Here is a 144,179-nt window from a genome sequence, read left to right as displayed (position 1 = left end):
CGGTAAAGGGACCCCTGACCATTAGGTTCAGTCGTGACCGACTCTGGGGTTGCGCGCTCATCTCGCTCTATAGGCTGAGGGAGCCGGCGTTTGTCCGCAGACAGCTTCCGGGTCATGTGGCCAGCATGACTAAGCCACTTCTGGCAAACCAGAGCAGCACACAGAAACGCCGTTTACCTTCCCGCCGGAGCAGTACCTATTTATCTACTTGCACTTTGACGTGCTTTCGAACTACTAGGTTGGCAGGAGAAGGGACAGAGCAACGGGAGCTCACCCCGTCACGGGGATTCAAACCGCCGACCTTCTTTTCGGCAAGTCCTAGGCTCTGTGGTTTAACCCACAGCGCTACCCGCGTTCCAGTCATGCAAGAATGCTAAAGGCATATGTGAAGCAAGGCCAGTGGTGGGTTGTAGCCTTGGGGAAAGTCCCAAGATTCAGATAAAGAGGACAGGTAGACTCAATTTGTTCCCTGAATAAGAGGTTTCCTCCTCCCAGTGTACAGTATCCTGGAGTACAAGCCAGGGCTGCCCAGGTGACAAGAACTGCCCCCCTCTCTCGGCCTCGCTGGTGTGGTCCAGAGCAAAGCAAAGCAATACATTTGCCACCAGGTTGGCTGCAGGAGTTGCTGGAAGGAGGCATGTAAAATGCCATTCAACAGCCTTATGGACTCCACTCTACATTTGTTGGGTTTCTTCTCCAGAAGATGTCCTGCAAGGCAATAGGAGCTTCTTATCCCTCCTGTTGCAGCTCTAGTAGTAGAGCAAAAATTTTAAGAGGGCAGTAATTTCTATAGGCTTACTTACAAGGCTGTGCTAAATAATTCACCCACATCTGCTTGCCTCTTCTGTTCACTTTCCATAAACACACAGCTCTTTAGTACTTAACTTCTCAAACCTGCTCATTACCTACCGTAATAGCTTATCATAAATTACATTGAATTACATTGTCTTAAAAAGAATACCATTAGCAAAGACGCACAATATTAAAAAGTTCTAGATAATGCTACTAATGAGCTTTAGCTATGATAGTATTGTTGTCAACAGGCTAACGCAACCAAGTTATAAAGTGGGATATTGTAACTTGAACAGAGAATGTTCTAAAATGACTTGCTCCCTACACAAGAAATGTTTTTTTCTAAAAAAAACCACATATATATTTTAAATTATTCATCTCAAGAGAAAAGGAAGAATGGGAACATTTACAATGCGTGCTACTGTGTAAAAGTAAAAGATCTTAAATTTTTAAAAGAGATTTCTTCCAAGCAACATACGTGCCAACATGGCATATATAATTCATTTGAACAGTTTTAATGCTACAATAGGTTGGGACAGTATTTACTAGCAAAACCAAAAACCAGTAGCAAATAAAATACATCAACATGATTTTGATGTGAACATGAAGATGTCCTGAACACAGCTGAAGTTTCAAAACCAGGAGAATAAATATGTGAATATTTGGTATATTTTACCCTTTACATGCACTGGAAAGAAAAGATGAAGTGCAAGAAGAGAGTAAGTAATAAGTGCAGGAATATATTTTTTTGGGGGGGGGGCAGCAGCAGAAGAAGAAACTGCTTGCTGCTCAAAATGAGTATCTGATGTACTTGATCACATTAACCTACATTTAGTAGACATTTTCAAAGGGATGTTAGTCCGCCACAAGAAACACAACAAAGAATCTATTACAACACTGCCCACTCACAGCACAGTCAGAATTTAAGCCACAGAGGTGGACCTAAGTGGAGACTGGCTCCCTCAGGTAGGTCTCCAAAACCCCACCCACTAGTCTGGGTCACAACTGGCCAATTCGAATTTGCATTTAGATGGGATATCCCAGAAGAACCCCACAGTCAGCCGGGTGAGGACTCTTGCCCCCCACCTCCCCAGTTCCTGGGAAACGGTAAGCGGTCTTTAGCTCCATGTTGGGCCTTTCCACTGTCATGCCTGCTTCCCCATTCTACTGAAGTTTACTGGGTGATGATGGCAGCAAGATGGAATTCTGCTGTGGTCTTCATTAGGTAGCAGTGACAGCAGCAGCAATGTGTCCACCAGGGGCCAGATTCAGCTAAACAACTGCACTGTTTTCCCCCTGCACCCCCCAAAATCAGTCTGGGTGGGGTGGAGTCAGGAGAACTCCCAGAACAGCCCAGTGAGGGGGGGGGGAGGAGAAGGGAGCTCATTCTGCATGGCAAGCAGAAATGCTCAATCCTGATTGAACAATCATAATGACATGATGCTGAATTCCTCCCACAGACATCTAGAACGTGCATTGTTGTCCTGGAACAGCTCTGCAGACATGTTCAGGAGCATCATAGGCCCCAAGACATCTGACAATGTTAGTTCTCTCATTCTTCTGGATCCATAGGACCAAACAACACATGATGCTAAATACACCATTAGGCCCCAAATTGCTGCGGGGAAACACCTCCTTCCCTACGGACCTTCCTGGGCCAGTGGATGGGGCTCTCTTGGCAGTTCCACCTCCAGTAGAAGGGGCCACAGCCCAGAAAAGGACATTCTCCGTGGCAGCCCCTAAATTGTGGAATTCCTTCTGGCTTTTTCACTATACGACTTTTGGCAAATGCTGAAGATGCACCTTTACCTGAGATGTGAAATTACTCTTCTTGTGACTAGTTTATTTCTAATTCTGAATTTTAAACTGGGACCTGCTGGTGAAAGGTGAATATCATTATATTATTACAATTATTATTATTATTATTATTATTATTATTATTATTATTATTATTATTATTACAGTAATTTTCGCTCCATAACACGCACTTTTTTGCTCCTAGAAAGTAAGGGAAAATGCCTGTGCGTGTTACGGAGCGAATGCACTCGACCGGAGCCATGGCTGCCGTCAATCAAGCAAAGGAGCCGCTTGCAGGGCTTTGCACGGCTCTAGCTTTGCTTGCTTTACAGCCAGGAGGAGGGGGAGGAGCTGAGGAGGAGGGAGGGAAGGAGAGCCATGCCAGCAAAGCGGGCAGCAGCCGCTTACACGCGAGGAGGGACAGACGGGAGCCATAGCGAGCCGGAAAAAGCGCCGCGTAGCCAGCAACAGCTGCTGCAGCCTCAGCTAGCAAAGGTCCGTGCGCTCTCTAAACGGAGCAATGAGGCTGCAGAGGGACGGCAGGCACAGGAGGGCTCTGAGCCACGAGCGCAGTGAAAATCAGTAAAAAAGTTTTTTAAAAGGCTGCTGGGGACAGGAGGGCACGGGATGAGGGAGAGGGGGAAATTACAATTCTCCCAGCGTCTCAGCTGATCCGCTGAGCAGGACTTGGGTTGCAGGGGATTTGCCATTAGCTGCGTAAAGCAGCAAAGAGGGAGAGAAGGAGGAAAGCGGGAGAGGAAAGGAGCTGCTTACACTGCTGTAAGTGGCTGCTGTCCGGTTGGCTCCTTTAAAGCAACAGTGCTCTTTCCCTCCCCCCTCCCCGCTCAGCTCTCCGAAAAGCTCCTTCTCCACCCACCCCACGCGAGCTCCTTTTCCCCTTAGACCCCTCTCCTTCATCATTAGCCGCATCCTTCTCCACCCACCCCACGCGTGTTCCTTGTCCCCTTAGACCCCTCTCCTGCATTATTAGCCACATCCTTCTCCACCCACCCCACGTGTCTTCCTTGTCCCCTCTCCTGCATTATTAGCCACATCCTTCTCCACCCACCCCACGCGTGTTCCTTGTCCCCTTAGACCCCTCTCCTGCATCATTAGCCACATCCTTCTCCACCCACCCCACGCGTGTTCCTTGTCCCCTTAGACCCCTCTCCTGCATTATTAGCCACATCCTTCTCCACCCACCCCACGCGTGTTCCTTGTCCCCTCTCCTGCATTATTAGCCACATCCTTCTCCACCCACCCCACGCGTGTTCCTTGTCCCCTTAGACCCCTCTCCTGCATTATTAGCCACATCCTTCTCCACCCACCCCACGCGTGTTCCTTGTCCCCTTAGACCCCTCTCCTGCATCATTAGCCACATCCTTCTCCACCCACCCCACGCGTGTTCCTTGTCCCCTTAGACCCCTCTCCTGCATCATTAGCCACATCCTTCTCCACCCACCCCACGCGTGTTCCTTGTCCCCTTAGACCCCTCTCCTGCATTATTAGCCACATCCTTCTCCACCCACCCCACGCGTGTTCCTTGTCCCCTCTCCTGCATTATTAGCCACATCCTTCTCCACCCACCCCACGCGTGTTCCTTGTCCCCTTAGACCCCTCTCCTGCATTATTAGCCACATCCTTCTCCACCCACCCCACGCGTGTTCCTTGTCCCCTTAGACCCCTCTCCTGCATTATTAGCCACATCCTTCTCCACCCACCCCACGCGTGTTCCTTCTCCCTTTAATACTTTTCCTTCCCTCCCCACTTAAAATGTGGTTACAAAGCACGGATCCACATGGATCCTCAGGATTTTTGCACTGGGTCACCCCAAGTTCACCATCAGATCATATAGCATATGCATGGCTACAGCCTGCACCAAAACACACACACACACACACACTGTTTCATGGGGCTGCAATGGCGCAAAAACATGGTTACAAAGCATGGATCCACATGGATCCTCAGGATTTTTGCATTGGGCTACCCCAAACTCACCGTCAGATCACGTCTGTGGCCACAGCATGAACCACAAAAATCATACATCCACTGTTTCGTTTAGAATATTTTTTTCTTGTTTTCCTCCTCTAAAAACTACGTGCGTGTTATGGTCAGGTGCGTGTTATAGAGCGAAAAATACGGTATTATATGTTAATAATAATAAGCAACAACATCATTTTAAAAAATCAGTAGCATGAATTGGGGGATTTATCAGTATTAAAACATTAAGGGGAAAGGAATTTAACCCCTTCCATTCCCAGCTGCAATCTTGAGGCAAATACAGCGAGGGAGCTATTAAGCCCAAAGCTCCCATAGGTACAACTGGGAATGTGTGCTGAGCTTCAAAAAGCCATCCAGATGAACTGGGCCTTTCCCTTCCCCACCCACATCAGCCCTGAACTCACACTGATGTAGATAAAACATAACGGTCTGAACACACATACAGAAACAGGGCAAATATCATTGACAGCACACAGGAAAAAAACAAATTGCAAATTTCAGGGGAAGAGCAATGATTATTCACACTAGAAGCAACTTGTCTGGAAGCAGCCTTGCATTTCACTTTGTATTCTCTTTCTGTCATTCCAAGCAAAGGCTTTTGGTAGCAGCCCAGGATCTAAAGATTTCAGTTGGTAAGAATATCCCAGGGCCCACCTGTAGAGAGTTAAATTACTTAAATGTTAATATCTCCATGGATTCTCCTTCGCTGTATCTTTGAGAAGGTGGCAGGCAGGGGCACCTTGGCAACACTTTCCTAGTCCTCTTGCTATTCTTGCTTTTGTGCAGCAAATAGGAAAAGGGTTCATTTCAAAGTGGAGTCAGGGGGAGATGTAAGCAGGAAAATGTTTGATATACTTTTCTGTTTTCTGCCATGTCCTCCATCTGCTGCTCTACACATCCTTGCAAGTGCATAGTTTTGTTGCACTTCTTAAAAACTCAGCAGACAGAAGCACTAGTTATGCTACAAATTGTCTGGAGAGCACAGCAGAGAAATGGGAGGCAGTTTCAAGTACAGAACATCAAACTGACTACATGATTGTTGCATTTAATTTAGTTTCTCTGTGGCTCTGACCCTTTTTTATATTTATGCACTAAGGGCAACTCACATTTACTTGCCAAATGCATTTCCTTGGCTGCATTTCCCACTGCAAATGTTAGCATTTTTAAAAGTGTGTACATAATCATTAAAATACCCATGTACACATCTCTGGGGATGCTGATCCATCTGGGCTACTTTAAAAGAGTGCACATTCATCTGCTATTCACAATTTATGTGTGTTTATTATTGCTTACTGGGAAAAACAACATATTTTTTTTTTAGAAGTTGAAATAATTTACAAAATTGCCTAGCTGTTATCTAGGAGAGAATACATGCATAGGAGGAAGGGCCCTAGTTCAGTGCGAGAGCATCTCATTTGCATGCAATAGGTCCCTATTCAATCCCTGGCATCTCCAGGTAGGACTGGAAATGTGTCTTGTCTAAAACACTGGAGAGCCATAGCCAGTCATTGTGGACAACACTGAATGAGATGGCATAACCCAAGTATAAGGCTGCTACCAATACAGATCTGTCAGGCCCTCCGTGAGGACTCAGATGAGGAAAAGACCATAGATCAGAGCTTCAGCTTGTGCAAAATGCAGCAGCTGAACTGTTCACTGGAGCAGAATATAATCAACATGTTACCATGCTATTGAAATAATTGCACTGGCTACCAGTTAGCTACTGGCTAAGTTCAAGGTGCTGGTTTTGGTGTATAAAGTCCTATACAGCTTGGAACCAGACACCTGAAAGACTGTCTCATCTCTTACATACCCAGTCAATTACTGTACTCTGCAGGAGAAGACCTCCTATGGATGTCCTATGTAGGAATCGGGCCTTTGGAATGCCCTTCCCTTGGTCATTAGTCAGGCATCATATATGTTGACTTTTCAATACCTACTGAAGACCTCCCTGTTTCAACAAGCCTTTGAACTGAATATATTTCCTGGTGAGCGTCTGTATTGGACTTGCTTTTATTACTTTATTGCTTTCCTGGGCTCCCTTGGGGATGGGAATCAGCACAATGCAGTACCACCCTCCACCCCCCAAATCAGACAGCTGAGCCCAAAGGGTATCATGGTCAATGGTATCAAAGACAACTGACAGGTCAAGGAGAATCAACGAGAACACACTCTTCCATGCAGGGTGACCAACATAAGTTTTCATGCCAAAACTACAACGGAAATGGATCATGAATATCAGTCTCATTCAAGGGAGTCAAGATCTGGACAGCAACCACCCACACTAACTAAGCCCAGTATTGAGGCATATGTGTATAATTAAAATGCCTATAACAAATAATTATAGCTACAATATTAACACCATAAAATGTTAAAAGCAGTATGAATCATCATCAGCTTAACAAGACAAGTTTGCATAGTTTCCAGAAAGTCAACAAATTCAAACTCAAACAGGCTGGGGCAGATAAGAAGTTCCAGACACTAAGGCCCAGTTCAAATATTCAATTAGCATTGCGGGTGTAGGAAGTTTGTGTGAAGAAGCTTGCAAAAAAATGTTTTTTGGGTTGTAAAAGTTTCCTGGGGTCATGAAACTCTGTAATGTCCTATTCACACTAATTAAGGAATACATACAGGAAAACTAGCTCTGGCTAATTTCACCACTGAAAATGTGTGATCCCATTCCAGCTCTGCTGATCTTTGGCTCTGGGATAAATAAATAAAAAAACATTGAGCTGCACACTACTCCACATCAAGTAGCCAGATGTGTAGAACAGTCTCAATTCAATTTAACTCAAAGTAGTATTAAAATGGGTGCTTGCATAAGGTCTAGTGTAGACATTCCATGGACAGCAGCCTGCCTCCTTCTTCCCAAATCTAAAACTTCAGAAGTGCCAGCTTGCTATCATATGTATTACAGAAGAAATAGGGCATTTCCCAGCATTTGAAATGCATATTAAAGAATCATATCTAGAATATGAATGCTAGTCTGATATAGCAAAACAGCAAAGGATCATGTAGAACCTAAAGACTAACAATTGTAAGCTTTATGACATAAACAAGTTATCAGCCTTTAAAGGCACAAAGCTCTTCGTTGTTTCACAATAAAACACACAAGCCAAAGAACCATGAAAAATCATGCTAATTAAACTATTTCAGAAAAGCAACACAATGGACCATTCTACAATACTTGTCAAGAACTCATAAACCTTTGAACCATAGATCCAATTCAAGTAAAACATATCATTTCTGTTTGTTTTCTCAAAGAGAAATTTGACTGCACAAATATTACCAGTTCTAAAGGTCGGGTTTATAGATCAGTCATGACAGGAAAACATTGCATAGAACCTCAAAACTGCAATCAAGTGTATCCATGAAATCTAACACCTGGGAAAGCTATTGCATTGGCAAAGGATTATGGAAACTGCTCTGATAGTATAAACAGTAGGTAAAGAAAGTTAGAGCTAGTCAGTGTTCAAGCTACAAAATCATAATACACTAGATTAAATAATATCACAGTTCTAAGAAGAAAACCCACCACATTCCTTATTAAGTCGGTATATTTATTTATTCAGTTTTGTGGCTCACTTCACCCCCAAAGCTGGGGAAGGGCAAAAAAAACCACCAACAATTTAATTCAGCTAACATGTAACAGTGCCAGCTGGACCAGTGCTTGAAAACTATATTGGGCTGATATTCAACCAAGTTTTACTCAAAGTAGACCCTCTGGAATAAATTGACTAAGTTAGATCGATTAGGTTTACTCTTGGCAAAACTTAGCTAAATATCAAACCCAAGTCTTCTCACGTCAGACAAGTGACCCAGTTTTTTCACAGGTTACTTCCACCTTAAGCTTCCTCCATTCTCTTCCCCATTCCGTGTATAAAAAGCCAAGAATAGAAGGGATTCTTCTACCCCACCCTCTGACAGCCCTTATTAATAGCAACCATGAAAGAAAAAGCCACGAGAGAACACCATTCCATCCTTGCTTGGACAACTTACAGATAGCAAAGATGTCAATATTGCTCTTACAATTCTCCCTCAACTTATCCTAGAAAGGCCCAGATTCAGCAAATCAAGTAGTGGTGTAGAATAATTATTTAATGGGCCAAAGAGGGGCAACCCAGAGACCTGCACTACAATCCTAATCATGTTTACTCAGAAGTAAGTTTCATTGGCTTTGGAAAGATTGCAGTGTAAATTAGGAGACTTAAGATTCCAATTGCTTGATACATAGTTCTAGGCGCTACTGCTTCCACCTTAGGTCATGGTAAGTCTTCAGGTAAAGGAGCTGGGACAGTAACAAGGCAGAAACAACTGAAAACACCTGTTTTGTTGTCTACTATACTTGATGAAAGGAAAAGAGAATAAATTTAGCAAGTTCATTATACAATCCCACTTTAGAAGGCTGCTGCATAAGCATTCTATCTCTATGGTGCCACTTGCGTCTGACCTCAACGTTGTGCTTGAATTTCATTCTGCTTCACAGAGAATGAGGGCCAAATTACAGTGGTGCCAAATGTGTCTTTGCATCTATGGGTGCAGGGTGGGTTGGTGGGCTTAAATGCAGAGAGCATTAGCTGTGGGTGGACTGATAATTAATGGAATCAGAGCAGAAAGGGAATTTAACCGATTTCTCCACTGCCCCAGGGCAGAGAAAAGTCCCATTCTTCCCCTCCACATACACACAGCAAATACAAGCTTCGGAGCTGTGATTTGAAATTCTCCCTTTCCTCAGCAGAAAGAAATAATTTGCATTGCTCTTTTGAAACTTAAAATCCTGTTTAGGGTTACATCTACATTTATGAAAAATAAATTATTTCTCTGCCACTTGCATTAGTGAAAGGTGAATACGGAACTGCGGAATCCCGGAGCTTGGGGTTCCATTTCCAGCTTAGCCTGGCACTGTGTTCAATTTGAACAGATCACTAAGTCTTCCAGTGCTTTGGTCAAACTATTTGGGAAATGGATGTAGCATCACGGAATCCTTATGGGAGTCAAATACTTCACAAGAAGGTACTTTAAAACTGCTCTGAGAGCCTCCAAGAGAAAAAGGTGCTACAGTTATTTGAATGCACATAACCTACAGGCACAAAAGGTGCGAACAGAGATGCATTTTTATTTACCTTAGGAGAAAGAAATCATGTATCTGTTTTTATTTTGTTTTTGTTAAAGAGTAGCCAGATTTTATGAGCTACTGGTGTGGAAGTGGGTTGACTGGATGAAGACAAGTTGTAGTAACATGAAGTAGGGATTCTACAAAGGTTATGTGTATTGCAATAAATATTGTACATATAAGTAACATTTTGACTATTCCTTTTTGCATTAAATGTTTTCACTGTAACACAAAGACGCACAACGATGAAGTGATGCCTGTTGTCTGGTGCACTTGCAGAAAGGTGGAGTTATAGCCACTTGCAAGTGGTTCACGCATGTGACTCAGCAACTGTTGGGATTTTTTATGCAATCCTAAACACGGCAATGGAATACTTAAAGGCTGGACATTTGCTGCAGACTTCCATAGCTCTGCTCTCCAACCCCAAGCAAATGTTTCCTTTGTATCTGATTCCTTTAGTTCAGAGTAAATTAACTAACTAAGATGAATCCTAGCTAGATTTACTTGTGACCCATGAGGGAAGTCCTGGTTAGCATTAACCATGATAAGCACTAATGCAAATGATAATGTTGCATCATACTTTAAGAAGCAAACCACAGAAGGGTTGGAGAGGATGAAGAGGTAAGGAACATGCAACACACTTTTTACCATGGTCAGGAGATCGGAAACATTATGCCAATAATAATAATAATAATAATAATAATAATAATAATAATAATAATTTTTTATTTATATCCCACCCTCCCCGGCCAGGGCCGGGCTCAGGGCAGCTAACACCAAATATAAATTACAATAAAACGTAATAGAAAAAAACAACAACAAACCGTTAATTAAAATACGGCTTAAAATACATCTTAAAATGCAGCCTCATTTTAGTAGTAGCCCATAAATCAAGACTGTAAAGGGAGGAAACATCAGATATTCACCTGAGCCAGCTACCCATGCTGGTCCTACATGGGCCAGCAAAAAAGCCAAGGAAAAATTTATATACCAAATCCCATACAGTGGTACCTTGGGTTTAGAACTTAATTCATTCTGGAGGTCTGTTCTTAACCTGAAACTGTTCTTAACCTGAAGCACCACTTTAGCTAATGGGGCCTCCTGCTGCCGCTGCGCTGCCGCTGAACGATTTCTGTTCTCATCCTGAAGCAAAGTTCTTAACCCGAGGTACTATTTCTGGGTTAGCAGAGTCTGTAACCTGAAGTGTATGTAACCTGAAGCGTATGTAACCCAAGGTACCACTGTATAAGGGGTCAGAGTGAGTCTAAGCCGAAGGGCAGGCAGAACAGCTCTGTCTTGCAGGCCCTGCGGAAAGATGTCAAATCCGGCAGAGCCCTGGTCTCTTGTGACAGTGTTCTACCAAGTTGGGGCCAGTGCTGAAAAGGCCCTGGCCCTAGTTGAAACCAATCTAACCTCCTTGAGGCTCAGGACCTCCAAAGTGTTGTTATTTATGGACCTTAAGGTCCCTCTTGGGGCATACCAGAAGAGGCGGTCCCGTAGGTACGAGGGTCCTAGGCTGCATAGAGCTTTAAAGGTCAAAACCAGCATCTTAAAGTTGACCCTGTACTCCACCGGGAGCCAGTGCAGCTGGTAAAGCACTGGATGAATGTGATCATCCAGTGCAAGGACCCCGTAAAGAGCCTCGCCGTGGCATTCTGCACCCACTGGAGTTTCTGGGTCAGCTTCAAGGGCAGCCCCGCGTAGAGTGAGTTACAATAACCAAGCCTGGAGGTGACCATCGCATGGATCACTGTGGCCAGATCAGGGCATGAAAGGTAAGGGACCAACTGCTTAATACAGCGGAGATGGAAAAATGCCACCTTTGCTGTGGCTGCAACCTGTACCTCCATAGAGTGAGACAAGTCTAGTTGTCAACATAGGCACTCCACGAGGGTCAATACTGAGGCTGACACTGTTTTTTTACCATTAAGGGATTTGGACATGGCCAAGTGGGAACCTTCAACAAAGCGCGACAGGTTTTTGAGTTCTAATATAGCAAACATTGTAAAGAAAAAAGAAAGGGTGGAATTGGAATCTTTATTGCTACCCATTTCCTCAGATTTAGCACATGTCCATCTCTGCCTACCCACCTGATACAGTCAGGCACTCTTGTTCCCCACACAATCAAGGCAATGCATTTGTTCCAAAACTAATCTTCTTGTTGCCAGGCTATGAATGACATTGAAGAGGACAGAGGAAAAGCTCTGGATCACACACACATGGTTGTGTGCATACATTTATTTACACCCAGGAAACTACATAACAAACAACCCTACAACCTAATGACAAGGATGAATTTTATTCTGGTAGATAGTAATAGGCAGTGAGTTTCTAAAAGAGACAACTACTGGATAGAAGGACAGCTTTTCCCTACAATTGTTCCCAGAATTTACCCAATTCCACCCTCCCTGCTCCAAATGTGATATCCTTTCAATTATCCACAAAGCCAAAGCAACATACAGTATTGGTTTTACTTCTTCTCTTCCTTTTCATGTCACCTGACATGTAGCATGAGGAGAAAGAAGAGAACTCATGCTAGCAGAATGTAATAGCCTAGACAGTGTGTGACTTCTCGCACTCGGCATGCATGCCTGTCTAAGGGGTCTATAAGGTAAAGGGACCCCTTACCATTAGGTCCAGTCATGACCGACTCTGGGGTTGCGGCGCTCATCTCGCTTTATTGTCTGAGGGAGCCGGCGTAGCCAGCATGACTAAGCCGCTTCTGGCGAACCAGAGCAGCACACGGAAACGCTGTTTACCTTCCCGCCGAAAGGGTACCTATTTATCTACTTGGACTTTGATGTGCTTTCAAACTGCTAGGTTGGCAGGAACAGGGACCGAGCAACGGGAGCTCACCCCGTCACGGGGATTCAAACCGCCGACCTTCTGATCGGCAAGTCCTAGGCTCTGTGGTTTAACCCACAGCGCCACCTGCATCCCACAAGGGGTCTGTACTGGCTGCCTAATACCCCTGAAGCCAGCTTTACCATCTTGTTATTTACAATATAAAACCCAAAAACAACTCTGGACCAGGTTACCTGAAAGACCTCCTTCCCCTCCACTGCTAAGTAAAGGCATTAAGATCAGCAAATGGAACACTGTTAGCCTTATCACAGCCTAAAAATTTTGGTCTGTGCTGAGAGAGAGTCAGGCTTTTTCAGTGGTGGCCCCCGTGTTACAGAATTCACTCACTGCTGAAATATAAGAGGACCCAACCGTATTGGAATTAAAGCAGCTTTTGAAGACATACAGTGGTACCTCGGGTTAAGTACTTAATTCGTTCCGGAGGTCCGTTCTTAACCTGAAACTGTTCTTAACCTGAAGCACCACTTTAGCTAATGGGGCCTCCTGCTGCTGCTGTGCTGTCGCTGCACGATTTCTGTTCTCATCCTAAAGCAAAGTTCTTAACCCGAGGTACTATTTCTAGTCTGTAACCTGAAGCGTATGTAACCTGAAGCGTATGTAACCCGAGGTACCACTGTATTCCCTTGATATATCAACCTGAATCTCCTCTGTCTTAATTACTGTAGTGTTTTAATGGAATTGTTTTATGACATATTTTAAATATGTGTGTTTATATTTTAATGCTTCTGCAATTGGTTGCTCATCTTTGTAAACTGCTTAAGCAGTATACAAATTATCACACAACAAAAGCAATTGCTTCCCAAACCTGCTGATACATTGTACATTGATGGTGTGATTTTTGCCACTAGGAGTTGCATTCATAGAACTGAGTTTACCACACGATTTTGTAAAGATGACTGATCAGGAAGAAAGTGGATTATCAGCTAAAAATATTTAGAGCTGGCAACATATTTGAATATGGCATTTTTATTTTGACGTTGGGTTGAAACAAATATACTGTATAATAAAGGGAAGGGTCAGCAAGCTTAATACCAAAGAGGTGCAATTTGGCCAGGAATGGTACATTAAGCTTATTTTCCCCCATTAAAACTACTACATCATTTATTACGTGGGTGGCGCTGTGGGGACGTGGGTGGCGCTGTGGGTAAAACCTCAGCGCCTAGGACTTGCCGATCGCATGGTCGGCGGTTCGAATCCCCGCGGCGGGGTGCGCTCCTGTCGTTCGGTCCCAGCGCCTGCCAACCTAGCAGTTCGAAAGCACCCCCGGGTGCAAGTAGATAAATAGGGACCGCTTACCAGCGGGAAGGTAAACGGCGTTCCGTGTGCTGCGCTGGCTCGCCAGAGCAGCTTTGTCACGTTGGCCATGTGACCCGGAAGTGTCTGCGGACAGCGCTGGCTCCTGGCCTCTAGAGTGAGATGAGCGCACAACCCTAGAGTCTGTCAAGACTGGCCCGTACAGGCAGGGGTACCTTTACCTTTAAATTTAACCACACACATCAGAGCATGGGAAGAAAAGATTAAGGTACCTATAATTGTTACAATATGTCTCGAAAGCAAAAGCTTTATTTCAGGATCATCATCTTCTAGAACATTCATTCTTAATGAGAACGCCAGATTAATTTCAGTTTAAACCAAACTTTTTAAAACCACACTAAAACAGCAGCAAAGTGCAGTATCCAAACATGTTCAGGTATTTGGCCTCTGCGTCATGTGATCCTTATTGTTTCATCCTTTCTTAACCACTCAGCCATGAAACAAGTGGTTTGGTTCTCAGTTTCCAGTCACTTAAAATGAATACTCAATCCATGCAAAAAATATTCAGTACAGATGCAATGCAAGTCAGCCTGAGCACCAATAGGATGAGTACTCAGACTCCACTGAACCATCTGAGTTGGCCTTGTGATGAGGATGCATATTGTCATTCGAAACTATGCACACAACTGCAGCTGGATCAAGGCAGATATTTGATAGCTATTGTGTGGCATATTCTGCAAATGTGTACGGCACAAGAAAATAGGATTCTTTACAGAAATTTCTTCATTCCATTGCTTGGTTTGGGTTAGAAATGACAGGACATGCTTTCTCATTCTGTATCAGAACACATGATCTGTGCAGCAACAGAAATATAAGGGTATTGGCATGTGACAGGAGGACACCAAGGTGTGCTCTAAAGATGCTGGTAATGAAATGGACCAGAAGGCCTCCAAAACAAATGTGGCACAGTCCTGTTTTCAATTCTGGCCAGATTTCATCATCTACATCAACTTTGGTCCAGTATCTCAGGCTGCAAATATCTTTCAGATTTGGATGCTGCCTGTGCTGATGCTGAGGAAGGTTATGTCAGTGAATCAGGCCCTTTACTTGACGACATTTCTAAATTTTGAAGTTATAATTTCAATTCTTCTGCTTTGTTTAAAATTCAGTCATCCCTTCTAGCAATTGGTTGATTCCTTCTTCATCCCACAATCCTTCCAAGCACCTGCCATGACATTCTCAAAACTATCCCCTCTTCTTCTTTTCAGCTAGCATTTTTAAATTATTACTTTATAGGAGTTAAGGATTTTGCCTTTAGTTTTCACTTGCTATGTATGGAGTTTATATGAAGATGATTATACTATTTAATCAAAAAGTATATAACCCAGGAAGTTCTTCTCCATTTCAAGATGCATTAGCCTTTGTTGATAAAAAGAAGATTGTACTTTTCCCTCAGACCAAAGTGCTTAAACTTTGACATGTGAGGTCACTACCTGAAAGAAAATGTCAACCTCCAAATCAATCCGGCCCTTGACATTCCTAATAGAGTTGCCACTGTCTAACATGATTCTGACCTTTCCATTCCCTGCATCAAATACCTTTTCTGCGCTACACTTGCAATCTACCAGCTTAGGTACTTAAAAAGCTTAGGCACTGTAGCCAAGTGTGTTGTTCAATATTTGATGTTCCTTTCGTTTCACCCCTATCTGAAACCTCAGATATCATTCTTCCCCAAAAACAGTGTTCTAGCCACTTACCTAAATAATAAAAACCAAGCACCTAACACTTGATCCCATGTGCACACACTAATACTTTCTTCCCATCTCAAGAATGTCCAAGTTGTATTCTGCCTTTGTTTCTTCCACATTAGCAAATGCATACTCCATTAAGTTGTATTTCATTTGTTCCACGACGGCACAGTATAGTGAGCATTAACTTACCACCCTGCCCAATGCCTCCTGAAACATTTACATGTACAGTTACTGTGGTTGGCTAAATTGCTTTTAAAAATAACAAAGTCTGGCAGTAATATCCTCAAGGAATTCCAAAGCCTTTGCAGGAAATCAATGTCCTGGAGCTACAATAAACTGAAAATGAAGTTTGGTTAATCTAAGTGTTTCCCCATTCCCGCAGATGTAATAGGTTTTGAAACTCTTTTAAAACAATGCTGTCAGCCCGACGTGTCTTGTTTTCTAGAACACAATCAAATATTCTCATACAATCTAAGCAGCTGGCAGCTATTTGCCAGGATAGAACACAGTCAGAACTATAAGAGACCAATGTGGCCCTATGGAAATTGGAACTCTTGTCAGTGGTAGAAAGTCGACAGGTCTCTTTTAAATAAAGAATAGAAAGTCAAGGCAAAAGAGGTGGCAAAGTATTGGTTACAAAGTATTTTAAAATGATTTTTGGTACTAAATGCAAAACCTCTAGGTTAATAGAAGCTATAGAATTAGTAACTCACTTGCTACCATGATATAAAAATGGCTTTCAAATTTTTGATACACTGAAATATATTTGAAATTGTCAGCATTAAGGGAATATATTTTTGAGATAGACTTGCTGTTGTCAGAATAGTAACTGCTCTGCCTCAACTAGTCAATGTATTGTTTGTTAAGTCCGCTCACCTTCCAGGCTGGGCAGTGTTGTGGCTAGTGATCCGACCAATGGCAGGCTGGATTGCCCAGCTGCCAGCTGTTGGCCAATGCCAGCAGTCCTTGTTTGGGTGTTCACCTGGCAGTGGACCCAATCAGCCAATGGGGATACTTGGGCCTGCTGCCAGGGATCGTTAAATTGCAGCCTGCCCAGCAGTCTCTGTAATTAGAACTGACTTAATATTCCCACCATTGATCTGTTAGCAACTCATAAAGCCTTAGTTAGGATCTATTATCCTTCATTGCTCCTATGTAGAACATCTAGCCCTTTTTAGACCAATTATCCTCAAAAGAAAAAACCTCCCTCTCACTTTGCCACCAGAATTGCAGCCTGGATAACCTGAAGTTGTCGTTTCTTTTCACTCATCCATGCCATCACTTTCATCTTAGTCAAAGCTAAACTTGTTGATCTTTCCTCTACAGCTGAGTATTTTACCATTTGCATGTATAAGTTGTTTGCTTTTCGAGTTAATCAAGTTGAATATTGATTTACATGAAAGTGTGGATCGGACACAGTTTAACTGACTGGACATGGCAAGCAGTGTTAGAAACTGAGATATGAAAGCTAGGAGCTAAATGGCACCTTAAGCGTAGGTTATGGGCACAACAATGGAATGTCTAGGCACACTTTTTTATAACAAGAATACAAAGCTGAAAATGAATGAACTGCAGCTAAAATATTATGTCATTTTTCACATGGTCTAGTCCTTCCCCTGCCCACCCCCTAATAATTTTTAAAGGGTCTCTTCTCCAGTCTTCAGAGAGCAGCTGGAAATGGGGAGGCAGGAAAAGGTCCTCCTTTCCTTCCACTCTGCAGTTTTAATCTGAAATCTTAAGCATAGTACTGTACCCCAACTGCTTGGGCTAATGAAATTCGCTGTTGCAAAATGCACCTGGAACAATGGGAGTTTCGAACACTGATGGCAAGAGTTACTAACCTGTAGCTCTCCTGATATTGTTTGACTACATTGGCCATGTTGGCTAAGACAGCTGGGAATTTGAGTCAAACATCATCTCATGGGCCACAGGTTAGCCACCCATGTGATAGAAACACAGCCTGACATGTGCTTAGGCCAGAATACTTACCGTATATCCCTCTACCATGATAGCTGCTCTATAAACCTTCTCTCTAGCACCAGCAGTCATCATATTTTCTAACCCCCATCCACCATCCCAACAGTAAACTCTCAACAATATTACCAAACAATGAAAGTAAGCACAGAGATAAATACCACAGTGATTATATGTGCACACATATGTAGTCCCTGTTTTATTCAAGTGGCATTTTGCAGTATAAAAAGCATGTTTCCTCTGTGTGTGTGTGTGTGTGTGTGTGTGTGTGTGTGTGTGTGTTATGTCAATGTACTCAAGATGTGGTCTTGCCTGGCAACTTGGCCTAGCATTGTTGGAAACACCATTTAAGGAAAAACCCACCAGAAAATCAATGATGGGGTGCTGGTCATTATTTAGGGCAGAAGTGGAGAACCTGTGGACCTCTAGAAGTTTTTGGAAGTGCAACTTCTATCATGCTTGATCAATGGCCTTGCTGGATGAGGTTGATTCATTAGCAAGTTCCCCTTTCTTGCTTTAGGGGGACATTAAGAAGCACAACTACAAACGTCTCTAAAGACGAAGGAAAAGAAGGTAGATGGTGAATGTTGCCTTCTTGGACAGCCTGAAGGAGGGGGCTCTTGTGAAATGTAAATGAGGAGGGGGAAATACAGCAAGTGCACTTTGTGATACACTGTGCTTGCAACAACAACAAAAATCGAACAGTCTACACATGTTATATGAAAGTAGCAACATCAGTTTAGGAAGAAATCTGGAATGTTTTCTTTAAAGACAAAACTGAGCACATCATCCTTTCTTCTACAGAAGTTTGTTTATCATGAGATAGGTGATCCGTTCACCTTACTGAAAACCTCTTGCCTTCCCAAGGTGTGTATCTGTATCTGGAAGGAGAAGACACCCACACCGGGCTCTTGCTATGCAAAGATTTCAGAATTCTATAGACCTCTCCTTCTGCAACTGCAGAAGAAATAGAAGGCGAGAAGAAGGAATAAACAAAAGTGGAATGCCAATAGACAGTTTCTAAACAATTTCTAGTCAGCTACTTTGGCTACCACCACTTCCTCAGAAAGGGCCTCCAGCAAATATTGCTGCTGACCAGAGACACACCCAGCAGGTAATAAATTGTTTCATACAAAGACTTTTTGAAAAAGTATGTTTTTAGTGCCTCTTGCAAACTTTAATACCGGAAAGTAAAAACAAAATTACTGATCATAGTCTTTCTTTTTATTTACTTAGATTGTTGCCTGGAGTGTGATTTAAGAGCACTCCTGTCAAGCTTATTAGAGAATGTACAATGTTTATACTGTTATATTTCCCAAGGCTTCTAGCTATATTTTATTACTCACACTAAACCCAAGTATACATTCTTTGCAAACACAAGAGAAATAACTAGTCATATCACGTTATTATTTAAGGTGGAAAAAGAATAGCTGAACAATAGTAATTGCACTTACAGTAGCAAAATGCACCACAACCATCTCCCAAGAACATGTGGCTTCCAAATTATTTACCAGTTCAGCAAATTATCTCTTCATCTTTGAATTGAACATACTTTAGAGGGGAGAAATACACCAAGCAAATAAACAAGGAGGCTGCAATCCTACAGAAGAAACCCCACTCAACTCAATGGGATTTACTTCTGGGTATGTGTGTGTATGTGTACACACACACACACACACACACACACACACACTCACACTATAAAAGTCTCCTTGTAGCATTTGCTCAGTTCCAGGAGAGTTCTGTCAATAGCATCTAACAGTTTCATGAACTCTCAATAAAAAATTAAGGGCTTTCCCCTCCTCCTTAATGTTCTGGAATGTTAAGTCTGTAAACCAGCCAAAAGATTTTATATGCTCAGAGTGTTTTTATATCCTTTCAATAACAAAATATATTTCAAATGGCCAAAGGCTATCCCAACACTATTGAGCATCTAGACAGATTTCCAAGAGCTGTAACAATGCACCTTTATCTTTAAATGCCTTTTAAAACTTTTCAAATGTTAAACTTTTTTCATACAAGGCCACCATTATCTGGCTAATATATTTTTTAAGCGATATAAACCACATTTTTGTAAAGGAAGAAGTGCTTTTGAACTCAAAATAGACAATTTTAGAATTTAGCAATGCAGTTTCCTTCGAGAATATCTAAAAAAACTCGCCACAGGAAACTGCAGTTCCTGACTTAGGGGAAGTGGATGGAAGGAAAAATAAAACAACAAAATGTGCAGCCAACCTGAACATGCTAGAAAACAAAAGCAAGTAGTATACATTGTCCTAAACAAAGGTTGTATTAAAATAGCAACATTACTTGAGGAATAAATCTGGAGTGTTTTCTTTAGAGGTAAAGATAAACAAATTATCACAAACTTACCAAGTGATGCCCTGCAGGTACAGTACTTAGGCTTGGGACTATGAGCTAGTTCACATGTCATGATAAACCATGGTTTAGCTCAACCTGTATGGCATGTAGTAAATCTTGGACTAATACCCTTCCCCCCTTCTCATGTCGCCATCTCACATGAGACCAGGAGGAAGGATTCAGAAGCATTTATTTTCACTGTAAGTAAAGCACAGCTTCCAAGAATCATAGTTTAACACTATGATCAAGTTTCCAAAACAAGTTATGAAGTTGGCCAGATTAAACTAGACCTAGTGGATATTTAACCACAAGCCCTGACGTGGGCAAAATGGGAAGTGGGAACAAAAGCTTCTGAAGTCCTCCCAGCCTCATGGGAGGAGAAGGAGGAGCCCACAAGCCCACGTTTCACTACAGCTCATGCACATTGCACTAAGGTAAAGGTAAAAGGTAAAGGACCCCTGGATGGTTAGGTCCAGTCAAAGGCAACTATGGGGTGTGGTGCTCATCTCGCTTTCAGGCAGAGGGAGCTGGCGTTTGTCCACAGACAGCTTTCCAGGCCATGTGGCCAGCGTGACTAAACAGCTTCTGATGCAACGGGACACTGTGACGAGTGCCAGAGTGCACAGAAAGGCTGTTTACCTTCCCGTTGGAGCGGTACCTATTTATCCACTTGCACTGGCATGCTTTCGAACTGCTAGGTTGACAGAAGCTGGGGCAGAGCAATGGAAGCACACAGTGTTATATGGATTCAAGCCCATGAGAGGACTACTACCCTGATGTCCTTTTTAAGGCCTCCCATCTAGCTGGCTACTCTAAGGAACAGGATGCTGGATTTCATAGCATTTTGGTCTGATCCGGCCATACTCTTCTCATGTAATATAACTGAATTCCAATTAACAGTGTGGTGCTGCTAAGAGAGAAGCCAATGGCGTTGCATTCCTTATCAAAGGCCGAATTCTCCCCAATAGCTGATAAGTAATTATTTCATTTGGCACTGGTGTTACATGCTACTGTTTCTTTATATGCCATCTTTCGGCTAAATAAGGCTCCCAAGGCGTCTCACAAAGAATAACACACAAACACAAAACTCAAACACACACAAAAATACAACTCGTAAAAATTCAAGACAACAACATGTTAACGTTTCCACACAAAAAATGAAAAGCCAAATGCATCCATGTTCCTAACAAACAGACAAAGGGAAGCCCCCATAAAGACATCAGAGACAAAAGGAGCAAATACCTAAGGAGCAGCATTATAAGGGTCACAGGCAAGTGGTGGGACAAGGCAGATTGGAAAGTTTGTCCCTTTAATGGTTTCTGCAGTTCCTCTTCTGGAGCAATGCATCGCAAGAAACAGCTCCCCCTTCTAAGGCTCCCAGGCAAGTTGAAAAGTTAAGCCTACATTTGGACAGGCATTGAATTCAAATGTAAAGCATATGATGCTAACAGGGAAAGGGGAATTGTGCATAATTCGTCATCATAAAAAAGATGGGCAGGAGGGCTATATACATTGGGCTGGTTCATATGTCAACAATTGTTTGACATTACATCAACAAACCTCAAAAGATACCCAAGCGTCCTTTCTTCCTCTCCTCCTTTCATACCATGAAGCCCTCTTTCACTAATTATGTCAAGTACAGTGGTACCTCGGGTTACATACCCTTCAAATTACAGACTCCGCTAACCCAGAAATAGTGCTTCACGTTAAGAACTTTGTTTCAGGATAAGAACAGAAATCGGGCTCCGGCAGTGCAGCGGCAGCAGGAGGCCCCATTAGCTAAAGTGGTGCTTCAGGTTAAGAACAGTTTCAGGTTAAGAACAGACCACCAGAATGAATTAAGTACTTAACCCAAGGTACCACTGTAATAGTTTGCCAGCCTGCACAAAACATCAAGATATGGTTTGCTTCTAACAACCCTAGCATGTGGGGAGGGAGAAGAGTAGAAAGAAAAGCACAAAACCAAGGGGTTTGGGGTTTTTTTTGGTAAGGCTTTGTCATCTAGCATAGGCTTTATGTTTGTCTTGCTATGTTTAAAAGAATGCCAAGCCCCTTTGAGTAATTTTTAGTGGAAGGGTCAGGCAACACATTTAAAAGCTATTAATTAATTAATTAATTAATTACACAAAAATAAAGTAACTGAAGGCAGAACAGTTGTTCACCCTTTTCTCAGTGCCAGTCATAAGCACATCACAAACAAATCAAGGAGTTTGCTCAAGGTTAACATTAAGGAGAATATCGTAACTATTTGGGCAGGTCAGTAATGGAACAATCTGAGATTATGAGCTCTTTCCTATAAAAAAAGAGAAAACATTGACTTAAGATGATCCACTGGATTCCTTCCAAGTCCAGGATTTTTATCTTTGCCAAGGTTAATATCCTTTCAAGTGCTCAAGAGCTTTCTCCTTCCAGCTACTGATCTCCTGGAAAACCTGACAGGTTTATTGCTTTTTTTGGCACTGGATAGCAGCACAGGTTCAAGTATTAAAAACAAAAATACCAGTGGAAGAAAGTATCAGCAAGACAACCAAAGGTGTGGGCAACGTGCAATAAATAACCATATATAGCAAGTTTTTTTCCTCTTGGGATTTAGATTATGAAAATCCAGACTCCACAGATTCTCCTCTATAAAATCCAAGGAAAACTACTTTTAAAATCTCAGCTTCCCTAATTCATGCCATCTGCCTCAGCCAGTTCTGAAATCACGAGTTGAGACTTAACTTTCTTGGAAAGGGTTAGTTTCTCTTCAGACCAAAGTTTACTAATCTGTCCCTTTCCATCTTCCCCATTTTGAACCCCTTACTTTCTTTGTTCCTAGTTTTAAGAAGCTGTTTCCAACTCGGTTAAAACTTCACGCGGGCTCTGAACTTAGTAACTGCACTCAACTAAATAGTCTTCTTACTATTTTATTATTCGGCCGTGACAACATTGGAGGTGACGAGGGCTTGATATTTCCCTCAATGGTTTATGAAAGCTGAATATAAGAAAGCATTTTTTTATTTTTAAAATGGTCTGTCTTCTCAAGGTCTCTTTTTGCTGCTATTTTGCAAAGGAAGCTTGCCAAGCTGTTAACATCTAGAAGTTTTACATACTTAAGATTCAGCACTTTTTAAAATACCAAGTTAAAAAAGGTTTCCCCCCTAGCCAAAAAAAAAAAAAACCCTTCTGTGAAAGTAATATAAATGTACTAGTTGTTAATGAGCACAAACTCCATATTAAGTAAGCTATTTCTTTCAATAGATTTGTTCACACACACTCTGCAGTAACAGTGCAACGCTGAATGGTTAGGAGGCAATTTCTCTGTCTTGAGACTCCTTGAACTGTCAAAGCAAGGCAGCTCTGTTAGTAAGTTTCAAGCTGTAGCTTCACTTAAATCACCATGCCTTTAGGCAGCCTCGGGTTATGCTCTTTTCTCTTTACCTTCATGTTTAGTCATTGTCCTGTCCCAAATCCGAACTAGATGACAGGAATTTTAAAAGCCTAGCAATGTACGGATGGAGCAAACCAATTCTCAGGGTATCAGTAAACTTTCTACGGTAATTTCAGTAACCGGGTTTATCATTCAAAGGCAAAAATCTATCATTTTTCTTCAAACACAAGGATCAAACATTGCAGAAGCAATGGAGGTCAATTTTGACCATCCACAGCTGCCTGTTCTTTGATTATTATGTCCAATACCTGATTCTCAAATGTTTTGAAAGTTAAAATGTCTGCATGTTCTGGAGGGCGGGATAGTTTTTCTTTAAAAATAAAAGGGAAATAGTACATAGTAAACACGACACCACTTTCACCATCTACATTGATCATGGTTATGATAATCAATCATGGCAATGATTATCAGATATTTCCATGTCATGTGGTAGCAATGAAATCAATTTTCTCTTACATGGGAAAGTATGTAGTATGTAGTATAAACTCCGACAACTGGGAAACACTGGCCTGCGAGCTCCCCAGTTGGAGAACAGCCTTTACCAAAGGTGTCACGGGCTTTGAAGACACTCAAACTCAGGACACAAGGAAGAAACGTGCTAAGAGGGAGAAACGCTTGGCAAACCCTCACCATGATCAGCTCCCACCCAGAAACCTATGTCCCCAATGTGGAAGAACGTGTGGATCCACAATTGGCCTCCGCAGTCACTTACAGACTCACTGTTAAAACTGTGTTTATGGAAGACGACCTTACTTGGCTATGAGCGATCGCCAAAGAAGAAGATGGGGGGGGGGGAATAGGTCCAGAATTGAAAATTTGCTTTCCTACCTAACTTTTCTCCCAACTATGACACTAAAAAAAAATGTATAAAATGCTCTGTCGGCTAACCATTTCATTCATACCAATAAATTCAGAGTTTCACTAAGACATTGAAGGCATTAACATAGAATAGACCACAAGCATCATCTAGTCCAACTCCCTGCAATGCAGGAATCTTTCACCCAACATGGGGCTTGAACCCACAAGCCTGAAGATTAGGAGTTTTGTGCTCTACCAACTGAGTTATCCTCATTTGTAAGCCACTGTGGTGTTACAATGTCTGAAATACCATTACGGAAAATAAACATTCCAAATACAATACATTTCTCCAAGTTATTGCCATCCAGTATGTCTTGAAAGTAAGGGTTTCAGTCCCACAAAGTACTCATTTGTTTTAAAGGCTGTTGCTAACAGCTGTATAATGTCAAGGGCAGTGGTCACTCATTCAGTGTACACAGGATACTGAACTCCCACCTTTGTGGCAATGAAGCAGGAGCCAGTTTAGAAAAAATCACTCTGGATGATTGCCTTTAAGATGGCAGTTGGCACCGAAGTAAACTCTGCATGTCATATTAAACTGTGGTTCAAAACAAACGATGGTTTAATGTGAATGAAGCATGTGCTGTTGTTGCACACTGCTCTAAAAAATGTATGGCATTCCTTCTTTGCTCCTGCCATGCTGTAGATGGAAACAAACCAACTTGCCGTGCTGTAGAAACCTGAGGTAGTGGTTGGTTTCTCTCCAAACAAACCATGAGCAGTAAGCCAAAAAAAATATATTGGTCACCACTCATAGCTTGGAGAGAAACAAACCATGAGCCCGAGTATGACAACGCAACACTACTGTTCTGACACAGCACTCTCCAGAACTTGGACTATAAGAGCCCTGGCCAACATTAATGATGGTGGGAGTTGTAGTCAAATAATATCCTGACAGCAACATGTTGAACACCCTTGTTCTAGGCCAGCCTTTCTCAACCTGTGGGTCCCCAGGTGTTGTTGGACTACAACTCCCATCATCCCTGAGCTCTGGCCTTGCTAGCTAGGGGTGATGGGAGTTGTAGTTCAACAACATCTGGGGACCCACAGGTTGAGAAAGGCTGTTCTAGGCAGACTAATTCTGTGTACCAGACACCCACAGGCTTTGTGGGGACTGTGACAAGAAGCTATCACATTCAGTATAATGACCAACTTTAAAACCATAATCACAATCAAGGTGCATAGCACTAATGGCACTTTTCCTTCTCCCATCCCAGTGTAGCACTATGATTTTAAACCAGTGCCGGAAGAAGCTGTTTCCTGGACAAACCTTTAACAAGATAGTGACCAAGATGTAAACTGAACAGCCAAAGGCCAGAACGAAGGCTTTCAAAACCTCCAATCAGCAATACAATGCCATAAGTTCTGGACTATATAGCTGAATTGCAAAATTCAGAGAGCTGCAAATTTTGAAGGATGGCTGGTATGGTCTTTCTTGGATCACTTGGTGTTTCAGAAAATACAAATGATGCAGGTTCACCTTTAAATTAAAACTGAAGCGAATTTCTCCTCCTTGCCTACTTGCCACTTAGATGGGAAGCTTCTGCAAAGCTACAGTAACTGAAATAGTAGCAGAGAATTGGTTTGCCCAAGAATAAATATTCTTGTAGAAACATAGCATTTGGAAAATGTAACGAGTTAGTTTGATTTTTTTTAGTTGGGTTTTATAAGCAACTATGTCTAAGAAACATTTGGTATTTACATTATATGGTGAGCTTTCAAGGCAGAATCAGCATTATGAACTATTTCAATGACCACCTCACTATACAAAGATACTTATTGTACAGTATAGTAATTCTACAATCTGTCCATTTCTCCCTCATCCCAGTAAAGCTGTCGATTGCCCTTTTGAATTAATCCATCCTGCATATTAACTAGACCAAAACAAATATGGGGATGTGTCCTCTTAGTATCTTAGTTAAGAAGAAAGTTCGACACAGATTTAACTCCATCCTTCCTTCTCTACAGCTACTATAAGTGGGTCTAAAAGCATAATTAAATTCCTATGCATGGTGAAGTGCAATTCATCATGATCCAAGGAATAACACTCCTTTCCTTGTTAATCACAGAACAGGTTGAACAAGAGTGTGCAACAATCTTCTGAAAATGCATAGGCTGCAACTGTATGTCCACTTAACTGGGAGTAAGCCTCATGAAACTAATGTGATTTACACAGAGTAGACATGCATTGTGGGGTAAGAACTTGAATTTGTCACCCTGCCTCCAAAGTTCAAATGAAGAAAGTTATTTATGCTCCATTTCTTTTTCTAATCTAATTTTAAATCAATGCATTTATTCATTTACTGGTTTATTTAAGGGGGGGAGATTAATTTTAGTGACAACACTACAGCCATTTTAAACAGAACTTCCACATAGATATTGGATGTTTGACTAGAAGGCCATCACCCCCCTCCCGTTCCAGAAAATATATACTTGGATACACTATATTTATTTGGATTATATGTACACATGGGAATTATTCTAATTGACCCACAAGATCCAGCTCGTGACTGCTGTCTAATGTAGCAAAACGTTGTGGTTTACTGTCTCAGATACTGTAAAGCATTCCTACAAATAAAAGAACACTTACAACAATAATGTAGCAATTTGCCAGATACTGTGGTTTCTGTCCCAGTCACTATTATTTCCTTACTCTTAGCTTTTGAAACCATGAAATGTTCCATGCAGCTTTCATTAGATGCGTCAACAATATGCAGCGACACTTCAACATTTGCAGAAGTGGACAGCAGAAAAGATAGACTTGAGATGTACTTATCAGGGTAAAAATACCTTCCAGTAGCACCTTAAAGACCAACTAAGTTAGTTCTTGGTATGAGCTTTCGTGTGCATGCACACTTCTTCAGATACACTGAAACAGAAGTTGCCAGATCCTTCTATATAGTGAGAAGGTGGGGAGGGGTGTTACTCAGAAGGGTGGTGGGAATGGGAGATAGGCAGATAGCTGAGAGAGCCTGTTGACGACTCTTAACGACTGTAATAGGTCTTACAGGAAAAGGCAAGGGGTGAGAAGGTGAGAAATGGTATAGTCATGTTCTCCTACTGGTTTCTCTGTTTTGTGATTCTTGATGTCAGATTTATGAATAAACGGACATAAATCTGACATCAAGAATCACAAAACAGAGAAACCAGTAGGAGAACACTTCAATCTCCCAGGACATTCTATACAAGATCTCAAAGTAGCTGTTTTACTACAAAGGAATTTCAGAAATAGACTGGAAAGAGAAGCTGCTGAATTACAACTCATTACCAAACTTAAAACCATGGAAAGACCTGGGCTGAACAAAGACATTGGATTCTTATCTCACTATACGTGACTATACCATTTCTCACTTTCTCACCCCTTGCCTTTTCCTGTAAGACCTATTACAGTCGTTAAGAGTCGTCAACAGGCTCTCTCAGCTATCTGCCTATCTCCCATTCCCACCACCCTTCTGAGTAACACCCCTCCCCACCTTCTCACTATATAGAAGGATCTGGCAACTTCTGTTTCAGTGTATCTGAAGAAGTGTGCATGCACACAAAAGCTCATACCAAGAACTAACTTAGTTGGTCTTTAAGGTGCTACTGGAAGGAATTTTTTTATTTTGACTATGGCAGACCAACACGGCTACCTATCTATTATCAGGGTAAAATTATGTCTTTTCCTGCAAAGATCCTAAGTGGGGGGGAAGGAGCCAAGAACCAGCAGCTCCCCTAACTGCCTGCAGCCCCAAATACTATAAAAATGCTTCAAGAGTCTGCTGCTACTGCATTCTGGCAGAACAACTTGCTTTTGAATAGCTTTATAATAGTTTGCACATTGTCAAAGAGAAGTCAGCCAGGTGTTTCAAATCATTTCCATTCTTTCCAGTGTGTCCCAGTGATTTAAAATATTGTTCCCAGTGTTCTAGATTAGTACTTAATTCACTCTCCTTTGCTATGCAATTTAAAACTCAGCAGATCAATAAAAGCTGATGGTGATGCTTCTTCCATAATATCCAATGGCTGGTATTTGACACACACACACACACACACACGAGAGAGAGAGAGAGAGAGAGAGAGAGAGAGAGAGAGAGAGGAAATCAAAGAAGTAAGAAAAAACTAGACTTCAGTTTTGAATATTCATCATTTGAGTGCTCACTTAAAACCTTTTTACTGCTTATATGAGCCAGTCATGCAATTTTCCACTCACCCTTCTGGATAGAAGTAACCACTGCCTCTTGTTAAATGGAGGACCACTAAATTCATTGCACCTATCCCTCCCAAGCCACTGACCTGCTCTCCACTCTTGCAAAAGCTTCATCCCACGTTCCTTCCCCATCCCACCCAATGCTGCCACTACTCTAGTGAGAAAGTGTACGCACAGTGGGAAAACTCTTGCTCACTTCCTCTACATGGTGCATTTCATACAAGTTCCTGCTACACTACAGTTATCATATCACCGCACATGCAATCTTCCATGATTGGAAATAGATTTCCAATTCACAGATAATCCTGGGTGTTGAGTGGGGAAAGCAATAAGCAGGGAGAAATGCAAACTAAAATCAAAAGGTATGAAATGCCAAATGAAAATATAGCAATATGGCATCAGATACCAAAACTCACATTCAGCCATTTCCCAACCCTGTACCTAAGGATGCCACAAAAATGTATATAATGTAAGAGCCAAGTACACATCTGGGGGATGAATCTCAGAACTTGGGAGGCCACTACTGTAAAGGCTAACACCCCCCTTGAACCTCCAGGGGCAACAGAACTGCTAGCAGACAACACTGCAACAATCCAGGCAGTAGGCCTGGGTGATATATCGCCCAGCACCAGTATGAGGAGCAGACCACGATGTCAGGTTCACTCAGCAGGATATCGCTGGTGAAACCGCCACCGCTCCTAAGTCCCTCTAGTACCAGCGTCTGCTGGAGGGAGTCAAGATACAGCTTGTCCCTCCCTTTGCATCTTTAAACTGCTCAACTGAGGAGTGTGCAGCTGCCCTTGCCTCAGTTGAGCAGTTACAGGAGCCCCCAACCCAGCACTGGCTCCCACGAGCCAGTGGTGGGGTGGGAGCTCTGTGAAACTGCTCAGCTGAGGGGAACGCAGTTGCTGCTCCCTACAGCAAGCAGTAAAAGGAGCCCTGTTGCTCCACTCACTCACATGCGAATGATGAGAGCACAGGGGCTGTCTCTTCTGTGGGGGGGACCTTCTCTCCCCCCAGCTGAGCAGCACCAACAAGCTGCATTGTCCAAGCCCATGAGACTAGGTGACACCACCTCAGCTCCTGAGGTGAGAGCTGGGGCAGTTTCACCCAGTGTCTCGCGGGCAGAGGCCAATGCATACTTTCCCCCCAACATTGTGGTATATTGTCAAACCACAATGCTTGGCTGGTGATACACTGCAGTGTTGAGAAGCTGATATTGCCCAGCCCTACCAGGCAGGAGATGCCCAGAGCACTGATTCTGGAACAGCTATCAGAGCTCTTTCCAATATTCCATCAGGAGATGATGAGAGCTTGGATCACAGTTGTCAAGTCTTCTCTCTCCAAGAAGGGCCCTAGAGCTGCATCAAGGAGCACCCACAAGGTGTGCAAACCTTTCCAAGACAAACTGCCTCTCCACATCTCAGACACAAGAACTTAGCACACACAACACCACCATCTTGTTGGGATTCAGTCTCAATGTATTGGCCCTCATTCTGCCCATTACCATCTTCAAGCATCAGTCAAGAACCTGAACAGTCTCTTCCAATTTAGCTGGAACCATGAGACAGAGTGTACCAATGACACCTTGCTCTCCAAATATCGTGATGACAATTCCCAGCAGTTTCAAGAAAATGCTAAACAGATGGCTTATAAAATAGAGCCATGTGGGGCACCACAGATCCTTTCCCATGGTGCAGAAAATTGCCCCTACTATTGACACCAGTTGGGACAAGCTAAACCACCACTGTGTGATGCTTTTCACACACAACCCACAGAGTTGGTCCAGAAAAATACAGTAGTTAATTGTATCAAAAGCCATGGAGAGGTTGAGGAGAATCAACAGGAGTGCATTCCTCTGTCTCTCTTCCAACAATCAAACAGGGCAGCTTCAATTCCATATTTGTGTTGGAAAACAAACTGAAATGAGTCCAGATAATCTACTTCTTCTCCCAATATTCCTGCAGCTGGGCCATTTTCACTCTCTTGACAACCTTGCACAAGAAGGGGTTAACTGACAGGCGATAGCTATTTAACACTTCTGGATCCCAGGAGGCCCTATTAAAGAGGGGGGATATTGCCTCCATAGTGGGAATCTGGCACCTCCCACTATGAGGCATCAATTACCCTCTGAACCCCGCCACCACCTCTCTTTTGAGCGAGCAAAGAAACCAAGTGGGATGCCAGAGGCTGCTATCCCTAACACAGTAATGCGAGAGAGAAAACTTCTATTCCCTCCTCTATTAGTCCACAGCAGGCTAGTAAAAATACTGTATTTTATTTACAAGGCTGGTGTAAATGCCAACTTCACACTTTGCATACATATGTCCAAAAATAATGACATTCATTTTAATCTAATTAAGATGAAGATAAAATCGACAATAGAGAATAAAGCTCTTCTATAAGCAATGGGGAGGTATTGTCCAAGCTTCCAGATTTCATATACGTACAAGAAAAATTTGTTCTCCCGGCTCACAATAACTACATTTCCTGAGAAGTGGGAGAAGAATTCCTTGTTTTACATTGTCTGAACACATGTTTGTTGGCATACTACATTTCCTGTGGTCCTATCGTGGGATGGGAATAGCTGTATCTGGTGAAGGAGCTAAAGTGTCAATGACCTTTCGTCTTTATATTCCATCCTGGATAGAGAGAGCAGGCGAGGCTCAGCAAAACGAAGGCAGCTACTTCAGGAAATGAGACCAGAAATGTGGGCTGCAACATAACAGTTCCATTAGGCAAGACAGAGCCTGATCAGCTATAGAAAGAACTAAGAGGGTTCAAGTTAGAAATCCATGTTGTGAGCTGCAGTCCAGCTATTAGGGCTAGAGCCCAGAGCTCAGAGCCACAGCAGGAATGGCTCACTGAGACAATGAACAACTGCAGAGGACTGCAAAGTAATAATACAGGAAGACTGTTAAATTGAGAGATCTGAACACAACCAGGCCAGGACACTAGGAATAAGAAGTAAGTTCAGCAAGCATTAGAGGAATAAGAAAGGAGATGCCAGAAAGATAGGGGAGATCAGATTTTTAGACAGACTGTGACACACATCAGCTTGTAAGCCTTCAGACATTCTGCTTTAATGAATTACAATTAGCTTAACCATTTGCAGAAGGTCCCTTTAAAAACTGGTATATACCATAAGCAAACTTGTGAAGTTAAAGACCACCATGCCAGGAAAACCTGGAGAGCCACTGCCATTCCATGTGCACAATACTGAGTTAGATGGACCAATGGTCTGAAGTTCAAGACAGGCAACAGGACCAGGGACTTGTTCAACCAGCAGATAAACTGGGATCAGAAATTTAAGGTGGCCTCAAGGCAAGGTGCTAGGTGTTTATTTTTTAAAAGCAAACTTACTGCACACAAATTTTTAAAACAATGCCTGCACACTGCTCAATCCTAAGAACATAAGGCAAGCCTGCTTGATCAGGCCACCGGCATTTCTAATCCAGCATCCTGACCAGTTGCCTGTGGGAAGCCTTCAAGCTAGATGTGAATGCAACAGCACTCTGACAACTTGCGATTCCCAGGAACTGCTGTCCAGCAGTATAATGCCTCTGACAATAGAGTGAGAACATCTCCTCTTTCTCTGGGAATACAAAAACTACAGTGCAAGTTCTGCATTATCAGACTCATGGTTTGCTTCACTCCAAGCAGAAGCCAAGGTTTGTACTTTGCTTACCACTCCTAGTTTGAGAGACAAACAAGCACTCTCTGCAATTTTCTCATAGCATGGCACAGGGAGATGAGAGGTGGGTGCAGCTGGGCAGCTTGCACTGGAGCAATGTTCAAAGCCTGTAATCCATTATTTGATTTAGACCAAAATTTTAAACCAAGTATAATTCAAGACATAAAATTTGGGTTTACAGCAATTTAACTGATCAAAAAGTCTCAGAAATAGTCTATTACTTACGGGGACATAAACTAGCAATCATTACACCTTGCACCAATAGGTTTATGGTCTTAGTGGCAATGAACTCCAACAACACTTTGCTAACGTGGGCTACCATATCAATGCATGATCCATGAAGCAAAGTTGTAGCAGAGGGAAAGCAAATCTAGGCAACAAAAAAATTAAAGCCAAACATCAGCAAAAAAATTAAATAAATACAAAAAAGTTATGACAGTAGTCAATATTTGAAACTTTATGGAACTATTTTATATTCTGCATCTATTTTACAGTCTCCATCAGTACTGGTATTGTTTGTATCATGCACAAATATTCCCCAAGTATTCTGACATAAAGTTTGAACAAAGAAAAACTGTTTGTTTTTATTTGAGTTGCTTGCTAAAACACTATATTCTTCTGAAGCGTCAAACACATGGTACAAACATCCTAATTAAATACAGTGGAACCTCGGGTTGTGCATGTGATCCGTGCAGGAGGCACATTTGCAACCTGCAGCACTTGCAACCTGCAGTGCCGCGTCTGCACATGTGCGGGTCGTGATTCTGAGCTTCTGCACATGCGCCAAAACCAGGAAGTAACCCGTTCCGGTATTTCTGGGTTCGTTGCGTTGCGCAACCCGAAAACGCATAACCTGAAGCGTCTGTAACCCAAGGTACCACTGTGCACTAATGACCTTCAGCAGAAGACAATAAAATATTTTCTAGCAATAATGCTAGTAATTAAGCATATTGCAGCAGTTATGGTATCACTTGTTTTAGAAACAGCTGACGTCAGAATTTAATAAATGTTTGCAGTTGCTCTATTTTGTTAGAGTTGGTGGCCAAGGGAAAAAGGTACAGTCATCTCAATAGCCAAACACTTAATAATCATGGTGTGGAACCTGACATAGTTATGCTTAGAGTAACTCTACTGAAATTCCATCATTTTCAATGGTCTACTCTAAGCATAACTAAATCTAGAGCCAACCTAATATATGGAATAAAAAACTAGCATATCAGTGGGAAACACTTTCCTCAAATACTTTTATAAAATAAAATAAAAAATGCTTTGAAAATCTATACTGCTAAAATTGCAGAGTTTCCATTTCTAGAGTCATGAATTATTAGGCAGAATGGCATGCATGGAGAATATTTTAAACAAAGTACCCTTTTAAACATCAATAAGGCAGAGCAGCTGCCTAATCGTCTCAGTTGGGTTCAACTGCCAGTGCACTTCTTTAATTTATGGGGTCTCACATTCAACAGCCCAGACACTCATAAGATGTACAGTTTCTCAAAACCTGTTAATTCAAATCAAGGTTGCAAAGCTCTCTTGACACTCAAACACAAGATAATGGCCTACATTTGCAAACTATCTACCAGCAGTTATGTTTAATCCTGCCATGTGCATTTGATTCAACTTAAAGGAGAAATTAAACCGTAAATTCCTTTCCCTCCAATACACCAGCTTCGTTAGCTGACTAAGCATATCCCATTGTATAATAGTTATGCAGTTTATTATTATTCGTGTGAGTGGTGGAATCTAGCACAATCTTAACCTTCATCTATCCTATCTTTTGGAAAGTTGTTTGCCGGTTTGCTATGTCTTTGGACACCTCTTAAGGTATGGTCACCAAACTTTGCACGAGATCATGGAGCAGGTTTTCTTCTATTCTGAATCAATATGCCATTTTGATTCAAAGACTCAACCTTTCAAAACTGCACAGATTTTAACCACTGGTTTCAAAACTGCCCTGAGCTTTTGTTTTCTTAGAATTCCCAAGTAATGCCAGGTACAAGACTGCTAGTAGATAAATAGTACTCTGCTGCAAAAAACCCCTCTCACTGTTCAAAACAAAGTGGGTCTTTCAACCACTTTCCAATTATTTGTTTGCCAGAGAACATATTATTCTTATGTGGCAGATAGACATCCCTTGCAATATCAGTAATATGGTAGAGGTACAGCTGCCAGTGCACCCATCTGAGTCTACTTATTTCCTGATGCAGCAGTTCTTATGCTTTGGCCAGTCAGCCTAGTTTTGCATGGAAATATCACCTAAGAAAAAAGTAATCTTGATTTATTACAACAGTACTGAAGGTTTTTTATTACTGGATAAAATGGTTTCTATGCTTTTAAAAGGTGCTATTGCATCTGTAACACACATTTATTTTGTTCACCCCCTCTATTCTCAGTTTGTTAAAACAATCTGAGAAGTTATGTTCCATATGCTGCAGCTCCTTCTCTATGGGCCAATAAAACTGAATGGAAACAGACACTGTCTGCATGAAAATGCTCTTTCCCAGCTCTTCCATGCAGCTAGAAAAACATATCTATGGACACTAGTGTTTGCGCTTTTTATCACCAATTTCTGCAGCTGGCCAAATGTCACACAAGTGTAATTTAATTCACCATAAACACTTTCTCTGCAGAAAGTATTTGACACTTTCAATCAAACTGTCAGCCACATGTTCAGCTACTGAAACAGGCATTTCCTTCCTTTCATTTACTCAGATTATTGTTTAAACTTCCATTTCATAGCCCAATATTAGTTTTTAATTAATGCTTTCAAAAGTTATGTGTACATTACAAATGTTCACAAAATGTAAAGTAAACTGATTTAAAAGATCTAAAGGGATTTCTAAATGTGAAATACAATAAATGCATTTGTCATTTCCATGATGCAATGAATTTTTGAAAAAAAAATGGTGTTTTTATAGTACAGAAGATCGGATAAAGTGTCAGCAAGTGCACATTTATTATAGATTTGTTTCCCTTTCATCATAGGAGTTCAACTGTTCCCCCCCCCCCCCGCCGCCATCAACCAGGCCACTTGTTTTCTAATATAACAGTCCTATAGGGAATAGTATCAAATTTGTAAAATGTGTTGCATTCAATAGCTGGAAACAAAAAACATATACAAGTTTACTAGATAAATATATGCCAGATACTGTATTCCTAAGCATGTTTATACAGAAATGAGTTAAATTGAAATGAATGCCTGTCACTTCCAAATAAACACTGTTCAGAACTGGGATGCAAGAAATCTGACCCAATGCTTCCATGTTTTCAGAATAAACCGAGGAGAGTCTTTTCTTTACATGTGGCATTTTGTTTTCAGAAACTTGTTAACTGGTGGCTAAAGTTCACATGTAGCACAACTGTACGCATATATACTCAGAAGTAAGACTTGTCGTGTTCAGTGAGATTTACTCCTAACTAGGTGTGCATAGGACCCCAGCCCAATATACTGAGAGTGTGTTTCATACTGCACAAGCAAGTTGGAATGTTGTATTGCTAAGATAATAAAAACATGAAGATAATGCTAAATCATACGGTTTTATGGTGTTGTGTATAATATTTCAGAAGGGTTGCAGACAGTTCCAAATGCAGTTGGCACATCTGTACCTTAATGAGGAAGAGGTTCCCAGATGAATAGGAAGAACAGCGTAATATTCAACAGCTTTCACAAAAAGTTGTGTACCAGAACACAGAGTACAGCTGTAGATGTCCAAACACAAGCTCCACAGATGTTGCAAATTATTATCTTTTCCAGTTCCCTCTCTAAAAAGTGCTGAATTTAAGAGAAAAGTCCAGCAAGGGCTGGAAATGTTCACAGCATGAATTGTCAACAAATAGATTTGGTATTACAGGATGAGTTGCATGAAGGTATGATTTAGGGAGCAAAGTTAGACAGTTTGGAATACTTCGGCCTATTAGTAGTAAATTACATTAGCCCATTTTTACAATTCATTCAACAAACCAGTTGAGATTTCTTTTAAAAAAGCAAACTCTTCTTGCTGCAGTCCTAAACACATTTACCTGGAAGTAACTTCCACTAAACTTGATAGAGTTACATAGATATACAACAGCACTGTATGCACCTCTAAAGTCTACTGTACTTACATTGGGGTTCATTATCTTAAAGTCTAACACTTTAGTCTTAATTGGGCTTTGGGTCAAACTTTAAGTATAGGCTTTATTTCAATAAGACTGCAGTGAGATTTAAATCTAAGTACTTCAGCTTAGCTGTGAAGTGGATCAGCCTGTTAATTTACAGCCCCAGTCCATATTTTCTTAGATGTCAAGTCCCAGTGGTTTCAGTGAGAAACTTCCAAGTAAATACACTTATGAATGCAGGCTTATGTTCATTTTTAGTTTATGCAACAGGCACAAATAGCTAGAAGAGTACATGCTGGGTCAAAAAGAGCGGGGGGGGGGAGCTTCTGGCAAGCTCCAAACAGTTAAAGTGGGCATCTAAAAATATGGACAGTATATCTCATTTCTCAAATCCAGTTAAGGGAAGGCCATCAATTTCAGTAAACAGCCCTTATTATGCAGGGCATTTTTGTCTGTTATCTTTAGGGTCTGAAATTATCCACTGTCAGATTTAAAGATGCCTCAGTTGATATAATATGCATTGTGGAAGTATTATTTGCAAAACCACTGGGCAAGGCAGTGTGCAATTTACTTCGCAGTACATAGCGCTCCCCCAAAAGCAAGCAAAAAGCGACCAAGAGTTTCCAGAAAGGGAAGCAAATACAAACTCCTAGTAGACAAGCCTTTAGAAATGCAGACAAGCCAAAAGTTCAGAAATCACCATCTGACCTGAGCCCTCCATAGTAATTTGCATTTATGAAAGATGCACCAGGCTGCTATTCATTCCTCTCTTCCTCCACACCAAAACATACCTGGAGTTTCTTCCTGTCAAACTTCTATTGCAAGGAGGCAGAAGACGCAGGTCACTTAAGGGTGTACTATGCAAACTATTAGCTTGGCATCTCTTTGCTAGGTGAGATTGTCATTTGTCCACTGAGAAGGAAGCATCAAGTTTTCCTGTGACCCTGAGAAAACTAAGATCCTTACATTGGAATTTTGAGGTGTTATTGGGAAAGACCAAATCCCAGATCTTTCAGGTGTGCCTCCCGGTTGCCACCCTCCCCCACTTTTACAAAGACATAATTTCCATTAAGTATGTCCATTCTGCAGAGAAGTGTGTGTACGACAGCAGGTCCACCTCCTTCGTTCTAGGGGAGCTCTTGCGTCGCTTGCTCGAGTCCCCGTCCCTGCAGCCCGCTCCGCCCGAGGCAGCCCCCTTTGACAGCTGGATTTCCTTTCAGCCACACCGCCACCCCTCGTCACTCCTGCATGCCTGAAAGCGCAGCACGCCTTCATCGTACCGAATGCCAAAGGCGTCCCTTTGGAAATCAACGGGACCTGACCCAAACATGGAAGGGAGGGAGGGAGGGGGTCCTCAAATGCGCCCCTTCCCTACGCACAAGGTAGCCGCAAGAACGCTCCACTGAAGCGGCAGCACAGGGGGCATCCTGAAGCTCCATATGACAACCTGTAAAACGAAAACCAGCTTGTCTCTGAGCATGTGCAGAGTTTCCCTCCCGCGCGCCCCGCACCCGAGATCAGAACTCCGGGCAGATTAGAGACCCGACCCTACGGAGCCCTCCGAGCTCGCGCTCGCTCCTTTACTCACAGGGACACGGTGCGGTTGGGCAACAAGGCGGGCTGCAAAGTTTCCACCAACTCGCCTCCGCTGCAGACAACTTTGATGCGGACGGTCTGTCGGCCGGGTCCCTTGGAGCGCTCGGCGGTGCACAGGCAGCTGTCCACGACCAGGTCCGGGCAGTTGCGGTTGGCAGCCGACAGCCCCGCCACGGCGGCCGCCACCAGGCAGAGGCAGCAGCACAGCCCTTGCATGGCGAGGGGGGCGGGCGGCGGCGGCGGCAGCGCCTCGGCTGCTCTCCTGCGCTTGGGTGGCTGCAGAGGGAAAGGAGGAGGAGGAGGCGGCGGCAGCTGCTGTGGCTGCTGCTGAGGCGCTCATGGCATGGTCGGCGCGCCGCCGGCACAGGGGGCTCGCTGCCCACCACCACGCCTCCTCCGCCCTCTCGCAGTGGGGCATAGGCGGGGAGGCGCCCCCTCGGCCGGGCAGCGCCGCGGGGCGGACCCCAGCGCCGCCGCCACTGCCACAAACTTGGCTCTCTCCCTCTTCGCCACGCCGCCCGCCTCTCGGCTCCTCGCCGGAATAATGCCTCCCTCTCTCCCTCGCGCCAAAGTGTCGCTGAGGTGGAGGGAAAAGGTTGGCCGCGCCTCCTCCTCGCCGGCCGGGGACATCCCGCCAGGAGGGGGCAGCAATGGCGTCAGGGCGCGCCACCCGCCCCGGCGAGGCGGCCGAGAGGAAAGGGCCGCGGCCAGCGCCCTTGGGAGCGGTCGGCCGCGTTCTTCGCGCGCTTTTCCCGCCTGCTCGGTGGAGAGAGGGGTCTGTCAGGGCAGGCGCCGCGGAGCAAGAAGTCCCGAGTTGCCGAGGGAAAGAGTCACAGGTGAGCCTTCCGAGAGGCAGGCACACCTGTGGGAAGGGACTCTTGTTTCTGGAACAGGGCGAGCACGAGGGATGGCGACTCACAGTGCCGGATTTACATCTGAGCAAAACAAGCTATAGCTTAGGGCCCCACACTCTTGGGGACCCCCCCAAAAAAGTAAAGGAAAAAGAATACTGGATGTGCATTTCCAAAACATAAGATAAAAAATAAATAAAATAAAACCTACATGCAGCAACAGTGTTTTGTGTTGTGTAGGCTCCTATCATGTAAGTAATGGGCCCACCTGCTAGCCTGCTCCCTAAAATATCACTGGTTTGCTCATTTCTATATATAGGGTGGACTGGTTGCATGGCGCCATGTGCAAATAACTTTAGATACTTATTATGTCCATAAATTACCATATAGGATATATTAAACACAAAAAGCAGCAATAATTTGTTGTTGGCAAAGGACAGCTGGACATATAAAGGGCCCCATTACCTTCAGTAGCTTAGGGCCTCATCAAACCTAAATCCGGCCCTGGCGACTCAGAAGCGCCATCGCGTTGAGTGGGGCTTGCTACCACTGAGACGTATGTAGGTTTGGGCCCTAAGGCTTCTTAACGTTGCCACACTGAGCAGTGAATGGGTGTCACCTGGTCCACCGTCCAGCCATTCCCATGATGAAGGTAAAAGGAGGAAGTTTGGGTCACACGACATTAGGGAGCAGAACAACCCCTTGCAGTGAATAAATTGGAATTTTGTATATTATTTGTATGCCACCGGAATCTTCCGAGTGGTGCGAGAGGCTTAATAATGCTTGAGGAAACTGCGGAAACTGTGGTGTCTTTAGGCTATATGGTTTATTTGCACATATATGCAACCCCTGAGTCTATGATGAAGGGGTTTGCAGCATCAGTACCCCGAAAGGTTCTTGTTTCTTCCGTAGCCACAGATTCCAGCAGAAATCAGCCATAGCTCTTACTCTGCCTTTCCGTAGATACAGCTTTGGCATACAGCTTCTAGCTCACATCACTCAGTTCTCCGGCCTTTGGTCTTTCCAACTAACAGGCAGTTGAGGAAAGGAAGCCCACCCATTAGTTTTCTGGCACAGAGCCACTCCCTTTGTTCCCTTAATTACCCATCCTTAGTGGGCCATTACCAGGCAGGTCTGGCAATTCCAACAACTGGAAGGGGGACCCAGGCATTAGAAGGGTCTTAACCTATGGCCTACTCCCTACAAAAAAACCCCCTCATAACACTATGTTTTGTGTGCTAACAGGATATAAGGGGAACAGTTGGGTTATGTAGTATGATCCTCAAAAAGGAACAATCCTCCAAACAACATTTTAGTGTGTAACCATCAACACCTGCGATATGAAAAGTACCTGTTATCTACCCACTCAGCTTCGGCTGCTTCCTGTAAGGGTTCCAAGGTGCCTAGACATCTAACAGATCATATCAAGTAGCAGCATGAGATGGGCCCCCTGTTGTCACTTGATTCCCAGGGCCTAGATGGTTCTGGGTTCTGTTATTAATAGCCCTATTCTATCAACATTCCCCTCTTCATACGATTAACAGTCACAGGGATGGGGGAAATGATATATAATGAGCTAAAGAAAATGTTTAAAAACACATTTGTTAAAAAACCAGAAGCCTTTTTTGTCAGGTATAACAGATGACAAGTTACCAAGAGAAGATATAAGAATTTTTGTGTATGCAACAATGGCAGCGAGAATGCTACTATCCCAGAGATGGAAGGAAGGAGAAGTACCAACAAAAGAAGAATGACAGATGAAACTGATGGAGTATGTGGAGATGGTGAAACTGATGGGGAAGATCCAAAACCAGGAAGATCAAGTATGTACTAAAGATTGGAGTAAATTTGTAATTTACTTAAAAGACACTGTAAACAGTTAAAATCTTTGGCATGGATGTAAGGACACTTGTAATGTGGAATTATTTATGATAATTATGGTAAATTAATAGATAATGGCAAAAGATGCAGCAAACTTAAATTTAAATATGGAATCCATGGAGGGAGGGAGGTCTGAAAGGTTCAAAAGAACCTTGTATTTGAATGTTTGAAAAGGTTATGTTTCATATGTATAAAATTATTAAAAACCTAATTTAAAAAATATATTTTAAAAAAATCACATGGATGGGAAAGTAGGATTGCACCCACTCGTTCTATCCTCACCATCTAGTCTCCCATCTTTTCTTTTAAAAAAGGGCTAATTCCAGAGGCGGCATAGACGATCCAGAGTGTGTCAGTGCTTGCAGTGTCCTGTGTGATTGATACTGGTACGAGGCCCAGAAGAATGAGGGCCTGGTGTCCAGCGCCACACCGCCTGCCTATATCAGGAGCAAGAATCTGGCCCAGCATTCCATGCTCAGCAGAAACAATAACAGTGGAAGAGAAATAACGACAACTTTGTTTATATAGTGACACACACATTGTCGCCAACTGATACACAAGATACTGTATAAACAATAAAATACTTGCAGTTCTTACATCAATAACAAAGTCACATAAAATATTAAAACACTTTTTTAAAGGGTGAAGGAAGAGAATATATTCTAAAGGAAAGCCAACAGCACTGGAAAAGAAAACAATTTCAGCCTTTTTCTTTTCTTTTTAAGGGAAACTTGCAAAGTGAAGGAAGAAAAGAAGTTCCATGCTATGGATTTACAAGGGGATCTGAGAGATGAATGGGAGATATGGTTTGTCAGTATTACAGTGGTACCTCGGGTTAAGTACTTAATTCATTCCGGAGGTCCATACCTAACCTGAAACTGTTCTTAACCTGAATCACCACTTTAGCTAATGGGGCTTCCTGCTGCCACTGCGCCGCAAAGTTCTTAACCTGAAGCACTATTTCTGGGTTAGCGGAGTCTGTAACCTGAAGCGTATGTAACCCGAGGTACCACTGTAATGGACAGCTAAATAGAAACTTAACCCCAAAAGTTAGGACCAAGATTCAAATCCTGACTGGGTAACTTTGCTCACTAGTAACATTGAACCATGAGGACGAGATGGTTGGACAGTGTTCTCGAAGCTACCAGCATGAGTTTGACCAAACTGCAGGAGGCAGTGGAAGACAGGAGTGCCTGGGACAGATGAGGCTGCTGATCCCTTATTTTGGCTGCTGATCCCTTACTTTCTAGGCTGCTGATCCCTTATTTTCAAATCTGAAAGTTGACAGCTATAGTCTGAACACAGATGCCAGGTTGAAGTTTCACAAGCAGCTTTCGGATGTTGCCAGGCTTTACAGCATATACTTCATAGCACACGTAGCAGTGTGCCTTCTGGTACCTTCTATGGCTCCTGTGGAACGTCTCACTAAATATACCCTAAAAAACCAAAATGAATGAGAGACGTGTGGCTTTTCATGTTCAGTTCCTGTTTGTACTGGCTCAGATTCCTGCTCTACATTGAACAACACCCCCCTCCTTTAATCATGCCTACATGCAATTAGATGCCAGGATTGGATTAAACACCCACCCTCTCTTCTCTTCTGAACAGAGGGAAGATATTAAAGAACTTACCTCTGTGAGTATGGTGTGGCAGGTGGCAGTGCCTTTACCCCCATTGATGGCTGATGGGGGAGCATGTCTGGACCATTTTGTGGTCTCCTGCCTCTTTTTCTGCTCTTCTAGGTATGGTAGCCATCCTAAGCTATGCCATTCCCCCCACACCCCCACACCCCACTCAGCAGCCATTTTGTGACTAATGACCATTGCACTTTTTCAAAATTCCAAATGTGCCCACTGGCCCTGGCCTTAATAAAGGAAGAATGTGGAACCATCCCAGAGAAACAAAAGGAGAACAGATGACCAACACATCACTGAAGTGTGGTAGAATGTTGACTCTGCATGTAAGTATGGGTGTGCTGCGTTGTTTTGCCTGTCACTGATATCCATAATATTAATAGGCTTCTCTGCAGCAATTATTCCATGCAGAACGGAGGGCACAAATGGCTTCAAATGTCAAGTATAACTAAGCTCAGATCATTCAGTGTGAAGCAAGAAATATATCATATAACAAATTACATAGCAGCTTTTCAGTAACACCTTCTATTCTGGTTTGTGTTGCTATAGTCACCTTATCTTTTTGTGCGTTTGTGCTCTTAATGTTCCTTACTACTGGGACTATTACTACTGCCCTGGGAACATATATTTATGCTGAGAGTACAGGATATAAATTATGTAAATAAATAAATATTTAAAGCATTCAGGCATTTCCCAAAAGGCCTTCCCATCACAGTCAATATATGTGTGAGCTGGCTTCCAAAATCCATAAGTTACATTTGCCCTTTAGCTGAGAGCTGGTAGTAAAATATATATATTTATCTCTCACTGTTGAGAACTACAGTATAAGCATTTACCTTCCAGTAATGTTGCATAGAATTAAGCCATCTTAACTGGAGTATAGATCGTGGCCAGAGTCATTCAGTAAGTGGCAGCTGCAATGAATAGGGGTGAGTAAAGGAGACAGATGGGGTACTATAAGGAACCCAGCTAAGGGCAAGAACAGGATTTTGCTTTGTGGCAATACTTTAAAGCAGCAGGGGGGCTGTATGCAGTTTTGATTAGATCAGGAAAACTGGTGGTGGAATTCAAACACTTTCCTTTTGTGTTGTTTTTCCTTATCTAAGTCATTCTTCACAATAAACCAGCTATTACCTCCTGCTAGTTTGGGAGTTTCGCTGTTCTTGATGGAACCATGCAAGCTATTTTAGACTGGGTTGCATTCCTTGGCTACACGCAAGCCGTACATTTACTGCCCCCCCAAAAAAATAAATCCTGGAAACTAGTTTATCCTTCACAGGTACATTTTCCAGCACCATTAAACTACAGTTCCCAGGGTTCTTTGAGGGAAGCCATGTGCGGTACTTTTAAGTATATGGTGTGTAAGCAGTCTCCACCTGGAGAATCAAGTATGCCATTGGGAGTTTCTTCTAGAGCCAGCATTATCTATGGATGCAAAGGTAACTAGTGTCTAGAACAGAGCTTTTCGAACTTTTCATGCTGGTGACACACTTTTTAGACGTGAATCATTTCACAACACAGTCATTCAGTTTTACTGTCAAACCGGAGGTTAAACTAACCCTCTTCCAGCCCCAGGAGGAGCACGGGGAGGGTTCGCATGACACCCCTACACACTGCAGCCGACACACTAATGTGTCACGACACACAGTTTGGAAAGCTCTGATCTAGAAGTACCTGTTACCAGCTTCAACTGGGTTGCCAACTAGAACCCTGTTTGGAGATGACAGATGTAGCTTCAGTTACCTTTTGACTAGATACCTTCCGACTGGACTTCTGTGATGTTCTTAACATGGAGCTGCTTTTTTTTAAAAAAAAAAAAGAGTTCAGAAACTGCACTTGGTTCAAAATAGAGTCAGCGGGCACTTCCAGACTATTGCTGTTTTCAAGTGGGATTCAGACACAAAGGAGCAAATGAAGATAGCCTAATTAAATAGCATAATTAAATGCAACAAACCTACTCCCCTCCCCCCCCAAAATTGTACTTTTTGCAATGAGGAAAAATTATGAGAAAATGTACATATAGAATAACATTCTTATTTTTTTTCTTCTAATTTTTAAAAACTTTATTGAAAATATTTCAGCTGAACAAAATAAAGTGAAAAACAAATGAAAAAAGAAAGAGTGTGTTAAAAAATACAAAAAAAGAACAACATTTTCTTGATGAAATGCCATTTAACCTCTCATAAACAAGTCAGAACGAATGCTCAGCAAATAATCTCCCCTGCAAACAAATCACGACAAATACTCAATAAACAGGTCATCTGGAAAAAATGCAAGTTGCTGGTAGAAGCACAACAGCCAGAACATATTACATTGATTTTATACCAACTACATAGGCCACCAGTTCATTTCCAGGTTCTGGTTAAAGTACTAGTTTTAACCTGGTTAGCCTAAATTTGAGGACTCTGTGTAAGAGATCATTGGGCTCTTATGAATGTACCTGAGTCGAGAGCTGACCCACCCATGAGGCAAGGTGAGGTGACCACCTCAGGCGGCAAGATACACAGGGGCAACAGATCCCAGTGTAGATCTTCATTCCCCCACCCCCACCCCCTTGTTCCTGATGTAGTGCTTCACTTACCCCTTCTTCCTTGGCAGGAAGGGGGGGCACCATTTTGTGGTTCCCCTCAGGTGCCAAAATGTCTTGGGCTGGCCCTGCCTGAGTCTTAAGGTAAGCTCCTGAGATCTTGTCCTTTTGCCCATAGTTAATACAGGTCTTTTTGGCAGGTAGCATGAACATGAGCTTCTCGGTGGAAGCTCCACAACTCTGGAATTCCTTTCCTAGGAAGCTTTCCAAAGCTCCCTTTCTTCCTGCCTTTAAGCAGGCTATGCAAATATTTATATTTGGCAAGACTTTTTATGGGCCATTTTCTCCTGTTGAATTCTTGTGATAATTTGTTATCAAATTGTTGAATGCTGCTTTAATTGTGGTTTCATTGTTGAGTTGCCGTGGAACAAAATATGCATCTTAAGGAAGAATATAAATTGCATAAATAAAATAAATTGCCCTGAAGAAGAAGAAATAATCAGATGTGCCTGCATATTTTCCTGGGTGGAAAAATAGCAACTTTGGAGGCGGGTGAATCAGATTGGAGAAATGGCCTGCCAAAAAAGGTTAAAGGAAGTTTGGAGTTCTCACAGCTGCTTTGAAAATAAATAAATAAATAAATAAATAAAGTCAGGAGCTCTTGTATTCTGCTATAAGGATGCAAACCATGTCCACTTGAATGAACTCAATGGGGCTTACTTCTGAGTACGTACACACACACACACACACACACACACACACACACACACACACACACAAAATTGCACTATAAAGACCTGTGTCTTGGCCATACAAAGCAGGCTCAATCTCTCTTTAGTATATTATGGCTGTGTGCGCACGATGCCTTTAAAGCACATTCAGAGCACATTCTTTTCCTCGGGGAATTCTGAGTCCTGTAGTTTTTTAAAAAAGGTTTCTGAGCATTGCAACTCTGAGCAGTAAAGTATGGTGCCCAGAATTCCTGGAGCATCCACAGGCTTCAAGCGCTCTCCCTTTGTGCTCCTACTAAGGAGTCATTCCTGTTGAATTCAAAGGGGCTTATTTCTGAGTCAACATTATGAAGATTGTGCAGTTTCAAAGGCTTCCCTGGCCCATATTGCCTCCACTTACCTTCCGCTGGTTCCAGTTCAGAGTTACAATCCCACTCTCTACTCATCCACTCCTGCAACCTGGAGAATTGCATGGTGCAGAGCAAATCTCACTGAGTTCAATGGGACTCACTCCCAATTTGAGTGTGCATGTGATTGCTGCCTCCCAGGTCATGTCTCAAGTCTCAGGTGCAGCACTACAGGCCATACCAGTGGCGCCACAGGACATACCAGTGGTTGCTGGTGCTTATTGGAACTGGTAGAGCAAAAGGCAGGGGGGCAAAGAGGAGATGGCGCCTGAGATAATGACAGGGAAGATTTCATTATTTATAGTTTCATCCTCTTCCTGCTCCTCCCTGAGTTCCACAATGGCAACACTGAAACTGAGGAAGAGGACACTGACAGGTAGTGCCTGCCCCATGGGCTAGCTGTAAGTAAGAAGGCAGGTGGGTGGGCGTTGGTTGAAAACAAATTGAGGTTTGCGAGGCAATAGCAGGTTTGTTCTAATGGAATCACCTCCATGGAGCCACACAGAGACTCTATCAACCACCTCGCCGGTTGTTGATGGTCCAAATAGCAGAATGGGATGTAGAAGGATCAGAATTGATGGCATAGTTCAAAATAGGTACTGCAGCTGAAAACGCCAGCTCTGGTTGCTTCTGTCACACAAGCATACCTATACACTTCTGATTTATTTTGGGTTATCTTGTTTTCCTAGCACCAGTTTATCTTGGGAGGAATGTGCTGTCATGTAGCCTTAATAAACCATAGAACTACAGGACGTAAAGGCCAAACTAGACGTGCCATGGAAAATATATGATTGGAACGCCTCAACAGGTTTTTCTTTAAAACAGTTACAGGGCAGGAGGAGAGACTCAGGTGGGGATCAAAGTGCTAGGGGAAGATGGTTTGATCCTGTACTGTTCCCCTCCTTTAAAAAAAAAAATAGCCACATGGGAACAGGAATCATATGAGTGCCTATCTTTTTCCTGTCCCCTCTGCCTCCACTGCAGCAAATAGCAGCTTGTGGGGAGGGAGAAGATGTAATGGGCTAAAACCACCCCACTCAGAACAATAGCCCAGTTCTGAGCTACCACAGCTACTTTTAAACAAAAGAAAAATACACCGGGAGATCCAGTCAAATCTCATCCAGCTGCTAGGTCACCCTTGTTCCTCATTCTTTATAAATATATTTCTTTTTGGTTTTGCACACCAGTCAGGTGTGACAATTCTTCCCTGTTGCTCCTGTTCTTAAACACACTCCCTAAGAAATAAGCCCTACTGAACACAGTGCGATGTACTACTGAGTAAACAGGCAAAGGTTTGTGCTGTAAGAAGACTAGGGGTTCATTCATAGTGGAGTTTAAAGACTCCTCTAAAGACTCTTTTAAGTTCATTGTGTAGGTGAGCTTGAGTACATCCGTGATGGATTTCACTGGGTGCCATCTGTCACCACACACCCCTGCTCCCATTTTGTTTCCAACAGATCCAAAGAAAGGATTTGCACTGTTTTCCAAAAACAACTGTTTAGAGTAGAGCTGCACTTGCACAAAACAGCTGCATTAAAACATACAAATGAAATTTGCCATTGCAGGTGCAGGAGGAAACAAAGGAAAGCAGCCTTTCATGCCGGTGATTCCAAATCTTTGCCTAGCTTGGAGCAACACAGTATTACTTTTTACTACTCTTTTGTGCAAATTTGCTATATTGGAAAACTTTTCCAATATATGTCATAGATAGGTGCCCACAAGGAACCTTAGGTTTCCTATCTTTCACTCTTGGACAAGTGTGCTGTTAGCTACAGGAATGCCGGGCTTCCTGTATTTCTTATATGAGGTGTGAATGAATGAAACTGAGCATATTTCCGTGCAAACACAGGTACTATATACTCATTGCTTTGTTGTTGTTGTTTAGTCATTTAGTCGTGTCCAACTCTTCGTGACCCCATGGACCAGAGCACGCCAGGCACTTCTGTCTTCTACTGCCTCCCGCAGTTTGGTCAAACTCATGCTGGTAGCTTTGAGAACACTATCCAACCATCTCGTCCTCCGTTGTCCCCTTCTCCTTGTACCCTTCATCTTATCCAACATCAGGGTCTTTTCCAGGGAGTCTTCTCTTCTCATGAGGTGGCCAAAGTATTGGAGCCTCAGCTCCAGGATCTGTCCTTCCAGTGAGCACTCAGGGCTGATTTCCTTAAGAATGGATAGGTTTGATCTTCTTGCAGTCCATGGGACTCTCAAGAGTCTCCTCCAGCACCATAATTCAAGCAAATGCTTAATCTCAGTTTGCAGTCAACAGATCATAGGCTGGACATCCCTGATTGGCTGCAGTCCAAAAGGTGGGTTGGTTTCTTTCCCTCCCTTTATTCTTAGAGAGATTGTTTATTTCTGGAGCCATTTTTATTTTAAAGTCTTTTCCTACAGCCAGAAACAAAGGACCAACCACATCATAGAGTCCGACAGAAATAAGTTAACGCTGCCATTAAAAACAACAACAACAATGTTTCATATCTTTTTCCTTCAATTCCTTTGTGAATTCTGATTTCATTAAACAACTGCTATTTTACTTATAATGATAACAATTATTTATTTATTCCATTTATGAATCTCTTCCCATTGAGACAACCTGATTGAAATATAGTAACATATATAAAAGTTACATATATAAAAACAAATGAATATATACAATATTTTTTAAAAAACACACACCCTATAATAAATAAAAAGTTCAAAACAGCAGCAGCACATACATAAAATTCTTCCCAAAGCAAATTCTATCTAGAGTGAAAAGAGAGTTTCTTTAGGACCACAGCAGGGAGGAAATGGCTGAATTCTCCCATCATACCTTCCCTGATCCTATTCATTAGCAGCCTCCCTCTTCAGTTGGCTTGGTCTGCATTTGTTGGAAATCTGAAGATCTGTAACATTACACCACATGTAATCGACCTAAATTTTAAGTGGATGTATGGTGTAAAGAGCATTGGCCCTGCTATTCAGTATTGTTATTTCTATTATTACTATTTCAAAATGATTCTCCCCAAGCTTCTTTTTCATCTGTAGGAGTGTTTGTAGCTTCCCTAAGTGGTTTTAGTTTTTGCACTAAACTTTGAGATTGTTCATCACTTTCCAATCTATAAAGAGGCAGTCTTGCAAACAGATCCAAGTTACCTTGCATAGCAGTAGCCTCTTCTTTCTTCTTGGAAGCACCACCCTTTTATGGTTTTCCAAATAGGATTAAACAATTATTGGAGATCATATTGGTGATTTTCTCCAACCGTTTGAAAAATCTGATGTGTTGAAACTTCCTAACTGTGCCTGACTAGTATCATATGGTTTTTTGATTGCCTTTAGAATGATACCTTGATGCCCAACCATTGAAGCACAATCCTATGTAATGTTTTTGTGTTTTTTTAAGGTGAGCTACATACATTTTAAGGGACACAGGTGGCACTGTGGGTTAAACCACAGAGCCTAGGACTTGCCGATCAGAAGGTCGGCGGTTCGAATCCCTGTGACGGGGTGAGCTCCCGTTGCTCGGTCCCAGCTCCTGCCAACCTAGCAGTTTGAAAGCACGAAGTGCAAGTAGATAAATAGATACCGCTCAGGCGGGAAGGTAAACGGCATTTCCGTGCATTGCTCTGGTTCGCCAGAAGCGGCTTAGTCATGCTGGCCACATGACCTGAAGCTGTCTGCGGACAAACGCCGGCTCCCTCGGCCCATAGAGCGAGATGAGCGCCACAACCCCAGAGTCGGTCACGACTGGACCTAATGGTCAGGGGTCCCTTTACTTTACCTTTTACATACATTTTGCTGAGATCAGCCACCTTGAAAACAGATGCATTTATCTGCATCATTCCCCTCATGTTCTCTGTACTGTGCAAGCAGGGCAAAACCACAATCATGTAATATGCTACTACAATTTCCTTTCAGTAAGTTTAGCCTTGGGGTGGCATCTCCTTAAAATTTTGTAAGGCGTCTAAATTGTAAACTACATTGCTTGCCACTAAATCACCACCTGGTGACACTTTTGTGAGAACATCGATGTCCCTCAACTCTGTTGTAATCTTTTGATAGGATTGTAGGAATGTTCATGATACCTTGTGAGTTACCTTTTTATTTTTGCCATAAAGGGGATTTTGAGGAGGATTCTGAGTGTGGACTTGTTTATCTGCAATAGAGCCTAGTGGTTTTTCCAGTTTGAACCAGACTTGCTGAACACGTTGGTAGCTAGCTGTTCCATCTAATTGTGCTAATTTGAGATGTGTATTGATGAGATTTCTGCATGATTTATACAAAGCGGCTGATAGTGAATCTAAATTTCCTCAATCTCTAGACCAGAAATACGTTTTCTGAAGTTTGCTTCCAATGACAAAATACTGACTTTGAGGGACTTCAACATATGCACAGCCAGCCCCATCTGTCAGATCCTTCCATTTTGATCTTGCTGAGCTTTGATATTTTTTTGTTCCTTTTTACTCGGGTGAATTGCACACACTGCCCACATAATTGGAATGCTATCATCACTATGTGGCTGAGTTATTGTATGATCAATGAGCTTTATTCTCTTTGCTGTAGATGCCATGTTAATCTGAGAATTATGTTACTTATTCATTAAAATTACATTTGAATCGCAAATTGAAATTAATAAACAAACGCTTGGAAAGTAAGCACTTCAAAATGAATAGCATACAACCTTTTATTAGCATGTAATAACTGTTATTATCAAAGCTTTCTGAAGTTAGAATAGATCCTATGCTATCAGCAAGGGAAACATTACGCTTGAGCTGAATTCCAATGAACACGGCTGTTAGTAAATTAACCTCCATCTTTGAACTGTGGAAGGTGGTTACTTGTGCAGTTTTTCCGAAATCCATGCAAATTGACCATTGGAAGTGTAATCAGTCAGTGCCATTTATAAAGTTCCATTTGATTAGCTTAATATTTTTATATTTCCATACAAATGTTTTATTGTGTATGGCCAATTATTAATAAGTTTTTAAAAAAATTGAAAGGGCTGCACTCCTAATAGAAAATTTGTCAAAGTTTAGGAATCGGCACTCCTGCTGCTTTAGGCTTGTGTGTATATAACTGTTATTTTATTGAGCACGTTAATATTTTATTGTAAGATGTCCTGAAAAGTTTATTGAATTGCAAGGTATAAAATTAAATAGTGGACTGTCTTGCACATATCAAGGATGAATGCTATTTCATTATCATAAATTGAGGCTGCGATCCTGTACAAACGTAAATGAGAGTAAGCCTTATCAAACACAGTGGAATCCCTTTTCAAGTCAATATACATAGGCTTGCACTGTTAAGCAAGTTAGCTACTTTATTTTTAATTCACTTATCACCCAAATGACCATTTTGGCTTCCACTGCCAAATGAGGCCAAGTTTGAATTGACACAATATCCTATTTTGATCAACATGACAGCCATTACATCTGATCTCAAACTTCATGATTCTACTGCAGTGAGCATTTCCAGTTGAGAAAGTTGTTCTGTTATGAGTTCTAGCAACACTGCCGTGGGCTGAGGCAACCATATGCACATCAACAGGATGCGATGAAGTTCACACTTTGGCATGGCATGGCAAGTGCCTGAATAAGCTATTCCTTACAAAAACTGCAACCCAGCCAGGATTTAATTATGTGTTTACTACTGTCTCCATTCATGGTAGCAAGACCAGAAGTTGACAGTGGCCAACTTGTGGCTTCCAGATACATGGCCCTCAGGCACCCAAAGCCTTTCAAGAATCTGCCTGAGTGTTCCAGCTAGGGACGTCCGAGAATTCTGCTAGAAACAGGACATTGCCAATCTCGGCTTACTCATCCCATGTGTGAAATGGAAATCAATCCAGCAAATACAATTAGTATCCACTGTTTTTTTGCTTTCAGACTGCAAACAATACATAATTGATGAGCTTTGTTTTGCATTATGTTGTTTTTTTGCATTAAAATGAATGGTGTGTAATAACAAAACCATAACAAAATTGCGTAAAATTCCACCGTGATGGACAGTGAGACAAATAATGTAGTTTTTGTCAACAGCAAGACTGTAATAGAATGGAAACAACACTGCATTCACTGAATGTGGAGCAGAATAGAAGTCAACAACTTCTTGCATTGTTCACTCAGGACTGCAATACTTCAAGGACCACCTCTCCCCATATAAACCGACCTGAACTCTGCGTTCATCATCTGAGGCTCTTCTTCTTGTGCCTCCTCCATGTGAGGTCCAGAGACTGGCAACACAAGAAAGGTCCTTTTCTGTAGTGCCCCCCCCCCCCGTTTGTGGAATGCTCTCACCTTCTTTATATATCTTTAGACGCCAGGTGAAAACATTCCTCTTCAACAAGGCCTTTGGCTGATTGACATTATACAGCCTTTTAAATGTGTTTGTGTGGGGGGGGGTATAATGTTCTTGTTTTAACTATTTATTTGTGCCTTTACCTTGTAATCTTGTGCTAAAAGGCAGTATAGAAATCTAATAAATTAATAAAAAATAAATAGCTGCAGCTTCTGGACTTGCGGGCAGCAGCTCAGCATCTCCTTTCCCACGGTCCCCCAGATAATAAAAAACAAAGGATAGATTATGGTTACCAGACGTCCCCGTTTCCCAGGGACAGTCCCCGGATTTACAAATCTGTCCCCGGACAAAATCTGTCCTGGGTATGTCCCCGGATTTCATTTAATGTCCCCGGATTTATATTTTAAGTGTTGTAGATTTATTAGTAGGGAATGAAGGTTGTGTGATTGGTTCAACGGCACAAGACACATCATATGGGGACTTCCGGCGAGGCAAAATGGCGAGCGCTACGGCAGCGAGCAGCTCCTGAAGCCAGCCAGAGCCAACTGCTCTACCAGTCTGGCTCTGGGCTGCTGAGACTGCTGCTGCCGCCGCCACTGCCAAGGGGGAACCAGATTTGCCCGGCGCATCAACAGGGGGAACTACTAACACCCACCCCCATGACCCAAATTGAGCTGGGAGCAAGAGCACCTAGTCGACTGCCCAGTGGCGCTCTGGGACCAGTAAAAACCCTGGAACCGAAGCAGGGAGAAGGAGACGGAAGAGAGAGAAAGAGGAAGGAGAAAAAAGAGGGGAGCCCTGACCTTGCTGCACCACTGAGGATGCGAGGTAGGAGAGCACCGGGAGGGCAAGGACACGTGGCCAAGCCCAGGCGCAACCTGAGCCTACTCCATGGCAGCTAGCGCTCCAAGAGAGCAGTTCAGGGCCCAGAGGAAGGCCACGTGACAGAGGAGACCACAAAAGAGAAGATATTACTTCTTAATTTTTTTAAAAGTAACTTTTAAAAAAATAACACTTTTTTCTCTTTTTAAAAAAAAGTGTTCCCGGATTCTTTGAAAAAAATCTGGTAAACGTAGGATAGATGGGCTTCATCAACTTCTAACCAACAGAAAGGAAGGAACCCTCCAGGTACATGGACCGGGTTAACATGCACAATCCTTCAAGGCTCTGTTGTGCCTTTCCCAGAGTTCCCTGGGGCTGTATTTGTTGCCACTCATCTTGTCACTTCCTGCTGTGTTACCAAGTCATGATACAGTTTGCCCTTGGGCCCCACTAACTGCAGCCCTGGCATGTTGGCATTAGTTGCACAACTAACTCCCTGCTCGGTGCATGTGCCGACAACCAGCTGGTTCTCTATGCTTGTCAAGGGCTGAGCATGGCCTTTGCTTGCGCAAGCTCCTTTTTTGGATCAGCTACATCTTTACCTGCCACACACCTGACATCATATACAAGAATCCCTACTACTGCTATACTAGCCTGCAGTACTGCTTAGACCTTTTCCATCTTCTCAATTTCTTTCTCACTCTCTCAACTTCCTCCTTTGCTTCCCCAGCCTTTCCCTTATATGCTGCATACATCTACTCCACCTAGTTCTGCTCTCACACAGCTTTTAATTCTTTCTTAGCTCCTCTCTGGTCTTGATGTACTTCCATCTTGCCTTGTGTTTTCCTTCCATGGCCTCTGTACCCCCCACTTTTGGCTGGCTCTTGCAGCTCTCATTTAGATACAACTGCACAGCTTCTTCTATTAATGACTGCTGGATTGGTGCTGCTTCTATCAAGGGGTTGTTCAGAAAGATATGGACAAATTGGAAGTGACAGTGCAACAACCTAATTATAACAGTGTGAACAGCTGTGTAGCAGTTCTAGTCAACTGCCGCATCTCCCGTTTTATCTTCAGGCTGTTAGTGAACTACTTCATCCAATATTTTTTAAATGTATCCTCCAAGTCCCTGCTGCCATGACACAGGTTCATACTCTAGATGAATCAAAGAATCTTGACAACTGCAATTCTATAAGTCTTTCTAGGCCACAGGAAAGTCTTTGTTTGCTTGCCTGCTTGCTTGCTTGCTTATTTTTCTTTCTACATGGCGACTAATTTGCATCATTTATAGATACTGCTTATCACTGGTATTATGTGCTGCCTACATGATTAAAACGTAAAGGGACCCCTGACCATTAGGTCCAGTCGTGGCCGACTCTGGGGTTGCGGCGCTCATCTCGCTTTATTGGCCAAGGGAGCTGGTGTACAGCTTCCAGGTCATGTGGCCAGCATGACTAAGCCACTTGTGGCGAACCATAGCAGTGCACGGAAATGCCATTTACCTTCCCGCCAGAGCGGTACCTATTTATCTACTTGCACTTTGACATGCTTTCGAACTGCTAGGTTGGCAGGAGCAGGGACCGAGCAACGGGAGCTCACCCCGTCGCGGGGATTCGAACCGCCAACCTTCTGATCAGCAAGTCCTAGGCTCTGTGGTTTAACCCACAGCGCCACCCGCGTCCCGCCTACATGATTAACTAGTTTCATAAGAAACAGATCCAACTACTTATCCAGCTAGTCTAGCATTGCCTACTTCAATGGGTTCTTCAGGGTCTCAGGCATATCCGAGGTCTTTCACATCATCTTATAACCTTGATCCATGCCAGGGGTTGAGCGTGGACCATCTGCATGTGATTTGCAGTATCTGGAGATGGACAGTTTGCATGTTTACTTAGTGACAAAAGAAGATGACAGGTTTTATAGGAACAATTCTGTTTGATCCTGGGGTTATTTCCAGCAGAAGTGGCAAAAAGATGTCTATTTGATTAGTATTTGCAGGGTCAAAAATAAACAGAATAAATATCAGTGATGCCAGTAAAGATGAACCTAAAGGTGGAGCTACGTACCGTGAATGAAATGAAGGTGCCAAAAAACATTAAATGCCCATCTCTCCAATATGAATTTGACCACTCCACAAGGTGCAGTTAGTGAAGTAGACTTGGAACAGGGAAATTTGCATTATCTTCACCAGCCACTCTCAAAATCCTTTAGCTAAGATATCAAATATGCCTTTTGCTGCTTCTTGCCTTGAAAAATGCTACTTCTTCACACACTTAGAACGGTATCACCTTTTTAGTAGTGGCTGCTTTCTTTCCAGGTTTCATTCTTCTCCCCTCTTCATGCTACTTATGTTTGGGTTCTTGTGGGTGAAACATCTTGGCATGCAAGGTTGTAAACTTTCGGCATATTCAGCAATTTAATCAGTCTGCTATAGCATCAAAGAAATACTCAAAGCATGAGCGTACAACCACTTAAAAGGGAAATTATATTTTGCTCTTATCTTGAACATTCAAACAAGCATGGGAAACCAGTTGGATGTTTACACTAAGAATGTTGAATTTATGGTGTGAATGACCCTCCTGCTTTTTTAGTAAATAAAAAAAAATGCAAGTATCAACCATCTTTTGAATTATATGAGATTAACATCTCAGATCAAGCCTGCAACCCTAACCTTACTTATCTGGGGTTGTATTCAGTGGAATTTACTTCTGACTACACATAGTTAGGATTATGCTGTATGTAATACATGGCAGGTTTTTTAGCTGCTTAACTTTATATATAACAAGCTGGGCTCTACCTTTATCCTTTTGACACTTACTAAAGGGTTGGTCCAAAAATTTGAAATATAATATCATATCTGTTCCAAGAGAAACTTAGAGAACTTTACACATGACCTGCGTAATACAGCTTCTTAACAACAATTTCTGGGATTGCATTTTTCAGCCCCTATTATTTCAGAAATTGCTTCTGAAAGGGAGTTTGGATTAAATTCACATGGTGAATTTATAGAAAGTGTGGTTTTCAGTTCACTCTGCCTGCCGCAGTGTGGGTTCTCTTGCCTTTTGAGTTGACAACCGTGTGTGAAACTTTTATTCCCTAGCTGGGTGCCTCCAGTTTCTGACCCCTACATTACATTATTTAGAATAATGCTTTCTGAAGAGCAGAGGGGACACACATTTCATATGAGAGGCTTTCCTCCTTCTGATGTCTACACTCAGTGCATGGGTGTCAGGGGTCTAAGGAAGCATGCACTATCAGAGGCAGTAGGCCAGCCCCACGCCCCCACAATTGCATGGCACCTTCCAAGCGTATGTCATGTGAAGGGATTCTAATAGGCACAGTGTACAAGCAAAACAGAAACAGAAAAGGAAGAGGAAAGTAAACAATTTCGGGTATCAACAATATTAAAAGTTCTCAGATCTGAAGGAATTAAATGGTGCACAAGCTGATCAAAATGTGGGTCAAGCAAAAGTATAGATGGGCCCTTAGGTAACAATTATGTAAGGACCAGGTGGTATAGCCACAGACAAAGCCAAACAGATATAGAACAACCATACCGATCACAGAGCTTTTCAGAGGAGAATATTTTGTTTTATTTTTAATATATCCATTTCCCCTTCTAAAAATGTATGCATGGTTGTTTTGAATTTTAGGCAGAGCTTTATAAACCAATGAAACATGTTGGGTTGCTTTTCAACATACTGTAATGCTCACTAAACTATTTTAACTATTCTCACTTGTTGATTTTTTTTAAAAAAGGCCTTGTAGTCTATGTATTTGATAAGAATGGGCATTGTTTTCTATGCTTCTCATTAATGAAGCCCCCTCTTTGTTCACCCCTTTTGTCTCTTTTCTAATAGAAATGTGTTTGTCTTAATGAATCGCCTTCCATAATGGAAACAAATGGTGCGCGCAAGGCGTTATATAAGAATGGCAAAAACCTTTGCCCAGAGGGTATGATTTTTTTATGAACGTGTAAATAGAAACAAGTGTAAATAGAAGCACCTTCAGAAGCACCTTTTCTACAATAGCCTAGCATTTGAAAACCCATTTCAAGCGGATTGGGTTTACTGAAGCAATATTGCTAAAAGCTACTAGAAATAAATAATTTAGGTAACTATAGTACTGCAGTGCCCACTCCCAACAACCCAAAAAGTCAACGTGCTGCCCGTGAGTCCCACTATGGGCTTTCATTTTCATCTTCTGTATCAAGGTGAACTATCACCAGCATGCAACTACAACTTGGCTTTAAGTAGTTCAAAGTGTCTTACCTATTTGTTTATTGTGCTAGAATTTTCTTCAGAGCCAAACAGACACAGAAGAACCATATTGGTCACAGAGTTTTTCAGAGGAGAATATTTTGTTTTATTTTTAATATATCCCTTTCCCCTTCTAAAAAAATGAATGGATGGATGGTGGTTTTAAATTTTAGGCAGAGTGCATTTTATTCCACACACACACACACACACACACACACACACACACACACACACAGAGTCTACCTGTATGAAAGCCATTCTTAGAGAATTGACACATTTTAGAAAATTGGCAATCTTACATTTCAGTTCTTTAAGAACTCTCATTAGCTGGATCTGATGATTTGTCTGTTTATAATTTGTCAATAAGGCCTAGAATTTGGTCTCTTGTCACCACTATTTCCCTCAGTTCTTCAGACTCCTGTCCTGAGAAAGTTGGTTCAGCCACAAGCTACATCTTCTGCTGTGAAGACAGATGCAAAAAATTCATATTGTTCCTCTGCCATCTACTTTTTCCTCCTTTACTTTAGCACACCTTTGATTCCTTGTCGTCCAAAGGTTCAACTGCCGCCTTAGGCAGTTTCCTGCTTCTAGTGTATCTGAAGATTTGTTTGTTTGTTTTTGGTCTTTGTTTTTAGCAGTATGCTTTTCAGATTTTTATTTTTTTTTAAGCATACCTTATCGTTGGTTTGCATTTATCTTGCCACCGTTTGTGTCCCTTTTTGTTTTCCTCATTTGGACAAGATTTCATTCTTTAAAGGAAGCTGCCTTGTATCCTCTTGGTGCAACCTGATCTTTAGTATACATTTTAGCTTAGCCTTTGTGTTTTTGAATAAAGCTATGCCTTCTAGAGAGATTTGAGCCTCTTTTAACTTCCTTCTTTTCTTCTTATTTTTTTACCAATCACTTCATTTTTGGGAAGCGTTTTGTAGCCAATCTTACACTCCCACCACAGGTTTTTTTGAGCCAAGTTCACATGACATTAGCCACAATCCATCTGCATCCTGTGGCTTTTAGAGAAATGTTCCTATTCGATGTGCTTCTCATCAAACCAACTTCCATGCAATACAAAAATGGAAGCCGCCAAGTTTCTTTTTTTCCAGGGACAGTCCCGGATTTACAGAAGCTGTCCTGGTTTTTTATTTGATCCCAGAATGTCCCACTTTTTCTTAGGGCACCGCTATTTTCATCGGAGAAATGTTGGAGGGTATGGAGGCTTCCAACGCCCAAGCCATCTGAAGGCAGGTTTTTACAAATATTTTGTTATGTTTTTATATATGTTGGAAGCCATCCAGACTGGCTGGGGCAATCCAGTCAGATGCGTGGGGTATAAATAGAATCATCATCATCATCATCCACCCATCTGACTGGACATACCTATTTTCATCAGATAAATCTTGGAGGGTATGCAATTGGAAATGCAGGGGCAGATGGGGATGACTTTGAAGTATTTCAAGCTGCTAATGTGAGCCTAGCCTACGTTGGACTTTCTTAGCAATTGTCCATTTATTTATATTCTGTAACATCCCTATTTGATTGGAGGTTATTGTGAGAAAGAGAAATGTATATTCAGCTCAAGGACTCCATCATACTATTTTCAACTCTTTTAAAAACTACTGCCAGTCTCCATCTCAAGAGGGACTTTGCATGGAAATATATGTACACTGAAATAATCTCCCTGCCATGAGCAGAAAATTTTATTTAGATATCTTAAAACAAAACATGCCCACAATATTGTTTGTAGAGATATTATCAATCAGCTATCTTTATCTGAATGCCTAATGTGACGTGCTCTGTTCTGTTCCTGCTTGTGAGTGTAGTTTATTTATCCTGCCTACTGCCAGATACTATTCAAAATAAACTGTCTGGATTGTTCTGATGTTTTCTGCCCCTTTCCTCTCTTAACCTCATGCTAACAGGATGGGCGATTGTGTTTAGGAATATATCTAGGGAGGGTGGAAGGTAGACAGAATATAGGTTGTATAGAAAAGGTGTCATTTCATATACTTGAAGGTGTCGTCATACAGCAATCTGTCATTTGTTGTGGCTGCATACACATTAGGTATAGGCAGCATAAAATAATGCCAAATAAATAAAGCAATGTTATAATGGCCAATCTGTAAAGGCCGTATATTTGAAGGTCTAGTCCTAGAACAGGGGTGTTAGTTTCATCACTTTTGCGTTCCTTCCAGTCCTGTGAATTTGTGTAGAAGGAAGAAACAGGGCGGAACCCTTCACAAGCACACGCTGCTCCTGCAATAATTGTGTAGAATGTCAGCCTCCAGAGTTTACATATTGCTTTTCTCAGTACATGGTGAAAAATTCTTCAATGTATTTATAGGAAGGTGGGGAGAGACAAGGATATCCTCTGAATTATTGTAGATCAAAACCCCAAGACAGCTTCCTGATTCCTACTGTGTAACTTGGAAACAGGAAAAGAACAAAACTGAGGTGGTTTTGTGTGTGTGTGTGTGTGTGTGTGTGTGTGTGTGTGTGTGTTTAAAAAAGCCTCTCTGTCATGTTGAAATGCTAAATTATTATTACTGTCCCCTCCCCATGCAAAAGTTCTGTGTCTGTGGTCTCCTGTCCTCAGAGAACTCCATGCCGCCTTTGTTATAGGACTGTGAAATCGCGGTCACCATTGCGCCAGTTCTGATACCACCAGAAAGTGTTCTTGGGACTTCTGCACCTGTGGTCAAAGGCAGGGAATGAAATAATGTAGCGGGAAAGTATTTAACTTTATATCCCACAAAGAGCACCCACCAATCTTTGAAGGCCCCTTCTCAAGTTGCAGTGGTAGCATCAGGAGCCCTGGATCATATTAGAGAAACAAGTACTGTGGCTCTTCTCTCTTAGGTGGGAGATCTTGTGCTTGCAGAGCTTAAAGCATCTGGACAGCAGATGCACGGGTGACTTGGTGGGTGACTTCTCCGAGCTGTGATGTACTGGCTGCCACTTAGCTATTCAAGGTGCTGGAAGTGGTGTGCAAAGCTCTATACAGCTTGGGTACAGGAAACCTAAAAGATTATCGCACCCCCTACATACTCAACCAATCACTGCATTCTGTAGGAGAGGGCATCCTGCAGTTGCCATCCTATCAGGAGGTCCATTCTGCATGATGTCTGTAGGGTGGCACCTACACTGTTGCTTATTAGACAGGCACCTCCTCTATTGTCTTTCAGTGCCTGCTAAAGGCATTCGTCTTTTAACAAACCTTCTAAAATCTTTATCTCAGATGGAATATGCATTTGCTTTGAATCGATTTTATGTATGTGACATTGTTGGTTTAAACTGTTTCTATATTTATACTTTTAAAAAATGTCTTTATACAATTGTTTTAACTGTGTTTCTATATGTTGTTCAAGATGACCCCTGGGAAGCAGTTCATAAATGAAATAATGATATCTAACAAAACTATAGTAGGTATTCATAGAAATTAGTACATGCAGATGTTGTGCAAATCTTCATCTTCTTTCGGTGACTGCATTTTCACATTATTATTTTTTGCAATGTGTGAATGACTACCCTACAGGCATTTTGGGCCTTTTTAGATCTTTCAAAGTCATTATGGAGTTTTTCACAGGCTAGCTTATGTGTTGTTTCATTCTGCTGTCTTCTTGATTGTATGAGTTGGTTTTTTTATTGACCATCCGGGACACAAGAGAAGAGAGTGAAAATCAGTACACACACACACACACACACACACACACACACACACACACACACTATCACTGTTGAAGGCTTTAAGAACTGTAGCTGACTGAGGAAAGCAGAGGAACAAGGAGAGGCTTGTACCATCCAGCCCCTGCTTCCTCTTGCTGCGGTGCTGCAAAGCCAGAATGAGGGTGCTATGCTATTTTCATCTGAAGGGGAGGGTGAAGAACAATAAAGTAGAGGCTTTCCTGTTGACAGTTAGAAAGCCAATCTATTAATGTGAGGCTTGATGTGAAGTGTGAAGCCAGGTTGCTTATAAGGCCCTTAACTAGGTGAGCTTGTTTTTAGTCTTGAGAAATTCCTGTATCAATAGCCCCTCTGCAATACTTAACTAAAATTGTTTTCAGTACTTTTGCGTCTAGCACTTTTTATACTGGCAGTTGTAAGAAATCTGGCAGCTATTTCTGGCACTTAGCACTTTTGTGAAATGGAGGCTGGTGAGTGTGGGTTGTATCCAACATTATTAGTTACACTCAGAACAGATTCGTTGAAATTTATGGACATTACCAACTTTGCTCCGTTGACTTCAGTGAATTTATTTTGAGCAGGACTTTGTTGAATACAACCCTATATATTTGATTATCATCTGACTGTACAGGAAAGTTTTGTAATATATGACCCTTGCTTATATATTTTATCAGCTGATATTGTATGTTAATGATTGATACTCTGTTTTGTAGTGGATTTAAAATGTTAGCATTATTGAAACAAGCTACTATTTATTTGGATTTCCATTTTGTATAATGAACTGGTTGTAGACTTATAGTGATCAGTGATGATTTTATATGTATTGCTGTTCATGTGTTGTGAGCCATTTTGGGCTTACCTGTGTAGAAAAGCAGTACACAAATTAAAATAGCAGCAGAAGCAATTGCGTGTTGAGTCCCACAATTGCCACCCCCCAATAATTCACACTTCACACATCAATTTTTGTTTAGGTTTTTGGCATAATTTTGGCCACAACTTTATTCAATACAAAAATGTGAGTGGTTGCTTAGGCATTGGTTGCTTAGGCATCTGCCCTCAGGGACAGAGCTGGCATTTCCGGACACCAGCGGAAGCCAGAGGCATTCCGGACACCAGCGGAAGCCTTAGTGGGAAACAAGTATTGGGTGAGAATGAAGCTGGGCATCAGTCCCTCACTTCTCACCCTCATGTTCCTTTGGGGCTTGCACGGCCCAAGTCAGATGCCAGGGACAAGGACGAAAGAATGGCAAGCCCCTGGATTCCTTTAACGGAATTCCCTTCGCATCATTTGGAGGGGCAGGCACTTACCCCTCCAAGCACCACTTTAACCAATGCCTAACCGCCAACCTTACAAGTTGTGACGATTTGCTACGCAGTAGGCGAAAACCAAATGGCACCAGCCAATCCGCCAGATGGCAAAATTCCTACTGTGCCCCCGCACCAAGGCAGACGACACCATGACAGGCATAGCAAGGTCAAGCGATCCAGAGAACCCCCCTATTAAAGGGAGGGAGGGCGGGTGATCCGAAGCAAAACGGCCAAGAGGAATTCCAACCTCTGGCCCCTTATATTTATAGACTCTAACCCCTCCTCTGAATTTGGCAACATACAAAACTCCCCAGCAACCCAATCTTAACCCTTTAGAAGGCTTGGGTTCTCTCCAAATCTGCCTAGTCATGGCAGGGTGGCATGTTTCCCCAACCGCAACACGTGCTCTCTGGCTAGGGAGAACACGCTTTGTAAAGCACCATGGGAGCCCTTGCTGCTGAAAGTAGACTATATAAATTTAGTAAGAAACACAATAACTATTAGTTAACATTTACAATTTTGGTTAATAAACAAATTGTGGCATTTTATGTTCAGAAAGACACCAGTTGGGTTATTTAAAATGTAAGTTCTTACTAGTATTCATTTAAAAGTCATTTTTATGTGATGTTGTATAATTCGTTACATAAATAAAGAGCTAGTGTAATGTTGCAAAGCACGGAATCCTTAAACTGTACTTGACCCTGCACTTTTCCTTTTTCTCTCCCCCCTGCCCCATTAAAATGCATGTGGCCTCAGTTCCTCTGCTGCTCAGCTCTCCCTCTTTAAAAAAATGACACCATGGCAAACGGCCACTAACCTATAGCCCAGAGCACAAAGCACTCCAATCTGCTCTTCCCATTGCTTCTCCTGGGCTGTCTCCCATCTTTGCTCATGCTATGCATGTTGGTCTTTTGCCCTCTGCCCCTGGGAAGGACCTAACAGGGAGGGCTTGCATCTGGTATATGGCACAGTCCAGCACCCCAGTCTAGTGTCAGTCATCAAAGAGCAGCAAAACACTATGCTGGAGGATGAACAAGTGAGATAGTTAGGAAAAATTAAATGGGCCCGATAGCAAAATACATAGAGGATAATGTAACTGCATCATGTTCATTGTGATACTAAGCTTGAAATATGTGCATCTAGGCTTGTAATATACCAAAGATACACCAACTGAGGGGTTATAAGATTGTGCAGAAGCTCTTCTATGCTGGTAGAATGCAATGCTCTGTATAGTGTATCCATTCCTTTTAGGTGCAATAATTTTGGCTGGTGCTGTACTTGGTGTTATACATGGTGCCTTTATTTCTTTCTTGCCCTTCATCCTAGGCTGCAAAATGTATTCAGGGAGACATATGAAAAGTTGAAAAAAGATGGGAAAGTAGAAGCTGTAGGACAGAGGTTTGTTGCTACCATAGTGACTACTTTGCATGCAGTGCATCTCATCTCTATATCGGTATAGGAGAGCAAACGTTTTAAGAAGAATACATTTGCCTGACAGCCGAATAAATGTCACTTGGCAATATGTATAATATGCAGTCTTATTGCATGAGTGATCCATAGAGCCAGATAGTCTCTTCCTATCTATCTGGGGAAATAACAGAATGTATAAAAATATGAATCCATTGCAACGTTATTTATTTATATGGATCAATTACTGGTGTGGAGGAGAGATTATTTTTCCTGGTTCTGTTTAACCTGCACTGTCAATAGTTGAAAGACAATATAATAAATGTGTGAGGCAGCTTCTACAAAGGCAGCTTTGTGCGACGTACCTGCTTATTATTTGCATCTGAATAGTCTTAAGCCTGATTTCCATCTTTCATACAAGCCTGTGGGTTGCTTTCCTAGACTTCTTACAGCAGCAACCGATTCAGCAATGTAGGAAGATGTGAAAGACTGCAAACGAGTGCCATCATGTACAGATTTTCAGCAGGCGCAATATAATACTTTATGGTACCCATAATTTCAAATCTGAAGCTTAGCTGATTGTGCGATTATTGCGAACATGTGGTTGGGCTCAAAATTATCATTGTAATTGCATGGAAATGTCCTGTGTGGGTCACACAAACATTTACTTTACATTCAGAAACATGCGCTGCGTTTTAACTCGCGTCTGTCTCTCCTGGAAGAAATTAAAATGAGGATGGTGAAAGCTGAAGGGCTTCTTTTTATAACAGAATTGCTTTTTAAGGTATTTCATGGATTGCCAGAAGAACCGTGTTTAAGGGTGTGTCCGATATTTAATTGGATAACTGCATTTGAAACATGCGGAGAAATAAAGATGAATATTTCCACATTCGGACTGACAGTAAAAATAAAGGGACAGGGATAATCATACTAGCATAATGCGATAGGACTGTTCAGTCATTCAAGCTTTTATCCATTTCATTTTCTTTTCTCATTTTCTCTGTAGTGGCTACAAGGCTCCATTTGAAAGGACCAGGAAACAGGTGACCTCTGTCTGAGACACACTGCCAATAAGAGTAGACAGTACTGGCCTCACTGGATAAATAGCCTAACCTGGTACAATGCAGTTTCGCTTGACATATCTACCTTCATATTTTAAAACAAACATTATTAAGACATGATAAGTCGTCCAAAGGAAACCAAAACCAGGTGGCGTTACTACACCTCCTTCCTACTTGAGGAAGTGGGGAGTTAATATTTTGAAATCTTTAGAAGTTAAGCCCTCTGCCAACCCCCGCCCGAAATCTTTCCAGTGCAGGGTTGGAATCACAATTTGGCATCATGTCCTTGGAATAGCCTGTCTGTGATGCAGATCTTCTTAGTTCTTTTTTCCCTCCTCATTTCCCTGCTGAAGGTCTATTGTTCTGTTCATTTATAGATCCTGTTTCTGTTCCATAACAACACAGTAGCGGCATTTAAAGAAAACGGCACATGCCTACCTTTCAAGACGAATTGCAAAAAAGCGGGAACAAAAAGTAAGTAGATCTGAATAATGCATGAAACAGCGCACTTTAAAAGGTTTTTTAAAAACGAGATAGTGATAGTATAGTAAAATATGATGCATAATAGATAATGGAAGGTCTCTTTCCCTTTCTTACATGGTAATTTTCTAACTTACAATGCTGTGGTGTCATAACGTGTTAAAAATTAAGAATGGATGCTACCAAACTGGGCTAAGTTCAAGGTGCTGGTTGCATGCAGCTTGGGGTCTGGATATCTGAAGGGCCACCTCACTCTTATATATGCTTAGTTGATTGCTGTGATCTGCCATTGAAGGCCTCCTATAGATATCATTGTATCAGGAGGTCTGTCCCACACAATATGTCAAATAGGTCTTTAGAGTTGTGGCACCTACCCTTTGGAATTCCTTCCTACAAAATATTATCCAGATACTGTCTCTTTTGTCTTTCCATCAACTGCTAGAGACTTTTCTCTTTCAAGAAGCTCTTTTTACGTAAAGACCTTTCTCAAAACTAAGTTGGGTCCCACATTAATCACAAAGAGGCACTCACTCAAGTGTGGAAGTAAAATGCTACTGGCAGCATTGGCAGACTGAGAGTTAATATTTGGCGTAAGGTCATCCTTCTCACAGAGAAATGTGAGAAGAAGCAGCCATCAGTTTTGGTGGCTGATTGCTGCTGAAGTTAACTGTAGTCTCTGGGTCCCAAGTGGTGTTGGTTTCAATGAAGATGTTGACCCAGGACATGTCATCTTGAAAAAGGCAAATTCCACACTAGGAATAATCAGGAAAGGATTTGAAAATAAAGCTGCCAATATTATAACACTGTTATACAAATCTGTGGCGCAGCTGCATTTGGAGTACTGTGCACAGTTCTGGTCATCTGATCTCGAAAAGGACATTGTAGAGTTGGAAGAGGTTCAGAAGAGGGAACCTAAAATGATCAAGAGCATCTCCACCCCCCGTCATTCAGCCTGGGCACTGAGGTCCAGCTCCAATGGCCTTCTGGTGGTTCCCTCACTGTGAGAAGTGAGGTTACAGGGAACCAGGCAGAGGGCCTCCTCAGTAGTGGTGCCCGTCCTGTGGAACGCCCTTCCATCAGATGTCAAGGAAATAAACAACTGACTTTTAGATGACATCTGAAGGCAGCCCTGTTTAGGGAGGTTTTTAATGTTTAATGTTTTATTGTGTTTTTAATATTCTATTGGGAGCTGCCCAGGGTGGCTGGGGAAACCCAGCCAGATGGGTGGGGCATGAATAATAGATTAGCAGTAGTAGTTATTATAAGAGGATAAAGTAACTCTCCTGACATGAAATGTGGCAGCGTTCAGGACATTTTAGTTCAGAAAAAGGCAAGTAAGAGGAGACATGATAGAAGTTTGTCAGAAATTATACACGGCACCGAGAAAGCAGATAGAGGAAAGTCCCTCTACCCTCGTAGCACCAGAACTTATGAAGATCCAATGAAGCTGCATGTTGGAAGATTCAGGTCAGACAACAGGAAGTATTTATGCAGTACATAGTTAAGCTATTGTCTTCTATCCCAATGGAGGCAGTGATGGCCTCAGACTTGGGTGCCTTTAGAAGAGTTGACCAATTCATGGAGGATAAGGATATCAGTGGCTACTGGCCATGATGGCTGTGTTCTCCCTCCACTGGCAGAATCAGTATGCCTCTGAACACCAGTTGCTTTGGAATTTCAGATGGGCAGAGAACTGTTGCTCTTAGACCCTCCTTGTGAGCTTCCCACGGCATCTGGTTGGACTCCTGTGGGAACAGGTTGCTGGGAAAGATGGGGCACTGGCCTGTTTTTGGACCAGATGACCCTTTAGATCCCTTCCAACTTTACAGTTCTGTGATTCCATGATACTATGATCAACACTCAGGAGTATAGACGGGGCCTGGTTCATCGGCTGCAGCTGCAAATGAATAGCAATCCTTTTGCAAATCAATTGCAGGGAACCAAGTTTTGAATAATGCAGGAGGAACAAGCAGATGTACTACATCCACAATATTAGCTGTTTTTCACAGAACAAATTCTTAAGAAGCAAACTTCTATTTACCAAAGTCTTTAACTCTTTTGATAAAAAAGCAGCAAAATAACAGGTATTCGATCTTCAATCAGTGGGGGTTAGCAATGCAGCGCAAACACTTCTTTCTCCAGAGAAATAGACCAGCTTTTAACAGCTCCAGCTTCTGCTTGATCTACAATATGAATAATATGAAAGAAATATGTTTTTTACACTCCCCCCTCCTACTTTCACATGGAGCTGGTGAAGAAAAGCCCTTAGAAAATTGCATGGAGATGAATATATATTCCACTTTCCAGGTAGACAGGCATTATACCAAATATCTCAAAATGATTACCTGTGGAATGCTTGAGATCTCATGGTGTCTAACTCTGCAGTCTTGCACATGTTTACTCAGGAGTAAGTCACACTTTGATCAGTGTTAAGGTATTTAGGATTCCTGCCTTATTGATGCAAGTCGCAACTGAGGATGACCGTTCCCTTTATAACCTCTCATTTGTCATATGCTCATTTTTGTTTTCATACAGTAGCTACTTAAAGTTTATCCTCCAGCATGTATGGCGAATTTAAAATGGTGGTGCCAACAGAGGCTGTAGCAGTGACAGCAGAACAGAAACCTACAGTCACCGGTGTTTTATTTATGTATTTCTTAATTTATTTTGTTTTAAAATAGACATTTTTAAGAACGCTTTCAGGGCACAGCCCCTTAACATAAAAGCAACCATAAAATACAATGTCACATTTCAATAAAATCACCCGTGTAACCAAGCAGGCAGTTCACAGACCAGGAGCACAGCATTATAAACTTGCCCACAACAATTTAAAGAAAATTTTACATCATCAGCAGTATAGCTCCTTTAAGAAAAGAAATTTGAAATGAGTTACTTTGCAGAGCCCATTTAAAAGTCTCTACAGATATTACTTTGGAGGGAGCTCTCTGTAACTGTGGGGTCACCACCGAGAAGACCCTGCTTCTGATTCTCACAAATCTCAATCAGTCTTGTACTAAGAGCAGTGGCTGCACATATTCATATAGATGAAGCCAAGTCTTCAAATAGTGTGCCCCAAGTCTATTTTGCTCCAAAGGCCAGCATTTCAAATTGGGCCTAGAGACACACTATTAACTTGCACAGTCATGTAATATCTCTGTTGCATATTCCAACAGTTGTCCCCCACCCCAAAATCTGAGCAGCTACATTTTCACCATTTGAAGTTTCCCAACCATTTTTAAAAGCAAAGGGTGAAACATGGGCACTAGTTTGTATGTCACTAGTGCATGAGCAACAGGGGCTAAGCTTGCCTTTTCTAGTTGAGGTTGTAAGGTGTAAAGGAAGAGCAGTGACTGTTTTCAGTACCCCAAACTACATCTAAGGACTCAGCTACATTGGCAAAGAAAAAGCACTTTTATATGCGTTGTATATGCATTCTAACACTGTGACACCAGATGGCGCTGTGGCCAACCCGACTTCTCATACAAAGTTTACAGCCAGTTTAGCTGAAATGCTTCTTTGATTTGTCTAGATCTAGCCTAGGTCTCTGTTGGTTTGAAGAATTATACTGTTGTCTATTTTCAGAACTGGGCAGATTTTCCTTACAAAGTATTTTCCTCATTTTGAATAGCTATTGACTTTTCTTTCATCAAAGAAAAAGAATCAATACTGCCATTAATTTTCTTTGATATATTTATGAACCAATAACGTAAATGAATCAAGAACACAACAGATAACATTTCAAGTTTCATAAGCTGCTAGCCAGAATTATTATTAATTGTATAAGCTTGATCCAGAGTATGTTAGTTGCACCCCACTGAAATCTCTGTGAAAAGTTAGTTGTGGTTTAAATCCCAATGACTTGCATAGGAACTATGCACATCAAACGTTTTTTCTCTTGTTGTTGCCGTTGAAATAATCTATATTCCACCTTTAAATCGTAAGTTACAAAAGTGGTGTGCAACTTAAGAAAATAAATAAAAACACATTAAACACCAGTAGGTTATAAATTTTCATCTGCCATACCAAAGGAGCAATAAAAATGGATCAAACTTATCAAAGGCTTAGGACAGTCTGATGGAACAAATGCATTTTTACTAGCCAATGAAATATCAGTACCATTGTGCTTGCCAGATATCCAGGGGAAAACAGTTGCACAAGATACAGTAGGTGTCACCACAAAGAAAGCCCACCTCCAAGTGATCATAGTGGACTGGTAGATCTATTCAGGGGGAGATGCTATTTCAGATAGCATGATTCCAATCTGTATAGGGCCTTATCAGCACTATCTTAAGACTCTGGTAGCGAATTGGCAGCCAATGAAATTCTTTAAGCATGGTAATATATGTGTGTGCAAGATGGTGTCCCACTTACGTCTTCAGGTGCAGCCTTTGGAACCAACTGCAGCTTCCGATCCAAAGCTGTGGGCCGTTGCACATAGAGCTCATTGCAAAAGGCAGTCTTTGGGCTACCAATACATAGATCATTGGAGCTCAGCTATCTGTGTCCAGGAATGGCTGAAGTTGGCATAGCATCCAAAGCTAGTTAAAGGCCCTCCAGATTAGTGAAGCCAGTTACAGTGGGATAGCTCAGTCTGTAGACCATGAGACTTAATCTCAAGGTCATGGGTTGGACAAAAAGATTCTTGCATTGGGCTAGATGGCCCTTGTGGTCCTTTCCAACTCTACAATTCTATGCTTCTATGATTGAGGAGAATCTCCAAACTGTGCACTGCTTCTTCAAGGGCAATGCAATTATGTCCAGAACAGAATGACCAGTTCTCAGACCTGAGACCTACTTGCACACGTAGCCTTCATCTTCTCAGGATGTGCACCAACAGCTTATAGCCCACCCCTGTGAAACACCCAGGGCACGTGTATCTAGGGCTCACTATATCATTAAAAAGAGTGTAGTGACTTTGTCCCATGAACTCAGTACAACCATTGTGAACTTGAACCAGAATGCATGCACTTGGCTTTAGTTCCATTTAGTACTGTGATGCTATTACAGTCACATGTGGCCCAGAAAAGCAAAACAATACTATATAAAGAAAGATTAAACATCAGCCATTTTCAAAGATATGAATCAACTCAAGGCACAAAAGAAAGGGACTAGGGAAATGGAGCTCTCTTTTTTGCCACCAAAGCACAACTACAGAGTTTGCTCTGTATTTCATGTAATAATTCTGCCATTTGCTGAAAACAGCCTTGCCTTTTCATTCCGTTTTGTACAGATACTGCAAATAATATTTGCACTGCAATTTCTAGGTACTAAACAAACAGAAAAATAATCATCCTTCTAATTGCCTTTCTACTATACATACAGTACATCCTTTCTTCTTAAAAGATGTGATGACATTTCATGAATGCCCACAGGAGTGCAAAATTATACCCTCTGTTGTTAATCTCTTTCACGTGACAACTTGCCAGTAAGTTTATTAATAAGGTGGGTGTTTGTTTGTTTTTTAAAAAATGATGGTTTGTTTCTTATGACTCAAAAATCTTTTGAGTATTGGAGAAATGTAAAAGCATGCCAGATAGGAAGAAAGAACAAGAGAAAATGTACCAGTTGTTTTAGACAGAGGGAGATGCATTGGGGGCTCATCACATGCTTAGGTGAGAAGGAGGGCCTGTCCCATTCCTCAGCCACAGTACTCTGAGTTATAACAGCAAGCCTTAAGGTGCTGTTATTTATTGCTTGATCATTTATAATCATCCAGAAGGCTGACCTGGTCTTTGTCAATGAAAGTTGAGAAGGTGGAGTTCCACTCCTTTGCCCACCGGAATGCCTAGGGTAGCATCAACACAGACTCAAGGGTCAGAGAGGAAACTTCAGTGTGTCTCCCTCTCCAGGCTCCTCCTCCTCATCTAACCAGTAGTTGATTGTTTCAAGTGTTTGTATCTGATGTTGGGTACTAGGGACAGGGTAGGACACCTCTGCAGACATTGAGACGAGTGTGTATATGTCAAGAGTGGGGGTCTGGGGAGCGTGGAATGTGTGGTGGGATCACTAAGCTGATCCTGCTCTCCCTTTCCCCCAAATGTTTATGCATTGAAATGGTCTGAATAGGACCCTTGTTGTTCCCTGACAGTAACTGAACTTGGAAAGTCGCACTCAGCAGGAATCCAACAGAGTTGTTTGTAGAACTTCTGAATGCCTGGAAGGGTGACTAGATGCCTACATTTAATCACTGTGTAAATTGCTTTGAGGTATCATACTCAGAGAGGTAAATTTTGAGGTATCACACTTACAGAGAGAAAATAAATAGCAGGTACTTTCAAATGCTCTCACCCTCCCTGCCTCATATGCAGCAGTTAAACCTACAGGCCAAAAGATTTGCTGCTGCATGTGGAATTTAAAATTCATATTTCTGAGTCTAAAACTGTTCATGCAGTACAATCATGCAGTAACTGAAAGTGCCAACAAATCAATATGTTGAATTTCATAGGAACCATTTAGCAGATGTTGTCACACTACTCTGCTAATTACTCTCCTCCCCCACCCAAAACACAATGGTTTTAGAGGGAGGAAATGAGTGCAAACATATAAATTCAGCTCCCATTCTGTAGAGGGAAAGTGCACTGTTATTTTTGGCATCCACGCAGGACTAGCTTGTGTTTAATCTGGAACAACACAGATGGATATTCGGTGAAGGCTGTTGCTGATACCCTCTGAGTTTAGTCTTCACTTTTTTTTTCAAATCAAGAAGAAATGGGCAGCATACTCCATATATGCAACCTATTAAGTATCTACAGTTGGGGAAGGGCCATAGCTTAGCAGTAGAGAACATGCACTGCAAGCAGTAGGTTCCCAATTCAATTCCAGGCTTCTCCAGGTATGGAACTATCTGAAACTGAGCTTCAGAGCTCACTGCAGACAGTACTAACTGAGCTAGCTACTGGACCATTGGTCTGGCTCAATAGAAGGTTCCAATTAAGAAATGAGACCCATTGTAATAATTGAGGCATGCTTCCAATGTCATGTGCTGAGCATCAGAGTATTCACAGAGAATATGCAGGCCTTTAGGGAATAATGTTCCTTGCATCAGTGTTTTCCCCTCTTATTCCCATGGGCACACGTTGGTAACATTATCACTGATGCCCTTCTGTGTTCTTTTGCTTAGTTATTACCCTACAGATATCAAATAACTTGGCCCTCCTCATTCTGCATGACTGATAACATGTTTGTAATTATATGACATGCTGAGAATCTCAGCAAACGTTCCAAGAGTCAGGGGACGTCTTACCATAAAGTGAGATAAAGCAGCTGTTTTGAGCAGCATAATTCCAGGGGGAACTGGAGTTTCATGCCTCCCACTGCCATCTCTGGATGTTATTATCTAATAAAAGATAACCTGAGGGAGAGAAATGCCTTTGGCTGGTGGTAGCAAGGATGCATATTAATTTAAATATGAAATGTAAATCAATAAAAAGGCTCTGGCAACTGTGTCCTAATTAAGTAATGCACATGCTTATTCCGTTATTTCATTGAAGCATACCCAGATATTTGTGGTTTGCATTGCTGCTTTGATAACCCTAACCATAATTGTGACTGTGGGGTGTGCAGGGGTCCATTTTCATGGTTACATTTTAATCTCTTCCCTTTGCTTATGAAGATGCTTGGTGAAATTGTTTACTACTTACGCTTCTGCTTTCTTCAGTCACTAAGCATTTTATTTCTCAGACGTATAGCTATACTCTCATGCTTATACATGGGATTTCTGCTGGGAAAAGGCCAAGCATGACTTGGAAAGCTGATAACGTCTTTTCAGCAAATATTCACACTCCGGAAACGCAATGAATGTAATCTTGGCAAGAGCTGGATACGATGTCACACAGGCATGTGGTGGGTTAAAACGGCCTCTTCATTTTCTGATTTGGGATTCCTTTTCCAGCAGGGATTGGAAACTGTCATGGTTTGGTAAAAGAGAATCATTTAGATGTGAAAACCTATTTTTTAAAAGAAAATGGAGTGGTTTGAGAGAGAACTTTTTCCCATGGCATGCATTCCTATTTCTTTTGTCCTGCTGTCACCTCTTGTCAAACACGTTTGACAGATTTTTGAAACAATGCAAAATCCCTGTCAAACCTGTTTCCCAAAAGGAAAAAGCAGGACAAGCATTTGCACCACACCCAATGATCCTTCCTCTAGAATGCCTCCGATTCTCTGAAATGAAAACTCCCATCTGGGCTGTATCGTACTAACACTACATGCACTGAAATTAATAGACCTAAGGTATTCATGTTTCTAAATTTTAGTGGGGCTGCTCTGACTACTAAGATCAGATATGGCCCTCTTTCTCCAGTGATACAGCCATTACCTATCAGATGCCCTGTCATTCCAGCTACAGGGAGTATGACCCTGCCTTGCAGCAGGATTCAACCATGTTGCAGCCAGACATGCTTTCTTTCTTTCTACTCAGCTGTCTCCCCCAGTGCCTTCCCGCTCTTGTCTTTTATACCCAGTTGTTTCTGTTATCCCCCTACTTACTCCAGCATTAATTTCTCCCTTTCACCATCATGAATTCTTTCTGTGGGATTTTGTCTGCACAGACCACTCAGGACCTTCTAGAAAGCTGCAGTTGTGAGTACACACTAGATACTATCTCCTCCTTTGTCTAGCTGGCAAGGGGAGTGATGGTACCAGTAACCAACTCAGGCTTTATATATTATTCTAACCTGGAGGCTTATGAGGTCTGTGTTAGACTGATGAAGAATGTGAGAGTGCCCATCTTCTTATCTAGGGTAAGGATGGGGAACCTTCCTAGCTCAGGAGGCCAGGTCTTTGTCTCCAGTCAACTTCGACAGGTAGGTTAAACCATCTACCTGACAACCAGCTGACTCCATAATGATGCCAGGTGATTGACACATGTCAAAATTCTTTGGAAGATATGCTCTTTAAGCAACAATCAGATGGTGCTCTGTTAGAGGAATCCCCTTTGAAGCCCCTGCAGAGGGGCAATTAGGAGCATTTCCCCCTTTTGCAGGCAAAGCAATTTGTGCAGGGGGGAGCACTGTGAATAGTAACTGCTTCCTTTGGAGAAAAAGAAAATGGAAATTGGAAAGGACCTTGTGGTGCTTTTCAAGTGCTGCTCAAGGGGCTTTGTAAGTCCTCTGTTTGGGCTTGCTAAGCACTTTGTGTCATGTCCCAATTGCCCAACAAGCAGCTGGTTGTCAGGATAGGTGCTGCGCAAGGGGCTTTGCGGGCACTGCCAGTCGACCAAGCCCCACCTGTACCTGCAGGTGGGCATGATTTGGCTGAAATGGGTTCATGGGCTGGATTAGGCCCATGGGCTGAAGGTTCCCCATCCCTGTTCTCGTAGGAATGGATGGAAGAATTTTATCTGTGTCTGTTGTTGAAGTCTCTTCCTATGTACGCTTAACACTTCATGGATTTGGGAAGCACAGTGAGATTATTGTTGTTTAAATAGTCTGGCTTTTGTTAACCAGGCGGTGTGGTGCCTTCATACTTGCTTTGCTTTATTTGCTTGACATTTTATATATTTTTAATTGTAGTGTTCCTTGCTTTGGGATTAGGCAAGCTTAAAATCTCTAATGAAGCAGTATAATAATAAGGGGTATGAAACTCTCTATGGGGTATTTCCATGATTCATTGTGTACCCTTTACCTGCTGTCAAGCGCAACCTTATCTTTCCTAATAAATCCAAACAGATTTTTATTCTTTGAACAAATAACTTTTTGTAAAGTTTTGCTTAGGAATAGGGCTGGCACATCTGCACCTGAGATTTTGAAAGTCACAAAGCAGGATGCAATTTTTCATCAGGAGTGCAGCCAAGGGACTTGGCCCAAAGCTTAATGAAAGTGTCAGGCACAGAAATATATATTAATAAACTGCCTTTCATGATCCGTCTCTCTTTGATTTGACATCTCTGTTACCCGACAGAGACAGCTGCCTTTTTCCTTGAAAAGTTTTGGAGACTGCAATTAAACATATCATACGATGTAGATGCTTGTCAAGCCGCACCCCGTTAAGTTATCCCTGCAAAATGCCAAATATAGCCACATCATTACTGTATAAATGGCAATGGGTCTTTTCATTTGGAATGCCAGGTATCATTCAGGAAAGTAATGCCACGACTTCTGTTTTGAACACAAATCTGGAAGTGGAAGATTATAGAGTGCAAACTAATCGGAAGCTGAGCAAGCAGAGTTGGTGCTTGTTTAACAGTGTAACCTCTTGGTGAGCTGTTTCTTTTTCTCATCCTATGAAGTGGAGATACCGTATTTTTCGCTCCATAAGACGCACCTAGTTTTTAGAGGGGGAAAGCAAGGAAAAAAATATTTTGGCAGAGCATGTAAGCGGCTCTTGCTTTTTTTGCTTTAAACCCTTCCATCCCTCCTCCCACTTCGCTGAGAAGCCAGCAGAGCAAGAGCGATAGCTGCGCAGCACCTCTTCTGCTGGCTTCCCAGCAAAGCGGGATGAGGGGCGAAAAGGAGCCCTTACAAGGGAGTGCTGAGCAGAGCCTGGCAGCGGCTCTTGCTGGATTTTCTGGGAGGTGGGGGAAGGGACAGAGGGCAGCCCATCAGTCCTTTCCCCCATCTCATGGAAAAGCCCCCAAGAACCACACGCTCTTTAAAGAGCCATGCCTAGCATGTGTGCTGCTCTTCGGGGCTTTTCCCCGTGTAGGGAGAAGGGACTGATAGGCTGCCCTTCTCCCTCCTTGGGAAAAAACCCCCAAGAGCCGCACACACGCTCCACGCAGCTCTTTAAAAGGAGCGCTGAGCAGAGCCTCCCGTCTGCATTCGCTCCATAAGACGCACACACATTTCCCCTTACTGTGTCCTATGGAGCGAAAAATACGGTATTTCTTCTATAGTAATCTGCCTGATAAGAAACCTGAGAAAGCAGGCAAATGGTTAAATTCCATGTGAATACAGGCAACCCCTTGTATGTCCCATTAAAAAAAAAAAAATAGTCACCCTGCTTTTCAGATGTTGTTGGGCTCTAATTCTTATCAACCTGAACCATCATGGCTAATGGTCAAAGGTGATGGGGAAGGCAGGGTAGCAACACCTTGAGAGCCACAAGTTTCCTATCTGTGTCCAAATTATCCTTCCTACACCAGCTATCTTTTTTTCTCTTTTTTGCAAGACTGAAAATGTCTATGTCAGTGGTTCCCAAATGGTGATCCGCAGACCCCAGAGGGTCCACATAACCCACCCAGGGGGTCTGTGCCTCCAATCACATAACAAAAATTACCATAGAGATATCAAAATTTTCAAAAGCAGGGGGTTCGCAGTACTTAGTTAATTGGGAACCACTGGTCTATTCTCTTAACCAGTAGGCCTTGGGCCTAAGAGCTTATCCACACTTACTGTTTCCCCTGCTCTTTCTAGGCATAGGTCTTTAAAACTCGCTCTTTAAAGCTGAAGTGAAACAAATGGCAATTCAAGTTTTCCATGGATTCTGTGGAGCCAAAAAGTGCTTGGACATGGAGCTTTAAAACTTAGACCATGCCTTGAAAGCACAGAGGGAACCTAAGTGTGGATAAGCCCTAAATTAAGCTGTGGAAAGCTTTATCATGACTACGAGATTGTCAAACTCAACCTTCTGGCAACAACCCACAGTCTTTTGTATTGGAACAGTCACTTTGTGATTCCCAGTGCTGTAAAGAGTCTTGCTTTGTTCAGAAGGACACATTGGGCTGTGAGCCCAATTCAAACACTAAATACCCACCACTATACATAATAGGGATGGAGATCCTGTGGACCTCCAGCTATTGCTGGACTACAGTTCCCTCTATTGGCAAAAGCTGGTAGAAGCTAGAGGTTTCCCTCCTTAGTGGATAAGATTCTTGTCCCCTAACAATGCAGTGATCCTATATATGTCTCTTCAGAAATAAAGCCCACTGACTTCAATGGGGCTTGCTCCCAGATAAGTGGCTATGAATTTGCAACCTAATATCTCAATATACTTTCAGTATACAGTACGTGGTTAATTGTAGAGCTGAGGGAAAATACCTTCCCATATTTCTCACCCTGTTTTCAAGTGGTGAATTTGGGGTTATTTGCATATTTCAGAGGGATTAACAGGTAAGCAGGAGTTCTTCATTTCTTTTTCTAAACACTGCGTTGCAGTTTCATTGTTTGTTTTTCATCATGGTGTAGTATAAATCCACAGGTGGAGAATAGTGGCAGCCATTCTGAGATTCCAGCCAGAAGTTCCTATATAAGAATCTATGGCTCAGCAGCATTCTTTGCAGTTCCCAGAATGTCATAGATTGTGATAGTAACTGCATTTAATAGTACATGGCATCAAATGCTATTACCATGAAAATATTCTAGACAGTGTTTTAAATGCAAAATGGGGCAGGTGTCCAAATTAACTAAACATTATAGAGAAGAGTCTAGGCATGTAATTTTATGTACATCTCTTGGTAATACATGTCATAAGATCTACATGACAGGGGAGGTAAATGCTGAAAGGACAAGAAAACAAAAACGTGATTTCAAGCAATTTGGTGCTGCACACTCCTGTTCCTGTCAGATTGATCCAAGCAAGATCATAGCCAGCTACCAAGCAAAGCTAATTAGCACTTCAACAGCCATATTATATATCCATTCTGATGTAGTTTTAGCTTCACAGAAGCAGCAAAGATTGTTTTTGTCTGAGCTGAGTGCATATTCTCTCCTGACCCCTGAGAATATGCTTCCCTTCCATCTTTGTTTCATGTTCCTCGTTGGTTGAAATAATTGTTGTTGTTTGGTGGGGGGCTTTCTTGCTTTTGCAAAAAAAACAGAGGCTACATTTTAGGTATGAGAAACATGGTAGAAACTTATTGCTTGCAGTCTGGTTCTAGCCTAACGTAGCATAAGTTAACACAGCTGTAGCACTCCAACATTACACCATCATTACGGACCAGGACATAACTGGGACATGGGTGGCGCTGTGGTCTAAACCACTGAGCCTCTTGGGCTTGCCGATCAGAAGGTCGGTGGTTCGAATCCCTGTGACAGGGTGATTGCTCTGCCCCAGCTCCTGACAACCTAGCAGTTCGAAAGCACGCCAGTGCAAGTAGATAAATAGGTACTGCTCTAGCAGGAAGGTAAAAAGTGTTTCTGTGCACTCTGTTTTCTATCACAGTGTTCCATTGTGCCAGAAGTGGTTCAGTCATGCTGGCTACATGACCTGGAAAGCTGTCAGTGGGCAAACGCCGGCTCCCTTGGCCTGAAAGCAAGATGAGCGGCACAACTCCATAGTCGCTTTTGACTGGACTTAACCGTCCAGGGGTCCTTTACCTTTTACCTTTACCAGGGCATTCTGCTGTTGCATCTGACTTGATTCAGCTGATGCAGGTAATGTTGGTGGAGCTCTGCTCAAGAGGAATCGGGGAGGCATCTACTGTCTTGTGGCTGACATAAAGTTGGTAACCCAATAACTGTGACAACCGAGGAATTGTGGCAACTGCTGTAACTTTTTTCGCTGTGAGGAACCATGACCTTTCCTCCATGCGTTCATTTAATAATAACAGTAAAAAGGGGGAATTGTGAATAGTGGTATTAAGAAACTAGAATTAAATCTGGCTCTGGAATGCTGCAGTGAACGACTCTGTGGGAAAATTATGTATTTCTGGCTGTGCAACAGTTGCCTTCCACCCTTCAAACTCTGCCTGCAATCTGCTTCTAATTAGCCTGCTAGACAACACATGGCGTGCGAGCCACTGGGAGCTGTTCATCTTTGTGCAGCTTCCATTCCTTTATTATTATTATTTAAAAATAAAAAGGTATACCGCTTAATTGTCAAGACCCCTCGAAGCGGTTTACATAGAACATAGTTTTAATGTAGATTTTATCAGTAAAAGTCAGAAGTTACAGACAAGTCAGCTTAAAAATATCCCACGTGTTAATAGAAACAGTAGTTTAAAATACACATTATATTTTTTAAATGGGCTTGTAATACCGCAGTCCATTGTTACCCATAGCATGCTGTGATCACACTAAAACTTTTCCAGTTCCATCCTGATATTAAGAGTGTGATTCAGAGGGGAATTTTCATCAGGACTGTGGGGCAGGAGCAAAGAGTTAAATACAACCCCTGTGGAACACATCTCAACCCTCCACTAGCTGTTATTCTGAATTCTTTTTGTTTTCTTTTGTTTTTTTTTAAAAGCCCACTTAATTTACACATGGAAGTCACTGCTTGATGCTGCAAGATTTCACACATCCATTGCCCACATTAAATTTGTGAATCCGGCCCCAAACGATCGGTCTAAGGCTGATACATACTTAAAGGTAAAGGGACCCCTGACCATTAGGTCAAGTCGCGGTCGACTCTGGGGTTGCGGTGCTCATCTCGCTTTATTGGCTGAGGGAGCCGGCGTACAGATTCCAGGTCATGTGGCCAGCATGACTAAGCCGTATCTGGTGAACCAGAGCAGCACACGGAAACGCTGTTTACCTCCCCGCTGGAGCGATTATTTATCTACTTGCACTTCATGCTTTCAAATTGCTAAATTGGCAGGAGCAGGGACCAAGCAATGGGAGCTCACCTAGGAGTAATTCACATTGAACTCAACAGAACTACTTCCAAGCAGACATACATAGGATTGCATTGTAAGCAACTCAATCAAATTAGTTATCAATATGAAGCTAGGGAACAGCAGCAATCCACACAATCACCTTTGGAACGTCTTTCCTAATCTGAGAACACCTTTTATATACATATAAAAAACCCACTTCAATTTGATAAACTTATGTTGATTGAATCTTCCTTTAGCCTTTTGTCTTGCACAGAAGCAGCGATGGGCAGTAATGCCTCATTTGTCCATGACAACACATTTGAATAATTTTCAAGGACAGGACTCTGCATTAAAGCAAAACGAAAGTGAATCCTCAATCATAATCTTTAGGTGGGTTTAAGACAAGGAGATAGAAAGCTGCCTTATGTCTGGTCATAAGATTTCCACATTTAGTCCAGTATTGTCTACTCTGACTGACAGTGGCAATTAAGGGTTAAGGGGAAAGGTCCCTTCCCATCTCCTTCTTCCAGATCTTTTTAACAAAAGATGCCAGGGATTGAACCCAGAACCTTCTGGAGGTGAGCATATTTTCAACCATTAAGCTAGGTTCTGTGTCCCCCCCCCCACACCTTCTATTATTTGTCTTTCATATACCATATAAAAGATAGGAATGACTTGATTGAAAAAAATCATCATCTTTCTAATGCCTCCTTATAGTGTCATAAATCATTCAGTTTCCATACACCGTCTGTGAATAAAACCGCATATAATTGTTGCAATTAAAATACAAATAGAGCATAAGGATTTCATAATGTCTCTTAATGTAAAAAGACTGCAGTTCATTCTGAATATGATTAGTTTCTGGCACCATACCTGTAATTACGGTAATTAGAGCTAGGTGCGAAATTAATCTCAAACCAAGGTGAGTTCATTCATGTAGAACAGTCCAATCTACCTGATCTTCTTTAAAAAAAAAAGAAATGAAACTGCACTACTTTAAGACTATACGCTCCTTTATAAATAAATACCATGACATAGAAACAAATGGAAATACAAAGCCAAATAATTGTCTGTAAAAATAAAAAACCCACCCTACACACCCACAATTTCATATCTTAGATCTCCATCTAGTGATCAGACACACGGAACGCAGGTTGAATATTTGTTGCCTCTAATGGTCTGATCTGCATATTTGGCTTCCCTTTGGGAAGCACAGGGTTGGCGTAGAAGGGAGGTTAACTAAACACAAAGGTCTGCGCTTCCATTATGGGTAGGTTATTGTCTCCTCTTCCCCCTTGCCCTGCCGCCACTATTAATTCAACAATTGGCAACTATTTCCTCCCTGCCTTCCTGCTGTGAATACATGCATTTTTAAATAAGCCTTAGTGTACTTGTCTCAGTGCACAATGTAGCAGTATCTGGACCATCTGCTTCACTTTAATATATATTATTCTCTATATGAAAAGCGAGTCTGGAGTGATAAATTCATAATTCAAGGCTTTTGAGAAACTCCTACAGAAATCCAATAAAATCAAAATGAAACAGCAGCCTTGTAACATATAATATCCCTAAGGATCAAAACTTGTGTAGCCAGCTTAATATCAAAGGATCACTTGGTAATATTTGTTATAAACCATCCAACACTTCGGCTCTGGGGGGGGGGGAAGCACCACCAAATATGATTTGTGCAAAGAAGCCAAAATGAATACATATATATGGAAAAACATACACCTGGAAATTCTGACTGAAGCTCTACAAATTTGAACATCCTTAACAATACATTGAAGTTCAATGGGATGTTAGATTCAGGTCAGTGGCCTTCCAATGCTACCACTCTACCTTCAGTAATTAAAAGAAACAACTGCCAATGTGAGTGAATGTTTTAAAAGGCCAAAGTATCTGTAACTGTTTCTCGAGTTGCCATTTCTCTTGTGTGTGAATTCATGCTCTGTTGTGATTAAAAGCTGCAAGATGCTTGGGGAGGCTGCATAATGCTCACATGGCTGGTTCATACAGAACAGTGCAGGATTAATACACTATATTTTATTAAACTGGGAATGAGTGTTTAGCTGATAACACACTGCTGCTCCTCTCTCATGGACCCAGAGGAAGGGTGGGAGGCACCAGCTGGGGAACCCCCAAAGGAAGAAGGCTCAGAGCCCAAGGGATTAATGGTGGTATGATGATGAATGGTCAGAGGGAGAAGCCTAGGAGAAGGAAGTGTTGGAAACCGAGAGGTAACAGGGTTTAGTGAGCAGGCAGAGCCTGCGGTGGAGAGTAGTCCAGAATCAGAATCGGAGGCGGAAGTAGGAGAGGAGAGAAGCCAAGAGGCAGAGATGTGTCAGGCTGGTGAAAAAGCCTGGGTGTTTCCCCCTCCTGCTGTGACAAGCTTCACTCCCCACTGGTCTCCCAGGACATGAAGAGGTAGGAGCAAAGACAGGCATGCAGACACAGTCTCAGATTGCTTGGGAGGAACCCAGGGGAGGAGGAGATTTAGGCAGCTATGGGAGGTGGAGACTTTCAGCCTCCACAGCTGCTTCATAGGGGCAAGACCTACTGAGAAGATCTGCTGTGCTCACTACGCCTGCCCTGAGCAGGTTTTGTTTCTACTAGTAAAGAGTTAGTCCACTTCACTTACTCCACGTGATTCATTGCTGGCTGGCTCCCTGTCATCCTCATGCACCAGATTCAAGGCTGTGATCCTGGTCTTTTCAGACCACAGTTTGTCCAAAATGAGAAGAGATGTTTCCTGCTTCCTCCTGAAAGGCATCCTTCAAGAGTTTGAAGGGCTGTCCTAAACATGTTGGAATGGGGGTGGTAGGCTGCTGTGGGTGGGATGGGATTTCTTCTTCACATGAACTTTCTTAGGATTCAAATATGATTTTATGCAACAGCCCATGCCCCTAACAGCCCCCCACCCCACCCTGACTCATCCCACATTGTTGAGAAGGTCTCTTGTCTTTTAGAGAGGCTTTTGGTGAGGGCCTCAGGTAGCTGCAGGAAGTGGAGAAAGGAAACTTCCCTTCCATTAACTTCCTTATCATAAATTAGGATTTAATCCTTTGTTTTTTATGAGGTCTGCATGATATCTGTTGACATTTTATATACATTCAGTCCTAGCATGGACTAATGATCTTCCTGTGATGAGTCAGTAGGTGGGTGGCTATGACGTTCTGTACAGAATCCATGCATAATATGCCTACAGTTCTGAGTGTAGTTGACTCATCATATCTCAGACCTGCTGTCAGCCAATATTAAGGCAGTTGTTTATTTGGTTCTGTTTCTTTCACTTTTAGAGGAACCAATGATGCTCATCAAAAGGCTGTGAAAGAATTGATTATGCACAATAGAGCATGGCAACAAAATTATGGCTAGGACTCCTCCTGTAGACCACTGCCAGCTAATGAGACAACGGACTGTGCAATATTGATGTTATAAGAGATGTCATTCAGAGCTACAGATTACTCAGAACTGTAAAAAATGGCGTGGCTATGCTCTCTTATCAGTCCATACTGAATCACAGAGTGCTAGAACAGACTGTGATTAAATATTTGCTCTTAAGCCCAGAAACACCCACCAATTTATTAAGCCTGCACATGTTCTGTACAACATGGTGCCATGGGAGTAATGTTTTTGAAACATGCCTCCATAACCGTTTGAAGTAGGCTGTTTGGGATGTCCCAGCCCTGCTGCAAATGTCACTGCATTATTGCTCAGCATTTGGAAATCCCTTAAGCTTGTTCCCAACAAGTTAATTGAAGTGTTGCATCCTTGAGAAACCTGCTAGTCTGAACGTATTTAAGCATGGAATTGATATAGCAAGAGAAAAGCAGCGTATGCTTCTCTAACTGCTGGAAAACTGATGCATTGGCATCGGTTAGACATGCATAGCTAACCCGAGTGTGAGATGCCCAGCGTCCGTCAACAGCACTAGCAAAATACACACACACACCCCAGTCTTAATTTCCCAAGCAAATTACCATTTGAAGACAAACACATCATTTCTTTAGAAGAAGACCATGCTATGGGGTGTTCTACAGTAAGAATACTATAAATCATTATGTTATTTTATTTTATTTTTTAGCACAGAGGGAAGGAAGAGAAATCATTTCAGGATGTAAGTAAGTTGACTAATATCTCTTTGGCTAGAAATAAAGCCAGTTAAAAGAAAGACACAGGGGAAGTGTTTCTGAACCAGTTGGATGCCTGCAACGGTTCGCTCAGTATCATGATCTATGCGTTTGTGCACAGAAGGAATTAAAAAGCAATAAAGAGTAGGTTGGGGAAGTTTCCCGTGGGTACACTTTGTGTTAAATGGTGCATTTGGGAAGTAAATTCAAAATGGACCAGGCATGTAAATCTTTGGTGGCAGCAAGAGGGGTGGTTGAGTTGTGTGTGTGTGTACAGGATTATATTCTGGGCAGTAAGTGTCAGTGTCCTTTCACAGTAAAAGTTTGTGTGCTCCTAAACAGAAATAACAGTGTGTTTTGAAACCAGACCACAGGTTCATTGTGAGGGGTAATACAGCTCATCACTCTACCCAGAAAGAGAAGCCCAATGTGGTGTAGCGGATTGAGTTTGTACAAACCCGGGTTCAATAAATGTTAATATTACTGTGGAATTTGCCCTCCTAGGTGTGTGACATCATACTGGTTCATAAAGGAAGGGTTAACTAAGTGTAAAATGATTAACCAATAGGAACCCAAGGGGAGGAGTTGAGTCTGGAGTTAGAGAAGAGAGAGGGAGGATAAATCTGTGGGTTGGGCTAGTTTGATGTGAGAGAGTAGGAGAATCTGTTAAGAGGAGTCAGTTAAACAGTTGGGATAATCAGTCATAAGATAATAGGAAGGTATAGGCCGGTAAAGAAACTAAGGTTAAGAAACTGACAAGAAAAATTATCTGAAACCATAAACTTGTTCATGCTTATAAAATAAACTTGTTTATTTGGTTTAATGTTAACAACTGTCTGGACTCAGTGTGTACCCAAAAGAAATGGGTTGGTGGCGGCGGGGAAGCAAGCACAGTGGTGGCACAGGGATCAATAGACCATCAAACATCCGGGGACCCTGTGTGATCGCCACAATTACATAATCTAGTTACATGAACATGTATACAGACCAAGTCAGATATTCAGTAACAGTAAGGGGAATGGGAAGGGGCCATTCCTAGTCACCTCACACTCAGTTTTCCAAACACTGAGCCAACACTCTCACCAGTTTTCTGACTGGGGCTTTGCCAACAGAGCCCTGGTAGATAAACCAGCATGTTTGCAGTGACCATTTCTCCTTCAGCTAGAAATGAACATATGTTTCTGTACCCATATTCTCATAGCTGCATCAGGTGAAATTGATTGTCTGGACCTATTTTAGTACTATTTTATTGAACGTTTTAAACCAGCATATAAACTTGAGTACCACTATGGGAGTGGTGTAAAAATGATAATATACATAAATTAAACAACCCATTGGCAATAAAGTCGACCAGGTATCCAGAATATACAGCCACCAATTTTAACGGGGGGGGGGTGATGTATGAAAACACTACAGAAAAAGATAATTCCCAAGGAATAAATATTCTTTTACTTCTCCTAGTACTTTGCGAAGCCTAGAATGGTATTTTCTTGGCTTCACAGACTTGGCAGAAAAGCATTGTTAGATTCTAGGTTGGCAACACTGCTGTACAGTTATTCTATCCAGACTGGGAAAGTAGGCTGTTTTCATTCCTTGCCTGTGTACTCTCTTTGACGTTCCTTACACACTTTTCCCCTTTAAACGTATCCAATCCCAAACCAGCCATTGAAATTCAGAGGGAAAGATGTCATTTTAAAAATGCATGATCCATTAACCAAGGAACGTACCCAACTGTAATGGTATAAATCAATAAGACTGAAGTCCCCACTGCACCATCATTCTGTCAACCTTCTCCCCCCAAATTCTCAGCACTGTGGGATGCCTGCCAGGGAAACATAATAAAACAGCTGGAACATAAATAAATAAAATAAAGTTCTTGACCCCAGAAGTTTTGGTGTGTTTTCCCTTGTTCTTTAGTTTTTAATCTTTTCTCTTTTCGCATCATCCCCCATTTCCCTTAACTTTGTGAGTTCAACCTTATTCTCTTGATATCTTCAACAACACTCCCGGAGATCATAAGGAACAGCCGCTATATTCTGAACTATGTTATATCTCTTGTATAAATAAAAGAAGAGGTAGTGTGTCAAAATCCAGCTCTAGATGACAAGTCATTTTGTTACTATTTTTACTATTACAGACATTATGAAAAATAAGTTCCCCAGCCATTAGTAGGAACACAACAAGAAGAAGCTCAGGTGCCATTGAGGAAAGACACTAGTCTCTAACAGGCACAATCTTATAGTGAGGAATGAGAGGGCCTTCTTTGTGGTGGCTCTCTGACTCTGGAATGCCCTTCCACTGGAAGGTCAGCTGGAGAAGATTCTGATGAGCTTCTGCTGGCAAGCAAAAATAATATTATTCATCCAGGCACTTTGAATAACAAAGAGCAAGCTTTTAGTTTTATTGTTCTCCTGCTGTTGCACAATTGTTTGTCTTATGAATTGGGCTGTTTCTACTCATGGTTGTCTCTTTTCCCGCCCCGCTCCTGGTGGCCGCGCAGAGCTGCGCTGATCCCGGGACTGCAGGCAGCTCTGCGCGGCCATCGGGAGGGGGGTGGGACTTCGCGCCCTGCTCCCAGTGGCCGTGCAGAGCTGCGCTGATCCCGGGACTGCAGGCAGCTCTGCGCGGCCATCGGGAGGGGGGTGGGACTTCGCGCCCCACTCCCGGTGGCCGCACAGAGCTGCGCTGATCCCGGGACTGCAGGCAGCTCTGCGTGGCCATCCGGAGCGGGGCGGGACTTCACGCCCTGCTCCCTGTGGCCGCGCAGAGCTGCGCTGATCCCGGCACTGCAGGCAGCTCTGCGCAACCCTCGGAGCTGGTCTCCTGAGGGTTGCGCAGAGCTTCCTGAAGCCTGGAGAGCGAGAGGGGTCGGTGCGCACCGACCTCTCTCGCTCTCCAGGCTTCAGCGAAAGCCTGCATTCGCCCCATAGGATGCACACACATTTCCCCTTCATTTTTGGAGGGGAAAAAGTGTGTCCTATAGGGCGAAAAATACGGTAGGTTAAAGGAAAAGAAAGGATTACAATTAGATTAAATCAAGGGTGAGGATTTGCTGAACTAAATATTTGAAATTGGAATGCAGAAAGGGGAGGTATGAGGAGGTCGGTGAAGAAAGGTTTAAGAGAATAAGGATTTGAAATTATATTTGTTTGTCTTTGTGTGTGTTTGTTTGTATTATGTTTCATTTTATAATTTGTGAAAATTTAATAAATATCTTTTTAAAAAAATATTTTGAAAAAAATATGCCCCACAAATAACCCAGAGATGCATTTTAAATAAAAGCACATATTCTAATCATGTAAAAACACGCTGATTCCCAGACCGTCTGCAGGCCATATTTAGAAGGCGATTGGGCCGGATCCAGCCCCCAGGCCTTAGTTTGCCTACCCATGCATTAGATCCTTCAGATCAAAGCTTTTTCTCCTGCCCATATGATGTTGGAAAGTGGTGTGGAGAAGGGATATGACAATGCGTCTCCTTCTCTGAGGTTCAACCTTTGCAGTCAGAGATCCCATGCTTCCTGTCACCCTGGGATGGATTCCCCATCATGGGTTGTAGTAAAGAAGTAAAAAATTACTTTAAAAACAAAAACAAATATTGCTTGAATCCCTGCTTCAATATAATCTTCATACTACTAGAAGGAGGCATTCCACCACCTCACAGGATCATGGGATTGTAGAGTTGGAAAGGACCACAAGGGTTATCTAGTACCATTCCCTGCAATGCATCATAGGAATCTGCTCTATGCCTAGGAAGACATTTGGTGCATCTAGCTCAATATTGTCTACAGTAGTTGGCAGTGGTTCTTCTGGGCTTCAGACAAGAGCCTTCCACAGCCCTACCTGGGGATGACAAGGATTGGACCTGGGATTTTTTTGAAAGAAAGGCAAGAAGGCCTACATGGCAGACAAACTGGTTAATTGGTAATTTTTTTCCCTCAGATAAACAACTGAACCCTAGAACCTATTTTCCACACCAGAGCTCAATCTTGAAATGGAAAGAATATCCAAGTATCTACCAAGTAATCATAACCTGCCTAGACATACTTACATTTCAGAAGAGCAGCCAGAGTGGAGGATGTCGGCTCTAGACAAACTACAGCAACCATCCCCATGATGTGAAAAACCTAAATCTGTTTAGATTCTTCATGATAGGCAGCTGTCAAAGGCATGGAAGAGAGCCAGCTTAGAACACAACTGGCAATATTGGGGACATTTCAAAAAGTGGGTTAAACAATGGCTCGTGCATTTTAGTCCTCCATGGTGTGAATATTGAATAAAGAATTACTGTATCACATAATTACAAAAACCCAACCAAAATACACACAGAGTTTAGTGAATGGGCAAAAATTAAAACTGTTAACTTAGATAAGGGCTGTTTAAACCTCTAGCAAAGCCATAATAAAGGAAGCATAACAAACAGCCAATTATAGCTAGCCTCCTTCATTTGGCTATTTCTACTCGCTAATCTGTGAAGAATTGTTACAGGAAAATTCATTCACTTCACCTCTGATGCTGTGTTTCTTCCTAAGGCAACATTGCAGCTTCTCTATTAATTAGAAAATGGCAGCACATAAATGGCATTTTGCGGGCTTCTCATTATGCTTCTGCCAGATTTCTTCGAGGCATAACACAATAGATATGATGACTAAAATTATTATAATCCTTTGAGAAACTAGGCTGGCTGGATTTCCAAGGTAACGCTGGGAAACAATGAATGATGTACTCAGAGACCAGACCAAGCATACATTTGGGGAGGAACCATATTCCACGGCTGGTAGAGCAGACTTGCCACATATATATCAGTTCAGCTCAGTCCCTGGTCTCTATAAAGGCTGAGTCAAGGCCAGGAGTCAGCCCTGAGGGCCACACTAGAACCAGGAAGACCTTGCTACCAATTCAAGGTCCTAGCTTAAAGAGGAGGGAGCCCCCTTGCAGGGGCAGAGAAAGAGGGTGCGGGGGATGCGGTCCACCCCAGGTGTCATCACTGAGAGGGGTGACAAAATGACAAAAATATGAGTTTTTAAAAAACGTTTTTTAAAAAAATTGGGCTCACAAAACTTTTTAGTTCAGTCAACAAACATAATGAAACATGGCTGGCACTGGGCGCCACAACACAGGGTCTCCAATGTGCCCGAGCCACGTGTCTCTCCTGGGGGTGACGTGGTGACTTGGGAACCTGCAGGCTCTGCACTGCCTGAAATGGCAGCGTGAGACCTGCGTCTGCCCTCCACCTCTCCCTCGGCCATCCTACAGCTCAGGGAGAGGCGGCAGAGAGGCTCCACACAGTGTGCTCCACCCCCAGGAGCAGCTAGCCCCAGCCCTGGCTGCAGGATGCGCGCACCGTCCCCGGCATCTGAGCGGCTAGCTACGTCGCTACCCCCTTGTCTAGGAGGCCCCATTGGCTGGGTGTGATGGCCTGGGATTCGGACTCAGAGGCTGAACCTGAGGAATCCCAGCCTGCACAGGAGTCCCCGCCTCCAGGACTAGCTGAGCCGGGGCTGGGGCCTGAGCCTGAAGGGTCCTCACCTGTGGATCCTCAGGTGCAGGCACCAGCTGAGTCTGCTCTAGCCCCTGAGGTGATGGAGGACCCATTGCCTGCAGGTGCTCCACTCTCAGCCCCGTCAGGGGAAGAGGAGGTTGCCGCTGGGTCCGGTAACCCTCCAGCCTCTCCTGCGTTGCAGAGGCTCAGGGCAGAGAGGTGGAGGGAACTAAGTTCCTGCAGGAGGAGTGCTCGCCTCCAGGCCAGGAGAGGCGAGTCACCTGTGGACCAGGGCCGCCCTATGCCTTGGGGCAGATAAAAGCCAGTCAGCCTCAGTCCCAGGTTGTGGGAGCAACATTGTTGGTAACTTGTTCCTGCCTGCACCCTGTCCTGCTCTTCTGCCAGAGTTCCTGACCTCGCCTGACTAGTTGCCTTGGACCCCACTTCTGCCTTGACGGACATCTACACCCTTGATGGGCACTACACCCTCGACCCCGGAATGGACACGGACCTCACCACACAGTAACCCCCCTGGGACCAGCACACTGGGTTACTCCTGAGCCTGAGAATACCTCACGGTCAGGAAGGCTTTCCAGGCTGCAGTTCTGATCAGGGTTGTTGCCTGCAAACACGGATGTGCCTGGTTTTAGCACTGGCATCTCCAGACTCTTTCTCCCATCAAAAAGATCTAAGGTATCAGGGCTGGAAGTAACCGCCCACCATCATTCAGAGTAGGTAGCACTGGATTAAGTTGTTCAATGGTCACTAATAAGGGTTTGCAAACCTTTTGATTTGCACATCTTGAAAGGAAAATTCCCCTTTGCAATTCATATCAAGAACTTTGACACATTCACAACATGAGAGCAATGCATCATGCAGAGACATGCAACAGACATCTTCCTCTTTGGTTTCATGGGAGTCTTTAATGCTAAAGTCAGATTTTGTCAGATTTCTAAACCTCTCCAGCCAGTTAAGCAAAGAAAAGAAAAGAAAGAAAAAGGCGTAATCACAATTCAAGGCAACTTTCCAACCAGGCAAAAAAAGCACTACTCAAGGATTGTGCAGAGAGAGGCTGGTGCTGGTATATTCTTGAAAACAAAATGCTTACATCCACTGGGGAGAGAAATGAAGCTGTGTAAGTTGAAGGTTAAATTGCATATACAAATTTGATTTGGCCGTATAACACTTGTCCTAACAATGTTTACTGTTTGCCACTTGAATAGTGTTTTTGTCTCTCCCCAGTTTTCTTAGCTCATTCCCGTGGAACATTGCAGCAAACTTAAGGTCTCTAGAGGGGAGTCCGACTCCACTAACTAAAGATGATCTGGGTGATTATGGTGCACGGCAGCTGCAAAGCAACAGCTGGCAAAGAGGAAAGAGACATGCTGGCTGTTCCAGTAGGGCTCCAAAGTGTGTGATTCTTAAAAGCATGACATAGAATGAAGAGGCAGCCCATGACTGAGTGGCCAAACTTGCGGAGCCTTCTGGGTAGAAAGGGCATATCAGATGCTCGGAGCATGCCAGTGAGTGCAAAACAGGAAAAGCCTAGCGTTAATGACGTGGCTGTAAAATCTTGAAGAAGGCAAGATGTTGAGTATGTTTATGATTTCTGCCACTCTTTGCCCATAGAAATAGGAGGCCAAGCAAAATATTGCTGAGAAGGCAATGATATATTTTAAGCAGCCAACAGCACAACAACCTCAGTTGCATTACGATTTCAGAGGAACTCCTGGGAGCTTAATGAAGGTCAAGGATTAGCAGTGGAGCTCTCGGTGCCTGCATATGGGATGCTAATGAAATGCTATTGAACATATGCAGAGTATCTTTCTCTCACTATACCTGAAGTTAGGGATATGGGCTGCCTGGCCAGATCAGTTACCGGTATATATTTAAAGGAACCTTATTCTCAGGAGTAAGGCAGTGAATAAAAGGGCTTTGTTAGGTGAGGGGCTAAGGAATGAGAATCACAGGCATTGGCTGGACATTTGATCAGTGTATTTGTGGATGGAAAAATCCAGGAATGTCATGGAGGAATAATTATTTAACTGTATGGAGGAACAGCTGAGGACTTTGGGGTTCAGGGTGAGATTTGGTTGCTTACGGACAGAGCTTCCTGCTTCCCATTTGTAGTTGTTGCTTCTGGACCTATATCGCAGCTGAGTTGTCCCCGTCCCCTCACACCATGTAGCTGTTACCTTTGCTGACATCTCCAATTTGGAATGAACAAGCCTTGTGTGTTTTCCATACAGCAGCCATTTTAATATGCTGTACATTGAAATGAGATTGGGCTTAGAATAAATCAATTTTTGCCATACCTCTTTGTGAAAAGAGACTGATAAAGGTTGATTAGCTTAGCCTGGCAAATTTGTTTGTGCAGCAGGGAGGGCCGTTGCGTAACTAAATAGGTGGCCAAGTACAGGTGATTTGTTGCCACATGAACTAAATAGGGGACATGCCTTTCTTCCCCTTCCTTCCCCTGGCTGGAGGGGGTGTTACCTGTGTGAAAGAGAGCAATAAACTGGCAAGCTCTGAAAGTGGGGTCTGAAAAAGGCAGAAGCCATGGCTTTGGTGGGTCCCCTAGAAATCTGATAGGGACCAGGATTTGGTGGAGTGATTAAGCATCTAGTGTGATCCAGATGTTTCGTACTACAACTCCCATCAACCCCAGCCAGCAGAGCTCATGGGATCTATAGTCCAAAACAACTGGATTGGCAAAGGCATATCTATACCTTTAGCCTTATGCTCAGTCTGTATTTATGTGTAAACAAACACATCACAGAAATGCCAAAATCCTCAATTTCAAGGAAGCTAATCCTTAAAATATATGCTGGGAACGCTGAAGTCTCTTAACATTCAGAGACTGGGGTGTGTGAAACAATATTTACAGTACTGTGTCAGTGATTAAAGCAGTGGAAGAGCTCAACATTTCCCATCAGAACTCTGATGGACACACAGACAGGTAAACCTCACAATTATTCTGTAAGCTGTTTTAGCTTGTAGTTTTTTTTAAGGTGGTATACTTAAGAGCAGCAGGGGGAACGCAGGGGGAACACATACCCCTAAACATTTTGTGAATCTAAGTTTGGCCTCATTGAGGGACAGTATTTTAATATGAGTAGGAAAATGAGAGCACCTTGAAACATTTTTTTTTTAAAGTAAAAAAGCACCGCTTAAGAGGCTACCCTTGTGGACCTTCTAATTTGTAATAGGGCTCTTGGGAGGCGGTGGTCTCTGAGAGATATCAAGCCAAAAAATCTCTAGGATATAAAACACCATCTTGTGGCTGTAGAACAACAGGGAGCTGGGGAAGACATTGGAGCAAAATGGAAGTTTTCAAAAGCAATAACAATGATAGGGCGGATGAGCTTCAGTCTGTGGCATATTAAAAACTCAGAATGAGCACTTTCCACATTTGCTTAGCCTTAGTATTAAGTGTCAACCACTATATGAATCCCCCCCCCCTTTAGCTATGCTATCATTTTACATAATATTAATGATTCGGTATATTTTAATACCAGATATTGATTTTGTTCCAGGTTGCTATGCTGGGATTATTTTTAAAATGCTATGCTGTTTCATCATTAGATGGATGTTAATCAACTTCTATTGTTGCTTGTGCAAACATAAAAGCAAATTTAATTGCTGTGGGTGGGGAGGCCTGTCCCCTCAAAACCCTCTTTGTCTCCAATACTTGTGCTGCTCACTTCCTACCCTTAACAGCACAAAGGAATCTTTGTGAAAAGCAAATACACAAATTGGTTGTGATCATGACAAAGCCAGATTCATTGGTGGGTATAAAATAAGCGAGTTTTCCTCAGGACTCTGGCAGCAATGCACAGATAAGGAACTAATTCAGTCAAAACAAATCTTTCACTCACAATGTAGACTGAAAAGAGAGGTCGCAACGTTTAGTATATGAAAAGGAGGCAACTTGTTAAATCTAATACATAGCAAGAAGAAAACATTCAAGGATGTAATACACCAGGATGAAAACAAACCACATCTACATAGCAACAGTTGATCCGAGAGCGCCCTCTTCTGCTCTCAAGAGAAAATTGTTTCTTTTTGAGGCAAATATTGATGAAACATCATTATTTATTAGGTGTGTTTTCCCCAAAAGTCTTGCCATTGGGGGACGGGGGACAGACAGGCACCCAATTCACAATGCACTGGTAATCCAGAGACTGGATTATACCACTTAATGCAGCAAGGGGAGATGTGTTCATATAGATTCATAGAACTGTAGAATTGGAAAGGACCACAAGATTCCTCTAGTCCAACTCCTTGCAATGCAGGAATCTTTTGGCCAACATGGGGCTCGAACCCAGACCCTGAGATTAATAGTCATGTTCCATTGAATGCCTGTCCATTATTTTTTTAAAATCCATTTAGAAGACTAGCTGTCAGTAAGAAGGCTTGCCTAATACCTCCCTCATTAACAGGCTAATTTTCTATGTGACGGATTCATGTATGTGTGAAGGAACATTCAACAACTTGGGAGTCTGAAGTGTTGCTGCCCATACATTTAGTTTTTTAACCACCTCAGTGAAAATTCAGCCGAAGCTGGTCCTGAATGTGAAATTCTACTTTATTTATTTAGTTTGTTTACATTATTTATTAGCTGCTCTTCAGCCAAAGCTGTCAGGGTAGCTTATGAATAAAAACATTAACATGACTATTAAAAAACAACAACACATTTCAGAAGACAGTTCAAATTGTCACTTCCTTGACACTTCCCTTGTTCTGCTTGTTTCAGACAAAAACACGCTGCCCAATCTTCTGCCACCCAGCAGTACATGTGGGCTCCCATTTGACTCCTCTTTCCCTATCTGTGGCCTAAACACTGAGCCTCTTGGGCTTGCTGACCAGAAGGTCGGTGGTTTGAATCCCTGCGATGGAGTGAGCTCCTGTTGCTCTGTCCCAGCATCTGCCAACCTAGCAGTTCGAAAGCATACCAGAGCAAGTAGATAAATGGGTATTGCTGTGGCGGGAAGGTAAACGGCATTTCCGTGCGCTCTGGCATTCATCCCGGTGTCCCAGAAGTGGTTTAGTCATGCTGGCCACATGACCCGGAAAGCTGTCTGTGGACAAACGCCGACTCCCTCGGCCTAAAAGCGAGATGAGCACCGCAACCCCATAGTCGCCTTTGACTGGACTGAACCATCCAGGGGTCCTTTACTTTTACCTTTAACCTTTTCTAGCCTAATCTCATTCTGGCTACATTTCTTATTATAGTCACCATGAAATAGCAACGCTCTGCCCACCTCTATCTTTATGTGCCTAAGCTACAGCTGATATTGATTGTATGCCTGTGATTTCGCATCATACTGTTGATCTAGATTCATTGGTATAGATTTTTCCTTCAAAACGCAATAGAGTGTATTATGGCATCTTAAATAAGCAGATTTATTGTGACATAAGATTTATAAACTACAGTCCATCAGAAACAACTTTTCTTTTTTGTTTCGGCTTTATGTACAGCTCTGCTTCATTGATCACTGTACATTTGTAGTCCACCTGTCAGTACGCCATGCCTTCTGTACATGTGAATGTACAGGAATCTGGTTCCTTTGATTAGTATATTATGCCACATATTGCTTTTTCTAACACAGGAGATTTATACTGGTATCAGAAAAAGAGAGTGATTGAAACATGAGCAGCCATGCATGATTTTCCCTGGGTACGAAGCCCAGTCTATAGATGGAATGGTGCAGACACTGCCTTTTCACACACAAGGCATTCTCCATAGGAGAAAAATTAGCACATGCAACAGCCCTCTGTATACTGGATCCATCAGATTTCCTTGTAAAAGTGGCGACACAAATTCTTACATTTCTTTGCAGATAAGAACACAACTATTATATCATCCCCATGCAGCACAGTAAGGAGATCATCTTTCAATTATTCACCAACGATACTGCAATAATTAATTCATGGAACAACCCGTTTAATTAGCCAAGCAGATTTTCTGCTGTTCACAGCAAGACATTCTTCATGGGAAACCCCACAAGATGGCTTGAATTGTCTCCTGGTGTTAAGCTGATCCTACAAGTGTTGCCTTTTTAGGGATAGCAATGTGCTAAGCTTATCAAAAAATATATTAATAATTAACCCGGTTACCTCAATAACACAGCTAGAATATTCAGTGTATCCGCTGTAATATTTTGAGTATGAAGTGATTGGAACAGAGTGGACTGAAAAGTAGCTCTGAAAAGTATTTAAAATTATTAACCTGTTCTTTTACAGGTCTTTCCAGGCAATCTGCTATAACTATATATTCCTTTAACACCCCTGTTTGACAAGATCTCTTGCAAGTTTCTAGAATTCAGGTGATGTACTGCATTAATGTAAGGTGTGTAAGAAAATACTCAGTGCTGGATTTTTTTTTAGGCAGGTTATTGGAAATGCACAAGCAGAATTAAGATGGCAATACTATCTCACAGGGTTATTGTAAGACTAAAATGGAGGGTTGAGAACCAGTGTTATGTCACCTTGAGCTCCTGGCAGGAAAGGTGGATTTATACATATAATAATAAGTTTTAAAAATAACAATTTTTAAAGCCTGTTGCAGCAAAGTCTTGAGGAAACTTAAAAGGTGAACAAATACATCATAGCATTTTGCGGACCAGAGTCAATAAGATGCTAGGGTTAAATAAGCATTTTACCAGCAGCCTCCATTGGCTTTCTTGGAGGAGGATAGAAAGCCAATATGTGAAATTCTATTAATTACCTGAAACTTTATTACTGCTAATTATATAATGGTAGTTAAAATAATAGGTAGTTAAAATTATAGGATGCACCAAAGCACCCATTTTTGACCTTCTTCACTTCAGGGCATGAATTTAGTTGGTAGTGCTTACTACTTCCTTCCAAAGACATACTGGTGATCTAAAAAGCAAATCTTTATTATTAAAGGGGGGACCCCTTGAAAATCAATAAAGGCAATGCACAGTAAAACTGCTACCCTATTCAAACCTACTTGTAAGTAAGTCTCGTTGAATTCCATGGAACTTATTCTCATATAAGTGAATACAGGATTGCAATTTAAATCACTCGATCTGATAATGTATATCTTTTAAAATAATGTTGAAAAGTATTTCTGGTTCAAGAGATGCAATGGTCTGAATATATACATGTGTGTATGGAGAGAGAGAGAGAGAGAGAGAGAGAGAGAGAGAGAGAGAGAGAGAGAAATAACAACTGTTTCTTAGTAATCCTATCAACATTGTGACAATGTTTACTTTGTTAACTGCTCCATTTAAATTGTTTTGGAGGACATGCCAGGGTGTATAACAGCCTTCCTCCAGAGTTGTCCTGAATAGAGAGGTTTTCCCATCTAAAGCCACCCACACATCCAACCAAGAAGACAGAACAGTCAATTGCCTCCATCAATAGTGTATAAAAGGAAGGGGCCCAACAAATGTGCCAATAATTATCCTAATATTTTCTTCCACTTGATAGGGTGGGCATTTCAAGGTTACAGAAAACAATGGTGGTGGTGTCTTGAGTGCTGTATGAACAGAGGCAGCCCTTGAGGTATTGCGGTCCTGAGTCTTGGCCTAGTGGTTGTTGGGTTTTTTTGCTCCAAGCCATGATATGCCAAGGCTTGTTCTTGGCTTACCTATCATGGTTTCCTTGAGCAAAGCAAACAGTGACCACCAAGTTGAATATAACAATGATCCAGGGATTGTGGTTTGCTACCTCTGGTTGCTAATGTGGAGGGGAAAACAGCCATGGTAAATTGTTAACTATTGTTTACTTTGACATGCGAACTGGGCCTGCAAGCATGGGGACTGAAACCACCAGACTTAAAATCCCAGTAAAGAAAAGATGCGAGCTTAAGCCTTGTGGAGACTACATCTGGGAAAGGCATCCATTTTTAGTGTCTTCTCCGCCAAAAGCCATCACAGAATTCTGCCAAATATTCATTAAAAATAAGTCTCTTGAAACCTGGAGTAGTTTTCTACAAGGATTTAGTGTGAAATTCCGTATTCTGCTGGTTGCATTCATAAGTTCAAACTTTAACATAGCGATTTTTACTGTTTTGTGAAAACATTTAATTGGCACTGATAGAGCTTTGTTACATAACATCCTTGAAAGTCTATGCATTATTGACAATGCCAAAGGCAATGAGATATTGAAACTAACCAGGTGGCATGGGGGCACGATAACACTTCCTTCTTGTTTTAATTTTCAAACATATTAATCATCACAGCCTCACACTAGTGTTATGCCAATTTCAATTTTACAAAGCTTTACAGGTAGTTAAAAAAAGTGTTGTGCCATTCAGTAAATGTTACGAACAATAGGAAAATGCATGCTAAAAATGAGGTCAATTTAAAAAATACAGTCATTTAACAGATGACCAGCAATAGATTTTTATACTACAGTAGTCTTAACAGGTGGACAGTAATTTAACCAGAAACTCAACAGAAAAACTACTCAATAAAATGACAGTCTTCTTTTGATATTGTAATGCCCTGCAGAGTAAAATCCTTTCCCTGACATAACTCTGTGCACCTGTTCCCCTTTGCTACACTTGCCACACTATTCCATGAGAGGTTTTCAAAAGCTTAGAAATACAAATAATAAACCCAGTAAAAAACATTTATTATGATAAATGATAATGGGAAGGAAAGCCGGGCATAATTGTCTATGTGGTATGGGTTTTTAACATGAAAGCAGTCAAATATACAGAAGAGTCTCTTCATCACTGCCATTGGTGAGTGACACCGGCTATGTTTGCTTTTCTCCTCTTTTCTGCCTCTAGAGGTTTTGGTGAGCTTGTCTGCATCAGCCTTGTGAATCTTATCAGCCTTGCAACTGTTGGCAATTGCTGACAGAACTCCATTGATCTCCTCTTCAGCCTCGTCATCCTCCTCCTGGTAAGAATCACAATTGGACAAAACCACTTGTTCATCAGTTCCATAACACACATCCTTTAAATATCAGCCAACAATCCATTTTATCTAAGGGCTACAGACATACCAGTGCTTGGAACAAAACTAGTTCAGTTTAATAAAGTTCACTGAATTCAAGCGCTGAACTACACCTGAAACTAGTGCCCATATTTGCCAGCTGAATGGAACATGAATGACATTTGTTTTGGGGCAGAATGATTTCTAGGTCATCTTCAAATTCATTCTCCTACATATTGTCAGGGAACTGACATCGGAGCTAGAGGCGGAGGGAAGGCTCTCAAATGATGCTGGAGAAGGGCCCAGCAGGGAGAGAGACAGCTCCGCAGATGGGGAAGCAAATCAGCGCAACACCAGGGATATAGAGGGGCTGATGGGGGAATCGGCGAGAGGGCTCCAGGACTCTTCACCGGACACCAGCAGGGAGAGCACGGGTCCTCCGCTACCCACACCCACCCTGCGCAGAAGACTTCCGCGCAGAGAGAGTAGGAGGAGACTGGGTGTCAAACAACTTTTATGTTGGAAAAGATTTAAGAAACGCCCACTGACGGATTCTGCTAGTGACTGAGGCAGCCACGAATTGAAGGGCTGTCCAGACAGAAAGGTTTAACAAGGCAACATAAGCAGGAGAGGCGGCAACTTACGCACGAGCAACCCCATACCCATTACACATATGTATTTTCTTCTTCTTCACTCTTTAGACTCTTCAGGACTTGAAGCTTAAAAATTATAATTGTGGGGGAAAGTAAATGAAAACCATTCACATTTGTCAGATGCTGTGGTGGTTGCTCGTGAGTCTTTTACAGGTTTTATTGTGCAAACTATTTACAGTGCAGATCTACCAAGTTCATGTCCGTCTCAGTGACTTGCAGAATCCGGGAGTGGCCCCTTCCGGCTTCTCCCCCAACATATGAACTTCAGCACCCCAAGTCTCCTCCTCCCCTCCTTGCTTTTCACCCCTCTGTGCAAGCTGGGTGACGGAAGTAGCGTGCCTCCCTCCTGGCCAGCCTGGCGAGGTGATGTGCTGGGGCTCTTAGCAGCATCCTCGAGCCCTCTCTTCGCTTGGCTGGCCCCTTCCCTCTTTTCCTCACTGGAGGTGTGGCTTTTCTCACCGCTGGAAGAGGAACTGCTCCTCAGGAGTTTCGGAGGCTCTCTGTATCCCAACAGCCCCCCTGCCTCCCTTCCCTGTTCAGATGGCAGTCCCCTGACAACATTCCACTGTGTGTGTTTAAACGTTTTCTTAGGCTTCTTAAGAAAAAAAACTACACTTCAGCTCAGCAGGTTTTCTGGGCACAGTGGTAGAGTGGATAAGGACAAATAAGCTGGGTTTGAACCTTCCCCACAAGGACTTCTCCATACACATTGATGAAAAAGGCAAATCTACATGTGCTTTACCAAAAAAAGGGGGGGTCTTTTCTTTGTATTTGACATGAAGGAAACAATTCATATCTACAATGACCTTTGATGTTCTGGGAATCTCATCTTAGTCATGGCAACTAGGTTTTGGATCTGGCCAGATCTGCCCTTGGCTATTTAATTCTGCATTTTATTCACTAATCTTCTCAACATTAAAGTGGATCAGCTTCACTTGCGACTTTCCATTACGGCATAAACAATAATGTTTACATTGCTTGGACACTGGCACCATTACTTAGAAAATAAAAATACAAAATGCTAAGGGAGCAACCTCCTTATCACTCATTGTAAACAGAAATGGTACAGATGATCATCTATAAACTTTTATGGACGCATCTACCTGGGCTGTTTTTCTTTTTTAGAGTGTTTTTTTTCAGTTGGAGGTATCTGGGTTTTTTATGCTGAAATGATTTTTTTTTAATAAAAAAAATTGTATTAAGCAGCAGGTTTATTGCGCAGCGGGAAAGGATGCTAAACACACATTCTTTTTTCTTTTCCGGTTTTCTGAAACTTGTTTGCAGGTGGCTGATGCTTTATCAGATTGCTTTTAGCTCCTTTATGTTCCCTAAGAGGAAGCTAAACCATGTGTGAAATCCAGCATCTGGCATGGCAAGTTATCAGCTTAGTGTCTGTATGTTAGAATATGCTCTTCTCTAAGGAACCTTAACAAGACGCGTTTCTAGCACAAGTTTACTTATCCTATTGCCCTAGCGAAGAGAAGAAAGAGAATCTATAATAGAATGACAAATACCTATCTGCTATACAAAATCTAGAGTATCAGGGGACATTTAAAGGACTGCTGAGGGGCTCTGAGAGAGAGAAGGGGGGAAATTAAACTGTTTCACATTATGAAAACCAACCTTGCATATCAAAAGGGAGCTCAACTTTGGAGCGTATTTTTAAATAGTAATGCTATTTACTCTGCTCTCCGTTCCTGCTCCTAAGGAGAGAATAGCTAGCAGATGGTAATATAAAAGGATATAAAAATCCGTTGCAGGATCTATGGAAAGCAACTGCACAACAGCTGAAACCTACTGGAAATGGCATCTGCTGCTGCTTCTTGCGTCTATTAATGGATGTGTTTGTTCAAATCCAACAGTCCACAGGATGGAGAAAAGAGGTCGCTTTGGTGGGAAGTTATCCATTCTCATGATTTTCTATATTGTACTGCCTACTAGAGAGCGCCACAACATTTATCAGGTATGGGAATGTGACTTGTCGGTAAGGGCTCTACACTTCTTACAAACATTTTCCCATTCTTCTTTTTGTCTGCTGTAAGATTTTGGATGGTGCAGGCCAATGAATTGCTAGCAGCTAGAATATATTTCTCAGTTCAGGTCCTTGGAACATTTGAGGATTCGTGTAGCACTGAATACAGGTTTCTCTTTCTTTCCTTTCTACCTTCTTTCGCTCTGAATGACTGAAGCACAACATAAAGGCACGATGGCATTTCACATTGCACGGTGGCACATAGCAGTGCTAAAGTCCTTACTTGTAGCAGAACAGTGTATATTCAAACCTCTCAGGGCCCATTCAAACTTTACAGGGCAATCAACATTGTTACTTCTCAGCTGTAGTTCTCTCAGTAAAGCCCTGTAAGACCAGACGTGTGCCTGTAAGCACACTTGTCTACCATGTCTGCTAGTTCGCTTAGAAAAGTATCCCCCACAAAGCCCCAAAGGATTCACCAGGAGACCTGGAGGTGCCATGTGGCAAACACAGAGGTTGCTGTCGCCAACACCTGATCTACCTGTGCAAAACAATGAACCACGGCAGTTCAGGAAGGGTGAGCATTGAAAGGCAATTGGTCCTTTATACCCACCAACTGCTGATGGTTTACAGGGCAGAGCTTATCCTGATGATCTCACCTAGCATTCTTTTAAAAGTGCTGGTTCCAAGCCATATAGGATTTCAAAGTGATGGTCACCACTCTGAATTGAGACCGGAAAGAAATTGGGAACCAATCTGCAGTGAATAATAGCAGAAGCAAGGCAAAACCTGGTCATGCTACAGCAGGCAGGGGAATGTATGTTGTAAAGAGCTGCTAAAAGTTGGAATCATGATATGCTTTCATAACAGAGGAAGCAATGGACAGGAGGGTTTGAAGAGAGGCTATGGAAATCAGTAAATGGAGGAATTAAAACAAAACAAATACCTTTGTGAGTTTCTTCATTCCAGATCGATTAAGGGTGCAGAAGTGAGCTACTGCGTACTCCAGTAATGCGCCAAAGATAAAACTAAAGCAAATACCCAGGTAGACATCAATTGCCTTGATGAAGCAATTAGCATTAGGAAGTGATGTCCTGGCTCCCATCATAAGAGTTGTCATGGTGAGCACAGTTGTAACACCTACAGAAACAAAACGAGAAATCAGAGGTGATCTTCCATGATTAGCAGCAACACCATCTCCTGCTGCCTCTGAGCAGAAACTGCTCAATATTTACTTGGCAGTGAGGTCTTCTGTCACCTCATTTTGACCCACCTCATTTGGAAGAAAATGCAGAAAATGTTTAACGTATGAAAATTTTGAGGTGTTAATAATACTTTGGATAAAGTTTACGGTAAAGTTCTGCACCATGGTCAAAAAGGAGCAGAGTAAAAAAAAAGGTAAAAGTGAGGGTAAGAGATGTCTGAATTACTCTCTAAGTTAGTCTTGGAGAAACGATGTATAACATTGTGAATTAATTTTGGTGGTGAAAGGGAATACAAAGCCACCCAGTGAGCTTCATGCCAAGTGGGGATTGAACCCCGCTCTCCAAAGTCCTAGTCTGACACTGACCACTATACCGCACTTCTTTTCACATGAGCCACCATAACATGTAGACAGGCTTGGTGAGCACATGTTTTTCCATGTAGAAAGCCCCAAGTTCAACCCTTGAATTCTCTGGTTAAAGAATCTTTGACAGCAGGTGGCTGTAAAATCTCTCTCTCTCTCTCTGATCCTGGAGAGCCAATGTGAATTAAGAGTCGATGCTCTTAGACAGACCTAACTCGGTCTATTTCCATATTTTGTTGTTGCCACCTTTCCCACCAGTGCATGAGCCACATCTGATCATTACCAGTTTGAAAGTACATAAGGACATGCAGAGCTCCCTCCAAGGCGAAAGGAATGCTTCATCTGCCCATGCGGTGACCTTCATACTGATGCAGATCATGTGTCAGCTTGGGGACTTGGTGAGGTTGGTCAGTAGCTAGGGCATTGGTACCCAGTGGACAGGGCTAGCTCACTTGTACTGAATGCCGGAAGAGGGACACTGAAGTCCTGCATCCCCATGAAGTGAGCATTGCAGAATGCATAGGAGATACGTGCACCACAATAGCCCCACACAAGCAGTCTACTTCTGGGTAAAATCAGCCTGCAGTGAGGGAGGGAGGCTGTGCATGCAAGCTCTCCCTTCCCCCACAGCCCCCCATGAGTTGGAGTAATATCCCCCACATGTTATAGGCAGTGATGGCCACCAACTTGGATGGCTTGCAAAGAGGATTAGACAAATTCATGGAAGATAAGGCTGTATAGATGGCTGTTGATCCTAATGGCAATGGTTTACCTACGCCTACACAGTGGCAGTATGAGTTTGAGTACCAGCTGAGGGAAACCACAGGAGGGGTGAGTGCTCTTGAGCTTGACTCCAGGTTGCAGGCTGTCCACAGGATGCTGAACTCAATGGACTACTGGTGGGTTCTTCTTGCATTCTAATGATACAGAGCCTTGCTTTTTCAGGCTTCTAAATAGCATGAGGAGCTTACACAAGAACAGCAGGCTCCTCTCTGCAGTGGTCCTTCTTCCAGCTCATGGAGGGTGGTGGGAACAGTAGTGGTGGAGCCACTCTTCCACACATGTTACTTTTACCCAAGAATAAAACACCTAACAGAACCAATGCTTCCGCTGTTTCACTTGTTACACTTGCAGAACTCTAGAAGTTCATTCTCGCACTGGCTGAGTAACATGAGGCTCCTTAGGCTCACCGCATCTGCCCTTCCCAGTTTCTCAGACTTGTCTGGTTAATGTACAGAGGAGCTGGAACACAGATCCCATGGTGCAAGGTTTACTGCATTACATAGGCGGTGGAGGAACAAAAATGCAGCAGCTTCCTCCATGTTAAAACACCATGACCTAGGCATGGGGTGGGCAGTGCATCTGTGTTTTATTATTGTAGCTCACCTATGCAGATTCTGGCTGGCACTGAGGACTGGCTTATCCAGAATGACACCCAGGAGAGGACAACCAGCAAGCTGGATGGTACATATGTTTCAAGGATAAAATACAGAATGTTCCTCTTGAGCTCAAAATGGAAGACTAACTTTGGATAGTGCCCTGTGTAGTGAATAAAGAGAGACGTGAAACAAGTCATTTAGATTTCTTGACAATTTCTTCTTCATGTGCAAGTTTAAATAATATTTTAAAGCTTCAGATCAAATCTTTATTATTATGACCAGCATTAAGAAAACAAGGTAAGAAGCACACAGAACACATTATTTTAAAGCTTCGCAATTTTTTAAAGCACACAATTACCAATTGCTAGTTCACCCATCATACTTATATCTAATTTCTATTTAGTGTTTGCCCATCACTCTAAGCCAAACCATGGCTTAGTTCATATGTGTGAATCGGCTGGCCTCTGAAGAGGAGGCAGAATTCACTTTGCTTCTCCCCATGCTTTTCAGGTGGGTGAAACATGGCAGCTAACCCAAAGTTTGGCTTAGCGTGTCTTCCAAACCTGAGATGGTCTCCTCCTTAACCACAACTTGGCTAAGCTGCCAGGGACGTCATGGTGATACACCCAGGGAGTCAGGGCGACGCGTACCTCTCCTCACAAACAATCCTCTCCAGAGACTTCTGGCGTTTTACAGTGGTACCTCGGGTTACATACGCTTCAGGTTACAGACTCTGCTAACCCAGAAATAGTACCTCAAGGTTAAGAACTTTGCTTCAGGATGAGAACAGAAATTGTGTGGTGGCTGCGCAGCAGCAGCAGCGGGAGGCCCCATTAGCTAAAGTGGTGCTTCAGGTTAAGAACAGTTTCAGGTTAAGAAGGGACCTCCAGAACGAATTAAGTTCTTAACCCAAGGTACCACTGTAATGGTCTTTATTTACAATGGTCATCAAGAGTTCATTATCATTCATCAGAGTCACTCAGTTCAGGCACTGGTAGAGGTATCTTCTTATGCCGCCAACACCTCACAAAATGCGGGAATTTATCCTGCCTTTCAAGTCTCCTCTTGTCCAGCGCCCTGCAAGAGCCATCTAAATCTCTCGCCAGTCTCTGATCCAGAACTTAACCCTTGCTGTCCCTGTGGAGCTGTTGGCTCGCTTTCAGCTTCTTCCTGTCTCTTTCCCTCTGAAGACACTGCCCTTCCTTCGCTAGCTCCTCCAGCTCCCTCTCCCTCAGGCACAGCGTCCTCTTCTTCTACCCTGAAGTCCTCTCCCACATCCGGGGAACTCGAATGTACTGACTCAGCCCTGACACAGGGGAATGCCGCAGTGAGCTGCCCACAGAGTCTGCCTGGCAGACGCAAGCCCCATGCTGCCGTTTGGGGCACCGCATAACTCCCAGGAAAGACATGTGGCTTGGGCCAGGCCTACAATAAGTGCCGCCCCCCGCGGTGTGCCATTTTGTCACCCGCTCAGGGATGACACCCAGGGCAGACGGCACCCACCCTTCCTATGCCCCTGTAAGCTGCCTAAAAGCCTGGAGATACAGCAAAGCAGGTACAAGTTGCTCCTCTGGGGCCTATGTCTGCTCAAGGAAGGACTACCACCCTGCAAATTTCATCTGATTGTAAAAAACAAATGTGAAATGTGAAATAAGATTTGCCTACTGAAATTAATGGGAAATGATTTAAATAAATAAATAAAACCTTCCCCCCTCTCTCCCCCATTCCAATCAGGCACACAGTGAAGAAAATGGCTGGGGGAAAAGCATGGAAATTAATCAAGCCACCAAAGGAAACAATGAAATGAATTGATATTATTTGCACATCCTTATATATTTTTTTAAAATCCTGGCTATACTTCATTTATTGTTAGAAAATATAATCCTATATAAATGAGAACAATGGCCTGCACTTTGCTTTTCTTTGTGTTGTTTACATATTCTCTCCCTGAAACATTCAGAAGTGAACATGTATTTTATTTTCTGATGAGCGAACAGGTTCTGCTTTCTGTCTGGGCAGAGCAGCAATATGGAATCATTAGCCTTCTTTGAGCACGATGGCTAGCCAGCAGTGGAAGCAGTGAGGAAAGCAAGCAGATGCCACTTATGTAAGAAGCAAGATACTGTCTGAACATGAAGTCTGCTAGTGGAGATCTGTATTTTTTTATACCTATTTATAGGCATTTGCTGTTTTAATGTGAGTTAGGACTTCGAGCCATGATGTTTCCTTAGTCAATGATGCTCTCAAATAAAAATCTTTAGTGGAAGGCACTAATGGATGTAAAATAAAAATGGCACAATGCACGTTGATTGAAACTTAAATGCAGAAGCATATTATTGAGTTGTGAATCACAAATGTAATAGTTCGGATGGTATGTAAAAGAAGCTCTGTCTTCTGTGGAAGAGCAAATGTGTGCAGCATCCAGAAGGAAAATAATAATAATAATTCAGTGCTTCGGACTGTTCTTATCAGACTGAGGCATGCAATGGGGGGCGGGGAGTGGACCTGAAAGCCTTCAACTGTGAGCAACTGTGAGAACCAGGATTTGCAGAAGATGCAGCTCAGAGAACCTATTAATGGTTCCATCATCTAACAGAGTAGCGGGCCCTGCAGGGAGAACATTCTTGGTGGTGGCCCCCAGAGGATAGAATCAGCTGCCTGCCGAATCTCACCAATTTCAGCATTTAAATGAGCTTTAAAGACATGTTTATTTAGTCGAGCTTCTATTGTTTAATGTGCTTAATTTATTTCAATTAGTTTTACTGGTTTGGGGTTTTTTGGTTTTTTGGGAGGGTATTCTTCTTGGCTTGAAAGTTTTGTACAGATGTTCTCTGCTAAGAGAGACTGTAATCCTGTATACATTTACTTGGGAGTAAGCCCCCTTGAACTCAGCAGGACATCTGAGTGGGCTTGCATAGGATTCAGAAGACTTGGTATACAATAAAGGTTTTTAGTCAAGCAGTCAAGGTCCAGCAGCACAGCCAAGTTTTTTACATTCATCATCATCATCATCATCATCCTAAATTTCTTTAATAAACTCAAGGTGGCATATAAAGGATTCCCATCCAGTCTACCATCCAGACACTGGCCAGATCCAAACCTGCTTAGTTTCAGCAGGAGCATCTCACTATTTAATGTATTTTACTATTATATTTTTATTCTGTTTTAATGCTGTGACATCTGTTAATTGCTGTGTTTTATATGCTGTTGGCCATTCTGGGTTCTTCTTCTTTTTTAAGGTATAGAATATGAGAAAGAAAGTAAGGATCATCATCTGCCTTCAGACCACTCCCAGCTAGCTTTATTGAAGTGAACTGGAAAGACAGAAAGGTCAGGAAGTAAGTAGGATTTTATGACTGTAAATGAACTCTTGAAGAGTTACCTACCTGTTTCATAGACAGCTTCAGAACTAGAGGTATAGTGGTCTTCTACTGTGTACTGCGCCAATCGAAGGGTTTCTAAGCCTTTAACAGAATCATTTCCCCTTGTCCAGTAAAACATGACATCATTTATGTTATAACCCCCTGGGAATAGAAGAAGAGAGGAATTTTACTAAATATAGAAAATGTGTTTGTGTCCATATATGTATATGTCTTCTATTTTCTGGCAAAGCTTCTGTTAATTTCACTTCATTTACTGGTTTCCCAGAGAATCCTAGACTTTAGGATTTTAGTAAATGCCTAGGAAATACACAACAGGAAAACAAAAATCAAGAAATAGACCTCAGCTTCTAAATATTCCATGCTTCACACAGCTGCACAACAAATTGTTTCCATTTTTAAATCCAAAATTCATCTTCACAGCTTAAACTCCCCATCCCTCACCTTAAATGGAGATATTTCATTTAAAGACCATCTGAAAGAGCTTGTGTGGCTATCTGTCTAAATTCATATATGAATGCAACATTCACTTAGTAATAATATAACTAAACTTAAAATGCACAGATCCAGAGGTCGGTTTACACTTCTTTTTAATACGTGTAAAATCATACAGGCTGGCACTCTCCATGGTAAGAAAGGGTAGATCTAAAAATCCCCCTCCCATATGAATCGGCCAGAATGCTAGTGTCTCTTCACCAACAAAACAGCTACACGGGGGGGAGGGGTGTTCTGCTGGTGTTATCAGTGTATGTTTTATGCTGGAGGCATGCCTTGAGTTCTGGGGGCGAATCATGACTTCTGTCAAATCCTGAATATAGGATTGCTCTGCTAGTAACTTTGTGAAGTGAAGAAAGGTAGGCTCCTGCGCTGACAATGCAAACACTATGTTGTGAGAGAAGGGCTGGGCAAGTACCTCCATTTTGGTTTCTCTTAGTTTCTCACTTTCCCAATCTTAAATTTGGTTCTCCACATTTCTACATCAGAGTACAACTTTTTAGAATATATATATATATATATATATATATATATATATATATATTCTGATGAAAATTCATCAGCATTTTAGTGGGAATGCCTCGTATACACATTTTTGCAAAGTGTTCCCCCCCAAAAAATAGAATGTGGTTTTGTATGTTATTTTCACTAATGCATGCATTTATACACACACCTTACCCTAGTATATGTAGATTTGAACACATTACTTGGCTTGAAAACTGCATTGCAAAATTTGGAGAGGCACAACTTTCAAAAGATGGCTCTGTTTCAGTTCTGCATTGTTTCAGAAAGTGTGACTCACGTAAGTTCACCTGTAAACGTGAACTAAACTGAAATTCTTCCCCCATTGTGATGTGAGAGTTGATCCTGTAAAGCTCAGAGTGAAATACTTCCCACTGAAAGCTATCCATTCGGGCAACTGCAAAGGAGGTCATATTGTTATATTGGCCTCTGAAAATACTGCCCAGTCTTCACACATTTCCCTGCAGTGTATATACAAACGGTTGCTGCAGCAAATGTTAGTTATGAACACGAATATCAATACTGCTGCTTGGTGTCCTGCGATGTATACTGAGGTCTGCAGCACAATGACATTTACGCTGATGTGCAAAACAGCTTGAAGTGTCACATCAAACAGATTATAAAATGTTTCAGTTTCAGCCCGCCCAACTGTGCAAATAGCCAAAGGAGAGCAAAGAATTTCCCTGAAGCCCCGGAAGACTAAAGAGAGAGCTACTCATCCATTTGGCTTCAGTAAGCCCCCTCTACATTCTAAAGAGCAAGGGAAAGCTGAATAATGAGGGGATTTACATGATATTCTGCTGCGAAAATAAATACTGATTTGTAATTTTATTAATTCCCTTTGTGGCTGCAAAGGCGATTTTAGGCACACAAGCAATGTGAAATTCCTTCTTTTCAGAACTCTCCTTGGAAAAGGCAGGAGACAGGTGTCAGGCTACTAGAATCCAAAGAATTGGCTAGTTGGTGCAAATCAGTACATGGGATAGCCAAACCTCATTTCCCCGCCCCAGCACTTCCATCTTTTTGGGGTTCAGCCTCAGTATATTCACCCCATCCAGTCAATCACTGCTGCCAAACTCCAACACCTCCACATTCTCTTCTGATTCCAATGGAATGGAGAGCTAGAACTGTGTGCCATTAGCTTACTGGTGACCCTGCGCTCCAAATTAAGCCCCTGTTCCATGGCTCCCTCTCTCAATATCTCCTCCTTGCCTCATTATCCTATTTCCTCTGCCCATTTTAAATAAATGAGTTATTAGAGCAGACTTAGGAATAGCATTCCATTCCTTCACAAAGTTTCCAGAATTTAAGTGGCTATCTGGCCAGACAAACTTCTAAAATATTTTTATATTTATATCACCCCTTCTTTCAACTTCCCATTTCTCTGCCTGTTCCCTGTGCCATAGTATTGTTAAGGTTCTGTTTTAATTGTTGTATCCCAGCCAGGGACCTTAGGGTGAAGGGTGGGGAAATCATTGCCATCATCTCTTGCCCCTAGGATTGTTGTTGGCATACGTCTGTGTCAGGAGACAATGGAGGAGTGTGCCTTTGTCAGTGCAGTCAAACTGTTGGAAGGTTATAGCACCTGTTGTGGCTGCAGAGACCGATACAGGAGAGACATGTTTTGTTACAGCCAGGGCAGATGAAGGCATCTGGTTGCCCCGCTGAAGATGCACCACAGCATTTCTCCTCTCTGCACTCCTCTCAGTGGTCATTCCTCCTCTGGTCACTGCTATGGATGCATGACCTGACTGTCTCCAGGCACTGCAGTCATCTGCAAGGGATTTCCACATAGTGAGGTTGATGTTGCCAGCCTTCATGTCATGTTTGCAGACATCTGTGGAATGCAGAGTTGATCTGCCAAACAGGCCTGGTGCTTGAAGCCAGCTCCCTGCAGAGCACATCCTTGAAGGGAATCCTGCCACCTTCCATTCTGTGGACATGACCAAGCCAGTGTAGATGATGCTGAACCTCTTCCATGTTGGTCTGTCCCCTGGCTACTTCCGTCCTTTCCACCTGTTAATCGCTGCTAAACCAACCGTTTCCTCGTCCTTCACAGAAGCTACACTGAAGATATTCTGACAACTCTGATCTCTGAGAAGCCGCCATGTCCATGCACATTCTGTGCCATAAACCCAGTTCAGATGATTGGTGTCAGAAACTTTCCTTCCAGCTAAGGTTGTGTCTGCATGGGAATCTCCTGCTGTTTAATGCGTATGGCCTTTAAGTTCTAGAATGCCATGAACTGGCAGGATGGCAGTGAGGAGGAAGAGGATCCTGGCGAGGGGGGTAGCCGGGACTAGGACACACCAGGGCAAGCTGGGAATGGAGAAGGCAGTACTCACAGGGTGACAGATGGTGAGGGCATGTAGGACAGTATACAGTAACCAGAGCGGCAAGACCCATCCTCAGAGCCAGAGGGCCCCCTGTCCCCATGAACATGGTGGCCTCTGAGGCATAGTGAACAGCAGGAGTGGTGCTCTAGGAGGCTGAGGCAGGCAAGGGCCCATAGCCCAGCTCCCTAGCTGGCCAGGTGGGGCTCATTAGCTCTGGCAGGAGGCTTGTGATTCCTCAGCTGGAGTAGACTCTGAGCAGGTGAGGGTCACATGCCTCATCAACCCCAGATGCTTCAATCAGCCTGCAAAGTATGAAAAGGAAGCAGAGCTGAGGTGCTGTGTCTGCTCAACTGCCCTTGTTGATGGACTTTGGCCTGGATGCTCCTGGGCCTCTGCACGACTATGCTTTGAATTTGACTCTGGGAGGTCTCCTGAGTGGGGGACCTCAGACTTCCCTACTTGGATTGACCCTGGACTGCATTTCCTGGACTTTGGGCTTTGCTTGTATGGTTGACCCCCGGGCTTTGGGACTGGACATACTGACTTGTGGACAGGTAGGCCCAGGGGTTCAGGACATAGAAGGAAGGAGTATTTTGGAGCAGAACATACTCAGTGATTTTTGTTGCTGCCGTTAGAAGGGCTTCCTAGTTTCTTTCTCTTCACACTGGTGGAATTTCAGACCCATCTTATTTTTATACCTTAAAAGCCTGTTTCAGATTAAATAAATATTTAGAAATGAAAAGGGGCGTGAGAATATTTTTCTGCACCTGTTTGTGTGGGCACACTGTCAAGTGTGTATTTTATTTATGCACACACACACTGGTGGCTTTCCCTTCCATGTTCTATTCTATCACCACCGCCTTACCTGCTGCTTAAGGAAGAAAGAGAACTCTCCCTCTCTACAAATCCAGTGTGAAAGGTATGGAGAGAATGATGCCATCTGGACACTGATTGCAATGATACCTATTCCATTGCTTCTAGTATCTAAAGAAGATGAATGGTATACTATTGAGGCTTTTGCAGGGATAATTATAATTTGTGTTTGTTACAAATCTGTTACACCTGCAACAGATCTTGTAATCAAGAGTGTTATAGTTATTGATAGTATAAATGTGCATATTTTTAAAAAAATTGTCCCTGAGGATGCCTCAGTAATTGTCTCCATAGCTTAGATCCTGAAAGGAAGGAAGAGAAGGTCACACCTGCAATACAGGTGTGATCAACATGGCAAGGGAAGAATTAAGAGGGTGCATTTAATCCTTCCCAAAACAGCCCACACAACTGTTCCTTTCAACTAGGTTCAGTCCTTATGCGCATATTAAGGCAATATGAAATTGTGTGAAATTTCCGTAGAGGTTATTCTAGTTTATTGCTGCCATTCTAGGAACCGGCTGTCATAACGGCCATTACTGCAATCAAGTCTGCAATCCTGAGGCTGTTTGCTAAATCCTGCACTCAGCGGCTACAAATGTTGCCATTACTCTTTTCCAAAAGCCTGTTATAATCTGCTTCTAATTGAGAGTCCTTTGGCAATATTACTTGTTTTCCTCCAGATGTACACATTATTTCCAGTTAACAAGAGTTTGTTTGCTTTCTTTTGGTGCTAGAAACCTTTGCGTATTCATATTGACTGTTTTGACAAGGGCACACTGATATTTGCAGCTTATTTTGAGAAGACAGCACTATTTATCCAACAACTGTTCAAACTGAACCAAGAAGGGTGGAAGTGCCACACAGATATGGACTGGATCATTATAGATTGCTCAGTCATTTCTGATCTTTATTCTCCTACCCTAGAAAGTGAGCAACAAATGTCATGTGATCCATTTTTATTGCATTGCTATGTTTTTCCTTCATTCATTCCAGAGACACTTGTGTGCTTGTTGAATGGCAGATGGTATCATTCAGAAACCCTTTGTTTTCAGGTGCATAAGGATTTATTTATCTATTTTGCTTCCTGGGGGAAATGCATAAATACAGGGCTTTGTTGATTTGTATCTCTTTAAAGTCATAATTGTAACTCTTTCCACAATTATTTTTTTTTACTGTTTATTACTACAGTTCTCACCTGGGGAGGGATTTTTATTTATGCTACTAATTTCAGTTCATTGTTCTCTATATTTTAAATTCTATTATGGAGTTCTCCACCACCTCCCTGTAAACCACCTTGAGGGGGGTTGTCATTTCGCCTTGTAAAGCTGTATAAAAATACTTTTTAAATGGGGGCGCGCGAATGGTGTATGTAAATAGACAGTACATCACTTAATAGTATAAAAAAAGCAAACATTGCAAACTGAATATGGTGCAATCCATCAAACACTGTTTCTATGCAAGCCTCACTGAATAACAAAATCAATCCAAATTTTAGGAAGCCAGCATAATTTACATTGGGATAAATTATGCTAGTGTAATTTACCCCTGTTCCAAACTCCGCTCAGGAGCAGGGTTAATGCTGGCTGAGCCAGCCCGAGTGCGGGGGGGGGGGAGACAAAACATTTGTTTTGACTTGTTTTTAATACTGCGTTTTAATGCTGTAACCTGTCCTAGGACCTTAGGGTGAGGGGCAGCAAATAAATAGTGTTTGGCTTGCAGCACTCTTTTGACTATTATAAATTCTGCTGAGTTACTAGGTCACATGACCAAGCTAAACAAAGTTTGGAATAAGTTTCCCTCTGACCCGCCCTTGCAATGCCCTTGCCACTCCCCTGGCACACAGTTTTTTTGAGACTTGCTCCCACCATGACTCAACTTAGAATTAAAAAAAGCCTTTAAAAACGTTTTTCTCTTTCAATATTGTGACTAAAGATTCCAATTCATCACGAAATACAGTAAGTTAAGAGAAATTTAGAATATATGGGACCCTGATTCAGAGTGAATATTTGGCCGGGTCATCTGTGAGAAGTAGCTTACGATGATGTAGTCTAGTCCAGTGTTTCCCAACCACTGTTCCGCGGCACACTAGTGTGCCGCGAGATGTTGCCTGGTGTGCTGCGGGAAAAATTAAAAAATTCGAAAGTTGTTTTTTTTTTAAAAGTCAAATTTTCGATTGGGGCACCGTCACTAGATGACCCCTGGGGTTCCCTCCCTCCCGCTCTGCGCCTCCCTCCTCCTCCGGGGAGGCCCTTCCTGGCTCTCGGCCAAGGCTTGGCGGCTGCCACTCACTCACTCACTCGCTCGCCCACCCGTCCCTCCATCCCTGCACCCGGCCTCTCCCCCTCCGTCCCCGGTGGGGGCTGCCGGGATCCGTAGTCCCCTCGCCCTTGGGCTCCGCGCCCGCAAACTACGTTTCCCAGCGTGGCCTGGCGGGCCGGGCGTTTTGTTTGAAGCGCTCTTCTCCCGGCCATGGAATGAGCGCAGCGGCGGCGGGCGGCCGGGCAGGGGCTCTTCCGCGCAGACCCCGCGCAGCCTGCCTGCGCCCCCGCGGAGATCGGGCGGCAGGATGGAGCCCGGGGATCCCCGCGGAGGCGGAGCGGCGGAGGCTGCCCCCCAGGTAGGGCTGCGTCGGGGGTTTTTTATTTTTGCAATGCTGCATCCGCGCCAGAGGGGACGCATCGGACCGCGGGGAGACCCCTTGGCGTGCGTGCAAGGCAATGCATGCGTGCAGGCGTTGCATGGAGTGCAGTGCAATGCAATGGCAACGCGGCGCCCTGCATGCATGCATGCAACTTCCACCGGCGCTCCGGACTTGGCAGGTGAGGGGGGTCCCCAGTGGGTGGCAGAGAGAGCCGGGGGGGAGCAGCGCTGCTCCCCGAGCCGAGCCCGGGGGGAAACTTCAGCGTCGTTGCGCCGGGTGTTGGAAGCGGAGGCTGGCGGGGGCCCCTCACCTGCAAAACCTGGTCGCCTCTCATATATTTCGTGCATTGCATTCATCGCCCGCTTTCTCCTCCAAGGAGCTCCCGGGGGCGCGCGTGGTTCTCCCCGTGTTATCCTCGCAACAACAGCCCTGCGAGGTGGGTCAGGCGAGTGGCCCAAGGGAGCACCCAGGGATTGTCCTGGCCAGGTGGGGTGATTTGAACCCTGCTCTCTGCCCGGTCTTCGTCCTCATTTAGCCCCCACAAGTGCATGACTGTGCATGACTGAGGTTTTCCCCCCTCGTCTTGGCTATGGTGTGAGTCTGTCCTGTTAATTAATGGGGTTCTGCCTTCGGAGAAGATGAGCCAGCCCTCAAGGAGGTGATTATGTAATTTGCTAGCAATTCATGTCCCTCCCGGCGTGACGCTGCGCACTGACGTCACGGGGCTGTAATGGTGGTGTGCCTCGAGATTTTTTTCATGAAACAAGTGTGCCTTTGCCCAAAAAAGGTTGGGAAACACTGGTCTAGTCATAACTGAGCATGTAACCTACACAACAGAAACTGTATTTTATCCACCTCTCTAACACAGGAAGCATTTTTTATTCTGGACATTTATTTTATCCCCCACTAGGCTATGTTTATCAAACTAGGCAATACCACAGCTTTTTATTTTAAGGTGGAACATCAGGATCATTTTATTTCCCCTATAAACTTCATGTTCCCTGGAGGCATCTAATGTTGGTTTGGAGGTTCTAACAGCTATAATAGGGCCAATTCTGTTAGAATAAAGTCAACAAATATTTGCTCAGTTTTAGAAAATGAATGTGTGGCCCACTTTGTGAATAATTGTGCAATTGAGTTTTGCTTGCATGAATGGTGTCAGAAGTTAAGACTAAGCCGGCACATTCAGATGCTTTCAGACAGAAGACATGGGAAACATAGATTGCTGTACAAGACTAGGGCACAGCTTTATAGAAGAAGAGAAATGTAGCTTGAAGCACAGATATTTTAAATGGTCAGAAGTCTTGAACTGAGACTATTTGGAGAGGTGGAGAGAATTTGCCTTTGTGGCTATAATCCTGCACAGATTTATTAATGGGATTTAGGCAGCCTGGCTGTGCAGAGAGTGGCAGTCAAGAACTGCATTTGTAATAACTTTGCCTGACTGTAAAGGCTGAAATGTGAGCACTGGCCTTGACAATCACAGACCCTCCAAGCGTCTGTTTTCCAGGGACAGTCCTAGATTTACAGAAGCTGGCCCAGTTCCTGATTTCATCCCAGGATGTGTTGCTTTTCCTTAGAACATCCCTATTTTCAATTAAGAAATGTTGGAGGATATAGTTGTCTGACCTCCCTGAACCACCCGAGTGGCTGGGGTAACCCAGTCAGATGGGTGGGGTATAAATGTTGTTTGTTTGTTGTTATGGAATAGGAGAAGTGTTGGAGGGTATGCAGTCAGATACACAAATCTACCTTATGTGTATGAAAATATGCCAAAGAATTCTGTATGAAACCGAGCAAGGAATTGCTCTTCTGATTTAAATATTTATTCAGTCTTATTTGTCTACAACATTTCTTGAGACGTTCTAAGGCCTGGTTGAGGCATTATACCATGGCTCCCAACTGTCTGTGCTTTGTTAGAACAGAAAGAAGAGGAGGAGGAGTTTGGATTTGATATCCTGCTTTATCACTACCCGAAGGAGTCTCAAAGCGGCCAACAATCTCCTTTCCCTTCCTCCCCCACAACAAACACTCTGTGAGGTGAGTGGGGCTGAGAGACTTCAGAGAAGTGTGACTGGCCCAAGGTCACCCAGCAGCTGCATGTGGAGGAGTGGAGACACGAACCCAGTTCACCAGATTACGAATCTACCGCTCTTAACCACTACAAGCAATGAGCTCAAACACTCCCTCCTCCTCTCTTATGCAATGACTTAAAGTTTCCCATAGAATCTAAACCAGAAACTTGTGGTTTAAGTGTGCCTAGAAGCCAAACTATGGTTTTAATGTATTGTTTGGAAACCAGGACTGTAGGCAGTGCTTAAACCACAGTGTCCCTGTTTTGGTTTCATAGAAAACTGATCTAACAAACCGGGAAGCCTCTTCTCAAGCTGGCCAGATGACAGAACAGGAGGGCTGAAGAGCACTTCCATGGCTTTGCTTGCATGCCATACGAAACCCTAGTTTGTAACAAACTCACGTTTAAGGTGACTGAGCAGCGTGCTTCTGCATACTGCCCCAAAGCTCCCATGGTGTCGCTTCTGGATGTTGCTGCAGACAAAGCAAGGCAGGGTCTGGCTTGTCATGTGCTCCAAACCTGAGCTCATGGTTTGGTTTGGTTTGGTTTGGTTTGCTTTGCTTTGCTTTGCTTTGCTTTGCTTTGCTTTGCTTTTACTTTGCTTCGCTTCGCTTCATACAAACCCACAAGTGGTAGCTAATATTTGTCCTTACCTTGCTGCTCATGTTTTTTTTTGGGGGGGGGGGAGGAAGCAAAGCATGAGCCCGGGTTCAGAAATCACAAGAAGCCAAACTCTGGCTTGTTTTGGCTGCAGGAGGGTAACATCAGAAATTTTTGCCACCGTGCATCAGTACATTAGATTATAGTTAGTCCTGTCCCCATGCAAAACTGGTATGAACCAGATACCGATGAGTCTATCCAACCCTATCTCAGCCTCTTCAGAACCTACATGGGTTAGAAACCATAAAACATCAGGCTAGTGAGATACAGTAGTTTTCATTTGAAATGTTGGAATTATCAAGGCACCCAGCAACAGGAAAGAAACAAGTACATTTTCTATATACGCACAGATTCTCAGGCCCAATGCATGTTTTATTACTGTGCAGCTGAGCAACCTCTTCTGTGTGGTCAGAGGTCCAGCTGAAGTACTTCTGTATGCTAGAGGCAAGCATGCCGGCTGCTTAGATCTCACCGGATACTTTCCACATCTGCTCCTGTGGAGGCTTTGCACTGACATGGAAATATTTCAGTGGGTGGGAGCCCTACACGGCTGCCACTCATTAAGAGAAGAGCAGAGCCCTGCTGGAGCAGACCAAAGGCCTGTCTAGTCCAGCATTCTGCTCTCACATTGGCCAATGAAAGCCCACCAGCAGGACCTGAGCACAGGAGTTCTCTCCCACTGTTTCTCTCTGGCAACTGGTACTCAGAGGCATATTTTTGAATGCTGAGCCTCAGCTGCAGAGGTTTTAACTTCTAAATCCTGCCTCAACTAATTATTCTAGAGCTGCTGAAATCCTGCTGTCAAGGAGCAGACCAGCAATAAAACACCCAGCGCCAGCGAAGTTAACCTAAAGAAACCCAAACTCTGCAGGCCTAGTGATCGCAGCAACTCTTCCCTGTAGATCTTGCCCCAATAAGGCATTTCTGAGGACTGAAAGTCCCGCCTCCCCACCACTCTCCAAGACTCCTTCCCCCATCCACCTGAGGCTCCTTCACCTTGTCTCTCTTTCCTCCACCCTCTTCCATCCTCTCCATGGCCTTGGAGACCAGGGGAGCTGGTCACAGCAGGAGCGGGGGGACTCCATGGCTTCTTCAGCAGCTTGCCCCCACTCCTCTTCAGCCTCCACTTCGGCTTCCGATTTTAAACCACTCTGCCCCACTAAACCCTGTTGCCTCTTCCGCTTCAGACATCACCTCCTCCCAGTCTGCTCCCTCTTCTCCCTCTGTGTCGTTCCACCACTAATCCCCTGGCTCTGAGACATCTTTCCCCTAGGGGTTCCCCATCTGCTGCTTTCCACCACGCCTCTGCATCCAGCTAGCCCACGACACCGTCCTATTGAATTCAATGGTGCTTTCTCTCAGGTAAGTGGGCTTAGGATTGCAGCCTAGCAGTACCTGGGAGCTTCCTCTGGAGCACCCTCTCTCCAGTGTCCCTGCAAACGGGCTCCCTTCCCTGCCCCCTGCCCCTCTCTTTGTTAGAGGTAATAAAATCACTTACAGCTTTCCAGTTGCAAGGTGCACGTCTGTTTGTCCATAGGGTATTTAGTCAAATCCATACTACAGGCAACTGTTGTAGTTATCCTTTAAAAGCAAAGTACAGATGGTTACCATCCATGCATCATACTGAGCACTGAAAATAGAAACAAATTATCCTACTTATTTGAGCTGTTTTTAAAAAGGCAAAACATATGGCTAGGGGGGAAAGATCGGCTGATGTTTTTTGTCAAAAGACAGATAGGGAATAAAGATGTGAAATTATTAACTCATTTACACCCCACTTCATTCTGAATCTTAGCAAAAATGAGACGGTGGAAAACAAAAATGGTTAAAAACAAATGCAGTGCTTGAAGGTAAGAAAACGGCAGTATTGTAAGTTAAAAGGCGTAAGCAGCCTAAAAAACGGAAGAATTATTTAGCATCAAAGGTCTGTAGTAGTAGTAGTAGTAGTAGTAATAATAATATAATAAATAATGCATGCTGCCTGGGTTACCCCAGGGACTCTGGGAGGCTTCACCCAGAATAAAAATGTATTCAACTCACATCTGGAGGAAGCCTGATAGATCTTCACTGGGAGGGCATTTCACAATGATGGCACTACTGCTGAAGACCCTGTCTCTTGGGCCCACCTCACAATGTACTGGACTCTGACCTGGGAGACCAGGGTTCAAATCATTGGGTGACCTTGGGCCCGTCACTCCTTCTCAGTCTAACCTGCCTCACAGGGTTGTTTTGGGGGATCGAATGGGGAGGGGGAGAACCATGTCCACCACCTTGAGCTCCTTGGAAGTGAAAGGTGGTATATAAATGGAATAAATAAAATAGAAACGATGCAAAATTACAGTACAGTCACCATCATCCCCCTTTGTCTCAGCACCCTACTGCAGCTTCTCCCAACTTGGTGCTCACCAAAAGTTTTAGATTACAGCCTCAGGAGACCCAGCAAGTGTGGAGAATGCCCTGGAATGATGAGAACTCTAGTTTAAAACATCAGGAGGGCACCAGGTTGGGAAAGGCTGATATACTGTAACTGCTTGTGTTTGCGCAATTGAAACAACAGCATATTTTCCTGTTTATCCCTGGCTTCATTTCCCTTTCTATGTTGCTTTGCTTTTTGTCTATAGTAAATGTATTTTTAAATTAGTTGAATTGGGATTTACTAGATAGATAGATATAGATAGATAAAGATTAAGCGCTTCAGTTGGAATTGCTACTCTTCCCTTTTTAGATCCTGAAAAAGGTTACCCCAATTGTACAGAAACAAATTTTGAAAATAGTTTATAATATTTCAGTTCATCTGCTCTGGCCATCAAAGTGAGAAGGATGGCAAGGCAACACAGTCCTCACAATGAACTGCCTTCATGACATTATCAGCTAGTCAGATCTTACTAGCCACGTGACATTGTCAATCATCATCACACTGGCTATGTAATCCCATATTGTTGGCTTCACATATGCAGCATGAAGCAGTCCCTGTTTTCTTCTTTTAAAAAGATGGTGCCAGAGGATTTACTGATGAGACAGTTAACATCTGAACTTGAAAAGAGGTGAGCGAGGGATGGTGAAAGCCTCTAGGTGAACATTTGGCACAGAACTGATACAGCTCTCCCACAAGCAAGCTTTCCCGTTAACTGTGATGGAGGGGAGAGCAGCTCTGAAAGTATGGAACAAATAGCTGGATCAGGAATCTATCTGGTCTAGTATGATGATTATCAGCAACGTAGCTGGTGAAAGAGGATCCACTTAAAACAGTCACAATTCATTCTAATCAATCCCAGAAGGGCTCTTTGAAAAAGCACTCTTTGGGCAATGAGCATACCTTATGGCATAAAGGACTGTTCCATTGGGATATATTCTTATTAGACGGTTTTCAACTGTGATATCATGAAGAAAAGACTTTTTTGAGTCCACTATAAAGGTGTCTGGTACCCAAAGCATCTCCACAAGGCGGCCATCTAAGCTTAAGCTCTTGTTACCCTCAAAACAAAGGCGTTCATCAGTCCATCGTTGTCTTAGGAATATGGTAGCTGTGTAATCCTAGGAAGAGAGCACACTTTAAAACAGACAGCTAACTAAATACATTATAACACACATACCCCTTTCATTTGATCTGCTATATGTATGGAAACAACAACTATTATTAACTCATAGCAGTTTCAAAAGGGATAGGTTCTCAAAGGCAACTCGCTACATGCCTTTTGTGCGTGAAATGCTGTTCTCGCACAGCACTGGATACAAGCTTAGCAGTATGAATTAAAATGGCCATGTTGCCCCAAAGTGTTTTAGTGAGGTGTTTTGTTGTTTTTTTTAAATGATATTTGTTCCTTATTCTGAAAGTCTAGCAAAGGTGCTGGAAGCAAAAGGAGAACGAAAGAGTTTCCTGTTATACTTAATACAATATGAAGTAAGAAAAAAAACCACTACTATACCATGTTTATTTCCGATATTGTGTCAATGCTTGCTATATCCATACTCATTCCTACGGAGACAGGGCCATCTGAAATAGATGCACAAACATAGCATAAAATTAATATTCAGTCTATAGTAAGAGGTTGTGGTCTTTGTTTCGGTACTGAGAGTTCATCACTATGCTGTGGTAGATTACATGAGACTGGAGCTAAAAGCAGGACTTCCAAGGTCAGTTTTCCTAAGGGAGAAAGATTAGTCTCACAGGAGTTTCTGCGGGCCAGATGTGGTCTCGGAGCAAACATGTGAAGACAACTGAGCACATTTTGGAGTTGTTTAGCCAGCTTTAGCAGTTTCACTGGGTAGGGCTTCCTGGATAGGAAACAGTGCAGAAATCCCTATATCACAGAAATACAGTGCAATGTATCCATTTGGAAATAAGAATGCACATCAAAAATTGGACATTAAGGCCAAATGTATTTTTAAAAAAACAACTGATGTTAATTTAGCAAAGATGTTTAATACTAAAATTATATAATGATGGGGGGAGGGGGTCTGTTTGATTCAATCCAGCAAGAAGTACCGTAATTTAATCCTGTTCATTAATTTCAGTGTGGGTCTACTCTGTGTGAAACACTTGGCATATGCATCCTTCCATGTTTGTGAAATCTTCAGCAACCCTGCTGTTATTTAAGTAATTCAAAGAAATGCTGACCACTTTTCTGCAGTTTTGGGAATGATATAAAATTGACCAAACTGCAATGAGGGTTCCCTTCCCTCAGTGACTTGCATCCTTCTGCTTCTTCCAGATGTCCACTGATGGTGCAATTGCTTCTGGGTTTGGCATGTGAACAAGTTGCAAATGTGTCCGAGGAGTTATTCTTCAGAGTTTTGTCTTATTACAGAAAAGGTCTTTTCAAATTTAGTCCCAGCAATTCACCTTAAGACAGGAGGAGTGGATACTGTTTGAAAATTTCCAATATTTAAAGGAAAAGAAAACAGTTGCCGCATTTAGTGAAGCCAAATGGTCTTTGCATCTCAATAGATGAGATTTCCAGGTAAGTAGTCATGCAAGTCAGTTGCAGCAAAAACAAGAGAGGCCTCATTTGAATGTAATGATAAACTACAGTTTATCACTATGGCAATGAGCTCAGGCAAACTTTGGGTTCCCCTTCCTTCTTCCTTCAACATAGCCACTAGGAGGACACTGAAAGCTTCCTCTTTTTTCTTTCTCTTTTTTACAAATAACAATTTGCCCTTTTGTCCAGATATGGACAAACTTTGGTTAGCTTTAAGTTGTTTTAATGAAACAATCCAACTTCAAACCATGGTTTATGAAGCTGGTTTGTTCCAGTAAACCATAGCTAAGATCAGTGGCATGTGGGGAATTTTTTCGTAGGGGAACAATTAGGGCCAGAGGTGCCAGCTTGCAAGAGGGTGTGAACATCGCACCTCCTCCTCTAAGCTGGGCAGAAGTTTCCTGGGCTTTGGGAAGGAAGCACCAGGGGGACTAGCTTAGTCCCACTAGTCCACTGATCTCACACCACTGACTAAGATCAACCACAGTTTAGGGTGAAAAGTTCCAATCTCTTTTTTGGAGAGAAGGAAGGGGGAGGCATGCATGGCAGAGACTTACCTGGGCTCATTCCCATAACAATAAACCATTTAGCATTATGTCCAGTCGTAACCAGAGAGTCTTGTTGCACCTTAAATACATAACCATCTTCTTCACCAAACCTTTATTAGGCATTACAAATAAAGGCTATCATAAAACATCCATATATAAAAATTTGAAATATATACAAATAAACAGCCATGTAAAAATATGTAACGAGGATTTTCATTGGAATTTCTTCCTGCTAAATAGTGCCATTCACCACTCTATGAGATACTATTGATAAAAACTCAGCCACCCTTGCAGTTACTTCCAGGTTAATGTCATACAGATAGAATTTGATATTTTCATTGTGCCGTGATGTTAGATACCCAAAAAAGGAGGTAGCTTGCATTTGCGTAGCTGGTTGTACAATGGACAGTAGAAAATAATACGTTCTCCTGTGTCTGGCACATTCAAAGAACATCTGCAATGTCTATTGTTTCTGGGGATGTTTAAATATCTGCCCTTGACAGTTGGGCTAACATAGAGGCCCTGCGTTGGACTGCAGTTATTAATTTTGAAATATAAGTGACCCTGTTATCTGGTGTACTTAAGCCATAGAACCTGGGGGAGCAAATTTTATTTACAGCTGGCTTGATGTTTTGTTTTTCAGTGTCCCTTAATCGGATTTGAATATTGCAATAAATTTATTGGTCACTTGAATTATGCAAGAGTTCTAAGTCAATACCGATAGATCTGATTTTGCTATGTAAGAGCTGAAACCATTTGGAATTATAAGAATTCTTAAGTCAGAGAGCAGATTCAAAGGTTGGCAATGGAAATGGCAACGCAACCACAGTATTTTATAGTGCTAGCCTACACCCAATATTCCAATGTGTATATACCTAGTTCTGCACACATTGCCCCTTACTTGATTGGACTTGGGAGCCTCAGAATACATCTCAAGAAACTTGACTGTATCTTATCTAAATCACTATTATATGCTTGTATTCATATTGGGATCCCAAAAAGTATTTGGGATGACACTTTAGCTGGAAAAATTTGAATAGCAGCTGGTATAAATTGGTTACCTTTCTGAAAATAAAAGCAAGCTACCAACCTGAGTGCCACAACCAGAGAGTCTTGTGGCACCTTAAATGCATAATAACGGTTGTAAGTCTTCGAGACTCTTTGTTGTTTCTGATTGATAAAATGATTTAATGTGTTGTAATAAAATAACCAGATAACATACGCGAGATTAATTCCTCTAATGGTAAACTGGTAAAATTTGACCAAATTGTAAAAAAGATTGATCCCAAGATCCTTGAGCTGACCTACTGCATCATTAAGGGAAGTTTTTGAAATTATTCTTGCCTCTCTCCAGTAGATGGCAATAGAAAACTATTCCCTTTTTCCAGCTTTGGAAGGCCAGAGGGCTAAACCAATAAAGGTTAAATATCTTACGATAGATGTGAATGCTTTATTTTGTAATGAATACTGGATTAATATGTATAAACTGGAAATTATTACTTTTATTCAATCTAATGAATAAAACAGTTTCGCAATGAAATATTATTTGATGAGAGACAAGGATGCATAGAATGCATTGAAGCTCAACTAGAAATTTAACATATTTAACTAGGCAAGAGCCAGAAGTAACCACACTAAGGTTACTTCCAATGCAAAGTGAAGATTATGTTTAAACGCCCCAGAATTCTGTTTTATGCCATTACACATCATCAACTTCTTCAAATAAGCAGAGGCTTGACAACCATATGTCAGGAGTGCTCTGATGGTGTTTCCTGCTTGGCAGGGGGTTGGACTCGATGGCCCTTGTGGTCTCTTCCAACTCTATGATTCTATGATTCTATGATTCTATGATTCTATGAAATAGCTCAATAAAATATTAGGCAATGGTGGTAGGATGTTTAGAACTGAGCATTCAAATGTAGTCACCTGCTTCTGCAACCCACACTTTTAACTTCTTGTTTTAAAAACTGAAGGTGAAGAGCCAACAGTTTCACATCCAAAATTCCCACGAAACCAGGGATTCTGCTGTAGATTCTGCTTTGGCAGCAAAGCCAGCCAAATCTTGAAATTCAGCATACCCTGAGATGCAACCTGTTCAGACTGTGGTGTGTTTTGTTGTTCCATATTTCATTCTCTGTGTTCAAAGCATCTGTCTCCCAGGGCAACAGGGGGGACGAAAATCAGCACTAAAACATCTGTCTCTACTTTAGTCTAACTCATTTCACAATTATTTAAAAGGAGGGGTTTAATGTGGAGCCCAGTGCATCCCTCAGATTTGCAGTAGTTGTAAATGATGTTCAGCAACCCACTTTAAAATAAACATAGCATTCTAAATTATTAACTGGGTAGATGGTATAAAACTGTATTACTCCCCAGCATCTAATATACCTATATGAAATTTGATCATTATTTATAATTATGCATAATGCATAATTTGGAGCATATAGCAAGGATTTTGTTGTTGTTTGAAGCTGCTGCTGCACAGCTGAAGAAGCAAACTGGATACTTTCTCCTCAGTCTTTTTATAGTTTAAATACACACAGAGAAGTGGGTTCTTTTTCAGCAAACAGGAAAAAAAACAACTTCTGGTTCTTCAGCATTTCCAACTATTATTTTTACTAGGCACTCTGGTACCACTTGAAAGTGCACAAGGAGCCGGTGGTGTTCCCTAGAGATCTAAATTATGAAACATGTCACTGTTATGACAGGGCTGTAGAGGTCATAAGTTAACACCAAAACAGTCTATATAGTACGGACGATAGCAGACAACACATTTCCCTTCTAGCACATGGCTGGATTCCTTCTGATATCTGGATCTTCTTAGTTAGTGAATGTGTTCTTTGCACCACAGGCTCCTCAGTTCCTTCTGCACTTTGCTTTTGGGCCATTATAAATAAGAATCTTGACTATACAGGCCGGTCTGTCACTTCTGTTAGATATGGCAGATCATAGTTCGGTATCACAGGGACAGAGCTAACCCTTCAGGTTCCTTCTAAACCCTGCAGCTTGGGAGATAGAACTGTTGGGATACTGCCAGGGAGACAAAGTCCATCATGGCCCCCAAGCCGGCTGCCGGACGATCCATCAATCTCCCGTAGGCACGCAGTATCAGCAATTAGTGACATGAGTTTCTAGAAATAGCTTGCCACATTCCAGAGCTCATGCACACTCTATCAGCAGATAATTCACAGCAGAAGTTGCACTCAGGAGAGCATTATTTACAAGTTTTATTCAGCGTTGATCAGAACAAAGAAAAACATGACTGCCTGCATCAGTGTCTCCAGACACAGAGAGAGAAACGAAAGCAATAGAAAACATAAACATCCTGTGAACAGGAAATGCGCAGACTCTGTGACTCACAAAGCCTGCTCCCTTTTAAGGTGGAACGGAAATATCCTAACAAGAACAACCTTTTAAAATGACACAATGCTGCCAAAGATACAGGACTGAAAAGGCTTTAATTGCGGTTTCATTTCTCATTTTTTAGTTGTTGTCTAACTCTCAGAAGAGCCTAGTCCCATCAAAACTTTTTTTCCTACTTACTGTCAAAAAATGGTCGCAGATACTTGTTATATCCTTTCATTATTTTCTGTATGGTTGGAGGAAGAATTTCACCCTTTTCTTCAGCCAGAGAAACTTGTGTTAATCTAACCAGGAAAAAGAACAGGGAGTTTATTCTCAGGCTATTGTCACAGACGAAACGTTGTGCCAAATTTCTAACACAGAAGTTGTGTTGCTTTTCCATCTCATAATGTCTACATGCAGCAAAAGCATTTCCCAAAATGCCAGACTTGATAAAGCTTTAATCCCCCAAGGAGCAGAATCTGCCGGTTTTATATCTGGCCCAAATTTGGTACAACTGCCCTGATAGCTGAATGAATTTCTAAAGTGTTCAGTGTTTGCTTACCGTTTCTGCAAGATACATAATAGTAGGTAGGCTTTTTCCCATCTGATAAAATGAAGTTTATTTTTATATACCATGAAATCTGCTTAGTCAAATTTCCCCAAGGGATAAAATACATCAGAAAATATTTTTGCATGCCACAGCTGTTCTCTGCACCCCAACCTGGTGTCCTCCAGATGTTTTGCTCTACAGTTCCCATTAGCCCCAGCCAGCATGGTCAATGGCCAGCAATGATTAGAGAGTTGTATGCCAAAATGTCAGAAGAGCACCAAGCTGATCTGCAGTTTCCATTTCCAGAACAACAATGAATTTTGTCCTGGTACAGACAAGTTACTATAGTGATCAGGTATGAGCTGTGGCAAAACTAGGCCTCATACACTCCTTAGTTCAGTGTTGCCCAAACTTGGGTCTCCAGCTGTTTTTGGACTACAATTCCCATCATCCCTGACCACTGATCCTGCTAGCTAGGGATGATGGCAGACCCAAGCTTGGGAAACCCTGCCTTACTGTATAATAGGAAGAGAATGAAAGATTCTACTTGCACTTAGAACCAGTAGCTATATTATGTTCAAACCCAGATATCTACGGTTTGTTCTGACTATATTTAGTTAAAGCAAATGATATCCAAAAGTTACCTCTAAGATCCCTGATGTTTATTTCAATGACATAGTATCCATGTGTATATTTGGGGGAATAACCCATATGCATGTGAACCTCTATGTGTACTGATGATTATCACATATATATCAAAATCTAAATTATGATACAGGAAGTGCAAATATACCTCTGTGTCCTCTTTGCACTGACCTTAGGCAGGCCAGTGGATCCAATTGGTTCTCATGCAATAAAGATATCACCTTTGCAACCTGGTGCACAAATAATATGAAACTTCATCCCATAATCCACTTGATCTGGTCTGTCTATTGAGTGCGCCCCCTGAAAAACCCACCTCCACAGTTGCCTATCACAACATACAAATCAGATGCAATTATTGTTGACAGGCATTTGAGGATAAAAATTCAAATGTGATAAAATCCTGCATAGTTTATGAAAGCGGACGGCTGGGGAGCAATACCTTGAAACACAATCCTGCTCTGCAAACATTTCATTCACTCGCAAAGAAACTTAACATGTGTGCACCATGCCCTGCCATGGAACGCATGACTGAACAGATTTGATTGTTTCCAAATTAGGTAGTAAAATTCTTTAGGCAGGAACCACTTTTCTTTGCATGTTTCTATAGCGACTAGCATAGTATATTCAAGCAAAGGCACACTTAGCTGAAGTCAAAGAGAACAGGAAATCTGCAATCATTAACATTAGATGCGTAGAGTTTAGTTATAAAGGACAGGAACAGAATGATACCAAAGGCAACCAGTGTGGATCAGCTGCCAAGACTGAAAGTCCTCATCTCCCCATAGCCATCTATATCCTCTTCTCTTCAGGGCTTTCCCCAAGCAATCAGAGACTGCGCCTGCATGAAGCCTGCCACTGCTCTGCCCATTTCAGCCATCTTCTGGAGATGGGGGGAGGGCAGCTTGTCGCAGCAGGAAGAGGAGACACGTGTGACTCTTCACCAGCCTAACTCATCTCTGTCTCTTGGCCTCCCTCCTCTCCAGCCTCTGATTTTAGACTCTCCCAGCTCACTAAGCCCTGTTACTTCTTCAGCTTCTGACACCTCCTCTTCTCCCTCTGACCACTCATCGTTGTCCCACCACCACTCCCTGGGCTCTGAGTCTTCCCCCCGGCATTTCCCTAGCTGGTTCTCCCCACCACTCCTCTGTGTCCAACCAGTCCATGACAGCAGCAGTGATGCTTGCCATACAGAAACCAGGTATGCAATGCAACCCCACCTTCGCTGCTCCACCAAACACTACTGGGCATAATAAGAGCCCCACTGAACCAGACCAAAGCTTCACCTAGTCTGTTTCCCACAGTGACCAACCAGATGTCTATGGGACTCCCACAAGCGGGACGTGACCATTAACGTCGATCACGAACTCCTGGACCACCGCCTTGCCGACATGGGGATCCAGGGCACAGTCCTTCAATGGCTGCGCTCATTTCTCTCTGGTCAGGGACAGAGGGTGGCGCTTGGGGGGAACTGTCATCGCGCCACTCCTTGGTGTGTGGAGTGCCTCAGGGTGCGATACTCTCCCCGATGCTTTTTAACATCTTTATGCGCCCCCTCACCCAGCTTGTCCGGAGTTTTGGGCTGGGCTGCCATCAGTATGCTGATGACACCCAACTCTATCTGTTGACTCTATCTGTTGACTCTATCTCTATCGGCCCCAGACACACTGATCACATGCTTGGAAGCTGTGGCTGGATGGTTACATGGGAGCCGGTTGAAGTTAAATCCTTCGAAGACAGAGGTCCTCTGGCTGGGACGGTACGATATGGGATTGAGGAGGCAACTCCCATCTCTTGCGGGGGTGCAATTTGTGCTAGCACCGTCCGTTAAGAGTTTGGGTGTAATCTTCGATACCTCCCTCTCCATGGAGGCGCAGACTCCATGGAGGCGCTATAACAAAGGCGGCATTTTTTCATTTCCGCCAAGCTAAGCAGTTGGCTCCTTACCTCTCTTGCCCTGACCTAGCCACTGTGATCCACGCGATGGTCACCTCCAGACTGGATTATTGTAACTCGCTCTACGTGGGGCTGCCCTTGAGACAGACCCGGAAACTCCAGCGGGTGCAGAATGCCGCGGCAAGACTCCTTACGGGGTCTTCGCTGCGAGATCACATTCATCCAGTTCTATACCAGCTGCACTGGCTCCCGGTGGAGTACAGGATCAGGTTTAAGGTGCTGGTTTTAACCTTCAAAGCCCTATATGGCCTAGGACCCTCGTACCTACGGGACCGCCTCTCCTGGTATGCCCCACAGAGGAACTTACGGTCTTCAAATAAAAACATCTTGAAGGTCCCAGGCCACAGAGAGGTTAGGCTGGCCTCAACTAGAGCCAGGGCTTTTTCGGCTGCAGCTCCAACCTGGTGGAACGCTCTGTCACAAGAGACCAGGGCCCTGCAGGACTTGACATCTTTCCGCAGGGCCTGCAAGACAGAGCTGTTCCACCAGGCCTTTGGTCAGGGCGCAGCCTGACTCCCTCCTTTGGCAATCTTTACAGAACTTTAGTATATGGTTGCCATCAATGTTGATTTTAATTAATTTTTATAATGTTTTTAGAATGTTGCACTATTTTAGTGTTGTTAGCCGCCCTGAGCCCGGCTTCGGCTGGGGAGGGCGGGATATAAATAAAAATTTTATTATTATTATTATTATTATTATTATTATTATTATTAACATAGTCCCTCCCTAACAACTGGTTGTTGTTGTTTAGTCGTGTCCGACTCTTCGTGACCCCATGGACCAGAGCATGCCAGGCACTCCTGTCTTCCACTGCCTCCCGCAGTTTGGTCAAACTCATTTTAGTAGCTTCAAGAACACTGTCCAACCATCTCATCCTGTCATCCCCTTCTCCTTGTGCCCTCAATCTTTCCCAACACCTAGTAAAAGTAAAGGAACCCCTGACCATTAGGTCCAGTCGTGGCCGACTCTGGGGTTGTGGCGCTCATCTCGCTTTATTGGTCAAGGGAGCCAGCGTACAGCTTCTGGGTCATGTGGCCAGCATGACTAAGCCACTTCTGGCTAACCAAAGCAGCGTATAGCCACCATGACTAATAACTGGCATTGGCACAGTCCATGATGGGTAGACACAAAAACTACTGTCCCTCTGTTAATGGAGACATCAGCTGTGCAAAACAGGGAATCGCTTATTAGTTCGACTAGTGAAAATACAGTAGATGCTTGGGTTGCGAACGTAATCCATGCAGGATGCATGTCCGCAACCCACAGTGACGCGTCTGCACACGCGCAGGTTGTGATTCGGCACTTCTGCACATGCGCAAAGCGCGATTTAGCGGTTCTGCGCATGCACGGCCGCCAAAAGGCGGAAGTAACCTGTTCTGGTACTTCTGGGTTTCGGCAGGTCCATAACCCGGAAAAAAATGCAGAAGTGTCTGTAACCCGAGGTCTGATTGTAATGGGATTTCCTGACCACCTTCCCCTCCCTATTCTATTAGTGAATAATATACAGTTGCAAGGTAGAAACCTGGGGAAGCACCTCCCCCCTCTCTCTTGGAAAGCCCCAAGGAAAGATCCTGGACTTCTCTTCCTCTGCTTCCCATCCTCCGCATCTGCCTGTAGTGGGTGAAAATGAGGATCTTGATGGGACGGGCAGGTGGGTAATGGGGGTCAAAGGAGGACCAAGAGAATCTGAGGGGGCAGGCCTGATCAAAGAAGCTGTAGAGATAGGCAGCTCCTTGCAAGCTCTCCACCTCCCAAGTTTCATTGTCTTGAAATGCCCCAATAACCTTTTGCTCCCACCCCAAATGATTCTGCATGCACAGAGGAAGAATGCAACCAATGCCGTCTCTTACCTGCATAATATCATTAGGGAAAGGGCTTTGAAACCCCAGCTCGAGGTGTACATCATTGGAGCTGGCTCCCCAAAAAAATCTTTTTCTTTCCTAAAAGCAAATGAAGCAAAAGCCTTACTCGCAGAGCACTGTGAAGAACACAGAGAGTCTTAACAGGTTACATGAGGTTACCAAGGGTGACTTCAAAAAAGAAAAGAAAAAAGGGATCACTGGGGAAATTGCAGATAGTAACATTACTTAATCCTGACAGAGTTCAGAGGGGATTAGCTTAATCCAATTTTGCAGGTTTGTGTTTTACACTTCGGTCCTAAATGGAAGCAATTCCCTTTTATTTAAGTTGAACTTTAAAGCAGGGGTGGGAAACAGCTGGAATGTGGGCCACATGTGGCCCTCCCCACCTGAAATGCATTATCCCTCCTTGCTCTCTCCTCTCACTGCAATTAGGCTTGAAAAAAGTTTTCTACTGGAGTCACAGTTTTCCCTCTCTAGTAGGCTTCTCTCTCTCTCTCTCTCTCTCTCTCTCTCTCTCTCTCTCTCTCTCTCTCTCTTCCTTTCTCCACCAATAGTAGTGAGAATGGCTGCTGTTTTGTCTAACCCATAGGTAGGCAAACTAAGGCCCGGGGGCTGAATTCGGCCCAATCACCTTCTAAATCCGGCCCACAGACGGTCCGGGAATCAGCGTGTTTTTACATGAGTAGAATGTGTGCTTTTATTTAAAATCCACCTCTGGGTTATTTGTGGGGCAAATGAATTTGTTCTTCCCCCAAAAAAATATAGTCTGGCCCCCCACAGGGTCTGAGGGACAGTGGACCAGCCCCCTGCTGAAAAAGTTTGCTGACCCCTGGACTCTAACCGCCCTGACACTCCTGCAGTCTGCAGTTGGGAGACTCCAGGCTGATTCTGTGTTGTACCTTAATGAAATATCCTCAGGGCAACTTTAAAAAAAACCCAAAAACCTGAAACACCATCTTTTCAGATGATAAGCAATAAAATATAACACAGAATAGTCCAATAGCACCTGGAGTGTCAGATTCCTTCCCTGACCTAGTCCAACATCCCCCACTTGGTTAGTTAGGCAACAGACCTCTCATTTGTCCACAATGTCTGTTTTGCAGGCATATGCTGCCTCTGTACATGAAGCTTTAATTTCCCTATCCTAGATAATGCCTTCCAATAGATCTATGCTTCATAAATTTGTCTAATTCCCTTTTGGAGCCACGGAAGCTGCTTGACCAACAACTATAGCTCTACCTCAATAGCTTCTTTCTTTAAATAAAAAACAAAAAAACGCTAGTGTGACCTTGATTAACTTGCAGTCCTCCAGATAAGGACTTGATTTTACTGACAATTGCCTTTTTCATCGGAAGACCAACAATTTCACCCTCAGGTGTAAGAAGTCCCTGTTCTAGTAACTTTTACATTTTTGTCTTATTAGCTAGCCGAAGAACATTGTCTATTTGACAAGGAGCTAATCCTATGCATTTTCAGTCAGAAGTAAGCTGTGTTCAGTTTAATGGGGCTTACTCTGAAGAAAACATGCATGGAATAGCAAATTTAGTTATTCACAAACTCTTCCCAAGGGAGGGGGCAGATATGGGGACCAGTGGAAACACAATACGAAGCATTTATTTACCTTCCCTCCCTAATCCTTCATCAATACTCCTTGAACACCTTTGTTACCTAACAGTAACCACTTCTCTTAATAAACTAGAGTTCCTAGGATTCTCTGGGGGAAGTTCACTTTAAATGTATGATGTGTGTGCATCCCTAGTCCAACTGATCAGCTGCCATAATTTTCTGTGTGCTCGCTGGCAACCTAGGCCCTGTCCCCACTCTGAGCTATGAAATAATTACCCTGAGGGAGGAGTTGTCCTGGTGTTCTCCAGCTCCTGTCAGCTTTCTACAAGTTTATTTTATTCAGAACAATTTATAAATGCTTCATCATTGGGGGGGGGGGAGGCATTCACACACACACCCCATACGATTCCCCAGAAAGGCACAGAATGTTATGATGTGTGGTCACTTCCTGAGACCATTTAATTTATTTATTTATTTTAAATTTACCTCATGGACATGGTAAAGTTCAAGCAACCAAAAGTGTTAAAAGGAAAAGCACCAGAATATCAGAGCAAGATTTTTCAAGGAAGTAACAGCTTTTGTGAATAGTGTTGTTGAATAGAGATGAACAAAACAGCCTACTTCCATCCCATTTCAGCTTCTCTTTCATGCAAAAACTGATCCATGCCGTCTTATTTTCATGTAGGTTTTATTTTTAATCTAAAAATCCACAGTTCTCCCAAAAAAATAAAAAAGCAGGTGATTATGAGGTGTTTGGAGCACTGCCTCCATTTCCTCTACACAGAGGCGGTTTTAGGGTACCATGACCGGTTCAGCTGCCCTAGGCCCCAGATTCACAGAGGGCACCACAACAATGTTGTAGAGTGGAGTGCAAGAGGTGGAGGGCACAGAATTTAAGCATCGCACAAGGTGCTGCTGAAATTTAAGAGCCCAAAGTCTGCCACAGCTCTACAGCAGGCTTGGGAAATCTGTAGCCCTGATGGACTGGGGGCCCATCAGCCCCGACTAGCATAGCTAATGTGAGGATGTTGGGAGCAACATCTTAATCGGGGTGAGGAATCTCCAGCCTGTGTGCCAATCTTGGTCTGCTAGGGGGTCCAGTTTGGTCCCAACAAACCACACCCACCTGCCTATCACCCGGCATCACTCAGTGGCATCAGCTAATGGGCAGGGGGCGGAGTCCCATTCAGCCAGTTCAGCAGAATTACAGACCCCTATCTGAATTATCTACTTACCAGTCAATTAAGATCACAGATAGGGCTTGGAGTGTCTAGCACAGGGGTAGCCAACATGGAGCAGTCTAGATGCAGTGGACTACAACTCCTATCAGCCCCAGCCAGCATAGCTAATAGCCAGGGGAGATGGGAGTTGTAGTCCAATAACCTCTGGAGGGCGGCGGCATGTGGGATATCTCTGCTGTAGCAAAACTAAGAGCATTTATTTGAAGAGATGGGAGATAAGCCCAGGAGGCTAATGCTACGGGACTTTCAGGTCCAGCTGCCGGATTCACTCTTTGAAGATAACCAATTGATGAGAGCAAGCCAAGGGTCATGTCCGCTTTCAGTTATTAGCTGTAGTTTTCCTGCCTTCATTTGGCTGACAAGTTTGCTCCTGGCATGCCACTCAGCCAACTTCTAATTTCCAACAGCATTTGAGATCTTGCCTATCAAAAGCACAGCACAGGAAGACAGCTGAGACATAAATGGGGGGGGGGAGAGAGAAGACAGAGCAGTTCTGTTTAGATGGAGGCCCGGCTTGTATAATTCCTTGTTATGTCCAGAGAGCACTTGCCATCCTTAAGCATCTCCTCTGGGATAGAATGGTATCCCTTGTGACCTGCACGCTTGACCACAAGGATCTAGGCTAGAGCTTGCTGAATGTTTGATGAATTCAAAATACTGGATGGTCCTTTAGAAAGGAATGTCTGTCCTCGGCAACAGTTACTGTGCTATTTCCAGAGAACAAAAATATTCATGCTTCCCTCTGAAGAAATATGAAGTTATTGGACTTAAATGGATGCTTCTGCCTGCAGTTCAACATAGCATAGAATGGAAGTGTGTGTGTATGTGTGTGTGTGTGTGTGTGTAACACGGATGGCACAAGGCTTTTTGAATCCTGAGGCAAGGATGGAACCCATTGACACAAAGGCTTGATGGCTCCTTCGCATACAGAAGAAACCATCAAACCTTTGTTACAGGTGTATATAATGTGTAGTTAACACAGCAATCTAAACTACAGGACGCTACAGTGGTGCCCCGCAAGACGAATGCCTCGCAAGATGGAAAACTCGCTAGACGAAAGAGTTTTCCGTTTTGGAGGTGCTTCGCAAAACGAATTTCCTATGGGCTTGCTTCGCAAGACGACAATGTCTTGCGAGTTCCTGCTGTTTTTTTTCCCTTTCCCCCCCTTTTTCTAAGCCGCTAAGTCGCTTATCAGCTGATCCGATCAGCAGATAAGCCGCTAAAAGCGCTAATCTGCTAATCCGTCAATGGGCTTGCTTTGCAAGACGAAAAAACCGCTAGACGAAGAGAATCACAGAACGGATTCTTTTCGTCTTGCGAGGCACCACTGTACTGCAATTTATGCTGGGCTAAATTATGTAATTTATCCCTATTCCAAACTCTGTTCAGGAGTGGCAGAGGGAAAACAAGGCTTTGCAATAGAATCTGACTTACACCACCATTTTGGTCACTGTAACTTCCCTTGGGTTGCTAGGTCACAAGCTATCGCTGAATGGAGTTTGGAATAGAGGTAAATTTCCCTCTGTCCCATCCTGGTGTCACCACTCCTCTGGCACACCACATTTTGGGGACTTATGCTGGCCTTGGCTCCCAGCTGCCTGAGCCCTGGCTTAGCTGGGATGGAGGACTTGCGCCAACAGAGCCACATCTACACTGGAGATCCACTTGTTCAAAACTCTGGTCAGTGTGAGGGATCATGGGATTTGATTACTTCCTAAGCCTTCAAAAGCTTGCATATATTACTAGAGCACCAGGCACTATGTTTTACTACTACTTACAATATTACTACTTAAAATGAACAGACCTGGACCCTGCAATCATCACCTGAGGCCCTCCATGTGCCTCCTCCATGAGAGATCCAGAGGGCGGCAACAGAAGAATGGGCATTTTCTGTGGTGACTCCTCATTTGCAGAATGCTCTCCCCCAGTAAGGCTCACCTGGCACCTTCATTACATATCTTTGGCACCTGGGAAAAAAACATTCCCCTTCTCCCAGTCCTCTAGCTAATTAAATAATCTATGGCTTTTTAAACTGGGGTGAGGGGTATTGTTTTTGTTTGTTACTATGTTACATATTTTTGTGCTTTTCTACTGTAAGCCACCCTGTGATCCTTGGATGAAGTGTGGTATAGTAATAAAAAATGAATAAAATAAAGGGTTTTTGTTTTATTTATTTTTTATCAGGTTTTAAGCACACTCCAGTGCTCTGTTGTATGCAACATTACCTAGAGAGATAATAATCCTATGACATTTCAGAAAACCATCCAAACAATACAAAGCAAATCATGCACTCTTTTGGTCCAGCCAGGGAAAGCAGAGACTGGAGGAATCTGTTGTGGTCTATTTATTAGGGATGCATCTCTATCACTGTCCATCCATTGCAATTCTTAACATGGTTTTCCTCCTATTTCCTTGATAATGCATGCCTACTCAGAAGCAAGTTCAATAGAGGTCAATGGAGCTTACTCCTAGGTAGTGGGATGCCTTAATTTTGCAGTCAGTGGGCCATATTTTTTTCCATTTTTTGCAATGAAGACTATTTCCCATAGGCATCCAGTCTGCCACTGTGAAAACAGGATGCTGGCTTGACCCAGCAAGGAGCGAAGTGGGTGTGAATTGCTTGTCTACTGTAAACCATGGTTTGTGGTTTACTGTGTCATGCAAATGCAACCACTGTGTTGGCATTTTCCACTTAGGAAGATTATATCGCTTTCAAACGCCTACACTATTTATGTTAACATCTGACTGTAGCTGATGGAAGAGAAAATGGTGAGGTATTTGTAAGGTGGATTAGCATTTTGGGCAATAGGTTTTAGCTTCACACTGCAAACCCTAATGAAGCAATTTTTTAAAAAAGCAAAGCAGCCTCACGTTCAGCTTGCATCCATTAATAAAATCTTATGTTCTCAATCAAAGAGTAATTTTAAGGAAACCTTGTGTATGTTTGTATATTGTATATTGTAATATTGACTCATACTGGTATGTGCTAGAAGCCAGATGAAGGCTTGGCTAAACTGTGTCATAAATGTGTCTCCAAAACAGATGTTTGACAGCCTAAAGGAGAAGATAAGGAGCTGTTGTTGAGAGACATAACTTGCCCAAGGCCTGCCAGTGTGTTTTCATGGGTGAGGTACAATTTGAGTGGAAACCTCCCCGGTGAAAGTCTCAAAAGCCGACATTCTGTCTATCCGCTAGCACACACCAGCTGATCAGGCAACACGGCAATGATGCATTTTCGTTTACAACCTTGTTGATTGGAATATTTTAAGCCCTCATGGTTTGTGTTACGACAGCTTCACATCTTTACATCGATATCAACAGCAACCTCATTTTCCAAACGCCAGTAGGCAAAATGGCATCATCCCCACACAAGAGGGCTTGGGGAGAATTCCCAAGGTTTGCAGGAAAAAAAATCTTTAAGGAATGGGGCTTAAGAAAGGAGCATAAAGAAAAGAGTTTAAAAAGGAGGCAACAAGGATGCATTTAATGAGAAATTGAGCTTTCTTCCTCAATATCAGAATCACGCATCATATCCATACCATGATAGAATACATGGTATAGTGCACCCCTATTCTGTCCTGAGATGGATCTGATGGATTGACTGCATATTATTTGGAGATAGCTTGAAGTAGAGACATATAGAATTAGTTGCTTTACTGCTGGTAGTAATCTAACCATTATTTAGTTCTATGGTCCCCAGAGTGGCACATCTGGGCACTACAGTGCCCATTAATACCTGATTTGGGGCCCAGCCAAGGTCCCCCTGTCCTTCCCAAATATTTGAATTTATTTTTAAATTGATATTTTGGTGGTTTTGGGCAGGGAGGAGTTGGTTGGAAAGATTTGTCTGTTAGTGGAAGGAGTGTTACCTGATTTTTTTTCGTTGCTTTTTCTGGTGGAGAGAGTTGCAGGCGTTTTTTCTGGTTTGTGGGGAGTTCTGCGTTCTGAGCATCGCCAGTTTTTCTGCTATAAAATGGGTATTCTGTGTTGCCTACAAGAGTCTCTTCATTATACCAATGTGTCCCTGGGCACAAAAAGACTGGGGACATCTGCTTTAGATCACATTCTTTATATAGCCAGCATGCTACTGCATGATGTTTGCAGTTATTTTACTTTAGGGAAGTTTTTAATAACTGATGTTTTAATGTATTTTTAGTCTTTTGTTGGAAGCCGCCCAGAGTGGCTGGGGAAACCCAGCCAGATGGGCAGGGTATAAATTATTATTATTATTAATTTAGTCTATTGCAAAATCACAAATGGCTGTTTTTTCCATATATTATTACATGGTTCTTCCTGGTATTTTATTTATATGGATCATATATCAATGTGTAAATTGTTACTTTGTATCCCTACTTGTCTTGATTAAAAAAAAATTCTAAGCAGGTTGAAGGTGCAGGACATTGATGACCCGGTCACTCTGAAAGGGGCTTGTATGTGTATTCACATCCTCCCTATAGTCAGGAACCGTGCATGATCAACACAGCACAAACTAAGCCTACTGGTGTATATTTTGCTCAAGGTTGCTTAGTTTGGTCAGAATCAAGTATATATTTCCAGAGTTAACTCTAAATATATTACGTCTGGTAAATGAGTCACCATAGCTGCTAGAGGGCCATGAAAATTTGTGTCCAGGCTTTCTAGATTCATCTAGAAAGCCCTTCACGGCCTAGGACCCTCGTACCTATGGGACTGCCTCTCCCGGTATGCCTCACAGAGAGCCTCAAGGTCCATGAATAGCAACACCCTAGTGGTCCCGGGCCCTAAGGAAGTTAGATTAGCTTCAACCAGAGCCAGGGCCTTTTCAACTCTGGCTCCGGCCTGGTGGAAGACTCTGCCTCATAAGACCAGGGCCCTGCAGGATCTGATTTCTTTCCACATGGCCTGTAAGACAGAGTTGTTCCACCTGGCCTTTGGCTTGGAGCCAATTTGATTCCCTCCCCCTCTTTCTTTTTTCTTTTTCCTTTCTCCTCCTGTGATGAGGCTGCATTTTAATATTTTAATGTTTCAATATTTTAATTGTTGTATTTTAATCTTGTTTTTAAGTTGTAATCATTCAACTTGTTTTTATTATTGCTTGTTAGCTGCCCTGAGCCCGGCCTTGGCTGGGGAGGGCGGGGTATAAATAATAATAATAATAATAATAATAAATTTATCTACTGATATACTATCTGAAACCAAAGGAGCACATTGGTTGCCAGATTTGTGTTGGGTTTTTTCCATTTCTCCTACCCTACTACATAAAATTTCCATTCACATACATCCCCCACACTGCTCATTCATAAAGATCCATTCACACACACCCATACATCCACAGTGGGTGGAAAGCAGGGCAAGACCAATCCAGCCAATCACAGCCCACAGTGCATGGGTATGGAACCACACTTTCTTGCAATCTCTCTCCCCCCCCCCTCTCTCTCTCTCACACACACACTGTTCAGCTGATCCATGAGAAACAGCTGAGAAGAAGGACTATGGGGTGAGGCAGGGGGTCTAGGATGTTAGAAGAGGCTGGTAACAGAATGGGAAGGTCTTGGTAGGATGCATCTGGTTTGCAAGCTGGTGATTGTGCCTGTCACCTAAGGAAGCTGGCACTCAGATCTGTCACTGCCTCTGAGGCTAGACTACGTCACAGCACCGTCTAGAGCAGCCTTTCTCAACCTGTGGGTCCCCACATGTTGTTGAACTACAACTCCCACCACCTCTAGCTAGCAAGGCCAGAGCTCAGGGATGATGGGAGTTGTAGTCCAACAACATCTGGGGACCCACAGGTTGAGAACCACTGGTCTAGAGTATAGCATGGGATAACCTTGTGTATGCTACCCCGAGTTTTTTGAAAGAAGAGTGAGACACAAGTTTATGAAAAGAATACCACCACCAATGCAAATAATTGTTGGAAGGGACACAATCTGGTCTCAACACTGCTGTGGCAACTCATCACTAAGGTAGATAACAAACAAGCAGGGTTGGGGAAAGCATTTCAAAGTTGTGTGTTGTCACCACAGAAAAGTCCCTGTCTCTAGTCACCTTTCACTTAATCTTGGGTGGCGGGTTGTGTTGAATCAAAGACCACCCTCTGCTGCTGATCTCAGCTGATAAGCATATTATCTGGGTGCATAATCACAGTGGTACCTCGGGTTAAGTACTTAATTCGTTCTAGAGGTCCATTCTTAACCTGAAACTTTCTTAACCTGAAGCACCACTTTAGCTAATGGGGCCTCCTGCTGCCGCTGCGCCACTGGAGCCTGATTTCTGTTCTCATCCTGAAGCAAAGTTCTTAACCTGAAGCACTATTTTTGGGTTAGCAGAGTGTGTAACCTGAAGCGTATGTAACCGGAAGCATATGTAACCTGAAGCGTATGTAATCCGAGGTACCACTGTACCCAGTTCCTGAGCTATATGGACACAATGGTTAAAATCAGCACTTCAATTTGTGCCAAGGAACAGACAGGAAGCCAGGGGGTGCTGATGGCAAGACTGGCAAGATGTGTCCTGAGCAGCCAGCCTTTGTGAGTAGTCCAGTTGCTATATTCTCAACCAATGAGGGTTAGAATCATAGAACTGTAGAGCACAAGCGGCTGCTATTTATTATCAACAAGGACACTTTATGTACATTGGAATAAAAAGGAAGAACTGGAAGACACATGCTGCAGCATCCAAAAATAAACAAAAGCTTGAAGGCTTCTCAAGGTGGCAATCAAGGTATGCACACTGAAGTGATCCCCCTGAAGTCAGTGGGGCTTACTTCTCAGTAGGCATGCATACACTTTTGTTGTAAGAGATAACTTTTAAATATTAGAAAGGGTTCTACATGCCTGGCCAACATGAGCAACTGTTTCCATCAAAGCCACAATAACTACTCTAGCAGAAAAAAACATAAAAACATAAAATGAATGTTTCACCAGTTTCAGAACTCCATTTAAATTATGTTGTATTTGAGTAACAAAACTACATTGTATCTTCTTTCTTTTTTTTAAAAAAAGTAAATGTATCTATTCATTAAGGTTAGGTTTCTCTCCCCTGGAGTATTTGAAAGTAATATAACGATGTTGTGAATGTTAGCTTTTGGGTGCTGTGTAAGTCACCAACATCAGTGATAAAACTCCTGCTGCAGATTTCAAACTTTGCCAGAATTCTTATGATAAAGCTACAACAAAACTGCAATAATTCTAATTGTAGTATAATGCTTATAATGTCTACATACATTAACAGTATTTTTTAAATTTAAAGATCTCTAGGAACATTGACACCACTTTCCCCCTCTTTCAAGGTACCAAAAATCTTTTTTTAAGGCAATTAATGTACCTTCATAGTCAGATTTTATAATTTTATATCTTTGGCATATTCTTTAGATCTACTGTCATGCCGCTAATTTCTACCTCCATTTATGTGTTAAAAAGCAATTGAACATTTCTGGAAGAAGGATTCCTTCTTACACCCTTTTCAAAAGAAACGTGACGACTGCTTCATGTTGTTTTTATATTTTTAAAAAAGCACATTCTCTAAATTGGCTGTTCTATTCTTCTGAAAATATAACCCCCGTCACAAAACTGCAACGTGGTAATTACAAACTTACCACGGATGGAGCTCTGCCTGCAGCTAATTGAAAGTAAGGCTACAGTTCCTACCCACTGAAATCAGTGGGACTCAATGCAATGGATTAGGTTGCGATCCTATTTCATAACCCGCTTCTTTCCCTTCCCCACCAAAGAGAGGGAGCCCACAGCAAACATGCAAACAATTCCAAACTCTGGAAGCGTTCAGAAAGTATTTTTAGGTTGCATTTAGGTTGCACTTATTGGGGACAAAATGGCATAGTGGGGCAAGTAACCCAGTCACACATCAGCAGGATAAGATAAGATGAGAAGAGTTGAGGGGGAGACACACTCACCTACAGAAGGGACGCCCTGGGCATCTTGGCGCTGTTGCCGCAAGGACAGCCAGGACAATCCCAGCCCGCGAGAATCCGGCTCCAGGTGCTTCGCTTTCGACTTTCCGACGGAGCGGCGCCAGCTCCGCGCGCGGGGATCTGCCTCTGGCCAGCGCCTCGTGTCGCTGTGCGCGCAGCGAGCGAGCGGAGATGGCGGAAGGGGCGGGCAAGGGGCGGCACCGCGCCGTCCAGGCAGGAGGACGGACACCGTGCCGTCCATCTGCTCTGTCCGTCCCACCTCGCCGCTGGGAAGCAGCAGCAGCAGCGCCACAAGCTCTTGGGAACTGACGGAGGACAGAGGCGCAGAGACTTGGGGGGGTCGGGGTGCTCCGACGGCCAAGCGGCGAACGCGCACAGGCGCACGACGTGGAGTTCGCTGGTGGTTCTCCGTGCTACAGTCCCCCTCTCTTTTCTTAGAGGATCAGGCCGGGGCCGGTTCCCTCAGTGTGGAGGCGTCGCCCCCTTGCAGTCCTTGTCCTTTGGTCTCCCCCCTGAACGCCCGGAAGGAGCCCCATGGAGCCCTGCGAGACCTCTTGTAAAGATATATTTGTACACACTGTCGCACAACACAGTACCATTTTTAAACCCCCTATGAATTCCCTGAATCCTTGCTTTTTTATACGCTGCTAGTTTTATGCTGTGTTTAGTTTTAAATGCATTGTTTGTTGCTTTTACTTTGTATACCGCTTAGATATTTAAAACATTTTAGGCGGTTCATAAATGTTTTAAAATAAATAAACCGCAGTGGGGATCTATGGGAGCAATCAATGATTTTGGGGGGGGGGTTGAAGAGACCCCCCCCCAAAAAAACACCCTCCACAATTTGGGCGCCTGTATTCCAAAGGTAGGGAAGAGGGTTTAGGATGTGGATCCCTGTGCTGTAAGAAAATGTAAGGAGAGCCCAGGGCATGCATTAATAATGAACCCTGCTGAGACCCTGGGAGCTGTCCATGGATGCTGGGTGCTGATTGCTGCCCTATTCAGCATGCCAGTTACTCCCGTATGCAGATCTCTAGAGGTAGCAACTCCCATTGGTTCCTCCTTCCCTTTAATAGTTCTCTAGAACAGATTTCATTCACTGCTTTTTTCCATTATTCTTTTTGTACCATTTGTGGTACCTTCAAGATGTTTTTGCTGGTCTCCCAAATCCTGCCTTCCCTCACCATTAGCCTTTTTGGTTAGGACTAAGGCTCAATTCACATGGCAGTTTATTTCATTTCCCCAGTGTTTTGCTGTTAATTTCTGTATTATATTTGAGCTCTCACATGGTGCAAAAGCCACTTTTGAAAATCTAGTGCAAGTTTAGGGCTCGTTTCCATGTTAATTGGTTCTAGAAATAATACATTTGCAACCCTACCAACTCAGAAAATCATGAAAGTGACAAAATTTAGGGAGCTATGTTGGCATACAGTTCTTTCCTGCCATTTTTGTGGATGATTTGTGAGGAAACAGAAGCTTGCACATGCAGAAAGCGTAGGGGATTAGTGACGTTGTCCAGTGATGTTCATTGTGGTGCCGTGCCACACTCACTGTTTTGAACGGCATCAGTGAAAGAGCCACTGCAACAGGTCCTGTGAAAGTTATGTTAGAAAATGTGGCAGACATGCTAGCATTATAATCCGGGAAAGTGATGCAATATTCACCACATGCAAATGTACCCTAATAAAAGTCCAAGAACACCTGGAGTGACAGGTTCTGTACCCTTGTTGTACGTGGTGTTAGGTTTCACTTCCTAGAACTGCTTTCCCAAGCTGGTGCTCCCCCAGATGTTTTAGACTACAACTCCCACCAGCCTGACCATTGATTGTGTCTGCTGAGGCTCATGGGAACTGTAGTCCTAAACATCTGGAAGGCACCAGGTTGGGGAAGGCTGGCCTAAAGCTTTGTTGTTGCTGCTGCATCTGTGAACAGAAGAAATTTAAGAACTGTAAAATCCCACACGTGCTGCAGCTGATCCGATTATAAACAAAATGAAACATTGTACGCTCTATCTGTGCAGGGAAGAGCTTGTTCTTGCAGCACAGTCTCTTTTCCTCTCTCTCTAAGTTCATGTCATTCATCAAGGAAAAAGACAGCTGTGACACCCCCTGGTTGGGAGGGGGGAGAAAGCCCTCCAGTGATATTGAGCTACCAGCAAAATAGAGCAAAGCTGTGTGTCATGTCATTTTTCAAAAGTAGCATTAAAAAAAAATGCATTCCCAACAAGCATCCCCTCCCTGACCCACTTGCAGTCCTGGGTGGATTAACTTGTTTATCGATGGATTATCTATGATTCTGTGTTTGCCTCTTTTTTCTCTTGGAACCTCACAAAGGTTGGTTGCAGGAGAGGAGAAAGGCTCAACAGCATTGAAATGTGGCTTCCTTTATCCCTCTGGGGTGGTCTATGGGGGTAGGAGGGAGCTTTACCTGTTCCTTTGACTCCCTAATCCATCTATGTATCACACTTACATAGGGCAGGAGAGAGAGAGAGAGAGAGAGAATATGAAAGAGTGTATTGGTGGAGCCATTCTGATACTGGTGTTTACTGGTTCATTCCTAGACAACTCCTAGCAGTGATGCAGGCATGAGGGTGGGGATCAAACAACATACTTTCTCCGGTGGGTCAGATTGCTGCTCACAACTATGGCAAAACCTGCCTCATATAACCAACATGCTCAGGTCTAATTAATACATGAAGGGGTTAAGACCATGGAGTAAGCTGTCCTGCCAGGCTCACCTCACCTTGAGAGGAACTAAGTAAATCAAGCCTTTGTTCACCTTCAAGTCTACCAGAGGACTGCAATGCATGAGGAGGTCTGAACTGATTGCTGCAGCTCAGACCACATGGCTCTTATAAGCCACTCTTGAGTTCTTATACCAATCATTTACCAACTTTCACCACCGTAACTAACCCAGCACTGAGGGG

General features: G+C 42.9%; 2 protein-coding genes and 1 long non-coding RNA gene across 4 annotated transcripts in view; all 3 read right to left on the bottom strand.

The window, feature by feature from the left end:
• The window catches only part of ADGRA1 (adhesion G protein-coupled receptor A1), a 313,459-nt gene extending 275,303 nt beyond the window's left edge, over positions 1 to 38,156 (bottom strand). Inside the window, exon 1 of the mRNA XM_081189457.1 lies at positions 37,766 to 38,156. Coding sequence (XP_081045583.1) covers positions 37,766 to 37,989 — 224 coding nt within the window. The 5' untranslated portion in view covers positions 37,990 to 38,156. The remainder of the gene's footprint in view (positions 1 to 37,765) is intronic.
• Positions 38,157 to 72,746: 34,590 nt separating this feature from the next.
• On the bottom strand, positions 72,747 to 73,887 carry LOC308584667. Its single transcript, XR_014006971.1, has 2 exons — positions 73,774 to 73,887; positions 72,747 to 73,002 (listed from the first exon to the last, which is right to left on the bottom strand). It is a non-coding gene; the product is annotated as an uncharacterized lncRNA (long non-coding RNA).
• A 22,471-nt stretch (positions 73,888 to 96,358) lies between these two features.
• On the bottom strand, positions 96,359 to 141,390 carry GABRP (gamma-aminobutyric acid type A receptor subunit pi). Of its 2 annotated transcripts, none has more exons than XM_081189503.1 (10): positions 141,230 to 141,390; positions 130,529 to 130,613; positions 125,729 to 125,832; positions 120,582 to 120,649; positions 119,972 to 120,189; positions 118,154 to 118,236; positions 107,061 to 107,198; positions 103,682 to 103,834; positions 101,675 to 101,868; positions 96,359 to 98,067 (listed from the first exon to the last, which is right to left on the bottom strand). In XM_081189503.1, the coding sequence occupies exons 2-10, from the start codon at positions 130,582 to 130,584 to the stop codon at positions 97,759 to 97,761; spliced, it is 1,323 nt and encodes a 440-aa protein (XP_081045629.1). In that variant the 5' UTR covers positions 130,585 to 130,613; positions 141,230 to 141,390; the 3' UTR covers positions 96,359 to 97,758. The 2 variants fall into 2 exon arrangements, with proteins under 2 accessions (XP_081045629.1, XP_081045630.1); XM_081189504.1 differs by having other exon boundaries at positions 130,529 to 130,618; positions 141,236 to 141,390.
• Positions 141,391 to 144,179: the final 2,789 nt, after the last annotated feature.

This window comes from Podarcis bocagei (assembly GCF_964188305.1).
Source record: "Podarcis bocagei genome assembly, chromosome: 4".
Lineage (NCBI taxonomy): Eukaryota > Metazoa > Chordata > Lepidosauria > Squamata > Lacertidae > Podarcis > Podarcis bocagei.
The sequence above is the reverse complement of the archived record's forward strand: the minus strand, read 5'-3'. Positions and strand labels throughout refer to the sequence as shown.

What these genes read in the sequence shown, in the direction of transcription:
- GABRP (XM_081189503.1), bottom strand. Translation starts at nt 130,584, where the DNA reads ATGATGTACACCTCGAGCTGGGGTTTCAAAGCCCTTTCCCTAATGATA. An exon ending in CACCTTGCAACTGGAAAGCT is followed by an intron (nt 107,199 to 118,153) that starts GTAAGTGATTTT and finishes TTCTATTCCCAG; the next exon opens with GGGGTTATAACATAAATGAT. An exon ending in GCCAGCCAGAATCTGCATAG is followed by an intron (nt 101,869 to 103,681) that starts GTGAGCTACAAT and finishes TTGTTTCTGTAG; the next exon opens with GTGTTACAACTGTGCTCACC.